The sequence below is a fragment of the Lithobates pipiens genome, unplaced genomic scaffold, assembly GCF_037356315.1.
Source record: "Lithobates pipiens isolate NorthernLeopardFrog02 unplaced genomic scaffold, aLitPip1_a1.2 Scaffold_23, whole genome shotgun sequence".
In the NCBI taxonomy this organism is placed as follows: domain Eukaryota; kingdom Metazoa; phylum Chordata; class Amphibia; order Anura; family Ranidae; genus Lithobates; species Lithobates pipiens.
In genome coordinates this window covers 244,993,812-245,115,415 of record NW_027507785.1, presented here as the reverse complement: position 1 = coordinate 245,115,415, position 121,604 = coordinate 244,993,812, and the positions used below count along the sequence as shown (strand labels likewise).

Below are 121,604 nucleotides of genomic sequence, written 5' to 3'. Positions count from 1 at the left end.
CATGATGGGACTTGTAGTTTTACAACAGCTGGGGGTCCGCTAATTGCATATCCCTGCCCTAGAGTAAGTACACTCTTCTCTCCAGGTGCTGTCCTGAAAGATGAGGTGAGAAAACCTTAGACTTACCGGTAGCAGTATTTCTACAATTCTTTCAGGACCCACCCTAATTGTGTTATAAAATGTGGTGTTATTGCTATGTTCTGCTTACTAATTTCAGCATGGCTGCTTACTAATTTCAGCATGGCTGGAGGTAATCTATAAACAACTGAGGCCATGGTGGAATGATTGGTCTATACAGAAACTTGACTGCAATGTTTCCTGGGAAAATGGGTGGAGCTGCGCCCTCCCCAGGTGTTGTCCTGAAAGACTCGTAGACTCGTTACTGATTAAGTCTAACTACTTTTTTTTTGTGAAAGATGGTACGCCGAGTAAATGGATACCTAACATTTCAACATGTCACACTTTAAAATTGTGCACACTCGTGGAATGGTGCCAAACTTTGGTACTTAAAAATCTCCATAGGCAGTGGAAATAAATATTTGGGTGGTTATGGATTCCCTTATTTATTATAAATATGTATTAACTTGTATATCCCTATAATTGGCTAGTCTATCACAGCTCTGATAATGTTAATGGTGATGCTACAATAACAAGGTTAGTAATGAAATAAACACACTGCTTTAACAAAGCAAGGGTCTCATTTATTTGCCAAGAAAATAGAAATGCCAACATAAAAACACTAAAGGAAAATATTACAAAGCATAAAAAAAAAAAAAAAAAAAGAACATAAAGGTTACTTTACATAAGGTCCTCCTCGAGATGCTGCCTCGGTTGAGCTCAATGGAAAAAGAGGAAGTATCGAGAGCCGGTTAGTACTTTTAAAGCCTACTCAGACACCACCCACCCAAACACCCATTGTCCACTTATCTAGCCATCTGTATCCAATAGGAATCTTTAAGAGGTTGCCCTTCCTAATCACCAGCAAGTATATTCTTCTCTTCCTGTCCTCCAGGAAGTATGCTGTAATGTCCACTAGGGGCACCAATTCTCCATGTATCACTGCTCTTTGACCCGGGTAATCCTTCAGTGACAGCTGGTCTTTGATCTTCTGTTACTCAGGACATTTGCCTTCTCTACCCCTATCAGGAGACTGCGAGCACATCCTGCTCGGATATGAAAATCCATTCATGTGTTTTGTTAACACCCTGCTGAGTCAACTTGCAAATTCCAACTTAGGCCAAATGACTATCAACCAGAAAACTCCAGAAATGTGATATTAAACCATGTTGCCTTCCAACAGCAACACAATGGGGTTAATTTACTAAAGGCAAATCTACTTTGTACTACAAGTGCACTGCAAGCACACTTAAAAGTGCAGTCGCTGTCGATCCGAGGGGGACATGCAAGCAAAATCTGCATTTTTGCTTGAACATGATTGGATGAGAAAATCAGCAGAGATGCCCCTCATTTCATATCTTCCCCTCTGATTTACAGTGACTGCACTTCTAAGTGCAAAGTGGATGTCCTGAACATAATCAATAAAAAACATTTAAAAAGTATTACACATGTGGCATCCTCAATACTTGGAAGGAGTAGCAGAATGTGTTTTGGGATATAATTCTGAGTATGCCCATGCTGTTTGTGAAAACAATTTTAATAAATTGACAACTTTGTGTTAAAATAAATAAAATGTTACAATTTTTCCCCACATTTTCCAAAAACTTGTACCAAAAAATTAAGTCTTCAAAAGACTCACTCTGCCTCTTAAAAAAATAAATAAATAAAAAATAAATAAATCACCCTGGGGTGTTTACTCTCCAAAATGTGGTAATTTAATTGGCGTTTCTACTGTCCTGGCACTCCAGGGTCTCCAAAAATGTGATCATAGTCAGGAAATTAGATGCATAATGTATGCCCGTAAAAAGCCTAACAGTGCTCCTTGGATTTTGGGCCTTTCTATGTGGTTAGGCTGTGAAAAAGTCTCACAAATGTAGTATATCAATAGTAGCAGAATGTGTTGGGTGTAGAAGGCAATACAGAGACAGTTATTTTAAACTAGAAACCTTTTTTTATTTTATTTTTTAACCAAGCTCTGATAGTACTAGAGGATTGTGGATGGGCAACCCTACAGCTTATTGGTCTACTACTATAGATTAAATCACCAAATGAGAATGCATGTTAGATAATTGATCAATATTACATCAATTAGCACAAAACTAAAACAATCCAGAGGTGTAGCTGACTGAGTTGAGATAGGTTGCCTCCTTAGTGTCTGGCTGGGAACATGGTAACTGTGAAGAGAAGAAAGGAAAGAGAAGGGTGCCAAAACTTCCATATAATATAGTAGAATTATTTATTGACACATCATTAAAAAAAAAAAAAACTTTGCATTCACAAGCATTGAAGCAGGTCTGAATATATCACAGGAAATCCAGTGGCTGGCTAGAAGAGCAGCTTGGGTGGATGTAGAACTACAGAACCGGGAAGCGTGGAAGTCACCACTTGAGCTGCAAGAAGCCTCTCACTACTGCAAGGTAAAGGATCGCTGAAGCCAACGTAGGCAATGGGAATGCTGTAAGATCTGTCAAAAAAAAAAAAAAAAAGACTTGTGGGCTCCACGTTTTGGAGGCTGGACACGACCCCTTCCTCAGCCTGTCAGCTTTACCTCCAGAGTGTTCCCAGTGCTTAAAGAGCGGATTGATTTAATGTAGCGCCACCCCCGAAGGAGCGCTTGAGAATGTTGGGTTCTATGCACTGCCTCTCAACCCCTCTGGCACACTTGGCAAACAGTTTTTTTTGTAAACACAACAGCAGATGGACACAACCTGTAGTAAACCATAAAATATTTTGACTAGAAAGCCTTTCTCAGAAGAAAACAGACAGTAATAATTCAACCAAGTAGTTAAATATTGCAACTCTGGTATTGAGCAGTATAACAGAAAACCACATGCAAAATGTAAACAACTCAATCTCAAACCACTTAACTGACTGAAATGTGACCTATGTGCTCAGGCATGAAGGGAAATCAGAATAACTTACAGGTCAATCTATATCCCTAAAACACTGAAATCACAAGCCTGAACTTGTTTAGGTGTGATACAATCTGCAAAAGTATAAAATATCAACTTTATGCTTAAAATTAGAGTTTCTCCTAAATGAGTATAAATGTGCTTACTGAATTTCTGCAGGCCTGAATAAACACTAATGTTCTTATCCCTTGTAATGGGGGATATTCAGTACTCCTTAGTCCTCAGTTCGCTCTTTGAAAAGAGCCCAATATGTCCTGGCAAGTGTGTTTAGTGTTACTAAACCCAGGACCTTGCATTCACTATATCTGGACCCCCACAGTACCCAGAACATAGAAATGAAATAGTTTTAGTAAATACTGTTAAATACATTTTTTCATCAGCAGTTAGAGCAGCCTTGTGACTTCTATCAGTGTCTGGTTAAAGCTTGTAGGAAGAGTTTTCATTTTCTCATGAATGTCCAATAAGGATGCAGGACCCCTTACCCTCTGTCTGGAAAGTGCTGATTGGCCCTGTGCTGATCACATGCGCTCTCCCAAGAAAATAATACTCTCTAGCAATACACACCAAACTAAGCATGTGCAGCTTGTCCCCAAGCTCTGTACTATCAGGAAACAATAAGAGAACATGGAAGGGGAGGAACAGAGGACACAGGATCAAATAGCCTTTTTTTTTTTTTTACACAATATAGAGTTAACCCCTTAGGTTCCACAGTGAGTATAACAAGCATGTCTTACTGCATATACAGACTGATTTTACTGTTGTGGGTTCAGTAATACTTTTTACATGTAATCTTTCAGCAGGATAAAACAATTGCTGCAAAAGGGTCTCCTCACTGGGCTTGATAAAGTAAGTAAGGAATGGTGTCTGCAAGCAATGTCCTCTTTCTAAGGGGTTTACACAAGATGGGATAATGCCCTCTTTCCAATCTGGCGACATCAAGGCCCAATTGAAAAGGTGTCCTGGAACAGTCTCTTGCAGGTTTCCCGACTGGCTACCTGGTAAATGGAGAGCCTAGCAGCATCTGTATGAGCACCCACAAAGCTGATAGGGTGCCTGAGGAGATGTGTCTGTGTCCAACTGTGGAGCTGTTGGTGGAGACAGTCTCCTGCATCTGGTCTCTCTCCAGCCTCATGGTCTCTCCCCCTTGCTCCCAGGCAGCTTTCTGGTGTCTCTTCTAGTCTCCTCCCCTGGACATGCAGGGGTATGTAGTCTGCCCCCAGTGATGAGGCCATCTGTTTTCTGGACTACATGTCCTAAGATCCCATGCTCCTGCTGTCGTCCTCTTTGGTCCCCCTGCCAATGAGGAAATGGGAGGGAGCAGAGTGGGCAGCTATCCATTTGATTGCCGTTCTCCTGTAGCAAGCACTGCAGGGAGGAGAGGGAGGGGGAGAAATCCCCTGCAGTTGTGACTGTCTGTCAGTGCCAACCTCTCACGTTGAGGGCATGTGGCCTGGTATGCACACCCACCCCCCCAGACCTGCCAGGCTGCATGCTTGGATAAGAGTCTGGTATGGATTTATTTTATTTTTTTTACATTATTGTATTGCCAGCAATATAAATGTCTTTTTTATTTCTTTGTAAATGTCAGTTTTGCTACAGCAGGTTCTGCACCACTTTACAGGCCGACAAGCTGTACACTCACTACTTTACAGTAGCAAAGTGTGCAGGATCATAATTTGGGCCCCGCAGCTGAGAAAAAAGGGACACAGAGTGCAGGGGTTCAGTAGTAAGTGACACAAAGGTTCAGGAATAATTTCAACAAAGTTCCCAGAAGCTCAACAGTAATTCCACAAACTCTTCCTCTGGTAAGCAAGAGGTCTCCCCGCCTATGGCCCCCCTATGCTGGGATTCCCCCCCTTGGGGGGTTTAAGAGCCCAAATTCACTTTTAAAACATTTTTAGAAACGCAGTGGCCGCTCTGCCTTTTTTTTTTGTATACCCCCGCCATGCTAGCTCTGGGTGCTAAGGGACCCGTAGTCCGCCATTCACACGGGAAAACCCATCCTTTTAAAAAATGGGGGTGGAGCTATAGGCAATGTGGGGGGCAGGGACTAACGGCATTGTCTAAAGGATCAGTTTGCAGAGATACTTAAGATTCTTCCTGATCAGCAGGCCCAGCAATGGGCTGGCATATCAGATTCAAAACTCAGATGTTTTATGGTGGATGCTATTAAAGATTCTATCATTCAAGCCTCACGGCTTAGGACTAGTGCATACACGCAGAGTCCTGTGGCTGAAGAATTGGTCAGCCGAAGCACCGCGTAAGAAGCTCTTGGCCAGTTTCCCATTTTATGGTGAACGGTTATTTGGGGACGATCTGGATAAATATATCCAAAGGATCTCTAATGGGAAAAGTTATTTTTTACCAGTAAAGAAGAAGTTTCAACATTTCTCCTTTAACCATGCTTCCTCTCCATTGCCAGGGGAAGACCTCAAGGGCAGCCCCAGGGCCAAAAGAGGACTTGGGGCAGAAAGCCCGCAAAACAAAATGCTAAAGCCTCCTTCGGTTGGGTGGGGGGAAGGCTTCTGCAATTTTCAAAGATCTGGCAGGAACAATGTCAAGCCAGATGTGTGGCTTCCTTAGTTTCTCAAGGTTACAAACTAGAGTCAGAGAATTCTCGTCTCCTCGTTTTCAAAAATCAAATGTTCCCAGAGATCCAGAGAAAAGGAAGTCTCTCTAGTTCTGGATCATCTCCTATCCCAGGTGATATCAGAGATTCTCTTAGGCCGCGTACACACGCGGGGACTGTTCGCTCAACTTTGTCCGTCAAACAGTTTCAGCGGACAGTCCGCTCAAAATTAGCATGGACGGACTTGCCCCCACACACGACGAACGAACAGTCCGCTGAAACCGTGCGCGATGACGTGAACGGCACGTACGACGGGACTAGAAAACGACGTCCTATACACTGCAATGCAACCTTCGGCGTATAAATTCTTTCTGAGCATGCGCGGAACTTAGTTTGACGAACAAGCCTACACACGCGGGGACTGTCCGCTCAAACCAAGTTTCAGCGGACAGTTTTTCGGAAATTCCGAAAAACTTTGTTCAGCAGACTGTTCGCTGAAACTGTCCGCTGAAAGCCCACACACGAGCGGACTGTCCGCTGAAACACTGTTCAGCGGACAAAGTTGAGCGAACAGTCCCCGCGTGTGTACGCGGCCTTAGAGGAACAGGGCTCAGGGTTTTGTTCAAACCTTTTCACGGTTCCAAAACCAAACGGGGAGGTAAGACCCATTCTAGATCTCAAAGATCTGAACCGGGACTTAAATATCCAGTCCTTTCGCATGGAGTCAATCCAATTGGTTGTTTTCATTTTGCAAGGAGGGGAGTTTTTTGCACCGATTGATATCAAGGATGCATATCTCCACGTGCCGATATTTCCCGCTCATCAGAAATTTCTACGCTTCGACGTAGAAAATCATCATTTTCAATTTGTGGCTCTGCCATTTGGTCTAGCCACCACACCAGGGATGTTCACAAAGATTCTGGCACCTCCTTTAGCCAGGTTAAGGGCTCAGGGCATAACTGTCCTAGCCTATTTAGACGATCTGCTTTTAGTAGATCAATCAGTCTCTGGTCTTAATCAAAGTTTAATCTCAGCTGTAAGCTAACTGGAATTCCTAGGTTGGATACGCAACCTAGAAAAATCCTCCTTAAAACCATCAAGGAGATTACAGTACTTGGGGCTGGTCATAGATACCGTAGAAAATAAGGTATTCCTACCCCAGGCAAGAATCGGCTCCATAAAAGAACTGATTCAACTTGTCAAAGCAAAAATAAATCCTTCCATTCGGCTGTGCATGAAATTGTTAGGGAAGATGGTGGCCTCCTTCGGGGCCGTCCCTTATGCGCAGTTTCATTCAAGACTGCTACAAAACACCATTCTGTCGGCCTGGAACAAGAAGGTTCAGGCTTTGAAAGTTCCAATGCGCTTATCCCCTGAGGTGCATCAGAGCCTCAATTGGTAGTTGATATCCAGCAACCTCCAAAAGGGGAAATCCTTTTTACCAGTATCCTGGAAAGTGGTAACAATGGATGCCAGCCTTCTAGGCTGGGGAGCAGTCCTGGAAGAAGCTTCTCTCCAGGGGAAATGGTCAAAGTCAGAAAGGACCTTGCCCATCAACATTCTAGAGATTCGGGCAGTACATCTGGCCCTAGAATATTGGACGCTCAGACTACGGAATTGTCCTGTCAGGATTCAATCCGACAATACCACGGCTATGGCTTACATCAATTACCAGGGGGGCACGAGAAGTTGTGTAGCCCCAAAAGAGGTGAATCATGTTCTAGCTTGGGCAGAAAGCAACATTCCTTGCCTCTCAGTGATTTTCATTCCAGGGATAGAAAATTGGCAGGCAGACTCTACTTGAGTTGCCAACAATTGTTTTCAGCAGAATGGTCTCATGCTTCACCCCGACATCTTTCTATTGATATGTCAAAGATGTAGTATTCTGGATGTGGATCTGTCCGCGTCCAGATTCGACAACATTGTGTCGAGGATGAGGGATCTGCTAGTGTGCGGAACAGACGTATTGGTCTTCCCATGGGATCAGTTTTCACTAATCCATGCGTTTCCTCTAGTTCTGCTACTTCTGCGCGTTCCCCCGCAGGATCAAGCAGGAACGAAAGGAGGCGATTCTGGTGGCCCAGAAAATCTTGGTTTGCCGAGATCATGAAGATGGCGGTAGGAGTCCCTTGGACCCTGCCATTGTGGCCAGACCTTCTCGCTCCATCCTACCTTACAAATGCTAAATTTAACGGTTTGGCTATTGAAACCCACATTCTAAAGGACGATGGGATATCCGCTTCAGTAGTGTCTACTTTGGTTAATGCTAGGAAGCCGGCCTCCAGAGTCATTTACTATAGAGTCTGGAAGGCATATGTTTTGCTGGTGTGGATCCAGGGGTTGGCACCCCAGGAAGTATGTCATAGGTATGATCCTTGAATTCCTGCAAATGGGATTGGAAATGAAGCTGGCCTTGAGTACTATCAAGGGCCAGGTCTCGGCCTCTTGCTTCTCACTCTCTGATGCTTAGTTTTATTCAGGGGATAACACAAATTAATCCCCCTGTCAGGACACCTCTAAATCATTGGGATTTTAATTTAGTCTTATCAGCTTTACAGAATCAGCCTTTTGAGCATATATGGGAAATTCTCTTGGTTCTTTTGACAAGAAAAATAATCTTTTTAGTTGCCATATCCTCTGCCAGAAGAGTATCGGAATTGGCGGCTCTGTCTTGTAAAGAGCCATATTTGATCATGCATAAGGATAGGGTGGTATTGTGGCCTCATCCTGAATTCCTACCAAAGGTGGTGACAAGTTTTCATTTGAACCAGGATATTATTCTGCCTTCTTTCTTCCCAGAGCCTCGATCTAGGGAAGAGAAGGCACTACATTCCCTTGATGTAGTAAGATCGGTCAAAGTCTATTTAAAGGAGACCGCTCAGGTTCGCAAAACAGATTTTTGTTTGTACTGCCAGAAGGTCCTAAAAGAGGACAGGCAGCATCAAAATATACTATTTCCAAATGGATTTGTCAAATGATTGTTCAAGCTTATGGTCTAAAGAAGAAAATTCCTTGTTTTCATGTTAAACGCACTCCACCAGGGCTGTTATTGCCTCTTGGGCGGTACATCACCAGGCCTCTATGGCTCAGATCTGCAAGGCTGCAACTTGGTCTTCAGTCCATACATTTACCAGATTCTATCAAATCGATGTTTAAGGTCATGAGGATATTGCCTTTGGGTGTAGTGTACTGCAGGCTGCAGTATAAGTCCTCTAGCCTCTAAATGCCCTACCTTTTTTGTTGTGTCTCCCTCCCTTTAGTTACCATTGCTATGGGACATCCCACATAGTAACTACTATGGCTCTGTGTCCCCTGATGTATGAAAAGAAAACAGAATTTTTTAAAACCGCTTACCTGTAAAATCCTTTTCTTTGAAGTACACAGAGATCCCTTCCTTCTTTGGTATACACGTGTATTGCTTGGCTACAAAACTGAGGTACTCCCAGTAGTGGGAGGGGTTATATAGGGAGTGCACTTCTTGTCTTAGGGCACTGGTGCCCAACCAGTGGCCCGGGGGCCACATGTGGCCCGCGGAGCCCTCTGATGTGGCCCGCATCCTCTTTCTGTTGGATGGCAGATTGGCAAGCCCAGATCATGGGTTGCAGACCCGCCATCCCAGGGCATCTGTGTTGTTAATGAAGCCGGCAAAGCAAGCAGCTGTGGAGCAGAGTTGTATAAACTGATGCTTCCTGTATAGCGCCGTCTCTTCCTATAGGCGGAGTGATACCAAATGTACTCTGCCAGGGACAGCAACAGCAAGAGATACCTGAAGGGAAGACTGTTATTAAAGGTCAGTTTATTACTAAAATTACAGTGTATATATAGGTATATCTGCGCAGTGGTTACTGGGCTGCTTTCAAACTGATCTACAGATGCAGTGCACCTGCAGGTTACCTGCACTGAGGCCTAGACTTCTGTTATTACCTGCGGGTTTGGTGAGCTTTCAGAAAGTGCACCACACCTGCAGGATATAATAAAAGTCTATGGTAAAATATAGCTAACTGCAGGAAAGACACAGGTGCACTGCGCTTCATTAGTGTGAAAGGCCTTTTTCACACAATCGGTCCAACTCAATCGAACCCTCCATTCACCTCTATAAAACGGCAGATATAAACAGATTTGAGTCCTTTTTACACCCGCCTACCTCCAATCTGATTTGCTAAAAAAAAAAAAAAAAAACGGAAGGGGATCGGTTCAGAGGATCCATAGAGTAGAGTGGGCTGTGTCTGTGTCCACTCTGCACGGACCTGTCATCTGCCTGCTCTGCTCATTGTGGCCCACGACCAGTTACCAAGTCGCTTAAGTGGCTCTTGCTCTTCAAAAGGTTGGGCACCCCTGTCTTAGGGTGTTCCAGTGTCCATCACCTAAAGGTGTCCTATTAACCACATAGTAACTACTATGGCACTGTGTCCCCTGATGTATGAAAAGAAAAGGATTTTACAGGTAAGCTGTTTTTAAAATCCTGTTTTTGGAAAAAAAAATGACAACTTTACCACCAGATTCAGAGATTCATTGCTGTCTTGAGCATTTAACAGAAGTGAGTTTTACATGGGATAATGTAAGAATTACGTAGAAGTAATTCCTTTATGAAAAACCTACAGCTAAACATGAATAAGCAATGAAATTAAAATGAGGAAATCAGGAGCGTCTCGCAAATAACAACTCCCAAACCTGTCTCTGAGACGGGCACACCCTGATTTACACAATACATCCATGAGACAGTATTATTTAAAGCAGAACAGTATGAAGGATTCCCAGGATGATGGGCATAGGATTTTATCTCCTAAGTTTATCTTTAATGCAGGGCTTCCACTGCAACATGCAAGCAACAGAAAATGTCCAACTTAGAGATCATGGCTATGAAAACATACTTATAGCTATTCATGCACAAGTTCCAGAGGATCCGCAGATCATCACTAATCTCAAGGTAAGACACGTTCCTAATGGTATGCAAGCAGAAATCGGGATGTATCTAGCAAATTATTATGTCACTAGTAAAGTGAAGTAAGCTGGTTTCTATAACTATAAAATTAGAGGCACAACCAAGTTTAAGGTATATTTATACAACAATTTAGGGTTAATTTACTAAAAGCAAATGGGCTGTTCACTTTGAAACGGAAATTGCTCTGTGCAAGGGAATTTTCCCCAGAGCTTAGTGAATGTGAGGTTTTACTTAGCAAAGAATATTAATTTAAGTTCAAGAAAAATTAAACACATGTTTTTTTTAGCTTGCACATGTTTGAATGATGATGGTCAGCAGAGCGTCATCTCATTTATTAAAGTGATACTAAAGGATCTTTTTTTTTTTTAAATAACAAACATGTCATACTTACCTCCACTGTGCAGCTCGTTTTGCACAGAGTGACCCTGAACATCCATTTCTGGGGTCCCTCGGTGGCTCTTGTGGCTCCTCCCCGCATTAAATAACCCCCTTGGCGAAGTGCTCTCCTGAAGGGGTTACCTTGAGGGTCCGCTCCTGATTCCAGCATTTGGCGTTCATAGAGGCCGAATGCAGGACCCGGCCCTGCCCCCCGACGCCCATGTCATTGGATTTGATTGACAGCAGCAGGAGCCAATGACTGTGCTGCTATCAATCTATCCAATCAAGAGCTGGGAACCCGTGGAGAGAGGGATGGTGGGGACGCGCCAACGTAAATTCGGGGCTCAGGTAAGTAAAATGGGGGGGGGGGGGGCTAGTGGGCCTGTGACTGCAAGGTATTTTTTCAACTTAATGCATAGGATGCATTAAGCTGAAAAAAAACACGAGCCTTTACAACCCCTTTAAGCTCTGGGGGAATTCCAATGCATTGTGCAACTTCACTTCACACAGTGAACAGCCTGTTTGCCTTTAGTAAATCAACTTTATTGTCTTCTGTAGTTGAAATCGGTATAGTAATCACCTGCTGTCTGTCCTTGATGCTTTGTTAGATATAGTGCCTTATTCATAATCAAGTTGCAGCAAATACCATATTCAAAAAGTTTCATATTATTGTTAATATCATGTGTTTGATTTATCACAGATAGAAAAGTTGCTGGCGCTCAGTCTAATGGTGCTAATTTCATGTTACCATGTCATTTTGCAGCAATAAAAATGCTTTTCATGGTCTTGTGACCATCACAAAAAAATGCAATCATCCCTCTAAAAAAGGCACTCCGTTAATAGCTTTTTGCCATTCATGGTTCCCAGGAGCGCATTTATGAAAAATGGAGGTTCATGTGCTACCTTTCTACCCCTATGGAAGATAAGTAGGCTGCAGCCCCATATCCTGTGTTTTGAAAAAAATGTTGTCAGCAAAGTCTATACCAAATGACAATCTGTATTTGAAGCAAAAATATTTTAACTTGAACTGGATAGTGACAAAGGGTGAATCACCCCAGGACTTCCATGGAAGTATTTGAAAACCAGGGGTAGATAAAGAACGTAAAATTCAACAATTCACCAGGCCAGTCAACCAAACAGTGGATGAACTTAAAGGACAAGTGTTGCAAATTGTTATGCTACTGCATTCTAAACTTTTACTGAGAATTACTTTTCATTTTATGGAATAATGGCTTTACAGCTTTGCTGTGGTGTGAATGCACATATCGGATTACTTAGAAGAGGTACAACTCCCCTTCCCCTTTACTGTACACACTACCCTGGCTGGACTGTCACTTATAATAAGATCATTAAAAAGCAAGCAGATAGTGCTGGGCATTCTTTGAAAAGCCCTAAATACTTACTAAAATCAAATATATGCTGTGTATTCCCACGATTATGGTGTGTAACATAAATAACTTGTGCAAATGATTGCTTGCTGCTCTAACAAAGTGCTGTGCCTTTAAATCACAAAAAAGAAATGTATAGAGAGCTACCTAAAGTAAAATGTCTTCCCCTGTTAAACCTCATGATAAGTGTATCAATACTAAGGATGAGCCGAACACCCCGCTGTTCAGTTCGCACCAGAACCTGCAAACAGACCTAAACTTTGTGTGAACTTTAGAACCCTATTAAAGTCTATGGGACTCGAACATTCAAAATCTAAAGTGCTCATTTTAAAGGCTAATATGCAAGTTACTGTGCTAAAAAGTGTTTGGGGACCCGGGTCCTGCCCCAGGGGACATGGATCAATGCAAATTTTTTTTTTTAAAACGGCAGTTTTTTCAGGAGCAGTGATTTTAATAATGATTAAAGTGAAACAATAAAAGTTTAATATTCCTTTAAATGCTCAGATAAAGGGTCTGGTATGGATTTTTAGGGGGACCCCACGTCAATTATTTTTTTAAATTTGACATGGGGTTCCCCTTAATATCCATACCAGACCTGAAGGGCCTGGTAATTGAATTTAGGGGAACCCCATTGAGTGTTCTCTGTATTACGGAGCCGACAATTCATTATAGCTGCGACTTTTTTTCCTGCAGAAATGACACTTTGTGCAGGGACAGTCCTAAGCATGGGAAACATGCGCCCCTTCACAGGCATACTATAGACACCCCCCAGGTATGAAATTTAAAGGAATATTACACTTTTATTGTTTCACTTTAATCATTATTAAAATCACTGCTCCTGAAAAAACTTCCGCTTTTAAAACTTTTTTTTGCATTGATCCATGTCCCCTGGGGCAGGACCCGGGTCCCCAAACACTTTTTAGGACAGTAACTTGCATACTGGCCTTTAAAATTAGCACTTTAGAGTTCTCCCATAGACTTGTACAGGGTGTTCCAGCTTTTCGAATTTGCCGCGAACAGCCCAAATTGTTCGCTGAACAGGCAATGTTCGAGTCGAACATGAGTTCGACTCGAACTCGAAGTTCATCCCTAATTAATACATAAGACAATTCCTAATTATTTGCAATAACATAAAAAATATGTGAATACATCAACAGAATCTCGATTTAAAAGTCTGTGACCTTATATCTTCATGATTGTGGAACAAATGAACCAGTCATGCAAAAAAAAAGTGCCAAAGTGCTGTAGCTTCAAATAAAAAGCAAACAGTGCTCCACTTCAGTGTGCCCACTCACTCACCAGCTGTTATGGACTCTCACTGATGGTAGTCATAAATGCTTAATAGATATCCTAGGTATCATGGCCTTTGTTGTCCTGCTCATTGGTTCTGCTCCTCAGTGTTAGGGCAATATGATACTCATGTGCATGTATGGAGAAGAGGACAAGAGAAATCCATATAGCGTAATTCTATTTATTGGTAAAATAGCAAGTTTAAAACATATACACTCACTTTTACATAGAAGTGTACAAACATAGAACAAGCTAAAACCAGAAGTCCCGAAAATACGTCACCACCCATAGCCAGCTGACACATTTCGTCCCTTCCACAGGACGTTATCAAAGGCTGTGTCAGATGATCACGGGGGGGTGACGTAATTTGTGACCGGTGAGACGCACGCCATTGTAGACTTCTTGTTCTGTTTGTACACTTCTATGTAACATTGAGTGTATATGTATATGTTTCTACCATGAGCATATCCTCCCTATCACATCTGAGCAACCCATGTGACTACAGAGTCACATGTGGGCATATACAATGACAGCTCACTCCTCCTCCTTCATTCCTACTAACTGGTTAAACACAAGGAAGTGGTATCATATTACGGTATATGTTCATTGATGGAGGCTTCACCTCCCTGTTATTCTAATACACAGACTAGAGCGACATGACATAGCCTGTAACTGACAGAAATTCACCCACACCATGTTATAGAAAAAATAAAGATTTGATTTCAAATATATATTTGTATATCGATTTAAAATAGTTTATTGATATTATTTATTTTTACTCTGTATTCCAAAGGCTGTTTTTTCCCATTTTGAATATGTTACCAGCAGCAGAGGGCTAGAAGCTCCTCCTGCTGCTGGTTCCCTGCAAATAGGCTGGAAAAGAACTGGGTCATGTGCAAGCTGTATATTGATTTGGAAAAGGTACTTCAGTGTTTTTTAATTTTTTTTTATTGAAATAATTGCATTGCGATCATCTACACTGCATACAGAAAGATAATGGATACTGTAAATTAAAAAGTGTGTGTTTAATATCACTTTAAATATTTTTATGCAAAACAAACCTCCATCTCAGCACTCCCACAATCAATATACAAATCCTCATGACTATCCATGAGTAGCTTTTGAGTAAATCCATGAGTAGCTTTTGTTTCTACATACTGAATGCTCCAGGGTACCCTTCCACATTGACACTTCTGCATAAGATCTACCATATGCTATGATCTGCATGTAACCATTTTGTTAACATTTCCTATGGTCTTTCATATATGGTGCCTTGGTGCATTTTCCCTCTCATTGTAAAATTTCATAAAATCTATTGTTTAAATTGTTTTTAAATAATAATTGTATAAACATAAAAATTCAGATATCAGTAAAAATGACAAAATTCCATTATTGCTTCCCATTCTCAACTTCCAACATTTAAAATACCGGTATATATTTTACCTATTTCATTTATTATTCAGATTATTTTTATATCTCTGCTTTCAGAATATGGTAACAGAGGCATCACATCATCTATTTAATGCAACAAAAAGAAGATTCTTTTACAGAGAAGTGAAGATTCTTATACCAGCCAGCTGGAAATCATACAGCTTATACAGCTTAAAAAAGCCAAGACATGAAGCATATCAGATGGTACTGTATGTTTAGATTTAAGCTTTCTGAGACAATGCAATTAGTGTTGCTTGCTAACTTATAAATTAGGAAATAAAGGTGCACATATTAACACAAAAAAAAAAACACAAACAGAAAAGACTCTAATAAAGGTCAAGTATTAACTCTGATGATGCTTGGAATGCATAAGAATATTGTATGTCACACCCATTACACAAAACAAATGAAACCCCATGTATAGGGTGGGAAATGTATGTAAAGTCAAATCTTTAAAAAATTCCACGTGGAGCTTAAGTACTTTGTAACCCAGCTATAGGTTTAAGAAGAAGCAGGAAGAGCAGCCAAAATTACTTTCAGAGTCTACAGTCATAAATGCATGCCAAAATATACACTAACAAGTTTCTTAGCACTGGAAATGGAGACGTGTCTGTTGAGGCATGTCATTTTTCCCTTATGCATAAGCATAAGGCTAATTTAGACCTGTGCAGCAAAAAGTGGAATTTATTACACATACGTTGTTTCCCTGTAAGTCACATTTTATCTGTAGTGTTCCTACAAGGGAAACCAGTTATTGCAATCTATGAATTTGACACTTTATAAATGGTAGTATTTCTGGTGGTCTATTTTCTTATACAATTAGAATATGTTCAACATGTACCATGCAAATAATACACTTGGAGTACTTTTACTGAACACCACCATTATTACCCAAGTATTTGCACATCTGTTATCCATGTCAGCCTTTCTCAACCAGGATTCTGTAGAACCCTAAAGTTTTGTCAGAGGTTGCTAGGGGATTCTTAAACAATTTCTACATTTTTCAACAATATTTTCAGCTTTTCGTAAGGGGTGCACTCTTTCAACTCCCCATCAATGTAAGGGACATGATTCCCTCTGACCACATATTATCATTTTCCCCACTGACGATAAATGTAAGGGTCATTCTTCCCTCTACCATTGCAATAGGATCATATCTACACTGGCTTTCAATGTAAGATGGTCCTTTTCCAACTGACTGCCATTCTAAGGGGTTCCTTTTTCCCTGACCTCTGATGTTGTAATATTGTTTCTTTTACGATATTTTCCAATGCGTTTGTTGCCAAAAGTGCGCCAGAGCCTCAGTTGGTGGTTGATACCCAAGAATCTGCAGAAGGGGAAATCCTTCTTACCAGTTACCTGGAAGGTGGTAACAACAGATGCCATCCTTTCGGGTTGGGGAGTAGTCCTGACCTGGGCAGAAAAGCACATGCTGTGCATATCAGCAATCTTCATTCCGGTGGTAGAGAATTGGCAAGCAGGCTTCTTAAGTCGCCAGTAGTTGTTTCCAGGGGAATGGTCTCTTCACCCCGACATCTTCTGGGCTATATGCCAAAGATGGGGGATTCCGGACGTAGATCTGTTTGCGTCCAGGTTCAACAACAAAGTCGACAACTTTGTGTCAAGAACAAGGAATCCACTCGCATACGGAACAGATGTGTTGGTGACTCAGTGGGGTCAGTTCTCTCTGATTTATGCATTCCCTCCTATTCTGCTGCTACTCTGACTTCTTTGCAGGATCAAGCAGGAAAGGAAGTCTGTAGTTCTTGTGGCCCCAGCGTGGCCCAGAAGATCTTGGTATGCAGAGATCGTATACATGGCGGTAGGGGCCCCGTAGACCCTACCACCATATCCAAACCTGCTATCGTAGGGACCAGTGTTCCATCCTACCTTTACAAATGCTAAATTTAATGGCTTGGCTATTGAAACCCACATTCTGAACAATTGTGGGCTTTCAGGCTCAGTGATATCTACCTTGATTAATGCAAGGAAGCTAGCTTCCAGAGTGATTTATTATAGAGACTGGAATGTGTGAATCCAGGGATTGGCATCCCAGAAAGTATGTCATAGGTAGAATCCTTGCTTTTCTGAAAATGGGGTTATAGATGAAGCTGGCCTTGAGTACCATCACAGGCCAGGTCTCGGCCTTATCGATTTTGTTTCAATGTCCACTTGCTTCACATTCTTTGGTCCGAAGCTTTATACAGGGGGTAACGTGGCTTAATCCACCAGTTAGAGCACCCTTGAACCCTTGGGACTTGAATTTAGTTCTGTTGGCATTACAGAAACAGCCTTTTGAGCCAATACAACATATTCCCTTGGTCCTGTTGACAAGGAAGCTAGTTTTTCTGGTAGCCATATCTTCTGCAAGAAGGGTATCAGAATTGGCTGCTCTTTCTTGTAAAGAGCCATATTTAATCATTCACAAGTATAGAGTAGTATTGCATCCTCATCCTAGTTTTTTGCCGAAGGTGGTTTCAGGTTTTCATCTAAACCAGGATATTGTTCTACCTTCATTTTTCCAGAACCCTGTTCTACGGAAGAAAAGTCACTACATTCTCTTGATGTAGTGAGAGCAGTCAAAATCTATTTGGAAGCGACTGCTCAGATTCGGAAAACTGATGCTTTGTTTGTGTTGCCTGAAGGTCCTAGGAAAGGACAGGCAGCGTTGAAATCTACTATTGCTAAGTGGATTTAGCAAGTAATTACTCAAGCTTATGGTTTGAAGAGGAAAGTTCCACCTTTTCAAATCAAATCGCACTCCAACAGGGCTGTTAGTGCTTCGTGGGTGGTGCATCACCAAGCCTCCATGGCTCAAATCTGCAAGGCCGCAACTTGGTCTTCAGACCATACATTCACCAGATTCTATCAGGTTGATGTAAGAAAGCATAAGGATATCTTCTTTGGGCACAGTGTGCTGCAGGCAGCAGTATAGTTCCTCAGGTCTGATTGCACCCTAATTTTGTTTGTGGCTCCCTCCCCTCAGCTAGCATTGTTCTGGGACATCCCATACAGTAATTACTATGGCTCTGTGTCCCGTGGTGTACGATAAAGAAAATAGGATTTTTATAACAGCTTACCTGTAAAATCCTTTTATTAGAGTACATCATGGGACACAGAGGTCCCTCCCCTCTTTCTGATTACACGTGTATTGCTTTGCTACAAAACTGAGGTACTCCCAGTAAGGGAGGGGTTATATAGGGAGCTAAACTTCCTGTCTAGGGTGTGCCAGTGTTCATCACCTAAAGGTGCCTATATAACACATACAGTAATTACTGTGGCTCTGTGTCCCGTGATGTACTCCAAGAAAAGGATCTACAGGTAAGCTGATATAAATATCCTATTTTTCCTTCCACTTCACAATTATGTGCCACTTTATGTTGGTCTACCACATAAAATCCCAATAAAATACATTTACGTTTTTGGTTGTAACATGACAAAATGTGGAAAATTTCATTGGGTATGATTACTTTTTCAAGGCACTGTAGATGTGGTGGCTGCATTGGTTTTCATTTTTCAGGCTAACAATACTTTTAGCAAGTACAGAAATTGTTCCCAGAAATACAGTGTCCTTGTCCATGTAATTTTGAGCTCAACTACAAGCAAAAACAATGTCATCTTTCCTCTGTAACCTACTAATCCCTCCACCTCCTATTTCATGAAAACAAAGGCAGACATATTTGTAGTCCAGGGTGGGTGGAAGCCATGGCTCCCTTTATGGATTTTGGGTATCGATATACTTTAAGAAAATGTAATTTAAATAGTATTGTTCTTAGGTAAGTTATTCTTATTCTCTGTATTTTATTTATTTCAGGCAAGTGTAATAGTCAGCAACCCAAATACATATTATGGAAATGATCCATATACATTACATTATGGAGGATGTGGAAAAGAAGGAAGATACATACATTTTACTCCTGAATTCTTAAGTGATGATAATCTTCTTTTGATTTATGGTCTGCGTGGTAAGATCCTGCAGATACTGTTAAAACATGCAGTCTATCTTTGTTATGTACATTTTTAAGACAAAATTTCATGAGGCCACTTAGACCCATTTCACGCTGGAGGCGTTATTCAGGGGCTATAGGGCTAAAAATAGTGTCTGTAAAGTGCCTGAAAAACGCCTCCCCTGCAGCCCCAGTGTGAAAGCCCGAGTGCTTTCACACGGGAGCGGTACTCTTGCAGGATGTTAGAAAAAGTCCTGCAAGCAGTAACTTTGGAGCGGTGTATACACTGCTGCTCCACCACCCCTTTCCATTAAAATGAATGGGCACTGCTGCCAAAGCAACTGCAAAGCACTTCAGCAACGGCACTTTTCGGGCGCATTTAACCCTTTCTTTGGCCGCTAGCAGGGGTTAAAAGCGCCCCGCTAGTGGCCAAAAAGCACTGCTAAAACAACGGTAAAGGGCTGCTAAAACTAGCAGCGCTTTACTTCTAACGCAGCCCACTGGCAGTGTAAAAGGGATCTTGGGTGCATTTTACATTCTACTGGTCATCTGTAGTCTTTTAAAACAAAGTGGAAATGTTAATATCATGTGTTTTTAATATTTATTTGACCATAATTTGATGTCCCTACATTAAACAAGTAATGCTACTTTTAGAAAGACTTTTAGCAAGGTCTCTGTTGTTATCGTGGAGGAGTGGAAGATGACTCCAGTGGCAACCTGTGAAGCTCTGGTGAACTCCATGCCCAAGAGGGTTAAGGCAGTGCTGGAAAATAATGGTGGCCACACAAAATATTGACACTTTGGGCTCACGTTGGACATTTTCACTTAGGGGTGTACTCACGTTTGTTGCCAGTGGTTTAGACATTAATGGCTGTGTGTTGAGTTATTTTGAGGGGACAGCAAATTTACACTGTTATACAAGCTGTATACTCACTACTTTACATTGTAGAAAAGTGCCATTTCTTCAGTGTTGTCACATGAAAAGATATAATAAAATATTTACAAAAATGTGAGGGGTTACATAGTGGGTGAGGTTGAAAAAAGACACAAGTCTATCAAGTCCAACTTTTGTGTGTGTTTCATGTCAATATTACATTGTATACCCCTGTATGTTGTGGTTGTTTAGGTGCCTATTTAATTGTTTTTTTTAAATCATCTATGCTCCCTGCTGAAACCACTGCTTGTGAAAGAAAGTGAATTCCACATCCTTACCACTCTTACCGTGAAGAACCCTCTACACAGTTTAAGGTTAAACTGTTTTTTTTCTAATTTTAGTGGATGGCCGCATGTCTTTTTATGTTTCCTTGCACAGAAATTTTTTATCCCTGTTGTGAGGTCACCAGTTACGGTATTTGTACATTGAAATCATATCCCCTCTCAAGCGTCTCTTCTCCAGAGAGAATAAGTTCAGTGCTCATAATCTTTCCTCATAACTAAAGGTCCTCCAGTCCCTTAATTAGCTTTGTTGCCCTTTCTGGACTCTTTCCAGTTCCAGCACATCCTTCCTGAGGACTGGAGCCCAGAACTGGACGTAAATTATCGTTTTATCTCTGGAGTTAATCCCAATTTTAAAGCATGCCAATATTCTGTTGGCTTTGCTTCCAGCAGCTTGGCATTGCATCCCCCGGGTCCTTTTCCATCCTAGATTCCCCCAGAAGTTTCCCCCCTAGTAAGTAGATTGCATTCATGTTTTTGGTACCTAAATGCCATTATTTTAGATTTTTCTACATTAAACCTCATTTGCGATCTAGTTGCCCACCCCATTAATTTGTTCAGATCTTCTTGCAAGGTTTCCACATCTTGTGTAGAAGCATTGAAGTTATTGCCCTGCTTAGCATTGTATCATCTGCAAATACTGAGATTGAGCAGTTTATCTCATCCTCCAGATCGTTTATGAATAAAGTAAATTGGATTATATAGGATTGGTCCCAGGACAGAACCCTGGGGGACCCACTTTCCACACCGGACCATTCCGAATTCTCTCCATTTATCCCCACCCTCTGAACTCACCCCTGTAGCCAGTTTCCAATCCATGGACTCACCCTATGGTCCATGCCAACGGACCTTACTTTGTACAGTAAACATTTATGGGGAACTGTATCAAATGCTTTTGCAAAATCCAGATACACCACGTCTATGGGCCTTCCTTTATCAAGATGGCGGCTCATCTTCTCATAGAAGGTTAATAAGTTTGGCAAGATTGACTCTTCGTGAATCCATGCTGATCACTGCTAATGATACAATTTTCATTACTAAAATCTTGTATATAATCCCTTATCATCCCCTCCATGAGCATACTATTGACGTTAGGCTAACTGGTCTGTAGTTCCCAGGGATATACCTTGGTCCTTTTTTAAATATTGATGCTACATTGGCTTTTCTCCAATCAGCTGGTACCATACCACTCAGTAGACTGTTCTTAAAAATTAGGAATGATGGTCTGGCAATTACTTGACTGAGTTCCTTAACCTTTTCATGACTAAGCCTATTTTTGACATTTGGTGTTTACAAGCTAAAATCCCTATTTTTTGCTAGAAAACTACTTAGAATCCCCAAACATATATATATATTTAGCAGAGAATCTAGAAAATAAAATGGTGATTGTTGAAATATTTTATGTCACACGGTATTTGTGCAGCAGTGTTTTAAATGCAATTTTTTAAGAAAAGGGACACATTCATGAATTAAAAAAAAATGAAACAGCATAGTTATCCCAATTTTTTTTATATAATATGAAAGATGATGTTACTCCGAGTAAATAGATACCAAACATGTCACGCTTTATAATTGCACGCACTTGTGGAATGGCGACAAACTTTGGTACTTAAAAATCTCCATAGGCGACACTTACATTTTTTTTACGGTTACCAGGTTAGAGTTATGGAGGAGGTCTAGTGCTAGAAGTATTGCTCTTGCTCTGACGATTGCGGCGATACCTCACATGTGTGATTTGAACACCATTTACATATGCGGGCGCGACTTCCATATGCGTTTTCTTTGCTGCATGAACTCGCGGTGACAGGGGCGGTTTGAAAAAAAAATCTTATTTATTTTTATATGATTAAATTGTGTTTTAAAAAAATAAAAAAAATAATCACTTTTATTTCTGTCACAAGGAATATAAACATCCCTTGTGACAGTGATAGGTGGTGACAGGTACTCTTTATGGAGGGATCGGCAGTCTAAAAGACCCCAAATCCCTCCTTTGCACTTCAAAGTATTCAGATCACTGAAAACGGTGTATCTGAATACTGTCGATTTTCTAAAATTCGGCGCCATTGGCAGCCGAGTAAACAGGAAGTGACATCAAGGAGACTGGAACAAAGCCGTTTTCCAGTTTTGTTCCAGTCTGTCACTAGCCGCCGGAAGAGCCGGATCGTCGATCAGCTCTCCGTGCCACCGGGAGGCCCGGTCAGAGCGGCAGGAGGCGGCGGGGGACGTCCCCTCCCGCTCCTCCAGGATAACAACCGAGCGGCTTTTAGCCACATTAGTTGTTATCCTCGGAAAGCTGATCGCCCGCTCTAAACAACGGTACCGGGATGATACCCGCAGCTGCGGGCATCATCCCGGTATAAGCCCTGAAATCCGAGCGGGAAGGGGTTAAGGACCCTTGGGTGCAAGCCATCTGGTTCCGGTGACTTATTAATGTTAAGTTTTTCCTAATTCTATCCCATGTTAGCCATGAGGGTGCTTCCTGTGATGTGTCGTGAGGATAAACATTGTGGTTTTAGTTACTGCAGCCCCCCCCTCCCCCCCGTTTCCCTCGTGAAGACTGATGAAAAAGATTACATTCAAAACATTTGCCATCTCTCCATCCTTTGTAAACAAATTCCCTTCATAATTCTTTATGGGGCCAATATGATCTGACCTCCCTCTCTTACTATTTATACACTTAAAGAATTTCTTGGGATTTTTTTTTACTCTCTTTCGCTTTCTCTTTCTTTGGGGCTTTGATAAAACACAATTCGTGTGTGAAACATATAAGCCGTGCCTCCCTTGCTTGTGCATGTAGTGATCCTCATGTTCTTCATGGTTTTATGTGAATAAAGGCATTTGGATCTCTGTTTGGTGTGCAGCCATCCAGACTTTCCTTTCATCACGGATTGCACCCTTACATTTCCTATTGCATACTTTGTAAAGTTGGAATGCTGGTGATGACTCATCAGCCTTGTATTTTTTGAAGGCTTTTCTCCTTTGCTTTTATATGCATTTTTACATTTGAGTTAAGCCACCCAGGACTTTTGTTAGCGCTTTTAAATGTATTTCCCATTGGGATGCACTGACTAATTTAATATGTTCTTAGAGCATTCCCATTTTTCCTCTGTGTTTTTTGTTCCTGGGATTTTATCCCATTTAATATCTTCTTTCAAGAAGCGTGGTTTATGGAAGTTGGCTCTCTTGAAAGTCAGTGTCTTCGTATTCCCCTTATGTCTCCTATTTGTATGATTTATACTGAAACTAATTGACCTGTGATCTTGGTTTCCTAAATTGCCACTTATTTCAACATATGTGATCAGGTCTGTATTGTTATTTAGTCACTTTTGTGAGATACTTTATGCAAAGGCAAACAAAGGAAATGTTCCAGTGGCTAAAGGTTTGCTTACTAAAAATCTGACGTATGACTTATTTGATAGAAACCTAATCAGCTCAATGCTTAATTATGTTTACTCCAACACAAACTTCTTATTTACAGAAAATACTCCTGCTTGTAAAAAAAAAAAAAGTCCCAACACTAACCTAAAATCCCATTCATAAATAGTGTGGTTTGAGCTAATTCTGGAAAACTTCAACTGCTGTCTGTTATCACCTAAGTAGACTATATGCTTTTCATTTACTATGATACACAAAAAAAAGATATGGGGACTAAGGCTGGATTCACACCTATGCAGTTTTGGTGCTTTTTGCATTTTGCAGATTTGCACTACAGTCAATTTAACATGGTTTCCTATGGAACACGTTCTGTAGTGCAAATGTGCAAAATGCAAAAAGCACTAAAACTGCATAGGTGTGAATCCAGCCTAAACGTGCCCTCAAATAAAATTACTCAAAACCTCTTTAGTTTTTACATAAATAATTGAATCATTCCTAACCTTTCATTAAAGAGGAAGTAAACCCTGATGAGTTTACTTCCTCTTTCATTCCATGCAAAGGCAAAGCATAATGGACTACTATGCATCGCATAATAGCCCATTATGTGTCACTTACCTGACACAGGAGCCAGCGAAGTCATCGCTGTCCCCTGTAGTCCGCTGCATCCATCTTCTCGGTGGGTCTCGCAGCCCCGCCGCTGTCATTCGGCAAAGCCGCGATGACGTCACTCCCATGCATGCGCACAGGAGCCGAGACACGTGGCATTGCGCGGCATCTTCGTTATCGAGGATGCAATGCTCAGTGCGCCTGCACGCCGCTGTCTATGGCGCATGCGCCGTAGACAGCGGTGCCCGTCTTCGGGCAAATATCTCCTAAACCGTATAGGTTTGGGAGATATTTATTGGACCTACAGGTAAGCCTTAATCTAGGCTTACCTGTAGGTCAAAGTGGTTTGTAAGGGTTTACAACCACTTTAACCACTTGCCAAACACTGCACGCCAATATACATCGGCACAATGGCAGCAGTGGGCAAATGGGTGTACCTGCGAGTCCCATTTAATTGGCAGGGCTAGCGGGTTCACACGCACTCGCAGCGTACAGCGTGATCATGCCAGTGGGACCCGCAGGCTTGATGTCTGCGATTGTGTCACTGAGCCACAAAACGGGGAGATGCCTATGTAAACGAGGCATTTCCCTGTTCTACCTAGTTACATGACAGGGATCTACTGCTCCCTGTCCTTGATCGCCCCGTAGTGTTTAACCCCTTCCATGCCAGTGTCATTTACACAGTAATCGGTGCATCTTTATAGCTCTGATTGCTGTATAAATGACAATGGTCCCAAAATAGTGTCAAAAGTGTCCGAAGTGTCTGCCATAATGTCGCAGTCAAGATAAAAATCTCAGATCACCGCCATTACTACAAAAAAAATATAATAAAAATACCATAAAACTATCCCCTATTTTGTAGATGCTATAACTTTTGCGAAAAACAATCACTATACGCTTATTGTGATTTTTTTTTTACCAAAAATATGTAAAAGAATATATATCAGCCTAAACTGAGGGAAAACTGTGTTTTTTAAATATATTTTTTGGGGATATTTGTTGTAGCAAAAAGTAAAAAAAATTTTTTTTTTTTGCAAAATCGTCACAGTTTTTTTGTTTATAGCGCAAAAAATAAAAACTGCAGAGGGGATCAAATATCACCAAAAGAAAGGTCTGTTTGTGGGAAAAAAGTACGTCAATTTTATTTTGGTGTAATGTTGCACAGCCGTTCAATTGTCAGTTAAAGAGACGCAGTGCCGAATCGTAAAAAGTGCTCTGGTCAGGAAGGGGGCAAAATCTTCCGGGGCTGCAGTGGTTAAAAACTGCCATAAATCTTGTAAACAAATGACTTGGGGGTGGAGGTTCATGCTTAGCCCAATCACTGCCTAATGAGCCATAATTAGTTATTCCCTGAATAATCTATATAAAATGGCTACACACATGTTGTATTACAAATTATAGTGCACTGTCCCTAAGACCGCCGTTTCCAGTTTGTCCATTAGGTTACTCCTCAGGGTAGAATTTCTAATAAACATTTCTTGATTTTCTCAAGAAACGAATTACAGGATTCATAAATTCACTGCACTGACTTGAAACTCTACAGACATTGGTTTTAAGGTTACTCTGTTATTTTACTATTAGTAGAATACAGTGCTAATTTATGATTGCACTGCCATTTCGTTCATTAATGTGATCACATAATGACTCTTTAATATTGACATTATAAGAGGGCTTCCATCAAAAAATGCACCATTTGCAGGTCCTGTTGTAAATCATTGAAATTATATGAGCTCTGCCTACAATTTAGCCTTACTTTCAAATGAAGTCCAACAACGCTCAATGCTATAATTATTCCGGCTATTATATATTATATAACAATACACTTCTAATTATCTAGTGACACGGTCTGACCTGCTATGGTTATGACACTCCTTCCCAGACACTGCATCTAATAAAGGGAGGTTTTCAACAACACAGGTAGTGCTGTCAATCAAAAACAGTGACCAGGACTAGATGTGCCTTGGTTCTGATTCGCAAGCTACAGGTTTGTAAGTTAGCAGTGACCATGCTGATAGCCACGCCTCTTGCAACATTTTTTTTTATCCCACTGGAGTGCAAGTGCCACAGCCTACATGAGATAGGCAACTCTGCTCTAAATTCAAGAACAAAGCAGCATTGTTGTCACACAATGACAGGTAGCTGTAATAGGTGGACTTCATTTGTAGAATCAACAGGTATTTGTATAAATATGCAGGGGGGCTAAGAGAAAACTGTAATTGCACATGCACATACAGTATCTCACAAAAGTGAGTACACCCCTCACATTTTTGAAAATATTTTATTATATTTATTCATGTGACAACACAGAAGAAATTACACTTTGCTGCAATGTAAAGTAGTGAGTGTACAGCTTGTATAACTTGTGTAAACTTTCTGCCCCCTCAAAACAACTCAAGACACAGCCATTATTGTCTAAACTGCTGACAACAAAAGTGAGTACACCCCTAAGTGAAAATGTCCAATTGGGCCCAATTAGCCATTTTCCCTCCCCACGTGACTCGTTAGTGTTAAGTCTCAGGTGTGAATGGGGAGCTAGTGTGTGAATTTGGTGGTATCGCTCTCACTTTTTCAAACTGGTCACTGGAATTTCAACATGGCACCTCATGACGAAGAACTCTCTAAGGATCTGAAAAGAAGAATTGTTCCTCTACATAAAGATGGTCTACCCTAGGCTATAAGAAGATTGCCAAGACACTGAAACTGAGCTGCAACATGGTGGCCAAGACCATACAGCAGTTTAACAGAACAGGTTCCATTCAGAACAGGCCTCGCCATGGTTGACCAAAGAAGTTCAGTGCACATGCTCAGCATCATATCCAGACATTGTCTTTGGGAAATAGATGTATGAGTGCTGCCAGTATTGCTGCAGAGGTTGAAGGGGTGGGGGGTCAGCCTGTCAGTGCTCAGACCATGGGCCACACATGGCATCAAATTGGTCTGCATGGCTGTCATCCCAGAAGGAAGCCTCTTTTAAAAAGCCCACAAAGGACATGGATTACTGGAACCATGTCTTGTGATCTGATGCAACCAAGATAAATGTATTTGGTTCAGATGGTGTCAAGCGTGTGTGGTGGCAACCAGGTGAGGAGTACAAAGACAAGTTTGTCTTGCTTACAATCAAGTATGGTGGTGGTAGTGTCATGGTCTGGGGCTGCCTGAGAGCTGCCGGCACTGGAGAGCTACAGTTCATTAAGGGAACTATGAATGCCAACATGTACTGTGACATACTAAAGCAGAGCATCCCCTCCCTTTTGACACTGGGCCGCAGGGCAGTATTCCAACAAGATAATAACAACCCCAAACACACCTCCAAGACAACCACTGCCTTGCTAAAGAAGCTGAGGGTAAAGCTGATAGACTGGCCAAGCATGTCTCCAGACCTAAACCCTATTGAGCACCTGTGGGGCATCCTCAAAGGGAAGGTGGAGGAGTGCAAGGTCTCTAACATCCATCAGTTCTGTGATGTCATCATGGAGGAGTGGAAGAGGACTCCAGTGGCAATCTGTGAAGCTCTGGTGAACTCCATGCCCAAGAGGGTTAAGGCAGTGTAGGAAAGAGTTATTTTGAGGGGACAGCAAATTTACACTGTTATACAAGCTGTAAACGTACTACTTTACATTGTAGCATAGTGTAATTTCTTCAGTGTTGTCACAAGAAAAGATATTATAAAATATTTACACAAATGTGAGGGGTGTACTCACTTTTGTGAGATACTGTGTACGTGAATGCTACAGCACATATATTTTGAATGGGAGGCAATTGTTTTACTTTAATTGCTGGTTCACACCAGCAGCTGCATTGTAGCACTGTGCATCACACTGTTTACTTTTTATTACTTTTTTTTCAACTTTATTGGAATGTCACAATATGTCATTCCATTTATGAGTATTAACTGCACTGCATTGTACCAAGGTCTTCAAAGAAGGGCAATAACAGTTACAGGTAGTAGAGAGTGTAGCTCCAAAGCTAGCTATCTATTGATGCCACTGCCATATTTCACAGATTCTTTGTATGATGTATCTTAGAATGGCTGTTCATCAAAAAGAAATTATTAAGTTTAGTTTATTATCTTTAGAGCAATAAAGAGTCTTGCATCCCCCCCCCCCCCCCCCCCAGCTATTTGAAAGAAATTAAGTGTTCAAACAGTGTTCAAAAGGAACACTTAAACAGTAGCTACAATATAGTTTTAAGCCCAGTCCTATATTGGGTTCTTTTTATGTTTTTTTATATATATACAAATTTTCCACAGTTTTCTTTGTTTTTTTCTAGAGAAAGTATTTGTCCATGAATGGGCTCACTTCCGATGGGGAGTATTTGATGAATACAGCTATGAAGAACCATTTTATGTTTCAGTTGATGGTAAAATGAAAGCTACAAGGTAATTCAAGGAACATCCCTTTCTAGCCTTGACAACATCATAAAGTCATCTAGTGGGAATAAACATCAGATTGGCTGGTAAACTGTATTCCAATGAGTTACTGTAGGTCATCTACAAAGAAGGGGAAGGGAAAAGAAGGTCATCTAGAGGGCCATGGAAGGGAGTGCCAAATTGACTAGGCGTACTGAATGATATACACTTGCGAATAGTTCAAATATTTTAAACTTTCAGTTGTTTGTGTTGAAACTGAATTGTTTTACATCTACATCTACATGATATGTTACTTGAGTTTCCTTTAGAGATGCTTAGGCTGGCCATTGACTGTTCGAATCTCAGATAGTTCACTAGGGACTGGCGGAGATCCAAACCATTTATAGGCAAGCTGATTGCACCCAAGTTGATTGATGACTTTGGGTACAACCAGAATTCCGGGTTTTATCATGCTATTATTGCCAGTGGTTATAGGCCAGCAATAATCACTGTGTGTTCTCCTGGCTGGGACGGCTCCCTGCCGCCCTCACACACACACATCGGGAGAACACAATAGCTTCTTGATAGAGATTCTCCCATCAAAACTGACTGAGTTGATGGGGGAGTTGAGCAATGTTCTTTTTCGTGGTTGCATCAAAGTAAATCGCACCATCCATAGCCGGATTTAGTTTCAGCTTATGTTTTCACTATCAGCATGAAATATTACTTTGAGGTTTTCTATTGTAATACAGTAAAACCTTGGATTGTGAGCATAATTTCTTCTGGAAACATGCTTTTAATCCAAAGCACTTGTATATCAAAGCGAATTTCCCCATAAGAAATAATGAAAACTCAGATGATTAGTTCCACAACCATTTATTCATAAGCCTTTCAGTTTATAGTCCATATAAAAAGATTAAAGCAATGTGATAGTTTGTGTATCCATAAAATGTCCATCCACACATGGTAGCCTCCCCAAGGGGATTAGGAGAAAAATCCAGCAGGAGCTACATAGTATAAAAGAGAAGAAAGGCACCTCTAAGTGTAGCAATATGGTTACATTTAATGAAGGTACAACATTTAGCAACTCACATGGTTGATGATTAAAAGAGGCACATCTAAGTAAGCAGGCATCCAGGGTAAAGCTGTTCACATCCCCTGCACTGCTGGCTCTAACCGCTGTCAGTCTGCCGTGACCGAGAAGACTACCCTGCAGTGGAGCGCCTTGAAAGCTAGGCTTGAGGCGCTTGTGGAGCGCAGCATGGAAGGGATGATGTCGATGGTGGTGTGGAGGACGGTCTATGTGGACAGATTTACCCCGGATGCCTGAATACTTAGCTATGCCTGTTTTAATCATCAACCATGTGAGTTGGTAAATGTTGTACCTTCATTAAATGTACCCATATTGCTACACTTAGAGGTGCCTCTCTTCTCTTTTATACTCATACTACTGTGACATGACGCTACTTGTATATCAAGACATCGCTTGTATATCAGATCAAAATGTATTAAAACTTTTTGCTTGTCTTGCAAAACGCTCTCAAACCAAGTTACTCTCAAACCAAGGTTTTACTGTAGTTAGATTTTGTATGACTGCTAAGGGATTGTTTGTACCATCAGACAATTTGAACTTGAATGAACACCAGTCATATTAACATTTTGCCTCTGTATAGAAACCAAATGTTCACAGTAGACAAGAGCAGTTGTGATAGATGAACAATGGTTCTAAGTCCTAGTTTTATTGACATGCTGTATTTCATTCTAGATGTTCTTCAGATCTAGATGGCATGTACATTTGTAAGAAAACGTCCTGCTCAGATGGAGATTGCATAATTGACCGTCAGACTGGGAATTTACACGAGGGATGCATGTTTTTAGCTAACAGTACCCAGAATGCAAAATCATCCATAATGTATATGCAAGCACTTTCTTCGGTAAGTAAACAAAATGAGTTCATTATACAAATTGAACAATAAAAAAATATTTATTTTTGCTACTGAATCCATATTGTTAATTTCTGAGTACCATATCAATGATCAGTTTTTAAATGGGCAGCACAGTGATGTAGTGGTTAGCACTTTCACCTAGCAGCAAAAAGGGTCACTGGTTCAAATCCCGACCACAACACCATCTGCCTGGGGTTTGCATGTTCTCCCTGTGCCTGCGTGGGTTTCCTCAAGGTACTCTGGTTTCCTCCCACACTCTAAAGACATGCTGGAAGGTTAATCGGATCCTGTCTAAATTGGCCCTAGTATGTATGAATGTGTGTTAGGGACCTTAGGTTGTAAGCTCCTTGAGAGTAGGGACTGATGTGAATGTATAATGTATATGTAAAGCGCTGCGTAAATTGATAGCGCTATCTAAGTACTTGAAATAAATAAAATAATGGTTCTCAGTTTTGTATTTTTATGAATTCAGAAACACAAAAAAAATAAAGTAAATCTCAGCTAAAGCAGGATAGCATTGCAAAGAAAAAAATATTTTTTAAAAGCAATAGTGGCACATGGATCTGGGAGAATTACGTGAAATGCCCTGTACACACGACCGGACTTTTCAACATCAAAAGTCTGACGGAATGATTCCGGCAGACTATTCGATCGTGTGTGGGCTGCAACGGACTTTTGATTCACAAAAGTCTGACAGACTTTAGAAATGGAACATGCTTCAAATTTTTCCGCCAGAACTCTGCCGGACCCAGAAATCCACGCGTGTGTGTGCTAGTCTGACGGACTAAAACCGACTCTAGGGCAGCTATTGGCTACTGGCTATGAACTTCCTTATTCTAGTCCAGTCATACGTCATCACGTTCGAATCCGTCGGACTTTGGTGTGATTGTGTGTGGCCAATAGGGATGAGCCGAACACCCCCCGGTTCGGTTCGCACCAGAACTTTCGAACGGACCCCAAATTCGAACGAACGTTAGAACCCCATTGAAATCTATGGGACTCGAACGTTCGAAATGAAAAGTGCTAATTTTAACGGCTAATATGCAAGATACTGTCCTAAAAAGGGTTTGGGGACCTGGCTCCTGCCCCAGGGGACATGGGTCAATGCCTAAAATGTTTTTTAAAATGGCCGTTTTGGCGGGAGCACTGATTTTAATGACGATTAAAGTGAAAATAAAAAGTGAAATATTCCTTTAAATATGGTGCCTGGGGGGTGTCTGTAGTATGCCTGTGAAGTGCCACGTCTTTCCCGTGTTTAGAACAGTCCCTGCACAAAATGACATTAAACGGAAATAACACCATTTAAAACTGCTTGCGGTTTTAATGTTATATCTGGTTCCTGCAATATGGTTGAAAATCATTGAGAAAAATGGCATGGGTAGCCCTCCCTGCCCATTACCAGCCTATTTGGGTCTTGTACGCATATTAAGGGGAACCCTGTACCCATATTAAAAAAGGAAATGCGTGTGACCCCCAGGCCCTATATACTCAGAACAGCAGTATACAGGCGGTGCAAACAAGACAGGGACTGTGTAGGTTTGTTGTGTTAAGTTGAATCTGCTTGTAATTTTCAACTGATACATTTTTAAAGTGTAGCTCCAGTCAAAAAAACGATTTTTAAGCTTTTTGGAAAACATAGGGAAGGGTTATCACCCCTGTATAATTTGTTTTGTCGTCCATCTTTTTTCATCTCACTTGCTGTTGTCTCCTTCCGTTTGCAAGTAGGAGATGTTTGTAAGTTGGATGTTTGAAAGTAGGGGCCTGCCCTATATGCTCTGCAGAAATGGCGGAACAAGGTGTTGGTTTTGCCACAACATTGTAAGCCCTCAAAGTGACTCTTGGTGGGCGCTGGAGCGCCCTGCTGTGAACGATTATATCAAGAATTGTAATTACATGCCATTGTTGAACAGTGGTAGAAAAATTGACCTTTGGTGGTTGTGTCCTCACCGTTACTCTGGGTGGGCACAGGAAGGGGCCCTCCTGTGAAATATTATATCAAGAATTGTAATTACATGTCCCTGTTAAACAGGGGCAGAAAAATTGGGCCTTAGGCACTGGTGCTGGTGCCACCACACTGCAACCTCTGCCATATACTCTAGTTTTAATGCAGGAATTAGCCCTGCTGCAAAGCATTGCATCAAAAATTGTAATTAAACGCCCCTGTTAAACAGGGGCAGAAAAATTGGGCCTTAGGCACTGGTGCTGGTGCCACCACACTGCAACCTCTCCCATATACTCTTGTTTGATTGCAGGAATTAGCCCTGCTGCAAAGCATTGCATCAAAAATTGTACTTAAACGCCCCTGTTAAACAGGGGCAGAAAAATTGGGCTGATGGCATCAACCAGAACCAGAAATGTTCTTCCAACATATCAGCGGAGGAGGAAGAGGATAGACAATCAACATAACAGGACAGTCACTCAGCATCAGCATAGGCAGTCTTGAAGGGATGTGGTATTTCAAAAAAAATTATTCGGTTACATCAGCTTCAGGTGCTTGGTAGCTGTGGGTGATCCAAGACTGATTCATCTTGATGAAGGTCAGTCGATCAACTGATTCGGTGGACAGGCGCACCCTGTGATCGGTAACAAAGCCACCAGCAGCACTGAAGGTGCGTTCCGAAAGAACGCTGGATGCAGGACAGGCCAGTAGCTCAATTGCATACCGTGCAAGCTCTGACCAGTGATCCATCCTCAAGACCCAGTAAGCCAGAGGATTTTCGGTGGGAAAGGTGTCCAAGTCTGACCTTGCCCCTAGGTATTCCTGCACCATGTAAATCAGACGCTGGCGATGGGTGCTGGAACCGATCATACCTTGGGGCTGCGGACTAAAAAATTGTCTGAAAACATCAGTCAGACGGCCACCTTCTCCACCGCTCCTTCTGACCGATGCCTCAGCTACACGTTGTCCAGGACCAGGAGTTTGTAACCTCCCAGTCTCTGGGAACGCGTTGCACAGACCTTTCTGCAAGGCCTCCCGGAGATGTCTCATCCTCTGCTCCCTCTGCGATGGCAAGATAAGGTCGGCAACCTTACCCTTGTACCGTGGATCAAGGAGAGTGGCCAGCCAGTAATGGTCCCTCTCCTTGATCCAAAGAATACGAGGATCCTTCCGTAGGCTTTGCAGGATCAGGGAGGCCATGCAGCGTAGGTTAGCTGAGGCATTCGGTCCGGAGTCCTCTGGGTCACTAAGGACAACATGATCCGCAGCTACCTCCTCCCAGCCACGTACAAGTCCACGTGTTTCTTGGGACTGTAAATCATCCCTACAAGACTGCAGCTGCTGCTGCTGATGCTGATGCTGAGTGCCAGCCTCCACCTCCATGCTGATACAATCATCCTCCTCCTCCTCTTCCTCCTCCTCATCCTCTTCCTGTGTGATGGGTGGCACAGCAGGAACACTGTCTGGATAAAGGGGGCCTTGAGAGGCAAGGAAGTCCTCCTCTTCCTGCCTCTGTTCTGCCTCAAGTGCCCTGTCCATTATTCCACGCAGCGTATGCTCCAAGAGGTGGACAAGAGGTACAGTGTCACTGATGCATGCACTGTCACTGCTCACCATCCTTGTGGCCTCCTCAAACGGTGACAGGACAGTGCATGCATCCCTGATCATGCCCCACTGGCGTGGTGAGAAAAAACCGAGCTCCCCTGACCCTGTCCTGGTGCCGTAGTCGCACAGGTACTCATTGATGGCCCTCTGCTGCGTGTGCAGCCGCTGCAGCATGGCCAATGTTGAGTTCCATCTGGTGGGCATGTCACATATAAGGCGGTTCTTGGGCAGGTTCAACTCCTTTTGGAGCTCAGCCAGCCGAGCACAGGCATTAAATGATCGGCGGAAATGCACACAGACTTTCCTGGCCTGCTTCAGGACATCCTGTAAGCCGGGGTACCTGCCCAAGAACCGCTGCACCACCAGGTTAAGGACGTGAGCTACACAGGGCACATGGGTCAGTTGTCCCTGTCGGAGGGCGGAGAGGAGGTTGGTGCCATTGTCGCAAACCACCATTCCTGGCTTAAGCTGGCGTGGCGTCAACCACCTCTCGGCCTGCCCCTGCAGAGCTGACAAAACATCCGCCCCAGTGTGGCTCCTGTCCCCCAAACAAACCAGCGCAAGCAAGGCATGGCATCGTTTTGCCTGCGTACTTGCGTAGCCCATGGAACGCCTACGGAGCACCGCTGGTTCTGAGGACAGAGCACTGGAAGAGGCCATGGAGGAAGAAGAAGAGGAGGGGGTGGAGGAGAGAGGTGTGTCACAACCAATAGTAGCATTTTGGAGGCGTGGTGGCGGAACAACCTCCAACACTACTGCACCTTGTCCTGCATCCTTCCCAGCTGCCAGAAGAGTGACCCAATGGGCCGTGAAAGACAGGTAACGTCCCTGTCCATGCCTGCTGGACCATGAGTCAGCGGTAATATGCACCTTACCACTGACTGCCCTGTCCAGCGAGGCAAGGACATTGCCTTCCACATGCCGGTAGAGAGCCGGAATCGCCTTCCGTGAGAAAAAGCGTTTGGGGACCTGCCACTGAGGAACCGCACATTGTACAAACTCACAGAAGGGGGCCGAGTCTACCAACTGAAAAGGCAGCAGTTGAAGTGCTAGCAATTTAGCCAAGCTAGCATTCAACCGTTGGGCATGTGGATGGCTGGGAGTGAACTTCTTCCGCCGGTCTAGCAGCTGGGGCAGGGACATTTGCCTGCTATAATCGGACGTGGGTGTACCGCTAGCAGAGTTCCCAGAAGCACTTGGCTGTGACACACCTAATTCTACACCTTCATTCCTCTCAGAGCAGGTTTCAGAGAGGACTGAAGGTCTAGTGGGGTTGGAGATGCCAGCTGATGAGGAGCAAGGAGAGGTCCGCTTTGTTCTTTGGTGTGGGTCTTTGAGGTACGCTTGCCAACGAGCTGCATGGCAGGTCAACATATGTCTGGTCAAGCATGTGGTGCCCAAGCGGCTGATGTTTTGGCCACGTGAGATACGCTTGAGACATATGTTGCAAATAGCAGCGGTGCGATCTGATGCACTCGTCTCAAAAAAGGCCCACACCAAAGAACTTTTAGAATAACGCGCAGAGGCAGCGCTCTGCACAGGTGGAGCTCTGCGGTGTGATTCAGTCGGTGTGCTGCCCCTAAGCTGGCCCCCGGAGGGCATCCTGCCTCGTTGGACATGTGCCTCCTCCTCCTCCTCCCTCCTTCCAGGCACCCACGTGGAGTCAGTGCCCTCATCATCCCCTCCCTCTTCATCGCTGTAGCAAACCTGGCAGTATGCTGCAGCTTATGGAACATGACTGCCAGATTGCTGTTCTTCTTGAGCATCCCCTCTCTCTGCGCTCACGCTACTGCCTTCCTCTAGCTGAGTGTCATCATCAGAGCCCACAAAACACTGGGCATCCTCCTGGAGCATGTACCCAACACTGTGCTCAAAGAGTTCAGGAGACTCCTCAGGAGGACGTGGTGGGTCTAGGGAAGGAGTCACTGATGATGACATTGAGAGGAGGGAAGACGATGCGTTGGCAGTTGCTTTGCTACTACCCTGAGACTGGGTGAGAGAGGATGAGGAGGATGAAGAGGGCTTGGTCATCCACTCTACCAAGTCGTTGGCATGTTGCGGTTCAACATGTCCAGCTGCCGAAAAGAAGGACAAGCATGTCCCATGGCCACGTGCTGATGACAATGCACCGCGTCCACGACCAGCACTGTTGTCTCTAGACACAGAGCCTGCTTGCCCTCTTTTATCGGCTCGCGTCTGTCTGCCTCTCCTTGCTGGCCTTCCAGACATGGTAATGGCCTGAAGGGAGTTGGGTAAAACAGCAGTTGGGTAGTGTATATTGTGCTGGAGGCACACAACACCCACTAACTCCTGCAGATGCCTTTATTATAGAACACCAGAGATAAAGGGGTATATACAGATGTATACTGTGCTGTGCTGGAGGCACACACAACTTCCAATAACTCCTGCAGATGGCAAGTGGTCTCAAATAGAGAACAGCTATGTAGGTGGATATAGCGGTATGTACTGGGTACAGAGCACGCAGACAGCACGCACTATCTCCTAACACTACTGACTGCAAGCTCTATTATAAAAGATAGATCACTAGCTATATAGGTGAGGTGAATATAGCGGTGTATACTGCGGTCAGGGCACACAGACAATAACCACTACACAACAGCAAGATAGAAAATCGGCCGAAAACGATCGGTGTGTACTGTGTTGAAGGTACACAGAACACCCACTGCTTCAGATGCCAACACACTACACGAGGCCGCCGCGATGGCGGCCTTATATAGTGTGGGGCGTGCACTACACAGCCTGAGCTATGATTGGCCACAGGCATCCTGCCTGTGGCCAATCATGGCTCTCCTCGCTGCTGGCGCTGCGATTGGCCAAGCATGCGGGGTCACAGTGCATGCTTGGCCAATCATGAGCCAGCAATGCACTGCGCCATCGCAGTGCATTGTGGGCCGTGAGCGCCACACGAATTTGACGCGAACGGACCAAAATGTTCGGATTTCGCCGAACGGACGAACAGCCAATGTTCGAGTCGAACGTACGTTCGACTCGAACACGAAGCTCATCCCTAGTGGACAAGTCCGTTCATTCGGAAAGTCCGTCAGAACTCTGTCAGAACTCTGTCAAAAGTCTGCCGGACTTAAGTCCTGTCGTGTGTACGCGGCAAAATAAACAAAAGCATTGATAATGCTTTTTTTGACAGAGCTAAACAGCTTTTGAAAGTTACATTGATGAAAATTATGAAATTAAAACTTGGGATATATAAAAAGAGAATAGTCTACCAGCTAAGTTTAATCATTCAGTCTACACCCGCTCCCTTTTGTTGGTAATCTGGTGACCTGAAAACTTGTCTTTGTAATGCAGGAAAGTCATCTTCAAATCCATCAACAGCAGGCACTTTGTTGTCTCTGACGTAGAAAAGTTTGAATTTAAAAAAATGTCAGTGCTAAAAAGTATGTGTTAGAGAGTACGGTCTCAGTAAACCTTTGAGGCACTGTCTGAATTCCAATTAGATTAACTTTTTCTAACACAATGAAGCCCTGTACACACGACCAGTTTTCCCGTCAGAATAAATTCTGAAGGTTTTTCTGACTGAATTCCGCTCAAGCTGTCTTGCATACACACGGTCACACCAAATTCTGACCGTCAAGAACACGATGAAGTACAACACGTACAACGGGACTATAAAACGGAAGTTCAATACCCAGTGCGCCACCCTTTGGGCTCCCTCTGCTAATCTCTTCTATGTTTATCTCGTGTTTGTAGAACTTTAGAGAGAGACGATTCGTGCTTTTCAGACTTGCGCTGTTCAGTTTGTGCCTGTGGGGTGTGTATCTGTTCTTCAGTGCATGTAGTCAGATCGTATATGTTTTTCAGTGCGTTCTAGCATTATAAAGCACAAAAGAATCAGCTGCATTAAAAGATCACAAAATTTGCAGCATGAGGAATGTGCTAGCTCCATTACCAACGCTAGTTTTACCAGACCGAGCGCTTCTGTCTCCTACTTGCTTCAGAGCATGCGCCGTTTTTGGTGCGTCGGCACTGCATACAGACGAGCGTTTTTTCCGATAGGAATTTTGTCCATCGGAAAAATTCCTAGCATGTTCTCTAAGTCCATCTGAATTTTCGATCGAAAAAGTCCAATGGGGCATACACATGGTCGGAATATATGATGAAAAGCTCCCATCTGACTTTTTCTGTCGGAAATTCCAACCGTGTATATGCAGCTACACGTTTTACTGATTATTTTTACTTACTTATTATTTTTTAAATTTTTTTATTTGTTTAGATGCCACAAGTTATTATTTAGCTGTTGTCATATAAACATTACCTTCCATCTACAAGAAGGGAACAAACAGGGCCTTGTTTTTTTTTAAAATATACAAAAGTGGCCTGTTTTTCATAGCAACATATGATGATTCACCTATTACGATGTAGTATAGGTTAGAAAATGCAAGCTTGATAAGCTGCTTGTTTTGTACACTAAGGAAGAAGAATTAACTAACTAGCTTTACAGAGCTATGCAGGTATTATTTAGAATATAAGTATACAATTCTTTATAATACTATAAATAATACCTGTATATGTCTTAAGGTATATATTGTATATACTTCACTGTTTATATTCTAACACTGTTCAATTATTTTTCAAGGTTGCAGAATTTTGTTATGACCATGACCATGAAAAGGAAGCTCCAAATATGCAGAACAAAATGTGCAGTTATCGCAGCACTTGGGATGTCATTAGTAGTTCTTATGACTATAAATCCACATTGCCAATGTCTGGAACAGAGCTCCCATCACCACCATACTTTTTACTCATGCAGATCAGGGAAAGGGTTGTATGCCTAGTTTTGGATGTCTCTGAAAATATGGCAAAGGTAATTACCCACTTTTTTTTTTTTTTAAAGTAAGGGGTCACATTCTACCCTTCTGCTCCCCAGTCCTCCTACCATTAAATTACTGTATTTTTTGCTTTTTTATACTGTAAATTTACCATTTCCAGTTGTCCTTAGGCTGTCACGAAATGTGTAGGGTCCTCTTTCTCTTTGTATGTTCTCCTGACAGTGTGTTGTCCTTAATACAAAGAGTGACATTAATGCTCGCTTTCTGCACAATTACATTACGAGTGTAGGGCTGCATGGTAACATCTCCATACTTGCAATATGTCCTCAGTCACAGCCTCCAGGTAAACTGAAGACATTTTGTGGTGGAAAGCACTTACTGTAGCCAGAGCATCTTTATAAAGTAAATCCCTGCCGTGAGACTATTTCCAGACATATACAAACACTCAACATACATAGGTCCCCAACAGGTCCTCTCTCCTTGTGACTGACCGTAGGCACTGGGCAGATTCCTTAGCCAATAGACAACCTGCTATTGGCTATATAATGCACCCATGGCCTGATATCAATCAGAAGTAGAAAGCAGACATGATGGGGAACTAATCATTCAGCTTCATCATCAAGCTCCTCTTATTGTCAGTGTCTAGCTAACAGCCTGTCAGCTGACAATGTCCTTGGCAACCAGTGACAGGTGGGGAAGAAGGTAGGGGTTGAAAACTAGCCTCTCTGTTACACAGTGTTCATAGACAGGCACCCTGCTTGTCCTTGTACACCAGCTTAGAGTTGTTCTGAATTATCTCATTTCAATAGCTACAAACTAGCAGGGCTTTTTTTTCCTCAGAAAATCAGTGTTGGTACTCCCCTCTTCTGATTCACCCTTTGTCTCTGCACCCTACCCACCATCTCTAGGGTTCACCCACTGCCTACCTCCTAGTATTGTCCCTTTTAGAGAAAACAGAGCCAAATATAATTTTGTGGCGCTAAGTAGTTAGTAGTAAAAAAATTTGATAACACAAAAATCAGTAAAATAGATGCCCTGCAGCCAGCAACAACAGACCCCCCCCCCCCCCCCCCAGCAGCAATAAACCCCCTACAAGATAACACCCCCTCAGCATCCCTTACCATTACGTATAATCAGTGCAAGAAATGCATTCCCACTGACAAAAAGCCCTACAAACCAGTAGCTATTTTTGAATTTAGTGCAACCATAGTGCCACTTTTTAGGTTGGTGCTATTAAGTACTACCTGAATCTGTTGCACTGTTCGATAAAAAAAAACTGGCGGCAGGGATTTTTTAGTCTAGCACATGCCATTTTAAAGAGGCCATACCGCCAGAAAAGTGTCAGTAGTGCTTTATTTAATTCCCTATTTGTCTCGAATTGAAACATCAAACAAAGCTGTAAAGAGGGACTCGGAGTTACCTTTCTCTCACTTAATCACTTGTGCATCTTGAGATAGTGATTGTTTGGCACGGGTGCTAGGAAAGTCTCTTCAAAAAACATGGAAAGTTGCTGGGAGCTATACCTTACCTTCTGGCTGCATATGAAAATACTAAATGTTGAGTGCAGTGCTTTCCTTTTGACACATTTACATTTGTAGAATGCTGTACAAGGTGTTTTTTTAAACTTAATAAAAAGTGTTAAATATATATATTATTATATAAAAGAAAATACAAAATGTCATGTACAATATTTGGTATTCATCTGACCAAAAGCAAACATATTTGGAGATGTTGAATATATAGGAATTGCAGACTTTAGCTTTCTACATATTCATTTGATTTGCACATGTATATGGGAATGTGGTCAGTGTTAGCAGCTGGTCTTCCATATCTATCACATACACGTATTTTTAACAGCTTGTATACCAAATAGGTTGTTGGTGTATTGGGTAGCTTGCAAGATTTTTTTTGTTATATTTGGAGAGATTATTTTACAGAATGACCATACATTCCCATAAAGATTTTATGACAATGTATCCACTGAACATTAGAATTTTATTTTGCAGACAAAGTAAAAGTGAAGAGGATACATCAGTGAAAACTACAGAGCATTTATACTACATTTACTAATGGCTGATGTTGGAAAAGATAAAAATAGCACATAAAACTGTTAGCAAAAATATTCTTACCTTGTCTCTCCTCTCACATAGTTAAAAATTATTATAGTACTGAAATTAATTTGACAGTTTTGCTTAGCTATTCACATCATCCACTTGCTATTCCCCTGTCTAATGAAAGTGATCTCATTGGCCACTGATGTCACAGAATAATGCAATAGCATAACATTCTGTGATTAAATAGAAGTGGTTTTACTCAGAAGCTGAAGTGCAAGTCCTCTAATAACATATCAGAGATGCAGTCAACAAATTTGGAAGCCATCATGTGTACACAGTGTAATAACAATTAATAGATTCAGAGCACTGAGTATCCAAGGATGAATGTGTAGAAGAGGAAAATAAAATAATATTTACTTGAATCCACCCTAACACAAATATATTTGTTCTCCTATAAGTAGAGTGAACGACTTCACCAATTGCGCCGTGCAGCAGCCATCTTCATACAGCGGATAGTTGAGGAAGGCGCATACATTGGCATTGTTACATTCAATGAAAGAGCAGAAGTGAAAAGTCAACTGCTTCATATGGTCAGTGATGAGGCACGAGAAAATTTAACTTCAAATCTTCCAGTTACATCTGGTGGAGGATTGTCCATTTGTAGCGGAATCACATCCGGCCTGCAGGTAAATGATGTACTAAAAAAGACATTCATAGTTGTTCTTCAAATCAAAATGTTATTACAAAGCTAATTACAACTGTAATTATAAAACAAATATAAATGTAAAATTTCTTTGCTGACAATCCTTATCTTTGAATACTAAGGGGCTGCTGAAATCAAAGCAATTTAACAAACACAATATTATCATAAATGCTCCTTCTTCTTTTTCTCTATTTGCCTTTAAAACACTTAAAAACAATGGCTGAATAACACTCACCCCTTCCATTAAGGAATCTGATTAAATCTATGACAACATACATAGGAGAGGGCAAAGTCATGAGCTCTGTGCGAGATTGAGCTGTACAAATTGATTTGCAATAGGTGAACAGTTAAGTAACAGGTAAGTGTTTTTAAGCCATTGTTTTGAGCATTTTAAATAAATTGACTTACACAATGGAAATTCTCTACTTGCATGTCTGATTTATCCCTGGGATCTTATATGAGGAACATTGGATGTTCTGATAAGTTGGAAAAATGTATTAAAGGCATTCTGTCCACTTCAAATGGGTGAACGGTTATTTGTAAGTGATAAGCTGACCATAGATGATTCGAATCTTGGCTGGTTCAGCAGGAACCAGCTGAGATTTGAACCATCTATAGGCAGGCTGATTTGTACTCAAGTCGATCCATGGATCCACTTGTGTACAGCCAGCATGTCAGCTTTTTACATGTGATCATTGCCAGCGGCTATAGAGACTAGCAATAATTACTTTGTTCTTCCGGGGGGGATGTCTCTCCATGCCTCTCACCCTGCCTGGAGAACACAATAGTTCCATGGGAGGGATTTCCCCATCAACACTGTGTTGATGGGGAATCAAGTGATTTTATTTCCTGCAACCTGTGGTTGCGGAAAACAAAATCACATCATCTATGGCCTGCCTTATTAAACTAAACTATCTTGTGCAATGGAGATTTTCTCATTGCATGTCTGATTTATCCCTGGGAGCTTATGTGAGGAACAAAGGAACTTCTGGGAAGTTGAAAAGATACCTATTAAGCTCATTGGACTCATTTTAGGTATAAGGGTTAGTAAGGGGTTGAGATCTCAGCAGGTCACAGGTGGAAGAAGTGATGGAAGCACCTGATGATTTGCTGATTACTTTTTGGTTCAAAGGCAAAATGTTTTATTTTGAGTTGAACTCTGTGGGTCTCGCTTTATGGATGTATGTAAATATATACACTGTATGCATTTAGTACACTTTGAGTTAGATTTTTTTAGTTTGAGTGAAAGGATATAGTTAGGTCAGGTTTTGGGGAAAGGTGGATGCAGCCTTTTTTGATAATATAGTAATTATAAAGCTTAGACAATGGGGTTAAATTACTAAAAGTAAATAGGCTGTTTACTTTGCATGGGAATTATTCTAAGAGCTTAGTAAATGGATTTTGCAAAAGCATTTGACACAGTTCCCCATAAACGTTTACTGTACAAAATAAGGTCCCTTGGCATGGACCGTAAGGTGAGTACATGGATTGAAAACTGGCTACAAGGGCGAGTTCAGAAGGTGATGATAAATGGGGAGTACTCGGAATGGTCAGGGGTGGGTAGTGAGGTCCCCCAGGGTTCTGTGCTGGGACCAATCCTTTTTAATTTGTTCATAAACAACCTGGAGGATGGGGTAGTTCAATCTCTGTATTTGCGGATGATACTAAGCTAATCAGGGCAATAACTTCTCCGCAGGATGTGGAAACCTTGCAAAAAGATCTGAACAAATTAATGGGGTGGGCAACTACATGGCAAATGAGGTTCAATGTAGAAAAATGTAAAATAATGCATTTGGGTGGCAAAAATAGGATTGCAATCTATACACTGGGGGGAGAACCTCTGGGGGGATCTAGGATGGAAAAGGACCTGGGGGTCCTAGTAGATGATAGGCTCAGCAATGGCATACAATGCCAAGCTGATGTTAACAAAGCAAACAGAATATTGGCATGCATTAAAAAGGGGATCAACTCCAGAGATAAAACAATAATTCTCCTGCTCTACAAGACTCTGGTCTGGCCGCACCTGGAATGTGCTGTCCAGTTCTAGGCACCAGTCCTCAGAAAGGATGTACTGGAAATGGAGCGAGTACAAAGAAGGGCAGCAAAGCTGATAGAGGGTCTGGAGGATATTAGTTATGAGGAAAGTTTGCGAGCACTGAACCTATTTTCTCTGGAGAAGAGATGCTTGAGAGGGGATATGATTTCAATATACAAATACAATACTGGTGACCCTACAATGAGGATAAAACTTTTTTGCAAAAGGGAGTTTAACAAGACTCATGGCCACTCATTAAAATTAGAACAAAAGAGGTTTAACCTTAAACTACGTAGAGGGTTCTTTACTGTAAGTCCTTGTACACACGGTCGGAAATTTCGACGGAAAATGTCTGATTGAACCGCGTTGTCGGATAATCCGACCGTGTGTGGGCTCCATCTGACTTTTTCCATCGGAATGTCTGACCAACAAAGTTTGAGAGCTGAATATAAAATTTTCGGACAACATGATCCGATCGGACTTCGTCTGATCGTTTGTAGAGAATTCCAATAGGACAAAGTGCCAAGCATGCTCAGATCAAATTACGAGACCAAAGCTATTGGCTACTAGCCTGAACGCAGTCCCGACATAACGAATGAACGTCATCACGTTCCGAATGATCGGATTTTCCGACAACTATGTCCGACCGTGTATATGCAACACCAGTTTCGGACAAAATCCGTCGGAAAAAATCCGGCGGATTTTGTGGTCGGAATTTTTGACCGTGTGTACAAGGGATAAGAGCGGCAAGCATGTGGAATTCCCTTCCACAGGCGGTGGTCTCAGCAAAGGGGTATTGATGGTTTCAAGAAACTATTAGAAAAGCACCTGAACGACCACAACATACAGGGATATACAATGTAATACTGACATATAATCACACACATAGGTTGGACTTGATGGACTTGTGTCTTTTTTCAACCTCACCTACTATGTAACTATGTAAATGAAAAAAAATAAAATAATTCAATAAAAGCAGCGCTCTAAAAACCTATATAACAAATGTCCAAAGTAATATGTTCTAACAAGTTGATTTATTAAATGCTTTAAAAAGAGTAATGTCTAAAATCATATATAAATGTCCATAAAACCCATCTTCTCAACATGGTACACCAGTCATTATGTGAAAGGAAACACTTTAATATCAATTGTATACGATACCGCCAAAAGACCCAGGGTTAATATCACCAGCTGATTCCAGATTTTGATCACAGATGTGTGCACTGTCAGCCCAGGATGTAAAGCCGAATAGGATGTTCACTGAGGGTAAAAGCTCCAAAAATGACTGCGGGTATAGATTTATAACATCCTACTATGCGTTTCAAACTTTGGATGTGAGTCTCACTATAGTCGCTTCAGCGGGTTGGAGACTAGGGCTGAAGCAGCGTCCTACACTGAACCTTCGGTGGATCACAGCACTATAGCAGGTCCCGCAGGACGCTCATGCCGAGGACCGGAAGCGGCCGTCACCTGGAATCACGGAACCCGAAGGGGCAGAAGTTGCCTCCGATGGACTGGATCGTAAAGCTTGTTGTTGTCCTAGCAACCGTGGCTGACATGTTTCGTGTGCATGCGCCTTCTCAAAGCCCTATGTAAATGAGGTGCAGCTCCGCTTTCTTAATTAAGGAATGCTATTCATTCCAAGCATGGATAAAACAGAAACTTTCAGATATACTTTTACAATTCCTCATTGGCTTTGAGCCAAAATTAGACATTTCTAAACAAGAATCTTGTAGTTACGGAGAAGCAATTGTATGATAACATTTTAATAAAAATCATCCCAAAATAAATTTGTAGGGTGATGTCACTAAGGTAGGCAGACTTCCTCAGGCTGTAATGTAAGGAGACTTCATTAGGGAGACTTCCTCAGGTTGTAATGTAAGGAGACTTCATTAGGGAGACTTCCTCAGGCTGTAATGTAAGGAAACTTTGTGAGGGAGAATTCGACAGGCTGTTAAGTGCTGCTAATGTATTTTGGAATAAATTTTGTCTGAAACTGGTCAGGCTATATGGAAAATTATGGGAGTTTCTCAGGGCTGTGCAGGCTTGGAGCTGCTGAACTGCGAGATAGTGGAGAAAACACAGGGACTGCAAATCTGTTTTGGAACTTAGATTCAAGAAAGCCTTTGCAATTGGAGAATGTCTGTCCTCCTGCTGGAGTGTAACCAGTGAGAAATTTAACTTAGTAATAAAAAAAAACTGCTACCTGATGTACAGTTGCAACTTTTTGGGGTATCCTAATTAGTACTCAACCACGTAACCTTCATTCTTTCTTTACTTAAATACACGACAATCTTGACATGCCAAGAATTCCTTGTGATATTGGATGAGACAATGTATGCATCTCAAGAAATTGACAAGAGAACATTTCTAATGTAATTTCCTTTAACCTTGGGAATAGAGATTTTACACAAATATGCTAGTTCTATGGAAAAATACTTGTCATGTTTTCATTTTTTCCCATGACTGTGCAGGAAGTGCAGAAAAAGGAAATAACCCAGCTAGATTGCCTGTAAACACTGTCCAACCTTATGACCGCCATAGGTTATAGCACTCATTTTTCTTTGTCATTCTATTTCTGTATGTTTTTAAATAAAGTTATACTTATTTTTATATTATACTATGTTTTTATAGGCATCGAAACGATGGAAACTAAAAACCACACTAAACAAGACATATATTGTAAGACACAATAAAAAATGTTTCATAACAAAATAAAACATTAAAAATAATGTTTTCTTTTTATAGGTGATCAAAGGTCTTAATGGAGGAACAGAAGGTTCTGAAATTATCTTGGCTGTCAGTGGAAATGATAGGAATATAAGTAAATGTTTATCTGAAGTGGCGCTGAGTGGCTCAGTTATTCATACCATTACTATTGGACTCGGTGCTGATCCGGAGTTGGAACGGTTTGCTGAAGTAACAGGTTCAAATGGGATATTGTGGAATAATGATAACAAGACTAGTGTCTAACATCTGTGTAAAACCTTTAAAATATATTCTAGAGCTGTAAACATAAAGAGGACTTTTGTCCAGGATATGGACATTGACGTATTTACATATTGCTAACAAGCAATAAATGAGCTTGAAAACATACCATAACTGATCTCTTTAACTGCAGTTGCTCTGGTGCTGTGAAACAAATTGTCCTCAAAGTTCACAGTAGAAGCAATGAGAGGTCATTCTCTCAGCATCTCAGCTCACAGTGCTTACCCCTCCAGACACAGAAGGCTGGAAGGCTGTGGAGTCACTGCTGGGAGATGATGGAGGGTGATGAGCTGTTAAGAGCCAGCTTATGTGATTCCGCTGTGAAATCTGAGGATTAACTGCTTGATGGTTAGGGATTATTTTTAAAGATCAGTGATAAAGCTTATTTTAAAACTCATTTACTCCTTGTTAAGAATATGTAAACATTTTAAGGTCCATTCTTTACCGAGAACCAGTTATGCCTGAGCTTTTACAATAATCTAATACCCAGGCCTACATAAATATAATTGTGAAGTGTAGTGTCCTCCTCTAGTTAGGCTGCTAGGTTAAATTTTGTTTTTTTACTGAGCTGAGCGTTTGATTCCAGCCACTTGCCTCTGAAAGAAGTTTCCAGAGTATAGGGCAGGCAGATTTAACTGATTAGCGTGAATATTTATAATACCCCAGCCAATCCCTGGAAGGAGGCATCCAGAAGGTGGCCGGGGAGGGGATAAATATTTAGGAAGCCTTGCCAGAGGGGGGAGTTTTTTTTCCCTCCAGGGAGCGTTCTGGGTCTCTTGGGGTTACTACTCCTGGAGGCAGCTTTACTGAGACAAAAAATGGGCTGCTGGGCTGGGGGCCAGGAGGGAGATTGCCAATGGATGTTTTCTGGAGGGCACTGCACTGAAATCCTGGTCTGGTGAAGGATCTTGTTATCTCCCTCATTGAGGATAAACCTGTGGATGCTGGGTGGCAGACATCTTCTGGAACATTGTGAGTAAAGACCTTGCTGGGGAGTACTAGTTGTGCAAGTGGCTATATGGACTGCTGCTGTAGAGTTCTAGATATACTGGCTTTTCCCTGTTACTGCCAGAAAAGCTTCAACTGAGAGATTAGAAGCTTGGCCGCCTATTGTTGCTACTGATAAGTTTGGTGTATCCTGTGACCCTAAACCAATCTCCTTGAAGTTCTTCAACAATAAATACTAACAAAATATATCGGCACATATTTTTGGAGGAAAGAAGGTTAGGGCCAGGATACCCTTAGGTAGTTGCAAATTGGCAGACTCTGAGACTTCAATAGGAGGACAGCCGTGCAGGGAAAGGCCCTAGCAAGAAGCCACATCTGCACTTACAGGATTGCTGTCTACTATGGTAAAAGTCTAAGGCTTCATGTACACGGGACGTTTTCACAACCTCTCCTGGGCGATTTAACTTGACAGATAGTAACCCATGTTTAAAACTTACATTTTGCTGCGTTTACATGCCGCGTTTTGCCGCGTTTAGAATCGTTTCAAAATGTTTTTTTTTTAAATGGGCAGAAACGAAAAACGCCTGTAAACAAAATGCAGGGCGTCTGAAACATCGTAAACTTCGGCGTCTGAACCCATTCTTTTGCTTTAGAAGAAACGCTGCTAACCGCAACTGCCTAAAAACGGCAATAAACGAGACTGTGTACATGGTCACATAGGATAACATTGAATGAGTTCAGGGGCAGTTGAAAAAAGCGTCCAACTGCCTCTGAACGTAGGTTTAGCAGCGTCCCATGTACATGGGGCCTAACAGTTCCTAACTCAAACGTAACAGTCCTTTCAGCTTTACTACAATGGCCTCTTGTAGTTCTTCAACACTGAGCTCCCAATCTCTCACTAGACCCACTGTTTCACTGACTCTGAATCCTTTGAGCTCCTCCAAGGTTTGCGGTGGTATCCCCTTAAGCGGCACCCCTGCTTCCCTGCTGGGTCCCTGGTTGGCACTCCAGATACTTCTCAAGCTTCACCCCTGCTAACCGGTGAGGTCCCTGGCTTGACTCACAATGCTGCTCTGCAAGCATCTCCTCTGCGGGTTGGGTCCCTGACTTGATCACCACCTGAAGTTTCCCGATTCTCCACAGTGCCCTTTTGGTGAGAATGTGGTTCCAGTACTTGCTTCAGTTACTCACTGTGGTCCCTGGTAAAGGTGGTTGGTCCCTTTTTGTGGTGACAGTTTCTCTTCTACCTCAGACCACTGACAGGTTCTCTGGCCGGCAGAACCGTCACTTCTGGTTGGACTGAAAGCTGCAATCCCAGCCCTGCCCTGCCTTCTTACTTCTGGATAGGCTCTCACACAGCCTGGCAGCCTGATGCCCCGGGATAGGCCCAATCTCCAGCCTAGCAGTCTGGGGCGTATGACACACATCCACCAGCCGTCCAGGTGGCACAGAACATAGATCACCTGACCTCCCCTGAATATATAGGTTCTCCCAGCGGGCCAAGGGATTCAAGAAAACTCCTGCCCATTGGCTGAGATACCCATAACCTGACTTTGGGTTGCCCTTCTTGTATCTAGTACCACCAAGCACCCGGCCACCTAGTGGTAGAAGATAAAAGTGCAACAAGGCCAAACTTGTCAATTGATCTCTATAAATCGACCAAGATAACTACTTCTGGCAAGCAAATTTGTGAGGAGCTCCCTGACTAAACCCCAGGGTGCTACATTATTATTATTTATTATTATTAATTTGTTACGTTCCATTTGTTTAAATGCAGCATTGGTTATTTTGGATAATTCGTAGCTTTGGATAAATTTGTATTCGTTACATTCACTAAGAGCCACATTTGAAAGGAAATCCCAATACATATATATTAATAGTTTATAACTATTATTATACTTTTATTATTGTTATTTATTATTAATAAATAATGATTAAAATAACTAAAATAATGGTTAATAAACGTAATAATGGGAATATTTTTTAGTTTTTCAGATTTTTGTCTTCTTTCAAATTTCAGAATTTTGGTTCTTTCGAACTATTACAAGTTATCTAAATAACGAATACCGCATCTAAATGAATAGAGCGTAACAAATTCGTATTTATCCAAAGTTATGAAATATTCGAAATACTGAACATCGATCATAGCGAATGATCCGAAAAAAACAAAACAAGGAAACAGAACTAAATGAAAACTAAAAGAAAAGGATTTTTTGCAATGCATGTGTCTAATTGTCAGAAGCAATATGTACTTAAATGTTACCTCAATACTTAAATATAAGTATGTTATATCTGCCTATAGTTCTTCTGGTGGTAAGTGGTATACTTAGTTTTTACCACACATTGAGGGCTGATTTGTCTTTCTGTTTTTTATTAGGGGGGTTAACTTTCTATGCTTCAGATGCAAAAGACTCAGACAGTTTAATTAGAGCTTTTATGGAAATATCCCCCAAATATGGAGATATTGAAGAGCAATTTGTGGTGGTGAGTCATTTTGGAGTCTTTCCATATTACGTCTGTGTATACCTTCCTTCTATTTTAAGCTGTGGACCTGTTAATTTAGGAAGATCCAATTATGTTGTATAAATATATTTAAATTTGGGTTAATCTGTTCCTAGATTTGAAGTTGGAGCAAGCCTTAGGTAGTAGAATATTAAGAGCTATGTATTCAGTTATTACTGTTGTAAAATTATATCAGTTGCATTCTTATGGGGTACTAGCATGAAAGATTTACTTACTCTGTTGTGTTTAAAAGGACAAATCCAAACTAATATTGCAGTTGGATATCATAAACATTAGGGATAATTGTAGTCTTAACACGTAGCCAAAGGTTACTTATTCTTCCATCCAATGCTTTAGATTGCCATACAAAACAATTTTCATAATTTACCCCATACAAGTCCTTGGGCAAACCACCATGTTCTCTATAATTTATACAGTATAGTCACCTTCATGTATTACCACTGAATTAAATAGTTTGGTGTTGTCTTTTAGGTACAGTATGTATTATGTCTGTTTGCATCCCCTTAAAATGTATCCATAAATTATATTTTGTATTTTTTTTTTCTTTCAGATAAAAAGCATTTGGAAGCTTATCAAGGCCGGTGGTCTGTTATTTGGGTCTGTGTTTATAGACAGCAGTGTGGGGAATGACACTACTTTCATTATAACCTGGCAGGCCCCAGACCCTCCTGATGTTGTCATTGAGGACTCCACTGGATACAAATATACAAATCTTGAGCATGATAATACCTCACAAGTCTCTTATTTAAAAATTCCAGGAACTGCTCAGGTACGACATTAAATCTACATGTTTAGCATTTAGTTATATTTTTTCAATACCGCTATTTGACAACATTTTTGTATAAAGTCTAACACCAGCCAATATAATATTTTTTTTGCTGTAGAAAGGGTAAAAGGGGAAAAGTTTAACATTTATTATTTCTGTGTATGACCCCTTCCAGACTGTCCTAAAAAAATACTTTTTGTCTGTGTCCATATTGAGGAGAACTCCTCTTACTTCCTGTGCTATCAGGAAGTGAGGACATATCTTCTCAGGGGGACAGTAGGAACACAAACTGAATTAAAAAATATTACAAAAGCTGTAACCCAACCTCACTTTAATATCAGTCTGCTTGTAAAATGGGAATAAACCCATTTTTTGTTTTACTTGTACCTACAAGTAAGCCTATAATGCTTACCGGTAGGTACAGTGAATATCTCCTAAACCTGCAAGGTTTAGGAGACATTCACACTGCATGCAGCCATTAATGTCACTGACGTATGCGCTCTGAAGGGACAGCATACCCACGCCATCCCTTCAGAGCTTCGTGCTGTGGTCTGTGGGAGTGATGTGATCACGGCATGGCCTATTAGATGGCCAGAGGACTCGAACCCAGAAGGAAGAGCGGGTGAAGATGTAAGCCCTGACAGCGGCAACAGCACACCGCTGGAATGCTTCATTCTAAGGTAAGTATTTCATAATGTGCGATACATGTATGCAATGCGGTTTGCTACTGCTTTAATGCAAAGTGTTTTATCAAGTAAACATTTATTATGGAGGAAAACCTATGTAGCATTATCATAGAGTATTATGGTTTGTTAAAAGAGCACAATCTGGTTGCTTCCAGGATTTCTCTCTGATTTAAAACTTTGTAGGAAGCGGTCTTAAAAGGAAGACAGGGAAGGGTTGGGAGTTAGTAGTTTGACTGACTGTCATGTACCTGATTGATGTCTGAAGTAGGACCAACTTCTGGGAGCAAGTTAGGATGTACTAGAATAGCAGGCAGAGACAAGACGAGATCAAGACTTCAGTCACAACTAGAAAAGTTCTCCAGAAAACTGATTAGGAACACAAGTCAATGACAAGTTAGACAAGGAACAGTGGGAAGTCCACTTAGCAAGGAGGCTAGAGAGGGCAGAGCCTTAAATAGCCTGTTTGGCACCTGTACAGCTACAAGACATGCACAAGCTCAAATGGACACCAGAGGTGCATGAATCACACACACAAATACTCACACCCATACATAGAAGTGCATACCCGATCACAACCCTACGTGGAAGGCCATGTAGTAGAGCATTTGGATTCACATGTGCCAGTATCCTTTAACCAGTTGAACTTTCCTGACATTTTGTCAATTTGTGTGCAAAATTCAGCTTGAGCTATTAAGCTCTAAACAACTTACTTTTTCAATAATGCAGATAAATGTTGTCTGACAAATGTGTGAAAAGGATCCTAGGACTACAACTACTCTTTGAAAGCAAAAAAAAAAAAAAACACAGAATATGCAATATTTCATTTATACCTGACAAATTATGGGAAAAATTACTTTTGAGCCCTGGACATAACAAGGTCTTGTGTACACAGGCATTAACTTGCAAAATAACTGCTTTGCTATACATACAATATAATTGGATTGCAAAAGCAGCTCAAAGCGGGCGGCACAGTTGTGTAGTGGTTAGCACTTTTGTATAGCAGTAGAAGGGTTTGCTGGTTTGGATCCCAACCACGACACCACCTGCCTGGAGTTTGCATGTTCTCCCTGTGCCTGCGTGGGTTTCCTCCCAAACTCAAAACACATGTTGGTAGGTTAATTGAATCCTGTCTAAATTGGCCCTAGTATGTATGAATGTGAGTTAGGGACCTTAGACTGTAAGCTCCTTGAGGGCAGGGACTGATGTAAATGTATAATATATATGTAAAGCGCTACGTAAATTGACAGTGCTATATAAGTACCTGAAATAATAATAATAATAAAGCAATACAAAAGAAGTTAGAAGGAGATCAGAAGCAGGGTTGGAAGGATCTCAGAAGTATATAAAAATTTTTTTTCTTAAAGTCTATTTCAGGTAAAAAAAAATAACATATGCAGTACGTCTGTGTAATACATGGGTATTTGCAAATTGTACCCCCTTCAAGATGTTGGAAGTACAGTATCAGCCCATCCCACTTGTCTTTTGATAGGGTACTTGATACCTCCCTTTCTCCTTATCTCAACAACATCAGGATTAATTGTTTTGTAGTCCAAAATAAGATAAAATTTTCTTAAAATAACACGAGAAGTGTGCACAGGACATATTATAGCTCTGTTGCCTTATGAGTTTATGTGAAATCTTCATTAATATCTGTAAAATATTGTAATTATGAATATATCTCATTTGGCTTGCATCGGGTTACAGGGCTTCCCCCAAGTGCTTGTTAAGAGCAGACAATGTGGAGACAAGACTTGTATATACCAACAATGGAGAGCCAATTCCATTGTTCTACACCTACTCACTTCAAAGGACCCCATGCTGGGGTATGCAATGAAGGAAGCCCAACCCATAATTGATACCTTAGTTCCTGGGGAAATCCAATTAAATCTTCTGCCCAGAATAGTCACAAGGATTTGCATGAAAGGGGGGCGACTTATGTAGTAAGCCCTCCAATTGGGATCCAAGCTAGGGAGCCTATGGGGCATCAGCATGGAGGCATATACTCACAGCAAAGGGGAGGTAACAGTCTCTTTTTTGGCAAACCAGCCATCAGAGTGGAACGTTGGTAAGGATGGGTAATTATGGGAAAGGTGTGCCCTGTTACTTGTAACTAAATATGCTTGTAGATCACTGTCTTAAAGAATATACCCTGTATTCCTTCATGTAAATATTTTATTTCAACCTAGTATTTTTTTCCTTGATGTAAGACCATAGATAGAGATTTGTGTATTAGCTAGACTTTCAACTGCTTTTAATAAATGTTATTATATTTAAAGCTTTCACTCTTGGTCAGTTGAATTCTCATTTAACCCATATCATATCTTGTGATTAATGAATCAGAAATATAAATTTTAGAGGTTAACAGCTGTAAATTTCTGACAAGATGAAAAGGTATTTTTTTTGCACTTATTGAACAGATATAACAAAATGCTTTCAATGGCATATTTACCAGACTTAAAAGATAAGTTAACGTTTAAAAAAAAAAAAAAAAAAAAAAAAAAAGAATAAATGCACATTTTTTGCAGGTAAAAAAAAAAGTGCATTTCTTTTTTTTGTAGTAGGAGCCTGTAAAGCATTACACCAGCGATCAGCAGATTGCTGATGCCATGCAGGTCTCCTGCACACTGTCAGTATATCTGCTTGCCCGCACATCCCATTCGGGTAAGCCGATACTCCCTGACAGGAAGACTTAATGAACTACCACGGTGCTCCACAGCGCCATGGTAGTTTATTGAGAATTACAAGCTGACACTGCAAAGGATGTTGGGACTTGTAGTTCATTCAGACATAGAGCTGTGTGAATAAATGAATGACGTGGCCGTGTGGGCAGAGAAAGTTCATTGTTTTGTTTATAAACACTTTAATGCAACCTGAATGCAGCTGAAAGAATGCTGCATTTGCCCATTTGCATGAGCCTTAAAAAAGCAAATCACAGACAGCTCTTCATGTACTATACTTAGCTAATTGTACCTCCTTGATCTAGAATGTTGACGATTCTTATGTTAAAGTCTCTTATGTTTTAATTGTATAGAGCGGTACTTGGCTATATAGAATAAAAAACGCCTTAAATGACAGTCAAGCCCTTGGTGTTCTAGTTACCTCAAGGCCATCATCGGAAGTCATGCCATTTGTACGCGTTACTGCTGGAAAAATCAACAATACGATCACTTCTCCGCATCCAGTTACATTATTTGCAGAGGTTAAACACGGATTTGCAGCTGTGCTGGGAGCTAATGTTACTGCTGTCATTGAGCCAGAAACTGGAGATCCTCTGACTTTAACACTCCTTGATGATGGAGCAGGTATACAAGACTGATTCTATATAGGTTCATTTAATCAGTATACTAACAAACTTTATTTCATGCTTAACTGAGAACAAACTGCACATATTTTTTATCCTTAAGTTTTGATTCAATTCCAGATAGTAGCAACCATCCTGTTTTGATTTACATTCCAGCTAGCAAAAACTGGGCCAATCATTTATGTAACTGCTGGGAAGTTTCACCTCCGTATTTGTCCTAATGACCATAGTTACCAGAGCAACATGTGAGGGAAATCATACATTGAAGGCAAATGTTCCAGTGGCAGCTAAGATGGGTCTTTCTGTTACATCTCCTGGACAGGAAGTGAAGGAAAATCTCCCCAGCAGGACACAGACAGCAAAAATACAACCTAATAGGAGTTTTTTTTTTATGCTAGTCTTTCCTACCCAAAGCAAAACTGAAAAAAAAATTAGACTTGTACTCACATTGTCCAATCTGTAAAGTAGATCTAAACCCTAACTAGATGATATTCAGTTTTCAAAGGCCCTGTATGTTATAAACAGCTGTCTTTTTTTTCATAAAATACTTGTTTTAGCAAATTTTTCATAATTTCTTTGCATTTCAATGTTGCTGATCTCCTACATGTACATTGTTGCCAACATTGTGAAAAAATGTATAGGAGCACTTTTTTGTCTGTAGGTGGATTCTTATTATAATTAGGGGGTGGGGTATTCGTTTGTATTGTATGGGGCGTTCGTGACTTGCGGGGGAAGAAAAATCCTTACATCGGGTGTCCCCAGTGGAATCTCTCCTTACATCAGGTGTGCCCACTGGAGTCCCTCCTTACATCAGGTGTCCCCAGCAGAGTCTCTCCTTACATTAGGTGTCCACAGCAGAGTCCCTCCTTACAACAGTTGCCCACAACAGAGTCTCTCCTTACATCAGGTGCCCCCAGCAGAGTCTCTCCTTACATCAGGTGCCCCCAGCAGAGTGTCTCCTTACATCGGGTGCCCCCAGCAGAGTCTCTCCTTACATCAGGTGCCCCCAGCAGAGTCTCTCCTTACATCAGGTGCCCCCAGCAGAGTCTCTCCTTACATCAGGTGCCCCAAGCAGAGTCTCTCCTTACATCAGGTGCCCCCAGCAGAGTCTCTCCTTACATCAGTGGAAAAGTATTCCTGCGCCACGTCAGGGAAATAGAGGGAGATAGGGTACTGCTGCACACACTGAAAGGGAAATATCTGAACCCCGGGGAATAATGAATAAGAAAGGTAGTGGTGCGCTGTACACAAAAAGGATATATCTATTGATAAAAGCAGTATATAAAATTTGCAATGGGGGGATATCCAGTAAACAATACAGGTCTGGGTATGTCTATGTGACTAGTTTAATCACTTCAGGACCGCCGTATTGCCAATGTACATCAACACAATGGCACAGGCAGGCACAATCACGTAGATGTACGTGCCTGCCTTCCAGCGGGTGGGGGGTCCGATCGGACCCCCTCCCGCTGGTTACGGCGGTCCGGTTCGCTCCAGGAGCGCTCCGTGATGAGGGGATGGCCGTTGGTTTTCGGCCACCCCCTCTGGATCGCTCCTGGCCAATGAGAAGCTTCCTCCCACTGTGTATTGTTTACACAGGAAGGAGGAAGTGATGTCATTCTCCTCGGGGCGGTCTTTTTGACCGGACTACGAGGAGAAGACTAATAGTAAGTGTGCACCAACACTACACTGACATGTAGGTACACACAGGCACACAAACCCACAAAACACAAAAATATCGCTAGGTACCCCGATATACTACCCAATAATGGTTTTAACCCCCTGATTGCCGCTAGTTAACCCTTTCACCCCCTTTTGCCAGTGTCACTAAGCGATCGTTTTTCTGATCGCTGCATTAGTGTCGCTACAGTCGCTAGGTAGCTAGTTATTTTTTTAGGTTCACCGCCAGGTTTTTATAGCGCTAGGTACCCTGATATACTACCCAATAATGGTTTTAACCCCCTGATTTCCGCTAGTTAACCCTTTCACCCCCTTTTGCCAGTGTCACTAAGCGATAATTTTTCTGAACGCTGCATCAGTGTCGCTAGTGTCGCTAGGTAGCTAGTTATTTTTTTAGGTTCACCGCCAGGTTTTTATAGCGCTAGGTACCCCGATATACTACCCAATAATGGTTTTAACCCCCTGATTGCTGCTAGTTAACCCTTTCACCCCCTTTCACCAGCGATCACAGTATAAGTGTCACTGGTGACGCTGGTTAGCCAGTTAGTTATTTAGGTTCCCCGTCAGGTTTTTATATAGCGCCAGGGACCCCCATATACTACCTAATAAAAATTTGAACCCCCTGATTGCCCCTAGTTAACCCTTTCACCACTGATCACCGTATAAGTGTTACGGGTGACTCTGGTTAGTTTGTTTTTTATAGCATCAGGGCACCCACCATTTATTACCCAATAAAGGTTTAACCCCCTGATCACCCGGCGGGTGATATCAATTAGGTTTTAGGGTCAGGGTCTGCGTCGCCCCAGGCAGCGCTAGGTTAGTGCCAGTACCGCTAACACCCACACGCAAAGCATACACCTCCCGTAGTGGTATAGAATCTGAACAGATCAATATCTGATCTGATCAGATCTATACTAGCGTCCCCAGCAGTTTAGGGTTCCAAAAAAACGCATTGTTAGCGGGATCAGCCCAAATACCTGCTAGCACCTGCGTTTTGCCCCTCTGCCCAGCCCACCCAAGTGCAGTATCGATCGATCACTGTCACTTACAAAACACTAAACACATAACTGCAGCGATCGCAGAGTCAGGCCTGATCCCTGTCATCGCTAACAGGTTTTTTGGTAGCATTTTATATTCAAATCCGGAAGGCAGTGCTTGGTTTTCGGGGTCCCGTACGTGGCTAGGCTCCCAAAAAGTCCCCCACATGTGGTATCCCCGTACTCGGGAGAAGCAGCAGAATTTATTTTGGGGTGTAATTTGACTTCTGCCCATAGCATGTGTGAGCAATATATCATTTAGTGACAACTTTGTGCAAAAAAAAAAAAAGTTTGTAATATTCCCGCAACTTTTGGCAAAATATAAAATATTCCATGGACTCAACATGCCTCTCAGTAAATAGCTTGGGGTGTCTACTTTCCAAAATGGGGTCATTTGGGGGGGTTTTGTGCTATTTTGGCATTTTATGGCCTTCGAAACTGTGATAGGTAGTGAGGAGTTAAATCAAAAATTTGCACCCTTAGAAATCCTGAAGGTGGTGATTGGTTTTCGGGGTGCCGTGCGCGACTAGACTCCCAAAAAGTCCCACACATGTGGTATCCCCGTACTCAGGAGAAGCAGCAGAATGTATTTTGGGGTGTCATTTCACATATGCCCATAGCATGTGTGAGCAATATATCATTTAGTGACAACTTGGTGCAAAAAAAAAAGTTTGTAATATTCCCGCAACTTGTGGCAAAATATAAAATATTCCATGGACTCAACATGCCTCTCAGTAAATAGCTTGGGGTGTCTACTTTCCAAAATGGGGTCATTTTGGGGGGTTTCGTGCTATTTTGGCATTTTATGGCCTTCGAAACTGTGATAGGTAGTGAGGAGTTAAATCAAAAATTTGCACCCTTAGAAATCCTGAAGGTGGTGATTGGTTTTCGGGGTGCCGTGCACGACTAGACTCCTAAAAAGTCCCACACATGTGGTGTCCCCATACTCGGGAGAAGTAGCGGAATATATTTTGGGGTGCAATTCCACATATAACCATGGCATGTGTGAGCAATATATCATTTAGTGACAACTTTTTGTAAAAAAAATTTTTTATTTTTTTTTTGTCATTATTCAATCCCTTAGGACAAAAAAAATAAATATTCAATGGGCTCAACATACCCATCAGCAATTTCCTTGGGGTGTCTACTTTCCAAAATGGGGTCATTTGGGGGGGATTTGTACTGCCCTGCCATTTTAGCACCTCAAGAAATGAGATCGGTGTTGCGATCCTAAAATCGCATAAAGTGCAAGTGTTCAGCTGTGGTGAGGAACCCTGACTGCAATACCACAGAGGAAACCCCGTTAAAAGGATTCCAAAAAGCTCTCTATATATACGCTGTTACCTTACAGCGGTAAGGTAAGGGGACATCCATTACTGGTATATATGGGACCACCAAGGCCATATCCCCTTCCACCAGCACCACTGCCCTTCCCATTGCAACAGCTCCACATCGTATATCTTGTTGAAGAAGTCACACCCTATGCGATTTTGAGAATAATCGCAGCACTTTGCACTGAAAACTGACTTTGTGTCTGATACACTTATATTTTTTGTCACTTAATTATCATTTATGTTTGAAGGTTTGCCTATGTGCACCACAGCTGAACACTTGCACTTTATGCGATTTTAGGATCGCAACACGCTGCACTTTTGAATGTTATATTGTGTTTTTTCTTTTTTCTTGTTTTTATTGTTTCACGGTTTCATGTTGTAGATTTTACACTAATAGCAACGAACATTATTGTTTTATCAGCCACAGCGGCACATTGGAATATTTGCACTTTTATGCGACTACAGGATCGCAACACGTTGCACTTTGGATTGTATATGAATTTTCACTATTTTATGTATTTATGTTGTGGACTATTAGTAGAAATGAGTGTTGCTGTTTAAACTAGTCGCATAGACATACCCAGACCTGTATTGTTTACTGGATATCCCCCCATTGCGAATTTTATATACTGCTTTTATCAATAGATATATCCTTTTTGTGTACAATGCACCACTACCTTTCTTATTCATTACTCTCCTTACATCAGTTGCCCCCAGCAGAGTCTCTCCTTATATCAGGTGCCCCCAGCAGAGTCTCTCCTTACATCAGGTGCCCCCAGCAGAGTCCCTCCTTACATCAGTTGCCCCCAGCAGGGTCCCTCCTTACATCAGTTGCCCCCAACAGAGTCCCTCCTTACATCAGGTGTCCCCAGGGGAGTCCCTCCTTACATCAGGTGTCCCCAGCGAAGTCCCCCCTTACATCAGGTGTCCCCAGCAGAGTCCCTCCTTACATCGGCCGCTCTCCATTAGCACCACCACTGGTGATTTGTTCCCCCGCGCCCAGAAGACCAGCTCGTGGAGGCCGAAGGGAAGAACGAAGAGGCGGAGCCTGGGTTCCGCCTCTGGTTTCTTCCTCGCGATAGCTGGTCTTCTGTAAAATGGTGGCCGGCTGAGGAAATTCACCTGTGCTGGCCACTCACCTATAGCGTGTGTCAAAAAATCAGGAAAACACAGATTTCCCGGGATCCAGTACAAAGGACAGGACAAAGGTCTAAATACCGGAAAATATGGGACAGTTGCCAACTATGCATGTAAGGGCCCCAAATTGGGAAGCTAATCACACCATGCTGACTCTCGAACCACCCAGCGTCTTCTTGGATAGGATTGCCACCTACTTGTTGTTTGGAGATACTTCACCATATTGTGTCACACTTTCCTGGGCTGAGCCCCACTCTCTCACATGTTCCTGGTCTGAGGCCTGTTACCCAGAATGAAAGAATTCCCAGTCCAAAAGCTTTTTCAATGCTTTACTGCAATATTCTTGTAACTCATACTGTCACAATGACACTGCTAAACAGTTCACGATTTCTTTGACAAGAATCTCTAGTGCAGCACACCATACCTCATTATATGACTCCTGACAGTAGTCCCTTTTGTGCAAAGCACTCTGTGTCATCACAGTGTGTTACCTCAGCCATCTTCCCCAGATGTTAGTCTCCTTTTACAGATATTTCCTATACAGTTATTATATACCGAAGGGCCTGGTATGGACCTGGGGGGGGGACCCCACACCGTATTTTTTTTCCGGAATTATGCCATAAATTTTTCTTTTTTTTCTTTTTTTTACATTCAGCTTTCAGCTGGGAATCTAACTGACAGCTGATTACTCATTGGTTTTTAAGGATGCGGCTGTATGCTTCCTGACCCCTCCTTAGCAACCAGCTATATACAGTGTTTTAAATGGAAAAATAAAAAAATGCAAAACACATGAAAATTCGCATCACAAACACAACACTTGCATTTCTGGTGTAATTCCATTGAAAGTCTATTACACGCAAAATGCAGAAAAAAGTCCCCGACCCTTTCCAAAAACACACCAGTCGCAAAACGCATAGATGTGAACTTGTACAATAGGAAACCATGTTAAATGGACTATAGTGCGTTTCTGCAAACTGCAAAATGCACTAAAAACGCATAGTTGTGAACCTAGGGTAAAGATACAGACATTAATGATGACATTGACATATATTTATTTATTTTTATCTACAAATTCTGTAGGTGCTGATGTTACTAAGGGTGATGGTGTCTACTCTGTCTATTTATTTCGCTTCACTAATAATGGTAGACATACAATGAAAATGTTTGCTGAATGGACCAACACTACCTCTCTGAAACCTCCTCAGAGCAATCCAGCCCTGTATGTTCCTGGTTACATCGAGAATGGTGAGTTTATAAACCAGAATAATGCTAAGTTACATCATATAGACATTATCTTTTAGTTATTTAGATTGCTCTGTAAATATTTATTGCAGACACCATCAATATGAATCCTCCTCGACCAGTTTATAAAGATAAAAGCACAAATGAAATGTTCAGCAGAGTCATTTTTCTGGGCAGTTTCAAAGTTACAAATGTCTCTCACAACTCATTGGATGAGGATAGTTTCCCTCCATGTAAAATAAACGACCTTGAAGCAAAAATGGAAAATGAACATGTAGTATTGTTTTGGACAGCGCCAGGTGATGACTATGACCAGGGAGCAGGTGAGTTTTCTTTGATATAATTGCACAGCTTATTTTATTTCTGAATTTTATACTGTATTTAAATCCAAAACTTTAAAACACATTTTTGATATAGAGGGTAGCTAAAACTTCTATAATTTTTTGTATGTTATTTTTGCTATCTGTGCCCCATAAGAGGGATTTCCTTTGCCTTCCTGTCCCAGAGACACCACAGAAAATGAGAAACACCATTTAGACCATTGTCACCTGACCATTTGTCACAACTGGGAGACTTCTCCTCTACTCCCATTCTGGTAACTGTAAAAAAAAATAATAATAAAAAAGTTTGGTGGGTTTCTGTCCCAGTGACAGCGTACTTTGGGCCAAAAAAGGGAAGGGGAAATACAACAATTATATATACATACAAACTGGACAGGGGTTTTTTGTGGACAATTTGTCAGGGCAATGGCTGGTGTTAGTGCTTCAATCATCCCAGCACCATGGTTAGTATGGTGTCAGGATGATTGAAACGCATTATTTCTATCATTACATTGTAATATAAAATGAAATAGTTCAACTCGCCATAATGCAGAATCAGTGGGAGCCTTGAGCGTGTCACTTGCCATGTCACCTGCCTCTAATGGGGATGTCACTTGCCACTATGCCTGCCACCAGATGGGGATGTCACTTGTCACTATGCCTGCCACCAGATGGGGATGTCACTTGCCACACTGCCTGCTAGCAGAATGGGGATTGCCACAGTTACCTGGCTGCCACCCAAAAAATAGCAGTTTGTCACTAATTAATTTACATGTAAAATCAGGCTTCCTCCCCCAATATTGCAAAGTACTTGCAGGTTCAAAGCTGTCAGCCTCTCCTCAGCATGGGTAAACTAGCTGTAGGTGATACATAGGTACATGTGAGTGAGAGATGAGCGTGAGAGCGGGCATTGAGAGATGACATCATTCTCTCTCTTCTGGGATGCCGCTGCACGTCTGTGTAGTGCAGTCTTTGTGGCCCTGTAAGTAAGGGCGGAACAGCGGTGCAGACAATGAGAGATGATGTAATCACTCTCCCCCACCGCTGACATTACTATGGCCTGGTGTTGGGCCGCGGACCACAGATTGGAGACCTCTGCTGTAGAATGTGTAAAATAAACCTTATAGAATATTTAGCCTGAAAAACCTGCCCCGGCACATATATGGGAGAGTTAGACAGTATACTGTATATAAAATTTTAGGGAGGAATATCATTGTGAAAAAGTTAACTCTGCCCATAAGAGTGAGCGAGGGGGCTTGCCATCTTTGCACCTAATCTTGAAATGTTTGCACCACTGCGGTCTGTTTTACAAAAATGTAGATACTGGCAACTGAATCTGGACCCCCAGATAACAAAAATACATAGACAATGGGATAGGATAGTTCCCCGGGATGTCCGAAACTTCATCAATAGGGAACAAGGACATTTTGGCCCAATTAATGCAAAACCCGGGTATAATCCCCAACTCCTGAATCAATGAGAAAGGGGTGGACAGAGAGGACCCCCAAATCCTGCACATACAAGAGCATATCATCAGCATATAATGACACATGCTCCTCCATCTGGCCAAAACATAGGCTAGAAAAGGACCTATCCTCTCTTAGTTTAGAAGCTAATGACTTAATGCCCAAGACAAACAGAAGAGGGGATAGGGAGCATCCCTGTCCTGTTCCCCAAAACATTGATAAAGGATCTAAGATAATACCATTAATACGAATATGCTCCACAGGAGCCGTATATAACAACCAGACCCATGACACAAATTCAGGCCCAAATGTTCAAGCAGAAGGGATAGATAGGGCCATTCTACCGAAGGCCAAAGGCCTTTTTTGTGTCCAGTGAGGCCACCACCCTTGCCTCAGAGTTGTCGTGTAGAGACTGCGAGTTCACAAAAAGCCTTCTGATATTCATCTGAGCACACCTGCCAGGCATAAAGCCAGTTTGATCAGCATTAATGAGTTTCAAAATAATCATCTGTAGTCTACAGGCCAAAATCTTGGGAAGGATCTTAGTGTTAACATTCATCAGCAAAATGGGACGGTACGAGTCACACTCCTTAGGACCATTACCATCCTTAGGTATCAAGACTACCAGAGCTGCTCTCATAGACAGTGGCAAGCTACATTCCTCTCTCGCCGAGTTAAAAACCTGAAGTAACCTGGGGGCCAATAAATCTCAAAGTCCCATACCACTCTGAGGGTAAGCCATCTAATTCTGAAAATTTGTAGGGGGAAAAGGAGGCAATAGCACCCTCCACATCCTCCAGCATAATATCTCTATAAACCAGTCCCTGGTCATCATCTGACAGCAAGGGAATGTCAATTTCTGGCAGATAGGTGAAGAACTCGCAGTAGTACGGGATGTATACAAGAACAAAAGTCTGCAAGATGCAGCTTCAGAAACAGAAACACTTGTTACCTTTTCCTAATGTCGTAGAGGCAAGTTGGTGCTTAAAGTTTCCATACCTCGGACATAAATACCCCTCTCAGAGTGGCCTTAAAGGCTTCCAATTGAAGTAGGCGTGAGCCACTAACATTATTCTCTACCCAGTAGTGTCGAGTAGCTTTTGTACAGGCAATCTTAACCTACTCCTCTTGTAACCAGTTAGCCTCCCTACACCAATGGCGAATACCTAGCTGGACACCCACATGAAAATATAAGGCTATAGGTGAATGATCAGAAATTTCCCTGGGTAAATATTCAACTGACTCCACTAGTCCCAATCCTGCCCCTTCAGCAAGTGCAATGTCAATTCTGGACAACGACTTATACGTCTTCAAATAGCAAGAGTATTTTCTGTGGCCTAGATGTTTGTGCCTCCAGACATCCTGAAACCCATAAATGGACAACCATACTGCAAAAGGGACAGGAGAGCCAGACGATCCAGTCCTCCTATCCAAAGAGGGGCCCGCCACAGCATTAAAATCCCTCATAATTAATATTTTCCCCCCTGCAACTGACAAAGTCGCTTGGAGCATGTCATCCAAGCGGGTAAGATAAAAAAGGCGGAGGCACATGAATGTTGACCAAAGTTAAAGGGGTATAGCAGGTTTTAACAGTTAATACTGAGATAGGCAGTGCCTTAGTCGTCAAGCTATGTGAGCCCACTTTAAAGAAAGAATTCTGGAGCCCTGTAAATGTGTATCTTGCAAAAGAATCATATGCGGGTTGTGCTTCTTCAAATAATCAAACATCAAAGATCTTTTAAATTTAGTGTTAAGTCCCTGAACATTCCAGGAGACCAGACGCAGGGTTAACGCCATAATATATAGTAGGGGAAATTACTGCAGGGATCAATAAAGCCGCAAGATGCATATTCTGCATTTCAGGGCTCCAGGTTCCCAACCATTACAGAGTATCTTACCAACAACAGGGAACACTAAGCCAGTGGAGAAAAGGAACATACATAAAGCACATATTCTCCCAGGACCATGGAAAAGAACCTTAACGCAAAATCATATTTGTAAGAGAAACTTTAACCCCCCTCCTTGTACCCAGCCCCAAAATGCCAAGAAATTAGAAAAACCCTTACTCCAAGTAGTTGCCAGGCACCAGAAGGGCCTGCTTATTTTGATGGGAGACTCAAATTCTATTTTCAACTCTGGACAGACGTAGTTCCAAGGAAGCACCCCCATCCCACAATGCCTCTCAAGAACAGGCACTGTATACTCTTTTTCAATATATATGGCTTGGTGGCCGTGTGGCACAAGTAACGCCCCTGTTCTCGGGAATTCCCCTTCTTCTCCAATCCTCATCAGAGTTTTTGCAGAATAGACCACGTGTTTCTGCAACTTCATTCTCTGTCACTGGTGAACAAGATTGTTATTTGCCCCTCTCTGTGGTCTGACCACAACCCTTTGGTTTTTGGAATCGCCCTCACTGATTTGACCCAGTCTGCTGTGTACAGAACCCCTCCAGGTAGCCATATTGCATTGCATTTTACAGAAAATTACAGAGCTGCAGATTGAAATGGAATAGTCATTTTTAATAACATTCAATTCCAATATGACTTGTGTCGCAGTGGTATGATATTTTTTTTATTTAATATTTTTTTTCCCACAAAAGTGGAGTTACCCTTCAAACTTTTAAAATAAATAGGCCATAATAATAATACCATATGTAGACAATCAACCTTTATTTGTGCTCTTTCTGATTTAGTTTTACTTTGTTACTGTGGTCTAATTTTCTCTGACTTCATAGCCATACCAACATCACTCCTATTGTAGTAGCCACGTTTATTGGACAGTGGAAAGACACTTTTAGGCACTTAGCCATGAGTAGGGAGGGATCTTGTATTGTCTTCTTTTTTCCTTTTAAAGTTTAAAATAGAGTACAGTTTCAACATAGGGAAAGCATCAGTTAAGTCATATTTTTGTTTTTCTTTCAGCTTCAAGTTATGACATTCGAATAAGTGTCAATCCATTAATTTTAAGGCAACACATTTCCAGAGCTCTGGCCATCAATGCTTCTTACATCAAACCAAAGAATGCAGGCAGCAGGGAGACCTTCATATTTGAGTTGGGAAACAGGACTGCAGACCATGGCATCATCACCTATATTGCAATCTGCTCTATTGATAAAAACGGGCAAAGGTCAGAGATATCTAATTTGGTTCATGTGAAAAGCCCCAGGGTTCAGGAGGAAGACCCTTACCATGCTTACGCCACAACTGATGAAAAGAGCACTACAACCACTGTACTGATAGCTGCTGCATTTGCAGTTTGCCTGTGTTTTGCCATAGGAGCTGGTGTATATGGCTGGAGGAAATTTTATAAAATAACTAATCAGACAACTGATAGTGGGTCATTGTTAAAGGATAGCATTACAAAAGAAGTCCAAAATAACACAAAGAGCCAAAGTGAAGAAATTTGTCTACAGGTGATGTCAAATGATGACGGGGATCTACTTGGAGAACAAATTTAGCTGTATTGGATGAAATTAAAATTGACTAAAATAAAAAGATGTGTCCTCTGCTCACAACCTTAGTGCCCTAACCCTACCTATCTGTCTTTACACGCACATGAACTTTAATGGCATTCCAGTCCTAGTCCGTAGGGTTCAATATTGAGTTGGCCCACCCTTTGCAACTATAACAGCTTTCACTCTTCTGGGAAAGCTGTCCACAAGGTTTAGGAGTGTGTCTATGGTAATGTTTGATCATTCTTCCAGAAGCACGTTTGTGAGGTCGATGTTGGACGAGAAGGCCTGGCTTGTAGTATCCACTCTAATTTATCCCAAAGGTGTTCCATCAGGTTTAGGTCAGGACTCTGTGCAGGGCCAGTCAAGTTCCTCCACCCCAAACCCGCTCATCCATGTCTTTATGGACCTTGCTTTGTGCACTGGTGCGCAGTCATATTGGAACAGGAAGGGGCCATCCCCAAACTGTTCCCACAAAGTTGGCAGCATAAAGTTCCCTTCACTGTAACTAAGGGGCCAAGCTCAACCCCTTAAAACAACCCACACCATAATCCCCCTTCCACCAAATGATTTGGACCAGTGCACAAAGCAAGGTCCATTAAGACATGGATGAGCGAGTTTGGGGTGGAGGAACTTGATTGGCCTGCACAGAGTCCTGACCTCTTCCCGATAGAACACCTTTGGGATGAATTAGAGCAGAAAGAAGAAGTTTGAAGGAAGAAAAATGCTGACTATTACCCTAAGAACACCATCCTTACAGTCAAGCACAGAGGTGGAAACATGATGCTTTGGGGCTGTTTCTCTGCTAACTGTACAGGTAGACGTTGCCGCATTGAGGGGCCAATGGATGGGGCCATGTATGTAAACTCTTGGATGAGAACATTCTTCCCCCAGCCAGAACACTGAAGATGAAGATGGGTCATGGATGGGTCTTCCAGCATAATGACTGAAAACAAACCACCAAGGCAACAAAGGAGTGGCTCAAGAAGAAGCACATAAAGGTCATGGAGTAGCCTAGTCAGTCTCCAGACCTTAATTCTATAAAACATTTATGGAGTGAGCTGAAACTTCGAGTTGCCAAGTGACAACCAAGAAACCTTAAAGTGGATATATACCTGATTCATGAAATTTGAACTAAGCACCTATATCTCTGTTAGACATGTGCACTGCCAAAAAAATTTGTTAGTTTTCATTTCATTTGTTTTCTTTTTCCTTTTTCTGGTCATTCGTTATGATCGAAAATTCGTTATTTCCCAAAAATTTGTAACTTCAGAAAAATGTCGAATTTGTTTGAAAAACGAATTTGGAATTAAACAAATTGCCTAATGTTGTTATGTTGTTTAATCGCTTCGCGCCCGCCCTATTGCCGAAATACGGCTGCAGAGCAGACGCTAACTGCCGGGAGGCCGTTCCTGAACGGCCTCCTGCTTACTTCTGCAATGCGCAATGCGCGTTCGGGGAAGTTCTGTGCTGGCCGTGTCCCTCAGACACAGCCAGTCACAGATCGCTGTAAACGGCCAATCACAGCGGCCGTTTACAGCGCAATCGGCGTGTCCAATGTGAGATGATTTCATATGTAAACATATAAGATCATCTCTCAGCGCCGCTCTCCCTTCTCACACAGACAGCGTGTGAGAAGGGAGAGATCAACGGCTGCAGCAGCCGTAAGTAAAAAAAAAAAAAGAAAAAAAAGGAAAAAAGTGCCATCCGCCCCAGTGCCATTCTCCCCCAGTGCCACCTGTTAGTGCTATCTGTCCCCAGTGCCAGCTGTTGTCAGTGCCATTTGTCCCCAGTGCGATCTGTCATCAGTGCCACGTATAAGTGCCATCTGTCATCAGTGCCACGTGTCATCAGTGCCACATATTAGTGCCATCTGTCATCAGTGCCACGTATCAGTGCCACGTATCAGTGCCATTTGTCATCAGTGCCATGTATCAGTGCCATTTGTCATCAGTGCCACCTGTCAGTGTCACGTGCCATCTGTTGTCAGTGTCACGTGTCATCAATGCCACTTATCAATGCCATCTGTCAGTGTCACGCGTCATCGGTGCCACGTATTAGTGCCATCTGTCATCAGTGCCAGGTATTAGTGCCATCTGTCATCAGTGCCACGTATACGTGCCATCTGTCATCAGTGCCACATATTAGTGCCATCTGTCATCAGTGCCATGTGTCATCAGTGCCACGTATAAGTGTCATCAGTGCCACGTATCAGTGCCATCTGTTATCAGTGCCACGTGTCATTGTCCTGGTGCTCCAGGGCCTTCAAAAGTGTAATAGGTAGTCAACAAGTTAGATGTGTAATTTATGCTCCTAGAACATGTGACGTGCTCCCTGCATGTTGGGCCTCTCTATGTGGCCAGGCTGTGAAAGTCCCACACATGTGGTATTGTAATACTCAGGAGGAGTAGCAGAATTTCTTTGGGGGTGTCATTTGTTGAATACACATGCCATGTGAGAGAAATAACCTATTACAATGACAATTTTGTGGAAAAAAATAAAAATAAATAAATCTTAATTTTGCAAAGACTTGTGGGAAAAAATTACAACATCAAAAAGCTCACCATGCCTCTTACTAAATACCTTGGAATGTCTACTTTCCAAAAAGGGGTCATTTGGGGGGTATTTGTACTTTCCTGACTTGTTCGGGTCGCAAGCAATAAGATAGGCCACCACTACATCAGATGTGATCAATTTTTTATGATTCGCACCACAGCTTGTAGACTCTCTAACTTTCACAAAGACCAAATAATATCCACTAATTTGGGTTACTTTTACCAAAGACATGTAGTAGTATAAATAGTGGCCAAAATTTATAACGAAAAATTAATAAATTGCATAATTTTGTCACAGAAACAAAGAAATATGCGTTTTTTTTTCAAAATTTTCAGTCTTTTTTCAAAATTTTCGGTCTTTTTTCATTTATAGTGCAAAAAATAAAAACCCCAGAGGTGATCAAATACCACCAAAAGAAAGCTCTATTTGTGGGAAAAAAAGGACAAAAAATTCATTTGGGTACAGTGTTGCATGACTGAGTAATTGTTATTCAAAGTGTGAGAGCACCGAAAGCTGAAAATTGGTCTGGGCAGGAAGGGTGTTTAAGTGCCTAGTAAGCAAGTGGTTAATATCTGTGTTTTTTCTATCTCTTGCAAAAAACCCAGCATGATAACTTCTGACAAATCCTCTGTCAACAAAGATAAAAACAGCCTGAAGTTTGTGTTGAGGGAGGTTGCTATAAATAGATTAGCAGAGAGCTTGACTTGTCACAGCCCAGCAAGTCTCTGCGGAAGGGGGAGGGTGTTTTCCTCCAACTGTCTTGACTGTATGCCCAGACTTCACTCCCAGTGCTAAACAGAAACAGAAAATTGCTAACACAATGTGCACTTTCTAAAGAATCTATAAAGCTGAAGACAGCAGATATACATGTAAAACTTATGGAGATTTCTTTCATCTCTGTGTATCATCTGAGGCTTTTCACTTCACTGGGTATATGTGAGGGTTTACATCCACTTTAAGGATTTAGAGAAGATCTGTAAAGAAAGTGAACCAAAATCCCTCCAGAGATGTGTGCAGCCTGACAACCAACTACGAGAAACATCTTACCTCTGTGCTTTTTCCACACGTATGAAGTCATGTTTTGCTTGGGGATTAAATACTTATTTTACTCACTGAACTGTAACTTCATTTATAACATTTGTTTTATGCATTTTTCCTGGATTTTTGGCTGATAGACTGTCTCTAAAATTTTAAATACACCTATGATAAAAATTATAGACCCTTCATTTCTTTGTAAGTGGGCAAACTTAAAAGATCTGCAGGGTATCATAATTATTTTCTCCACTGTATAGCTGAAAAACTGTGCAATGTTTTCCAGTTCCCAGCAGAAACAGCAAAGTCTAATGGTGGCAGGGGCCCTTCCAGGCAATGCAGATCACTCAGTTATCCAGCTGATGAGAGCAGATAGTGTTCCGCTCTCTAGGTAGCACCACAGTAAAGTGAGCCTTGTGGGCATGTACAGCATGGGCAGCCTCTGGTTTGCCCACTGGGCCCTATAAGGTAGTTGGGCTCCCACCACTCTCCCTTTAACTGCTTCCCGACCAACCGCCGCCAGTATAGCTATGACGGCTCATGGGGTCGAGATAGCAGGCGCGTGCCCCTCTGCACAGCAGGGGTGCCGATGCTCATGGCCCATGGTCACGATGACTGCCGGCTATGAGCGATCGTGAGCAGGAGACACAGAACAGGGACGAGTGTGTGTAAATACACACTTCCCTGTTCTGTTCTGACAGGAATGACAGATCGTGTGTTCCCATTAGCTAGAAACCACGATCCGTCACTTCCTCTAGTCAGTGTCCTCCCCTTCAGTTAGAATCACCTCCCAGGGAACACAGTTAACCCCTAGTGTTAACCCCTTCACTGCCAGTGACATTTTTACAGTAACCAATGCATTTTTATAGCATTGATCGCTGTATTAATGCACAATTGTCAGTTAAAGCGTTGCAGTGCCGAATCGCAAAAAGTGCTCTGTTCAGGCAGGGGGTAAATTCTACCAGGGCTGAAGTGGTTAACAGGTCTGACTGCTTGAGTTCCCTAAGTGCTTTTTCCAGGCGTCAGAATATATCTCCTTTCAGACTCCTCCTACTGCACATAGTCAATTGGAATATGTAGTTCGGGAAGTCAGTTGCTCCAGTGTATAGAAACTACACCTCCCATGATCCCCAAAAGCAGCCCATAGACTTCTCCAGCCCATAGACTTCTCCAGCGGTTTGGCACCCCCCCTGGTAGCTGGAGGAGGATTGTGGAACAACATTAGCACTCAGTGAAAGAGGTAGAAAAATGCATGCATTAAAACATCTTGGCTTCATGCTGTCGTAGCCCAGGACCTGCTACTTATAAATACATTTATGCTGTTTAATGGAACATGTGACTACATTCTTGATGGTAACTACATATATTTGCAGAATTCTACTTGTAAAAAGGTGCATTTTTTTCATGGTTATTCAACTCCTTATACATTAAAAAGTGATAACAAATAAATAATTTAAATACAGCTGAAATATTTAAAGTTTTTTAACCACTTGCAGACCAGCCGCCACACATATACTGCGGCAGGTCGGCTGTCCTGCACGAACCCACGTGTCCGTACGTCGGTCCGTTAATGTGAGATTGTGGACACGCACACCACTGGGTCTGGCGTGCCCATGGGTCCCGTGTACACGATGCCTGCTGGCCGCCTGCGATCACTGTACACAGAGGCAGAACAGGGATTTGCCTTTGTAAACAAGGCAGATCCCCGTTTTGACAGGGAACATGTCAGAGATTTGCTGTTCCCGGTAATCAGGAATCGCAATCTATATCATGTCTCAGGCAGCCCCCCCCTAAAGTTATAACATGCTGAGGGAACACATTTAACCCCTTGATCATCCCCTAGTGTTAACCTCTTCCCTACCAGTGTCATTTATAAATTGATTAGTGCGTTTTTATAGCACTGATCAATGTAATAATATCACTGGTCCCAAAAAAGTTTAATTTAGGGTCAGATTTGTCCGCCGCAATGTCGCAGTCCAGCTAAAAATCGATTATCACTGTCATTACCAGTAAAAACAATATAAAAAAAAAATAAAAGTCCCTAAATCTATCCCATAGTTTGTAGACAAAATAACTTTTGCGCATACCAATCAATATATACGCCTATTGCAATTTTTTTTTACCAAGAATATGTAGAAGAATACATATTGGCCTAAACTGATGAATAAATTTTTTTATATATACCGTATATACTCGAGTATAGGCCGACCCGAATATAAGCCGAGGCCCCCAATTTACCCCCAAAAAAACTGGCAAACTTATTGACTCGTGTATAAGCCGAGGGTGAGACATGCCTGTCCATCCCTGTGTGTGTGTCCGTCCATCCCTGTGTGTCCGTCCATCCCTGTGTGTCCGTCCATCCCTGTGTGTCCGTCCATCCCTGTGTGTCCGTCCATCCATCCCTGTGTGTGTGTGTGTCCATCCATCCATCCATCCCTGTGTGTGTGTGTCTCCATCCATCCATCCATCCATCCCTGTGTGTGTGTGTCTCCATCCATCCATCCCTGTGTGTGTGTGTCTCCATCCATCCATCCATCCATCCCTGTGTGTGTCTGCATCCGTGTGTGTGTGTGTGTGTGTGTGTGTGTGTGTGTGTGTGTCCAGCCTACCTTTGTCCCGAGCCTCCGTCCCGTGCCTTGCCTCCTTGCCTCCGTCCCGTGCCGTGCCTTGCCTCCTTGCATCCGTCCCGTGACGTGCGTTGCCTTGTCTTGCCCCGGTCCGGTCCCGTCCCGTCCCGTCCCGTGCCGTGCCGTCCCGTGCCCTCTTCGTCGGCGGCCATTGTAAAGTTCAAAAGCTGCGCCGCCGCCTTCGCCTGTGATAGGCGGAACACTGAATTTCCCAGCAGCCTGTGTTCCGCCTATCACAGACGTCGTATCATCCTCGTCCGTAGTACGAGGATGATACGATGTCCGTGATAGGCGGAACACAGGCTGCTGGGAAATTCAGTGTTCCGCCTATCACAGGCGAAGGCGGAGCCGGAGGCGCGGCTTTTGAATAGAATGGCCGCTGTCTGTCTGCTCGACACGCTGATCGAGCGGGCAGACAGCGATGACTCGAGTATAAGCCGAGGGGGGCACTTTCAGCCTCAAAAAAGAGGCTGAAAATCTCGGCTTATACTCGAGTATATACGGTATATATTTTTTGGATATGTATAATAACAGAAAGTAAAAAATTGTCGGTTAACCACTTCAGCCCCGGAAGAATTTACCCCCTTCCTGACCAGAGCACTTTTTTGCGATTTGGCACTGTGTTGCTTTAACTGACAATTGTGTGGTTGTGCAACGTTGTACCCAAACAAAATGGACCTCCTTTTTTCCCACAAATAGAGCTTTCTTTTGGTGGTATTTGATCGCCTCTGTGTTTTTTATTTTTTGTGTTATAAACAAAAAAAGTGACAATTTTGCAAAAAAAACATTATTTTTTCATTTTTGCTATAAAAAAATATCCCCCCAAAATATATAAATAAAAATGTTTTTTTCCTCAGTTTAGGCCAATACAGTGCCTTGCAAAAGTATTCGGCCCCCTTGAACTTTTCAACCTTTTGCCACATTTCAGGCTTCAAACATAGATATAAAATTTTTAATTTTTGTGAAGAATCACCAACAAGTGGGACACAATTGTGAAGTGGAACGAAATCTATTGGATTTTTGAAACTTTTTTGTGGCGTGCAAAATTATTCGGCCCCCTTGCGTTAATACTTTGTAGAGCCACCTTTTGCTGCGAATACAGCTGCAAGTCACTTGGGGTATGTCTCTATCAGTTTTGCACATCGAGAGACTGAAATTCTTGCCCATTCTTCCTTGCAAAACAGCTCGAGCTCAGTGAGGTTGGATGGAGAGTGTTTGTGAGCAGCAGTTTTCAGCTCTTTCCACAGATTCTCGATTGGATTCATGTCTGGACTTTGACTTGGCCATTCTAATGTCAAAAGTATAGTGTAAGCGCTCAACTTATATATATATGTTTCTTATAGTGCTACAAAATGATATGTGCTCAAATGTGTCAAAATATATATGAAATTACCCCGAAGAAGGGGGATAATACTGTATTATAGAAAATGAGAAAAATATATAAAAATATATAAAGTGACTTATGCATATATATGTAAACCAAGAATGGTGACTGTGTGAATATTTATCCCAAAGGAGAAAACAATGACTATGAATTTATGTAAATACAAATAATCACAGTGATAAAGTCCATAAATAGATATATAGTCCAAAAAACGTGCAAGGTGTCGATCTGAACGTGTTGTAATAACAGCCAGGATGCTGTGATATTGTGACCGAAGAAGATAATATTTCACCCTGTGACGATCCCACCACCGTATAGGGTATAGGCTTACCGGATCTTTATGACCCTAGCAGACATACGCCTCAGGGGTCAATCAAAGCTTGTGATCCCAGCCAAAATGGTCTCAAGGATTAGATGTATCAGTCATGGCATATACGGTCCCAACAAACGACTAGATGTAGTCACTATTCTTCATGTGCATATACAAATCCGACAACGACTCATGCATGGAAGATGAAGAAACAAGGCCAACATGGCATAATAACGTTTTTAAAAAAAAACTTTAATAAAAAATTTTGCTAAAACTCACATTTCCAAGATGGACAATAAAACATGTCAGAGAGAAAAAAGTGGCAGTAGCGGAGTCCTCCCGACGCGTTTCGACCCACCGGTCATCATCTGGGGTGGGCTCACACTACTGACATACTGCCTTATATAGGTACTCACACAATGAAGTGATGCCATTCCCCCATGTGTCGCAATTATGCCCACTTCCGGTATATCCAAGATGGCGGACGGGCGTGCGTTCCACGCCTCGGTTATTATGCGTTCCACCCATGTGTCAAATCCATTTGCGCCTGAAAATCATGATTGGAAGTGGTAATAATCCCACTTCCGGTATAGGTAAAAATGGCGGCCTGGCGTGCGTTCCACGCCTCACAACAGATGCGTTCCACCCATTCACATTGATGTATAGAAAAAAAGGGGTGGAAACGAACCTGCTTCGTGTGATGATGTATTAAAAAACCAAAGGGGACCAACCTATATGAGTCTTTAACTATTTGGGCTTACAAATGGACATAAAGGGATGTCCAAAACACTTTTGCAAATGGTGACCAGGAACCGGAAGTGCACATCTACGAACACACCGGAACCGGAAGTGAGTAAGCATCACTTCCGGTACGGAGTGGGAATGAAAACGAGGCCTGAGTACAAGGAAAACATTATCTCTTCTCTAGTACTCCTAAAAAGGTGGCGCTAATGACACCTAGTGGCCACTAATAAAATTAGAACTTGGTAATACAGAAACAACACAAACAATATGTCACATTGTGCATAATATAAATCACATACTATGAAATAGTGACTATATGATCTGAATAACTATCTTACCATAAAACATAGAGATAGAAATAAATGAATATGTATATATACAATAAATGAGGTCATTAAAAAATAATAAGATGAAATAAAAATATAAAATAGAAAATAAAAACTACTTAATGAATTATACCCACAGATAAACATGCGTAATGCCAGACTGCACATTGCTAATATTACGAGAAGGTCCTATGAATCATCTATGAAAGCATTAATGTCCCACTCCACAATCATACCAAATGGGGAGTGGGACTGAAGCTCATATATCCAAAAAGTCTCAAGCCTGGAGACCCCACGAGTGAGGGGCCCCCCTCTCCAGGGTGGAGTGTATCTATCTATCGCGACAAACTGTGTGCCACGTAGATCATTATTGTGGCATTCCCTATAGTGTTTCGGCACCATGTGCTTGGATAATTTACTTCTGATCAGGGAGATGTGTTCGCCGACCCTCGTGGAAAAAGGTCTAGTGGTACGGCCAACATATTGCTTCCCACAGGGGCAGGTTATTAGATAAACCACATATTTAGTTTTACAGGTGCAGAAACATTTAATTGAATATCTTCTTCCAGTTACTGATTATTATTATTACCACTTCCAATCATGATTTTCAGGCGCAAATGGATTTGACACATGGGTGGAACGCATAATAACCGAGGCGTGGAACGCACGCCCGTCCGCCATCTTGGATATACCGGAAGTGGGCATAATTGCGACACATGGGGGAATGGCATCACTTCATTGTGTGAGTACCTATATAAGGCAGTATGTCAGTAGTGTGAGCCCACCCCAGATGATGACTGGTGGGTCGAAACGCGTCGGGAGGACTCCGCTACTGCCACTTTTTTCTCTCTGACATGCTTTATTGTCCATCTTGGAAATGTGAGTTTTAGCAAAATTTTTTATTAAAGTTTTTTTTAAAAAACGTTATTATGCCATGTTGGCCTTGTTTCTTCATCTTCCATGCCTGAGTCGTTGTCGGATTTGTATATGCACATGAAGAATAGTGACTACATCTAGTCGTTTGTTGGGACCGTATATGCCATGACTGATACATCTAATCCTTGAGACCATTTTGGCTGGGATCACAAGCTTTGATTGACCCCTGAGGCGTATGTCTGCTAGGGTCATATAGATCCGGTAAGCCTGTACCCTATACGGTGGTGGGATCGTCACAGGGTGAAATATTATCTTCTTCGGTCACAATATCACAGCATCCTGGCTGTTATTACAACACGTTCAGATCGACACCTTGCACGTTTTTTGGACTACCTATATATCTATTTATGGACTTTATCACTGTGATTATTTGTATTTACATAAATTCATAGTCATTGTTTTCTCCTTTGGGATAAATATTCACACAGTCACCATTCTTGGTTTACATATATATGCATAAGTCACTTTATATATTTTTATATATTTTTCTCATTTTCTATAATACAGTATTATCCCCCTTCTTCGGGGTAATTTCATATATATTTTGACACATTTGAGCACATATCATTTTGTAGCACTATAAGAAACATATATATATAAGTTGAGCGCTTACACTATACTTTTGACATGTTTTCCAGCTAAAAAATCCCTAATTTTAGCGTGTTAGCAGCTCATTACTTATATATTTTTACATTTTTCTATTTTTCTTTCTTTTGCGCAATATTGTTGGTGTATAATTTTTTCTTGGCCATTCTAATACCTGGATACATTTATTTGTGAACCATTCCTTTGTAGATTTTGCTGTATGTTTGGGATCATTGTCTTGTTGGAAGATAAATCTCCGTCCCAGTTTCAGGTCTTTTGCAGACTCCAACAGGTTTTCATCCAGAATGGTCCTGTATTTGGCTGCATCCATCTTCCCCTCAATTTTAACCATCTTCCCTGTCCCTACTGAAGAAAAGCAGGCCCAAACCATGATGCTGCCACCACCATGTTTGACAGTGGGGATGGTGTGTTGAGGGTGATGAGCTGTGTTGCTTTTACGCCAAACATATCGTTTTGCATTGTGGGCAAAAAGTTTGATTTTGGTTTCATCTGACCAGAACACCTTCTTCCACGTTTGGTGCGTCTCCCAGGTGGCTTGTGGCAGACTTTAGACGAGACTTTTTATGGATATCTTTGAGAAATGGCTTTCTTCTTGCCACTCTTCCATAAAGGCCAGATTTGTGCGACTGATTGTTGTCCTATGGACAGACTCTCCCACCTCAGCTGTAGTTCTCTGCAGTTCATCCAGAGTGATCATGGGCCTCTTGGCTGCATCTCTGATCAGTCTTCTACTTGTCTGAGCTGAAAGTTTAGAGGGACGACCAGGTCTTGGTAGATTTGCAGTGGTCTGATACTCCTTCCATTTCAAAATGATCGCTTGCACAGTGCTCCTTGGGATGTTTAAAGCTTGGGAAATCTTTTTGTATCCAAATCCGGCTTTAAACTTCTCCACAACAGTATTACAGACCTGCCTGGTGTGTTCCTTGGTCTTCATGATGCTCTCTGCGCTTTCAACAGAACCCTGAGACTATCACAGAGCAGGTGCATTTATACAGAGACTTGATTACACACAGGTGGATTCTATTTATCACCATCAGTCATTTAGGACAACATTGGATCATTCAGAGATCCTCGCTGAACTTCTGGAGTGAGTTTGCTGCACTGAAAGTAAAGGGACCGAATAATTTAGCACGCACCACTTTTCAGTTTTTTATTTGCTAAAAAAGTTTAATATCCAATAGATTTCGTTCCACTTCACAATTGTGTCCCACTTGTTGGTGATTCTTCACAAAAAATTAAAATGTTATATCTTCATGTTTGAAGCCTGAAATGTGGCAAAAGGTTGAAAAGTTCAAGGGGGCCGAATACTTTCACAAGGCACTGTATGTATTCTTGGTAAAAATATAGTAAAAAAAAGTTTTGGTAAACAAAAAAATTGAAACAAGCGTATATTGATTGGTTTGCACAAAAGTTATAGCGTCTACAAATCGGGGATAGATTTATAGCATTTTTATTAGTATTTTTTTTTTACTAGAAACGGCGGCGATCTGTGATTTTTATCGTGACTGCGACATTATGGTGGACACATCGGACAATTTTGACACATTTTTGGAACCATTGGCATTAATACAGCGATCAGTGAGATTAAAAATGCATTGATTACTGTAAAAATGGCACTGGCGGTGAAGGGGTTAACTATGTTTCCTTGGAGGTGATTCTAACTGAAGTGGTAGGGACTAACTACAGGAAGTGACGGATCGTGGTTTCTAGCTAATAGGAACACACGATCTGTCACTCCTGTCAGAACAGAACAGGGAATTGTGTGTTTACACACACTCCTCCCTGTTCTGTCTCTCCTGGTCACAATCGCTTGTGGCCGGTGGTCATCGCACCCGTTGGCCACGAGCATCGGCACTCCCGCTGTGCAGAGGTGCACGCGCCTACTATCCGGACCTCACAAAATCACGTACAGTAACGTGATTTCGTGCAGGGGAGCCACCCTGCCGCAGTAAAACTGCGGCGGCTGGTCCGGAAGCGGTTAAAGTGACGCAGTGCCATATCGTAAAAAATGGCCTGGTCATTAAGTGGGTAAATCCTTCCGGTCCTTAATTGGTTAAGCAAGGTCTCAAAGTGTGCTCCATCATATAAACTTGGTAAATCTGAAATATTTATAAGCATTTTATGAGGAAATTATACATAAGCGAATATAGGAAAAAATAGGGTAGAACATAATGAGGATACACCTTAGTATCAATATACCAATTAAAACTGAAAATAAATGTTATTTATATTAAGGCAGTCAGACTTCTTGTAGTGTAATAGTAATTTTTTTTACTTTCCTTTTAAACAGCTAATTATTGCAATAAGGGTTAAAAAATGCAGTACTTGCTAATACATAGGATAGTTGGACTGTGACTCTCGCACATCCGGCTCTCCTGCATCTTGCATGCCCCACTTCACACTGCTTTTGCTTTTGAACAATGTTGTTGCTTGGAACAGTGTTTAGGGGAGCATGCTGGAAATCTGAACTTTTGGTTGCATGTGAAACAGCAGATCAACTATCCTAGTGTTGCTAGAACAATTTTTCAACCCTTGTTGCAGCACTTATCAGATAAAACAAAATTAAAAATAGAAGCATATTCAGTGCTGTATATGCAGCCTGAGTACATTACAGTAATAAATCAAAGAAACATAACGTCCAAAAAATAAACAAATTGTAAGCGGGCAGGCTTTTTATTGCAGAATAAAACTTTATGCCTGTTTGCAAACATCTTCAGAATGTACACTGCCCATTGTAAATTCTTAACGGAGAAGATTGAATTAACTCCTGTGCACTTACTCGGGAGTTACCTCATCAAGGGTTGGCCAGCTGAAATGGCTGAAGATGCCAAACCTGGAAGAAGACTGGGAGAAGATGTCAGCGCTGGTGAGGAAGCTTGCAGATGTCACATCTCTGGAAGTGAAACTAGCAGGCTGTAGTAATGCTTGAAGAGGGTTAAGCTTGGCTTTAATGAGATGATCAACAATATGATAAAATTTCAGGCACCGAAGACAAAAGACGTGGAATATTACAACACTTATGCTGCATACACACGACCGGACTTTTCGAGGGACTAGGTCCGGCGGTCTTTCCGACGGAGATTCAGCGGAGTTCCGACGGACTTTCCGAATGAATGGACTTGGCCACACACAATCACACCAAAGTCAGAGGGATTTGAATGTGATGACGTACGAATGGACTAGAATAAGGAAGTTCATAGCCAGTAGCCAATAGCTGCCCTAGCGTCGGTTTTTGTCCGTCAGACTAGCATACACACGAACAGATTTCTCGGTCCGGCGGAGCTCCGGTTGAAAAATTTAAAACATGTTCTATTTCTAAAGTCCGCCGGATTTTTGGCAAGCAAAGGTCCGATGGAGCCCACACAAGAACGAATTGTCAGACGGACTCGTTACGTTGGACCTTTGCTGTCAAAAAGTCCGGTCGTGTGTACGCGGCATTAGGCTCCATTCATAACTGAGTGTAGCGATTTACCCGAGTTTTTCAGACTTTTTTTCAAGTGTTTTTACAGCTTTTTTTTTTTAAGTGTTTTTGCAGCTTTTTTCAAGCTTTTTTAAAACCACCCTTTTGCAGCTTTTTGCAAGTGTTTTAGCTATTTTTGTCTAGCCAATAGAAAGCATGGGGGGAGTAGAGGGAGAGAAAATTATAGGGGTAGACGTGTACAATTTGGATTAGTCAAAAAAGTTACCAATATAATTTCTGTGGGAAGACTAGCTGGTTATTAACCAGCAGGCCGGGAAGCCAGAAGCCGTGTCCTTAACAACCCATCATCATCAGCTGTCAGCGGGCTTCTCCACTGACAGCAGATTTGTAAAAAAAAGAATGCCGGCAATGAAAAATAAATGGAAAAAACAGTGTGGGATTCCCTCCCAACCCATGCCTCCCAAAAATCTATACCAGACACTTATTCGAGCATGCAGCCCAGCAGGTCGGAAGTTGCCTGATGCAAATGGACCACTGGCGGTGCGTCCATTAGGGGCGCCCAGGTGCCACTCCCTCTGTCACGCCACCCCCTCTGTGTAGAATGGATAGATTCATGCATACCATGACTGTCATGGTTATACAGTAATGTTTGTCTGTCAGCTTACCTCTCCATATGTTCAGATTAAGAGGCCAGCCACTCTCGCCTGGCTGCTTAAGTAATCTCTCCTCAAAGCATGGCTCCACCCCAGCTCCTATTAGGGAACTCTATATTAACCTGTGCACTGTAAGCCAGCCCTGCTGATCCATATTGTGTGTTTTGGATTCTGTGTGCGCATTGCTCTGTGTCCTAGATCTGATCCTGTTTACCGACATTAGCTTGTTTTTGACTGTCCTCGTCTGCTTCATATCCCGACCTTTGGCGTGTTCTTTGACTATCCCTATCTGCTTGTTGCCCTGACCTTTTGGCTTATCTCCTGACTATCCTTTGTTGTCCCAGTCTGCTGCTTCCTCTCTACCTTCCTGTACTCTACTGTGAGCGTGAGCTGGGAGACCCTGGGGGCCAGGACTTGGAGCCAGACTGCAGCGAAGTCCATCCCACCATCAGGGGCTCTGGTGAACACTCGCTGGCTCTAAGCCTTTGTACACACGGTCGGAGATTCCGACAGAATGTTTCCTATCGGACCGTTTTGTTGGATATTCCGACTGTGTGTGGTCTGCATCAGACTGTTTCCATCAGAATATCCGACGGACCAAGTTTTCCAACTTGCCAGTAAAATTTTCCGACAAAATGCTCCTATCGGACATACTCCGATCATGTGTAGCCTACTCCGATGGACAAAGTGCCACGCTTGCTCAGATCTAATTCCTAGACCAAAGCTATTGGCTACTAGCCTGAACGTAGTCCCGTCGTAACGAAATAACGCCATCACGTTATGTACAATCGGATTTTCCGACAACTTAGTCCGACCGTGTGTATGTATGCAACATCACTTCCGGACCTCCGACCCTGTGTTCAAGGGCTTAGATTCCGTACCCTAGGAAATCTCATGCTCTAGCTCCCAGTGTTATCCTGTTGCTTCTCCACAACACCTGCTTTCCTGAACCACCTAGGGCTCCATCTGCAGCAGTCAGCGGTAAGGTCTACTACCTTGTGGTGCACTCCAGAGCCCAACGGGGTGCATCTGTCACCTGGACTCAGGTGACCTGACAATGAATCTATCCATGGCCACTGTAGCCACCCCCTATTCAGGCATCCGGCCCCTTTTTGGATGCCAGGCGCCTGAATTACAGCGGCAGGGGTGTTTTTATGGAGTACCTGATTAGAGCTATAGGTTAGGTGGACTAGGAGTGCAGAGCATTGCGCTCGGAGCCCACCCAGGTTTGTTAGAAATGCAAATGAAGATTCGCTTTTATAACACTGAATCGCCTCTCAGCCAATCAGGAGGCGTGGATCTAATACCATCACCTGATTAGCGGGCGGGGGATAACCGGCTGCATTTGAAAGGCACTGTGGCTGCATATGATGGGCACAGTGGCAGCATTTTACAGGCACACTGTCTGCAATTGATGGGCACAGTGGCTGCATTTGATGTTTTTTTTCAGTATTTTTCAGAATTATTTAGTTTGTTTGCGCCCCCCCCCCCCCCCAAAAAAATAAAAAATTGTAAGAATCAGCCACAAATTAAATGGACACAAGTTCTTTTAAAACTGGCTACCCATAGAGCCATTCCAGGTCTTCAGATGTCTGCAGTGAAAATGCAGACTGAGACTGAATGGGCACAGATGTTGCAAAACTGACATCCGTCCAATTCAGCTCAGAGCTGATAAAGCCCTTAGAAGCAGTCTGTATACTTCAGTCAACTGACTGTGGTACTGGCTATGCCTGCGAGGAGCATCTTGGGGGATGCTGTCATCAGCCAGATACAGTAGGTAGCTTCTGGACATGGGAATGCTGTCATCAGTCAGATAGGTAGCTTCTTGACATGGGGATGTTGTCATCAGAGCTGGACAGTACTGTTTTTCATTTTGTGAAATTTGGCTGAAAAAAATTACAGTAGAAGGTCTATTTACCAACATTTACACATAAGTCATCCAAATGTTACCCAAGATTTACAAATTTTTCATATAAGATTAAAAAAATGTAATTGTGTGAAAGTCGTGTGAATGTTGGATGAAATAGATTGACATTTTATCTAGATTTAAATCATTTAGCCTTAAGTCTAACTATTCTTAAAAATGTTTCCTCCTTGGTTAGATTTATGCCGCGTACACACGAGCGGATTGTATGGCGTACTTAGTTCGTCATACAATCCGACGGACAATCCGTCATAGTTTCCACTGAACGGACTTGACCACACACGGATGCTCAAACAGTCCGTCGAAAGCTTGCGCGATGACGTGTACAGCACGTACGACGGGACTAGAAATAGGAAGTCCAAGACACAGCAAAGCACCCTTCCGCCGTGTAAATCCTTTCTGGGCATGCGCCATTCTTAGTCCGTCGAACTAGCATACTGACGACCGTATTGTCCGCTGAAACCAGAGTACGACGGACAGATTTTTGGAAAAACCGAAATTCTTAGTACTCCGGACTGCACGCTGAAAAAGTCAGCTGAAGCCCACACACGAGCGGATTGTCCGCTGAAATGTGTTTCGATGGACTAAGTACGTCAAACAGTTCGACCGTGTGTACGCGGCATTAGGCTTCTCCTAATGTATAAGTAACACTACGTGTACATCTGAGGGACCCTCCACTAAACCTAGCCCGGCGCCTACATGGTCCGCTTATAAGGGTCTCCAAACCTTAGTACACTTGTTACATTTTTTACTACCCGTCCATATAGGCTCACCTTTTTAATGTTGCTTTATGCAAGCTCACTCTTGACAGGATGTACCTGTACAGCAACTGAAAATTGACTACTGTACCTTGAATGTATTTTTTGCAACGTTATCTTTTTATTGTAACCGGTATACAAGTACTTATGTGCTACTATAGAAGTTTGACGTTTGCAAAATGCAACGCTTAGAACACTATAATTATAGAACAGCTGCAGCTATTTATAGTGAGTGAAAAATGATATAGGGTGAATGGTGTGCTTATTCTAAACACTTTAAATGTGTTCAATTAAAATCCAACAGTATGTACACCATGCTGGAAATAGTCAGATGAATAATCCTTCCAAAGTAGGGCTGTAAATGCTAGCAAGATCTAAACAGTTTTCTGCAGTTCAAATGGTTGAAAAAAACAATATGCATGCCATGCTTGGAATAATCAGATGGATAATCCCTCCAAATAGGGCTGTAAATGTTAGCAAAAATTAAACAGTTTTCTGCAGTTCAAATAGCTGAAAATAACAAGAATAAAGAAGAAGGGGGCTGCACAAAACCTTCAGTAGAAATGGCCCACCTCAAAGTTTTGACCAAACTGGTCAAACAGCGCTTGTACGTTTACATAAGATGGCCAAGGATAAATATTCTCCAATACCTGTGACACCTGGAGGAGCTGCAGAGATCCATAGCTCAGGTGGGAGACTCTGTCCACAGGACAACTATTAGTGTGTGTGGCAGCAACCAGGCAAGGAGTATAAAGACAAGTGTGTCTTGCCTACAGTTAAGCATGGTGGTGGGAGTGTCATGGTCTGGGGCTGCATGAGTGCTGACGGTACTGGGGAGCTACAATTCATTGAGGGAACCATGAATGCCAACATGTACTGTGACATACTTAAGCAGAATATGATAACGATCCCAAACACACCTCCAAGACGAACACTGCCTTGCTAAAGAAGCTGAAGGTAAAGATGATGGACTGGCTAAGCTTGTCTCCAGACCTAAACCCTATTGAGCATCTGTGGGGCATCCTCAAACAGAAGGTAGAGGAGCGCAAGGTCTCTGACATCCATCAGCTCCATGATGTCATCACAGAGGAGTGGAAGAGGGCCCCAGTGGCAACCTGTGAAGCTCTGGTGAACTCCATGCCCAAGAGGATTAAGGCAGTGCTGGAAAATAATGGTGGCCACACAAAATATTGACACTTTGGTCCAAATTTGGACATTTTCACTTAGGGGTGTACTCACTTTTGTTGCCAGTGGTTTAGACATTAATGGCTGTGTGTTGAGTTATTTGTGGGGACAGCAAATGTACACTGTTATACACAGGGCCATCTTTAGTATTGTTTGGACCCTGGGCAAACATTTTCTTGGGGCCCCCCTATGTAATTTTGCTCTCCATCCCAACATCCCAAAAACTGGTCCAGGCTCACCAATTGGTTGCTGCACTTACTGCTCACTGATACGGTTACTAGAGGTTACTGCACATTTATACTGCTCACACATTGGTTGCTAGAGGTTACTGAACATTATTACCACTCACTGATTGGTTGCTTGACGTTTCAGCCTTTTATCCATGTTTATCCTTTTAGCATCCATTTATTTACAACACATGCCAGCAGAGAAACAATGTGCCATACTTACGTACCAAAAACACGTGAACAGACACAAAATAGATATATTTATATACATATATATATTATACATTACAGAAATCGCAGCTGTTCCCACACCGGCAACCACCCACAAGCAGAACACAAATCACGTAGCGAGTGTGTGGGTACAGGAACAACAGAAAAAGCACCATGCAAATTCTCTGTGGCTACATTTAAAAAGAGGTGCAGGCATCTTTTTTTCTCCTGAAAATAAAGGCACAGCTCCCCATACAAATAAATGGGCTGTCGTACCCCCCAGATGCGGGCCTTAAACCCACTCAAGTGTGAGCCTAGCCTTGGGATGCAGGGCAGTGTACACATGTCAGTAGTAGGTAGGGCACTGTACAGAGATCAGTAGTATGTAGGGCAGTGTAAAGAGAAAAGTAGGGCAGAGGACAGGAGATGACAGGACGGAAGATAGGGGTTCAGTAGGGCAGAGGACAGGAGGCAACAATACAATGTACAGATGTCAGTGGGCTGTAGAGCAGTGTATGGAGTTCATTAGAACAAAGGGCAGTTTGCAGGGTTTAGCAGGCAGAGGACTGGGAGAGCCCAGGGCAAAAGATTGAGTGTCACAAGGGCAGAATACAGGGAGTCTAGAGGGAACAGTACAGGGGGAGGGCAGCATGGCACAGTAATAGGGATCAGGAGAGTGCAGGGCACAGCACAGTGCATGGAGTGAGGGTAAAGTTCAGGAGGTATGAGTATGGGGATGAGAGGGCACAATATGAGTGTCAGGAAGACACAGTATGGACATTGGGAGGACACAGTACGGGCGTCAGGAGGGCACAGTATAGAGGTAAGGAGAGCACATTATGGGCATCAGGGTGGCACAGTACAGGGGTGGGGAGGGCACACTATGGAGGTCAAGAGGGCACAGTACAGGGGTGGAGAGGGCACAGTATGGGGGCTGGGAGGAAATGTATGGGGTCAGGAGGGCACACACTAGCTAGGGGGCAGTAAAAACCTGGAGGCAGTGACAACCTGTAATAAACCCATTAATTTCTCCCAGCTCTACATGAAAAAGATGTCATCTTCCCATTTGTCAGCAAACATACAGCACTTCTATGCTAAGCTGCAGTAACTCAGCAGACTTAGCATAGAGTTGCCTGCAGATGAGTTTACCTCCGAAGTCTGGACATACTAGCTCAGGACTCCGCTTATCTCCCGTCAGGGCCATCTTTAATATTGATTGGACCCTGGGCAACATTTTTCTTGGGCCCCCCATGCAATTTCACTCGCCATCTGCTCTGAGACATACAATAAATAGCAGCAAGACTTAAAATCAGTTTACCGTATCAGATCAGGCAGCAATTGCGATTGGTTGCCAGCTGTTACAGCATATCATTACTGCTTACTGACTGGTTGCTAGAGGTTACAGCACACATTATGGCTCACTGATTAGTTGCTAGAGGTTACAGCAAATGATTTCTGCTTGTTAATTGGTTGCTAGAGATTACTGTACAGTAATACTGTTCACTGGTTGCTAGAGGTTACAGCACATCATCTCCTCACTGCAGGGGGGGCATAATATACATATGAATGCCACTTTTATTTACATATCAATGCCGCTGGCAGTAAGCAGCTGCTTACTTATGAATGCCGCCGCTATTTACATATGAATGCCGGTTATTTACATGTAAACACAGCCTGCAGGTGAGTTATCTGTACACAACAATAGTGCAGAGTATGGCAGCATTAGTACCAGCACATCACACTGAGATATCGGGACACACCACAGGAGTAAAACTTCAAGGGACAAGGGAATTTAAACTGGGATAGTTGGCAAGTATGAGGCAGCTGCTTTGGGCCCCACAACAATGACAGGGCCCAGGGCAGCTGCCCTTTTTGCCCTGCCTTAAAGACGGCCCTGTCCTCAGTGCACTCACACCACACTCTTCCCAGCGGGCATGATCTCATAGATCGGGCACATCCCTGTTCTCACCTGTCCTACATCCAACAGGAGGCCCCATCTTGGGGATGTCCCTCCGTTTAGGGGAGTGTCCGCAAAACAGAAAGGGAGCGAGGAAAGGGGGGGGGATACAGAGGGCGGAGATTCCAGTCTGTGCGGACAGTGGACAGCAATCCCCAGTACAGTGATCTTTGATTTTTGGGAGCTTTCTGACAGTTGGAGAGTATGGGCAGCACAGTCTCTAGGGGCAGCTGCTTTGGGCCCTGGGCAGCTGCCCCTTTTACCCTGTGGTAAAGATGGCCCTGGTTATACAAGCTGTACACTCACTACTTTACATTATAGCAAAGTGTTATTTCTTTAGTGTTGTCACATGAAAAGATATAATAAAATATTTACAAAAATGTGAGGGATGTACTCACTTTTGTGACATACTGCATATTTGTATTTTTTTTTTTTTTTTTGCAATGTTTATTTATTGCTCTTATTTTTTATTTTTTTCACTTACTGTTTGTTGTATTATTGGTTTATAGCATGTTTTGACATTTAAGATGTTTAGAATAAGCGCACCATTCACACCCTATTTCATCTTTGTATTGTATCTGCTGCATACCACTAAATAAAAAAAAAAATATATATATATTTTTTTTTTCCATTCTCCAACCTATCATGCCTAAACTGTTAAAATGCTCTGTGTCAGTGAGCAACTGCTGTAAGGGAGAGGGGAGCTCCAACAGTGGTTGGACTATGGGAACCTGTAGGTGATCTCACAGCTCCTGGAATTCCCAGATGGTTTCTAGTGCTCCCTAAACTGTAATTGCAGGATCACATGACTGGACCAGGTCAAATTTATAATAGGTAAGTAAACACATTACATTGTTTTTAATACAGGTAAGGCAGAATAGGTAGGAGGAGGGTGCTTTTTCTTCCACTTTAACTTTTAGCATGAGCTCAACCACTAGGACTAACCCTTATTCTCATCTTAAAGCGAAGGTCCACCCTAAAGTGGACCTTCCGCTCATTGGAATCCTCCCCCCTCCGGCGCCACAATTGGCACCTTTCAGGGGGGAGGGGGTGCAGGTACCTGTACAGTACAGGTATCTGCACCCACTTCCGGGATAGCTCTCTGCGGAAAGGGGCGTAGATTCTGAAAGTCCCCCGCTGCCTGCTGGGAAACACACAGATCCCAGAGGCAGCGGGTCCATCCTTATTGCGCAGCGCGACTCGCGCATGCGCAGTAGGGAACCGGGAAATGAAGCCGAAAGGCTCCACTTCCTGATTCCCATACCCAAGATGGTGGCGGCAGCACCCGAGAGACGATCGAGAGATCGGCTTCAGGTGCCGACATCGCGGGCGCGCTGGGCGGGTAAGTGTCCTTATTTTAAAAGTCAGCAGCTGCAGTATTTGTAGCTACTGGCTTTTAAAAAAAAAAAAACGGCGGAACTCCCGGCGGACTCCCGCTTTAACTTGTAAAGCTAACACACACACTTAAAGTGGTTCTAAAAGCTGAAGGGTTTTCAAAAAACCTTCAGCATGCAGCTCCCCCCTCAGCCCCCCTAATGCTTACCTGAGCCTAATCTCAGTCCAGCAATGTGAATGAGGAGGGTCTCTCTCCCCCCTCATTGGCTGAGAGGTAGCAGTAGTAGTCATTGGCTCCCACGGGGGGACGGGCTGAGTCATGCTCTATGTGTCTTATAGATACAGAGAGTGGGGCTCAGGAGTGAGCACACGAGTGCCCCCATAATAAGTGGCTTGCTATGGGGGCACTCGGCATGGCGGATAGGCCCAGAGTTCCGCCAGGGGACCCAACAAGAGGAGGATCAGGGTTGCTCTTTGCAAAACCATTACACAGAGCAGGTAAGTATGACAGATTTGTTATTTTTTTTAAATAAAAATGTTGCCTTTTAAACACTTTAGGTAAATGTGGCTGAATGTGAATTTTTTTTGTTTGTTTTTGTTTTTCGTTTTTTTGTGCGAGAATGCAGTTAACAATGAAAATGGTCACAACATTTGACTGGTATAACAATATAAAATTGACAGCATGCCGTTTGTCAGGATAGTTTGAGAACCAGGTATTGGTGCTAAGTTGAAGGATGGCCATTAACCCCTTCATGCCAAGCGTACGCAAACATAAGGCAGCACTGGACTGGGCTTTTTTCTGTGGAGTCGCATATTTGCGTATCTCCCTTTGTGCCGCATGGCACCCTCCTAGCACAGAGACCTGGGTATCAGCAGTACTAACGATCGGTACCCAAAATTCCTGATTCTGGGTCACCTGATCGTTGACATAGTCTCTGATTGACTATCACAGTGTTCAATCACTGTGAAGCCCGCCCCTGTGTTTTCTGTCTCTGTGAATGAAGGAGAGCAATAAAGTGTGTAAGGGAGAGCTAAAAAATTATGAAATATAATAAACCTTCAACCTATCAACTTAGTTTAATAAACATGAGGTGACATAGAATGCAATAATTAGAGCATAGTTAAAAAATTGCTAATGATAAATTGATAGTGCAACACATTAACCAGAGTGATTAAAAATGTTCTCTGGAACAGTTTAAATAGTCTTCAATATTAAGTCTTCAATATGGTATGATGTGGGGCGGATACTAAGCATTTGCCCGAGTATCGGTACTCGCAAAAATGCTGCTGATACCGATTACCAATTCTTTCCAGTGCGATTGGTGCCAATTTTTTGTATTGACGTAAATTGCACCATAAAGAATTGCATGCAATTTGAACAGGAATGTGGTGCGATTCCTATTCGAATCGCATGTGCTTTCCACCACTGCTCCTCTGTGTAAAGAAGGGAAAAGCGTCATCTAGTGGGTAGTTTAATAAAAAAATTTAGAACTGTAAGTACATATCTGTCCAAGTGCAAAATTTTTATAGTCCTCCCGGTCCCGCCAATGATAGCAAATCACGGCTGCTAGATGTGCTCACAGTGCTGGAGGAGATGTAGTCTACTCTCAAGCTGACATCACTTCTGCCCTATACACAGGGGATCCTGGAACTTCCAGACACAGCAGAGGTCCCAGGTTCAAGTCCAGGCCCTGACAGTACTACTCCCAGGACGTCTTAGGGTTTGTGAGGAAACCTCTTGTGGAATTCTCTTGTTACTCTAGGGGCATACATTTTCTCCCAAGAATTTTCTTCTCGCCCATATCCATCCCATTGAACCAGATATTGTAATGTGTTCCTAAAGATCCTGAAATTAAGGGTTTTCTCCATCACAAATTCTTCTTCACCATGTACCTCAACAGGTGGAGGAGGTGGAAGAATTCTTCCAGAAAAGGATTTTCATAAAACTGTTTGAGTATTGATAAGTGGAAAAACAGGGTGATTCTTCATACTGTTGGAAAGTTTTAAGCGAAAAGTAACCAGGTTATTTTGAGCAGAAATCTGGAAAGGTCCCAAAACTTTTAGCCCAACTTTTTGGGTTGGAACATGGATCTTCAAATTTTTGGTTGATAACCAAACTTGAGTTTAAATAGAAAGATAGGAAGCGATCTGCGATGTCTATCAGCAGCCTTCTTATACCATTCCTAAGCCCCCCTCAAAGTCTCGATCAGTTTGACCTGAATGTCCCCTATTGTAGGTAATCTATTGGTAACAGAAGGAATTGGAGTTGAGATGGGGAGATCAGGAATAAAAACTGGATGATACCGGTGTTTAAGTAAAAAGGACTTTGAGAAGTGGACCTACATTTAGAATAAAATAAATAAACAACCTCTACCTGTGCCATATCCTAAACCTCTAGTATTGTAAATGCTTTGCAGGAAATATACCTGCTTTTAATTAGACTTTACTGGCACCCACATGAGACAGTCACTTGTTTGAACAATCTTTTTTTTTTTATGTATTAAAAATCATGCATACTGCATTGGTGCTTCATTAAAAATAACATTATCACATTGATACATAGATCAATGTCATTGTAGATACTTATACACACCTGTTATTAAACATCTATACTTCACAGTTCAAAAATGTAGAGATGTATGCCTATTCATGCATTGGTCAATGCTGTGACAGACCCAGCAGTACAGGGGCTTTTGGAGGGGACTGTAGGGTGGCCTCTTGCGTACTGACTATGGGCCCTGGCTTTTACGGGAACACTACTCTTTGGGAAGTGTGTGCCTGGAGGACCATTAAAGTGGTTTTGCTTTGGATTCAAGTCCATATCTCCCCAAAACACACAGACTCTGGGAACAGGACGTTCCATATACATATTTGGGGTCTCTATACCTCAAACCAGCAATGACTTAAGATGTTAATGTAATGAGTTTAAACCACTTGGGTCACCTGCCATGATGTGTTTATTGTAAGTAGGTCTGTCCCATAGTGTGCCTCCTAAGTGTCTTCTCCCCTATTGTTTCTGTCTGTCTTCTCATCTATGTGTTTATACTTGTAATAATGTGTATTGTAGAGTACTTTGTATTCAGGGTTGTAGGTGCCGAATGGTCTGGTCACCTAGGCTGGTTTAAGGGCCTAGTTAATCAACTCATGGTAATTATATTATTGTCAGCTATCAGTTGCTAGATGTGGATTAGCATATAGTATATATTGGTTGTTCCTTATTTATGTTAATTATATTCCTGTATACAGTTTCTTTTGCATACGAGAATGTGATCAAGCTTTTATATGATTTTGTGTGGTATATAAAGTCTCTGTGAGTTTTCAATAAACAATCTTATGTTTTTCAACACCCTCCCAGCTAGTGGCTGGGTCGGCTGTGGGATCTTGTTTCATTCTGTTACCTGGCAAAGGAAGCTTATACGATGGACATACTCCTCTTGAGCACCAGAGTCCGCCACAAACACATTTCGCCAGATTACGTAGCTTTCTTGGGACCAGATCACAAAGTATCAAATGCTGAATATACAAAAATCCAAATCAGTTTAACACATATATCACCCCTTTTTTCTTAGCATAACATTTTTTATATACAGAACATCTATATTGAATCATTCACATAGTATGGCAGAAGGTCACTTGTGTTACATGAACATCTAAGGAGTGGACACATGGACCAAAGCTCCTCAAATTGTTTTGTCTTTCTGGTGCTCAAGATATACATATATAAAAGTATTGGGGCACCTGCCTTTAAACACACTTTAATGGCATCCCAGTCTTAGTCCGTAGGGTTCAATATTGATTCATAATATGGTAAGTTCTGTAATCCTTGAACTTATTTTGTTTACTTGTAGACATTGCATGTCCCCTAAGTTTGGGCATAAGTTGGGGTTCCTCAACAACTGGGGTCATGACAAAGGTAACATATGAAATGAACATTAAAACAAATGTCAAAATAACCCACCCCTCCCCTTACCCTGTTGTAGACTAGTGATGGCCGAACGGTTCGCCCGGCGGTCGTTTCGCGGCGAATTTCCGACTTTCGCCGTCCGCGGGTTCGAACGCCTTTTTCCGTCGTTCGCCCCGGCGGACTTACGTGTTTAATGTATACAAGAACTTTAACCTTTCGTGACACGTTTATCATGTGTTACAGGACAACCAATTGAGACATGACAGCTCATGGACACTTGGACATTCCCCCTAACCTATAAATACACCCGATCCGGTGGCCATTTTACATTCTTTCTTCTGTCACTGTAGGGAAAGGATCCTGTGTGGAGTAGGGACAGAGAAAACGCTAGCTATTTGGTACACAAAAGTTCTTTTCAGGACTGGTATAGGTGTTAGGTCAGCAGCCTGAGTTTCTTTTGTCAGTTTAGATAAAGGGACAGAGCGCTGTATGCTGCTATTTTAGGGACAGCTCAGCCAGATTAGTCTTTCTTCATCATCATCATCATCATCATCATTAGCTGTTACTATCAGGTCCACAAAAGAGCTGTTCCAGCTAATCGTTCCAGCCTACTCTTTTTTGCCAATTTGTATAGGGACAGGCAGGAAGCAGTGTGTCAGGCAGTGAGGATAATTTTAAAGACTTGCTGTTACTATTAGTTCCACAAAGGTTCTTTTCAGGACTGGTATCAGTGGTACGGTAATAGGCTTGTACACGTATAATATTCTTTCTTCCAAATATAGAAAGAATATTATACTTGACTGCTGCCCTTCTGCTGCAGTCTGCTAATCATTCACAACTCACTTGTTCCACAAAGCTCTTTATCAGGACTGGTAACTTGGTCTGTCTAGGGTGCTACGGTACATAGGCTTGGGTGCGGTACAGTCTGCTGTTCTGTAAGGACCGCTATCGGTCCACAATACATAGGGTTGCCGTGCACTACTGCTGACCGCTGCCCTATACTGCAGCAGTCCTTCAGCGGTATAGGGACTGACGCACAGTCTGCTAAACACTAATACACAACCTGCTTGGTCCACAAAAGTTCTTATAAGGACTGGTAACTTGGTATAGGGTGCTACGGTACATAGGCCTGAGTGCAGTACAGTCTGCTGTTCTGTAAGGACCGCTATCGGTCCACAATACATAGGGTTGCCGTGCACTACTGCTGACCGCTGCCCTATACTGCAGCAGTCCTTCATTGGTATAGGGACTGACGTACAGTCTGCTAATCACTAACACACAACCTGCTTGGTCCACAAAAGTTCTTATAAGGACTGGTAACTTGGTATAGGGTGCTACGGTACATAGGCCTGAGTGCGTTACAGTCTGCTGTTCTGTAAGGACCGCTATCGGTCCACAATACATAGGGTTGCCGTGCACTACTGCTGACCGCTGCCCTATACTGCAGCAGTCCTTCAGCGGTATAGGGACTGACGCACAGTCTGCTAAACACTAACACACAACCTGCTTGGTCCACAAAAGTTTTTATAAGGACTGGTAACTTGGTATAGGGTGCTACGGTACATAGGCCTGAGTGCAGTACAGTCTGCTGTTCTGTAAGGACCGCTATCGGTCCACAATACATAGGGTTGCCGTGCACTACTGCTGACCGCTGCCCTATACTGCAGCAGTCCTTCATTGGTATAGGGACTGACGTACAGTCTGCTAATCACTAACACACAACCTGCTTGGTCCACAAAAGTTCTTATAAGGACTGGTAACTTGGTATAGGGTGCTACGGTACATAGGCCTGAGTGCGTTACAGTCTGCTGTTCTGTAAGGACCGCTATCGGTCCACAATACATAGGGTTGCCGTGCACTACTGCTGACCGCTGCCCTATACTGCAGCAGTCCTTCATTGGTATAGGGACTGACGTACAGTCTGCTAATCACTAACACACAACCTGCTTGGTCCACAAAAGTTCTTATAAGGACTGGTAACTTGGTATAGGGTGCTACGGTACATAGGCCTGAGTGCGTTACAGTCTGCTGTTCTGTAAGGACCGCTATCGGTCCACAATACATAGGGTTGCCGTGCACTACTGCTGACCGCTGCCCTATACTGCAGCAGTCCTTCATTGGTATAGGGACTGACGTACAGTCTGCTAATCACTAACACACAACCTGCTTGGTCCACAAAAGTTCTTATAAGGACTGGTAACTTGGTATAGGGTGCTACGGTACATAGGCCTGAGTGCGTTACAGTCTGCTGTTCTGTAAGGACCGCTATCGGTCCACAATACATAGGGTTGCCGTGCACTACTGCTGACCGCTGCCCTATACTGCAGCAGTCCTTCAGCGGTATAGGGACTGACGCACAGTCTGCTAAACACTAACACACAACCTGCTTGGTCCACAAAAGTTTTTATAAGGACTGGTAACTTGGTATAGGGTGCTACGGTACATAGGCCTGAGTGCAGTACAGTCTGCTGTTCTGTAAGGACCGCTATCGGTCCACAATACATAGGGTTGCCGTGCACTACTGCTGACCGCTGCCCTATACTGCAGCAGTCCTTCATTGGTATAGGGACTGACGTACAGTCTGCTAATCACTAACACACAACCTGCTTGGTCCACAAAAGTTCTTATAAGGACTGGTAACTTGGTATAGGGTGCTACGGTACATAGGCCTGAGTGCGTTACAGTCTGCTGTTCTGTAAGGACCGCTATCGGTCCACAATACATAGGGTTGCCGTGCACTACTGCTGACCGCTGCCCTATACTGCAGCAGTCCTTCATTGGTATAGGGACTGACGTACAGTCTGCTAATCACTAACACACAACCTGCTTGGTCCACAAAAGTTCTTATAAGGACTGGTAACTTGGTATAGGGTGCTACGGTACATAGGCCTGAGTGCGTTACAGTCTGCTGTTCTGTAAGGACCGCTATCGGTCCACAATACATAGGGTTGCCGTGCACTACTGCTGACCGCTGCCCTATACTGCAGCAGTCCTTCATTGGTATAGGGACTGACGTACAGTCTGCTAATCACTAACACACAACCTGCTTGGTCCACAAAAGTTCTTATAAGGACTGGTAACTTGGTATAGGGTGCTACGGTACATAGGCCTGAGTGCGTTACAGTCTGCTGTTCTGTAAGGACCGCTATCGGTCCACAATACATAGGGTTGCCGTGCACTACTGCTGACCGCTGCCCTATACTGCAGCAGTCCTTCAGCGGTATAGGGACTGACGCACAGTCTGCTAAACACTAACACACAACCTGCTTGGTCCACAAAAGTTTTTATAAGGACTGGTAACTTGGTATAGGGTGCTACGGTACATAGGCCTGAGTGCAGTACAGTCTGCTGTTCTGTAAGGACCGCTATCGGTCCACAATACATAGGGTTGCCGTGCACTACTGCTGACCGCTGCCCTATACTGCAGCAGTCCTTCATTGGTATAGGGACTGACGTACAGTCTGCTAATCACTAACACACAACCTGCTTGGTCCACAAAAGTTCTTATAAGGACTGGTAACTTGGTATAGGGTGCTACGGTACATAGGCCTGAGTGCGTTACAGTCTGCTGTTCTGTAAGGACCGCTATCGGTCCACAATACATAGGGTTGCCGTGCACTACTGCTGACCGCTGCCCTATACTGCAGCAGTCCTTCATTGGTATAGGGACTGACGTACAGTCTGCTAATCACTAACACACAACCTGCTTGGTCCACAAAAGTTCTTATAAGGACTGGTAACTTGGTATAGGGTGCTACGGTACATAGGCCTGAGTGCGTTACAGTCTGCTGTTCTGTAAGGACCGCTATCGGTCCACAATACATAGGGTTGCCGTGCACTACTGCTGACCGCTGCCCTATACTGCAGCAGTCCTTCATTGGTATAGGGACTGACGTACAGTCTGCTAATCACTAACACACAACCTGCTTGTTCCACAAAAGTTCTTATAAGGACTGGTAACTTGGTATAGGGTGCTACGGTACATAGGCCTGAGTGCGTTACAGTCTGCTGTTCTGTAAGGACCGCTATCGGTCCACAATACATAGGGTTGCCGTGCACTACTGCTGACCGCTGCCCTATACTGCAGCAGTCCTTCATTGGTATAGGGACTGACGTACAGTCTGCTAATCACTAACACACAACCTGCTTGTTCCACAAAAGTTCTTATAAGGACTGGTAACTTGGTATAGGGTGCTACGGTACATAGGCTTGAGTGCGGTACAGTCTGCTGTTCTGTAAGGACCGCTATCGGTCCACAATAGATAGGGTTGACGTGCACCACTGCTGACCGCTGCCCTATACTGCAGCAGTCCTTCAGCGGTATAGGGACTGACGTACAGTCTGCTAAACACTAATACACAACCTGCTTGGTCCACAAAAGTTCTTATAAGGACTGGTAACTTGGTATAGGGTGCTACGGTACATAGGCCTGAGTGCGTTACAGTCTGCTGTTCTGTAAGGACCGCTATCGGTCCACAATACATAGGGTTGCCGTGCACTACTGCTGACCGCTGCCCTATACTGCAGCAGTCCTTCATTGGTATAGGGACTGACGTACAGTCTGCTAATCACTAACACACAACCTGCTTGTTCCACAAAAGTTCTTATAAGGACTGGTAACTTGGTATAGGGTGCTACGGTACATAGGCTTGAGTGCGGTACAGTCTGCTGTTCTGTAAGGACCGCTATCGGTCCACAATAGATAGGGTTGACGTGCACCACTGCTGACCGCTGCCCTATACTGCAGCAGTCCTTCAGCGGTATAGGGACTGACGTACAGTCTGCTAAACACTAATACACAACCTGCTTGGTCCACAAAAGTTCTTATAAGGACTGGTAACTTGGTATAGGGTGCTACGGTACATAGGCTTGAGTGCGGTACAGTCTGCTGTTCTGTAAGGACCGCTATAGGTCCACAATAGATAGGGTTGACGTGCACCACTGCTGACCGCTGCCCTATACTGCAGCAGTCCTTCAGCGGTATAGGGACTGACGTACAGTCTGCTAAACACTAATACACAACCTGCTTGGTCCACAAAAGTTCTTATAAGGACTGGTAACTTGGTATAGGGTGCTACGGTACATAGGCTTGAGTGCGGTACAGTCTGCTGTTCTGTAAGGACCGCTATAGGTCCACAATAGATAGGGTTGACGTGCACCACTGCTGACCGCTCACCTATACTGCAGCAGTCCTTCAGCGGTATAGGGACTAAGAGTTTTGTCACAGGGTCATTTAAAAAATGACATGCAGAGGAAGAGGCAGGCCCTTCCGCAGGGGTGGTAGGGGTAGGGCAGGAGCAACAGGCTTGAGCCAAAGTGGGAAGTTGCAGAAGGTGCGTTCAATTACTTTAAAGGATGCACCAGACTTGGTTGAGTGGCTCGCTCAGCCTTACTCTTCTGCACCCTCCTCATCCTCTCGATCTGCACCCTCTTCTTCACTCTCTGCTATGTGCACCCCCAAAGACACTACCACCAACAACACGACCACCACCACCACCACCACATACCTTCCGCTTGAGTCACTGGAATTATTTTCCGATCCATATCAAGAGGACATTTCTGATGCGCAGCCACTCTTGGTATTGGATCAGGAAGAGGAGGTAGCAACAAGCGCTACTCAGCAGTCTGACGCCAGTACCCAGATCAGCCCAAGGAGGAGGTTGGTCCCCGGTGTTGCTGCCTACTCTACTTATAGCGGTGGGGAAGGTGACGTTGATGATGACGTGTCTAGTGATGTCACGTGGGTGCCCACAAGAGAGGAAGAGGAGGGGAGTTCAGAGGGAGATATGGACCAGCAGATAGGGAGGAGAAGCAGCAATGACTTACATTGCACAGCAGGGACAAAGCAGACTGCAAATGTATCAGGAGCGAGTCATCGACCATGTACGGTCACATCTGGCGCTCCCAGGACACCGGCACATGGCTCCGCAGTGTGGGCTTTTTTTAACGTGTCCGCTGCTGACAATAGCGTTGCCATCTGCAATCTTTGCAGTCAACGCGTTAGTCGCGGTAAGCCCAATACTCACCTAGGGACGACCGCCTTAAGAAGGCACATGAGCAGCCATCACCGAGCCCAGTGGGAGCAACGGAACACACAAAGCCACACTGCAGGCTCTCACCGTCCAGCCTCGTCTTCTACTTCTCCTTCTCCTCTCTCCTCACAATTGTCCTCCACTCCACCTTCCATCACGCCAAGCTCACATTTTTCTGCAAAAAGGCAGGCTTCCGTGGGCCTAATGTTTGAGCGTAAAAAAATGATGACGCCGGATAACCCTCTTGCCCAACGGTTGGCGGCTGGCTTGTCAGAACTCATAGCCCGCCAACTACTGCCATATAAACTGGTGGACTCGGAGGCCTTTCGCAAATTTGTGGCCATTGGAACACCACAATGGAAGGTCCCAGGAAGGAAGTATTTCTCAGAGAAGGGCATCCCAGAGCTATATGGCCATGTTCAGCGGCAAGTGAATGTATCTCTGGCACACAGTGTCGGTGCCAAGATACATCTGACCACAGACACGTGGTCTAGCAAACACGGGCAGGGAAGGTATATCAGTTTTACTGCCCACTGGGTGAACCTTCTGACGGCCGTCAAGCATGTAACCCGTGGCACCCGTGTAGATTTGGTTTTACCGCCACGGATTGCATGCAGGCCTGACTCTTCTTCTCCTCCTCCTACTCCATCCTCCTCCCTCTCCTCCTCAGCTGCCTCCTCCTTTTCCGCTGCTAGCGTCTCTTCCACTGCACCGCCCAAGCTCCCCAGAACCTATTCCACATGCCAGGTGAGACGTTGCCATGCCGTGCTGCGTCTGTTGTGCCTGGAAGCAAAGAGCCACACTGGCCCGGCACTCCTTTCAGCTTTGCGTTCACAGGCAGATGAGTGGCTAACACCGCTCAATTTGACAGTTGGTAAAGTGGTGTGTGACAACGGTGCCAATCTGCTTAGCGCATTGAAACAGGGCAAAATCACGCACGTGCCGTGCATGGCACACGTCTTAAACTTGGTCGTGCAGCGATTCCTTGTCAAATACCCTGGGGTCCAGGACATCTTGCGGCAGGCAAGGAAAATCTCGGCCCATTTCAGAAGATCTTACACGGCCATGGCTCGCCTTGCTGACATTCAGCGGCGACACCATCTGCCGGTCAGACGTCTTATTTGCGATTGCCCGACGCGATGGAACTCAACCTTCTATATGCTTGATAGGCTGCTCCAGCAGAAACGTGCAGTTAACGTCTACCTGTATGAACTCTGCGAAAGAAACGGTTCTGGGGAGCTGGGTTTTTTTTCACCGCGCCAGTGGCTGCTCATGCGCGACACATGCAGACTTCTGCGGCCATTTGAGGAGATCACCAAACTGGTCAGTCGCAGCCATGGCGCCATCAGTGACATGGTACCTTATGCCTTCTTTCTGGAGCGTGCATTGCGTCGTGTCATTGATCAGGCTGTGGAGGAGCAGGAGCGGGAAGATGAGGAAGTCGCAATGCTGGATGAATTCCCAGGGGGGGCTACTCTATCTGAGACAAGTCAACAACAGGAGTCTGATGAGGAGTCAGAGGAGGATGGTGCCGGGGCGGATGAGCAGGAGCAAGAAGAGCATGCTTTAAACCTTTCTGGGATCCCTGTTGTGCGAGGATGGGGAGAGGAGAATGAAGAGGACGACATTATCCTGGATGATGAGCAGGAGCCAGGCCACCACACCGCTTCCACTTTAGTGCAAATGGGGGCCTTCATGCTCCAGTGTTTTAATAGGGACCCCCGTATAAAAAGCATGAGGGTCAAGGACCAGTACTGGGTGGCAACGTACTTAGACCCCCGGTACAAACACAAAATGGCGGAAATGTTACCGCCGTCGCAGAGGGCTGTCAGAATGCAGCACTTCCAGGCCTTGCTTCGAGAAATGCTGCATTCTGCTTTTGCGTGCGCTGGCAGAGGAGCAATTCCCACTCCCAGAGAAGGATTTGCGGGTACCAATCCAACAGCGCCTGCAAGAAGAGGCCGGTTTGAAGATGTGTTGGTGACTTCGGATATGAGGTCATTCTTTCAGCCGACCCATCGACAGGTGTCATCCGGATCCAGCATCAGGGAACGCCTAGACCGTCAGGTGTCCGACTACATTGGGTTAACGGCCGATGTGGACGCTCTGAGGAGTGATGAACCCCTAGACTACTGGGTGGGCAGGCTTGACCTCTGGCCAGAGCTTGCCCAATTTGCAATCGAACTGTTGGCTTGCCCCTCATCCAGTGTCCTGTCCGAAAGGACGTTCAGCGCAGCAGGGGGGATTGTGACCGATAAGCGTACTCGCCTAGCTCACCACAGTGTTAACTACCTCACATTTCTAAAAATGAATGAGGCATGGATCTCGGAGGAATTCAACACATGTGATCAGTAGACCATGTATATGTCTATAAACAATTTTTGGAATCAAGCACACAGACCTTCTTAATTCATTTGGCTCACTTCCCTGACCCAAAAAAGCACACCGTACTATATGCCCCTACCCTCCTCTTTGAAGAGGTTGAGCGGTGTCATATTTCTACTGGGGCTGCTTATTATGAGGGGTTCCCACCATCCCTGTGCTGTGCTGACTTCCTCCTGGGTGTTCTTATTATGAGGGGCTCCCACCATCCCTGTGCTGTGCTGACTTCCTCCTGGGGGTTCTTATTATGAGGGGATCACACCATCCCTGTGCTGTGCTGACTTCCTCCTGGGGCTGCTTACGGTGCTGCTGTCAGCGCTGTATGTCACGGAGCTGCTGTCAGCGCTGTATGTCACGGAGCTGCTGTCAGCGCTGTATGTCACGGAGCTGCTGTCAGCGCTGTATGTCACGGAGCTGCTGTCAGCGCTGTATGTCACGGAGCTGCTGTCAGCGCTGTATGTCACGGAGCTGCTGTCAGCGCTGTATGTCACGGAGCTGCTGTCAGCGCTGTATGTCACGGAGCTGCTGTCAGCGCTGTATGTCACGGAGCTGCTGTCAGCGCTGTATGTCACGGAGCTGCTGTCAGCGCTGTATGTCACGGAGCTGCTGTCAGCGCTGTATGTCACGGTGCTGCTGTCAGCGCTGTATGTCACGGAGCTGCTGTCAGCGCTGTATGTCACGGAGCTGCTGTCAGCGCTGTATGTCACGGAGCTGCTGTCAGCGCTGTATGTCACGGAGCTGCTGTCAGCGCTGTATGTCACGGAGCTGCTGTCAGCGCTGTATGTCACGGTGCTGCTGTCAGCGCTGTATGTCACGGAGCTGCTGTCAGCGCTGTATGTCACGGAGCTGCTGTCAGCGCTGTATGTCACGGAGCTGCTGTCAGCGCTGTATGTCACGGAGCTGCTGTCAGCGCTGTATGTCACGGAGCTGCTGTCAGCGCTGTATGTCACGGTGCTGATGTCAGTGCTCTGTATTACGGTGCTGCTGTCAGTGCTCTGTATCTCCTGCACCCTCTTGTTTGCCTACCCTGGTCCCTGACCTTCCCTCTCCTCCATTGCCTTCATTAGCTCCATAGTCCTGAATTGTCAGAACAATTTCCCAAATAAAAAAAAAATGCTTGTAGTTATCGATCCCAAATTCACCTCATACATGTATTATGCTATTGTCCAGGTGGTGGGACTACGTGCTACCCCCTAATAATTACCCCGTGGCCGCAAATTCGACCTAAAGGTTTGCGAAATTCGCCTCCCATTGAAGTCAATGGAGCCCGCGGCGAACGGTCGTTTTCGCGAACGTTTGTGCCCGTTCGCGTTTCGCGTTCGCGAAACGTCCCGTCGGAAGTTCGTCCATCACTATTGTAGACACTCATTACTGCATATATTTATTTACAGCAGCTCTCCTGTTGCCCCTTTACAAAGTCAACAGCAGGCACCAGTAATTGTAACAACACCTAGTATTAGTAACTTTTACTTTGTGAAAAATGAACCCCGTGCCACATATGACAGAACTGGGACATGCTGATCGCTGTTTAGACCCCATGTGCTCTTCAGAGGCAATTGACATCACATTCTTTCCTATATCGAGAAGTACTGGTATTATGACACAGCAGCAGTAATCTGAATGGTGGGGGCAAGTATGACCACTGGAAGATGAGTTGGGAATTTGCTGTTACTGAAGAAAGCCCTATTAAGTGTTATTTTTAACCATCTTAAATGGCTAATTTTACTGTTCTCCTCAAAGCATATTTTTCAGTGTACTAGCCAGTGCTGGCAGTATTAAAGAAGCAAACATTAAATATTCTTTGTGAAATTACATTTGAAGTTAACATAATATGAAGTACATTCATATGATGCCTACAGGGAACTGAGCAGAAATGCGAACATTAAAAAAGGAAAAAATGAAATGACATGTGCATTGCTTGCTTTTGTGAATTGAGTTTAAAATATTACATTACCAAAAGAAATGTATGCTTATTAAATAAATAAAAAAATCAAACTCATGGGTCTCAAAATAAAAAGTGTAGTGTAACTTACTTGCTAAAAAAGTCACTTTATATTAATTACTGTACTACAGCAGGACCCACTTGAAATTTGTCTGTTTATCATTCAAGAGGGGAGCAGTACACAAAAAAATAGTGACAGCAGCGATACTTACTTCATGTGGTATAGAGGTGTATAAGGAATTTATGTCCAGAGACACCCAAGAGTTGAGTTGAGTTGTTCTAGAAGATCAATACCATCACATATATGTAATGGAAGGAACATGACAAAGGGTTTTAAAAATGAATTGACATACAATGGCAAACCATTAGTCACACTCTCCATTGATGAGATAATAGGGTGACCAGGAGGATTATTTTGGTCCTTAGATGTGTAGGTTGTTGTCGGATACTAACACTTACACAGTATTGCCTCAGGACCCCTTACCTACATATGTATGCTAAGCAGTTAAAGTGCATTGTGGCCTAGGCTCTGGCTGATGGTGTTATAAATAAGCAAGAGGCTGCTTTTTTGGATAAACCATTTCACAAGGTTCCATACTTCTACCTTATACAGAAGGTCCAAAAGGACCAGGCTAATCCCCTTGGTCGCCCTATTATCTCATCGATGGAGAGTGTGACTAACAGTTTATCGTTGTATGTCAATTATTTTTAACAACCCTTTGTCATGTACTTTCCATTATATATACGTGATGGTGTTGATCTTCTAGAACAACTCAAGGCCTACAAATGGGAACCCACATACTCATGGGTCTTTGGTTATAAATTCCCTCTACACCTCTATACCACATGATGTAGGTATTGCTGCTGTCAACTATTTTTTGGGTACTGAATAATAAACAGGCAACTTTCATTTTTAAGAACACCAGGTTCTGTTTAGACCATAATTACTTTCTCTTTGATGGTCAGTACTATTTTCAACATAGAGGTACAGCCATTTTGTCCCTATTTATGTCAATTTGACTATGAAGCATTGGGAAGTGCAATATATCTGGCGTAACAACCCATTTGCTGCAAATATCATTTAATATGAATGATACGCAGATGATATTGGAATCATATGGGATGGTTCCACGTCCACCATCACAGACTTTGTTGCATACTGCAATGATAACTCCTTAGGCCTGTCATTCACTTACATGAGTGATTCTACATCTTATTCCTTAGCATTCTTAGACTTAGAACTCAGGCACCAGGACAGCATGATTGTGGCCAAGACTTATTTTAAACCCATGGTAGGAAACGCATACCTGCTTTTTTCTAGTTGTCATCATCCCCATTGAGTATGTAATATTCCCAAGAGTCAATTCTGTCATCTAAAACACATTTGCAGTATTAACAACGATTATGTAGAACAAAGTGTTGTACTTAAAAATAAATTTGCAGCCAAGAGGTATCCCACTGAGTTGGTAGAGGAAGTGCACTCTTTCTATCTTAATCCATTTAATTTAAAACTAAAAATCTCTAATGAGAATGCTAGGTCGACTTGTAGGTTTGTCACACAGTATCATGCCCAGTATCAACAAAAGGAGAAAATCTTTGTTAGGTATTGGGCCATCTTACAAAAGGACTCTCATCTAAAGAAAAGCATTGAAGATCAGCCCAAGTTTCTTACTGTAAAAGCAGCAAGCATTAAAAATAACATTGTACCCAATCTGCATGATGTGTAAAGCTCTCTCTTCCTTTGCAAATGTGATTTGCCAATTGTGCTTTGTTTAATAAAATCCTTATGTTTTTAATGCTGCACCCAAAGTAGTGCCCTTGTTTGTTTTTCTTGTTGCTGCAGAGATTCCTTCATGTCTCTACCTTCCAGTGCTGCCATTCATTAGATGAACTGTTGTTTTTGGACTATGTTCTTTTTATCCTGTGGACTCTAGAGGCATACCCTGTTCTATGCACCATCAGTTTGTACATATGTGTTCTGAAAATTTATACTAAATGCTGCCCATTTTCAAGGCTAAAAGGTAAGCTATTTTTGAAAAAGGTCATGGAGAGCCAGGTACTGCCATAAAATATCAGTAAACAATATGCTAAAGTACATGAACCCCTTGCTGACCATTCTATTGCCAAATGACAGCTACAATGCAGGCGGCTAGTTCTGGTAAGCTGTCATATGACAGCCTCCCATTCCCATGATCGTGCCAGCCACTGGCCTGCAGCTGGGCACGGGTGGCACTTTGTGATCACAGTGTCCGGAGGATACTGCTGATAACAGATTGAGGTAAAGAGCCAATTGGTGGCTCTTTACCACGTGATTAGCTGTGTCCAATCACAGCTGATCATGGATGTAATTCGAAGTCGGTTATTGGCACTCCTTTCCTCATGCTGACAGCATGAGGAAAGAAGAAGAGAGACGATAACCGGCTTCTCTAAGAGGGACATGTACACTGATTATCAGGACACTGATTATCAGTACAGTCCAAACAGTGCCCAACAGTGCTGCCAATAAGTGCCCATCATTGCTGTCAATCAGTGCCACCTATCAGTGCAGCCTCATCCATCAGTGCCCATCAGTGCAGCCTTATCAGCGCACATCAGTGAAGGAGAAAAATTACCTGTTTCCAAGCTTTTATAACAAACTATGAAAAAGTTGTTTTTTTTTTTTCAAAATTTTTAGTCTTTTTCTGTTTATTTTGCAAATAAAAAAAAAAAAAAAAAAAAACGTGGTGATTAAATACCACCAAAAGAAAGCTCTTTTTGTGTAAAAAAAAAATGATTACATTTTTTTTGTTAGAGTACAATGTTGCATGACCATGCAATTGTCATTCAAAGTGCCACAGCGCTGAAAGCTGAAAATTGGCCTGGTCAGCAAGGGGATAAAAGTTACCAGTAGGCAAGTTTTTAAGAACACATAAACAGAATAGGCTACCCAAGATTTGGTAAAATATAAAAGATAAAGTTGTGCTAAGTAAATAGACACCCAACATGTCAAGCCTAAAATTTTCTACAGGAGACATTTTTAAGTCCTCTACAAGTCATTGGTTTAAAGTTAAAGCGGAGTTCCACTCATGTTTTTGTTTATTAAAAGTCGGCAGCAACAAAAAGCATAGCTGCTGACTTTTAATAAATAGACACTCACCTGTCCCACGGTGCAGCAATGCGGCCACCCGGAGCCTCGCTCCTCTCCCCCTCCTCTCCTCAACACTGTCATAGCAACTGTGGGCACACAGCCATGATGGCTTACAGCTTCACAGATGAGCGTACACTGCGAATGCATCTTTCCATCTTTCAGCATTTGGAATACCATGGGGCAGCCATGGGCAGAGGAGGATTGGGGTGCTGATGGTTATTACTGATGATCTAAGTTATGAGCCGAACCCAGTTTTACTTAAACTGGTGGGAAGCTGTTACATCACAGCAAGTCACCAGTCCAGTCAGCTGTGGTGAATTTCCCAACCCCACAGCCAAATGTAGTAAAAGGGCAGAGGGGTGTTGATCTTATATGGCCATATTTGGACAATGCAATTGAGGAGCCACTTAGTAGTTCTCTGCTCTGCTACGACTCTGAACAACTTAATCCCCCAGACACACCTGGTTAGCAGGGTTGCCAACATCCCGCAGCATTTTTTACTGACAAAACATGGAAAAAAACATGGAAAATTTAACGGTGGAGCACATTTTTTACTGGCAACCTGAGAAATTACCGAACTCCTATTAAAAACTAACACAGTGAATATTTGAACAGTACAAACATGATATAGAAGCACTGAAATACCCATAACAAAGTAATTTGCTTGATGTACACTTAAAAAGTCAACACAGTATGAAATTATCAGCCCCTGATATTTACTGGCAGTTGTAAAAAAAAAAAACACAGATTTTTACAAACTGTCAGTAAATTTACTGGTGGTTGACAACCCTGCTGGTTAGGCAATGAGATGCTGCAAACACCTATGAACTCAAATTTTAGTATGCTACCTACAACTCTACCAGCATATAAACAATAAGCACCAGGCTACTTAATTGTGAATAAAGTAAATACTTTATATTATCACAAGTTAAAATAGATGGCAATGCAAAACAATCACTGAACACATAGCAGAGTCAGTTTGAATGCAATACGCTAACTGAGGTAAATACTAGGCTATAATATGGCAGTTACTCTAGACCACAGTAATGCTAACTCAAATTAACCTGGTGTACATAGCATTAATAAATAAAAAAACAGCGAAAAGTATAAATGGTAATGAAAAGTCTCACAGTAACTCTCTGCACAAATTATTAAAAAAAAGTGCTCCAGGGTGCACTGTATATATACAGTATGTACCTCTGCGTGTAAGTATAGGTGTATATTCCTGGGAGGTGATTGTATAGTACCTGGTGCCTAACCTGCAAACTTAATCCAGCTAAAGTTGAGGCCCGGTCTGGATAATGGAGCACTTATTACCTTTTCTTTAAGTGCATGCAGGGAATAGCTTTGGGGCTGCTTGGCAAATAGGGTAGTCTCCTATTGCACTAAACTGCTAATGGTGATGGAATAAGCACAGTTGAATCTGCTTAATAATCCTGGTACACAGCAAACCTTATTGTGGGCACTTGGCGGTCCGCTGTCCTCAGGATCCCAGTCCCTGGTAACTCAGTCCTCATGAACAGGTCCTCTCAGGCTCAGCTTCAGCTCTCTGGTCCTCACAATGCTTAATCCTAGATCTCACAAGTTCAGTGTCTCTGATCAAGGTACAGAAAGGTATAAGCAGCAAGTCCGCATTGCTCCAGCTCCCCCAACACAAGACACAGTTGTGGTACTGATCTGTGCAGCTCCATTCCCTCCCACAAAACACACAGGTTCTTTTCCAAAAGCCCGGGAAAGCTTAACTCTCTCCTCCTCTCTGACTCCTGTAGTTTACAGCCCCATTATCCTCCACAATCCAGCACCTGCATAAAACTAAACGTTCCCGTATTCCAGGTGGCTTCATCATCAGGAGAGATGGGATGAACGGCTATACTAACAGTTTCCTCCCTCTCTGTGTATCGCCACTGCTGAGGAGAACCTCTGGCAGTGAGTGGGAGAGTTTGAGTCGAGCTGGGGGGCAGAGGGTAGAACAAACAGATGATGAGCACACACAACCGCTCTGATACAGTGCAGGGGCAAGGGTGGGGGGGGAGGAATCCCAAAGCTGTCCTGGCGCTCCTCCCAGTCTACTGCCGAGTAACCGGCTACACGTATACAAAATTGCATTTAGCAATAACTAGGAAATATGCCATGTTAAAAAAAAGCACAGGTAGCCAGTTACCGATAAAGTGCATGTGAACAGGGACAGGCTGCAGCCAGCAAAAATCGTGAAATATGCAATTTGAAGAAACACATGCAGCTTGGTATGACTGTAGTGAATATGGAGAGGCTGTAAAGAAGCTACTGGACTTCATCAGCATTAAAATTAAAAACAAAAAAATACCCACACCACCCCCAAATTCCCCAAATCAATGGGCTACAAAGCATTTAACTACCATAAGAACATTTGGAAAAGTTTTAGGGTCAGTTCACAACAGATGCAGTTCCGTTTTTTTCTGCACCAATACAGTCAGTTCCGGTCAGTTTCCGGTCAGTTTCTGCACCAAAAACTGACCAGAAACTGACCAGAAACTGACTGCATGGTGTGAACTAGGGCCATTGGAATACATGGAAAACACTGTGCATACATTTTTAGTGCAGAAAAAAGCGCACGGGACTGAATGGAACTGCGTCTGGTGTGAACTGGCCCTAAAAGTGATACTAAAGTCTTGTTTTTTTCTTTAATAATAACAAACATGTTCTACTCACCTGCTCTGTGGAGTGGTTTTGCACAGAGCAGCCCAGATCCTCCTCTTCTCGGGTTCCTCGCTGGCACTTCTTTTCCCTCCGTCCTGTTGGGTGCCCCCATAGCAAACAGCTTGCTACGGGGGGGCACCCGAGCTGAGCCGCAGCTCTGTGTCCATTTAAACATGAAGCCACGGTCCCCTGCCCTCTCTCTCTCCTCATTGGGTAACTGACTTTGATTGACAGCATTGGGAGCTAATGGCACTGTTGCTGTGTCTCAGCCAATCCCAGAAGGCCGAGGCACTCGTGCACATCACTGGATCGAGATGGGGCTCAGGTAAGTATTAGAGGTACTGGGGGGGGGGGGGGCTGCTGCACACAGAAGGTTTTTTATCTTAATGCATACAATAAAAGAGATAAAAAAAACTTCTGACTTTACAACCACTTTAAGTCTACTGTAATCTCTTACTGCCGCCGACTCTCCGTTTTTTAATCGAAATGCCTGAGGGTGGAGACATACAATCACGGCAGTCACCTGATTGGAATGTAACAGTGGTCACATGATCAAAAGTGCCTATCACATGTATGTATTGGAAGTTTTCATCACACTTTAGTTACTGTGCTGGGAGTGTGCAGTGAGCATGCTCTCAGCACGGTAAATAGTTTCCCTATAGATGCATCTATACGGCCGCTTAACGTTAAAGCCCATCTATTGAGAGGCCACATATATGCAGCCAGATGGTGGGGAGTGGTTAAAAGACCAATGACTTCAAGCCATATACTAATCTATCCCTATGCACTTTGTTAGTAGCCCTTAATTTGCTTAGCCTATCACTATTAACTAACAGCTAACTACTGTACATTGTCAAAATGGCTGCTGGGAACCAACCCTTTTATAGTTTAGGGGTTGGCTTATCTAAGTGCCCCCATATTGCTCGGGGGTGAAATCGCACATTACAAACTTCAAATGGGCTAGGTTTGCCTTGAACTCATGCTCAACCTGTATCTGATACCATTCCTCTTTGTTATACAGGATTAGAGATGAGCCAAAACACTGCCCATTTCGGTTTGCGGCAGAACATGCAAACGGGCAAAAATGTATGCAAACACCATTAAAGTCTATGGGACACGAACATGAAAAATCAAAAGTGATAATTTTAAAGGCTAATATGCAAGTCAATGTCATAAAAAGTGTTTGGGGACCCGGGTCCTGCTCCAGGGGACATGTATCAATACAAAACAAAGTTTTAAAAACAGAAGTTTTTTTCGGGAGCAGTGATTTTAATAATGCTTAAAGTGAAACAATAAAAATGAAATATTCCTTTAAATATCGTGCCTGGGGGGTGACTATAGTATGCCTGTAAAATGGCAAATTTTTCCTGTGTTTAGAACAGTCCCTGCACAAAGTGACATTTCTAAAGGAATAAAATAGGATTTTTTGTACTCACCGTAAAATCCTTTTCTCTGTAATTCACCGACTGACACAGCCCATCTCTTAGACCTTTGGGTTGTTACGCCACCTTCAGGAGAGGATGCGGCATTACATGTTAACAAGATAATAAAAACTAGAACTTTCTAGTTACGCCCAAGGTGTGGTCCTTTAGGTAACAACCCCCCAGCCTGCCATGCAGCCTCAGTACATCAACAAGCAGTATAAGGTAAAGAAAAATAAGAGGGGCGGGTGCTGTGTCATTCTGTGAATTACAGAGAAAAGGATTTTACAGTGAGTACAAAAAATCCTATTATCTCTTATATTCACCGACTGACACAGCTCCTCTCTTAGATCACTGGGACATCCCCAAGCAGTGCCAAACGAGGGGTGGGAAAAACAGCATAAACCTTCATCCATTATGGCCTGTGGGAACTAGTATAAACTCTACCCACAAAAAACGACAGTGAGTGGGAACTACACCTTTTTTACCCACAAACAAACAGGGTGCTCCTCACCGGAGAGGAAATGTAGGTGCAATTGCAATTACAGCCGCCTGCAAAACTTTGCGGCCAAAACAGGCATCGGTCGATGCGCTGACATCTACCTTGTAGAACTTTGTAAAAGTGTGAACTGACAACCAAGTCGCCGCTTTACACACTTGAGCGACAGACGCTTGATATTTGAAGGCCCAAAAGGTTCCAACTACCCTTGTGGAGTGGGCTGTGACCGAAAAGGTGGGCACCTGCCCCTTCAAGGCGTAGGCCTGTACTACAATTTGTCTGATCCACCTGGAAATGGTGACCGAGGAGACCGCCATGCCTTTCTTCGGACCATCCACCGAACCAAACAAGAAGTCTGACTTCCGAAAGGGGGCCATTGCAGACAAATACACCCCCAGAGCCCGAACCATGTCCAGGGCATGAAGGGCTACCTCCTTAGGATGTGTCGGCTTAGGACACAGAGATGGTAACACAATGTCTTCATTGATATGGAACGCCGAAACCACCTTCGGCAAAAATCCTGTGGATAATAAGATAGACTTGCAGGACAAGGCCGCCAGTTCCGAAACCCTCCTGGCCGATGTAATAGCCACTAGAAAGACCACTTTCTGGGAAAGAGTCAACAGGGAATCTCTCTGATATTTTCAAATGGCGGTTTCTGAAGCGCCGATAACACCAGGTTCAGATCCTACGGGGGTAACGGTGGACGCACCGGAGGAACTACATGTCAGATCCCTTGAACAAAAGTGCTCACTAGAGAGTTAGACACCAGGGGTCATTGAAAAAAGACAGCAAAAGCTGATATTTGTCCTTTAATGGTGCTTAAGGCCAATTTCTGGTCTACTCCTTGCTGTAGAAACAGCAGGATCCTGGTTATAGAAAAGGAGCGGGACGCCAACCTTTCTCCTCACACATGGAGATGTAAGCCTTCCAGGTACGATGATATATCTTCCGAGAAGAAGATTTCCCTGCTCTCAGCTTAGTTGGGATCACCGAGTCTGAAAGACCCCGGTTCCTCAACACCTGGCTCTCAATAACCATGCCGTTAAAACCAGCGCTGGTAAAGCAGGATGGAGAATCAACCTTGAGACAGAAGGTCTTCTCGTAACTGCAATCGCCATGGGGCGTTGCCACCAGGTGCACTAGGTCTGCATACCAGGGATGCTGGGGCCAATCTCGGGTAATCAGTATTACTGGGATCCCCTCGGCGTCCACTCTGCCTAGCAGACGTGGTAACAGTTTCAGCGGAGAAAAGGCATAGATCAGTGGATACTGCTCCCATGGAGCCACCAGTGCATCTGACGCTTCTGGCAATGGATCTCTTGTCCTGCACACGAATCTCGGTACCTTCCGATTGAGACGGGAGGCCAGAAGATCCACATCTGGTGTGCCTCATCGCAGGCACAGTACCCTGTACACCTCCGGATGCACACTTCCTCACACATGGAGATGTAGGCCTTCCAGGTACGATGATATATCTTCCGAGAAGATTTCTGTGCTCTTCTGGGTCCAGCATCTGATGACTTAGATAGTCCGCCTGCCAGTTCTCTACTCCCGGGATGTAAAAGGCCGACAGGGCCGGTATATGTCGCTCAGCCGACTGAATGATGTGAGCAACCTCCCGTGCGGTGGCCGAGCTTCTTGTTCCTCCTTGGTGATTGACGTATGCCACAGCCGTGGCGTTGTCTGACAGGATCCTGATCTTTACGACCATGTGGAGAGGCATAGCCTGATCACTCTCAGTTTGAGCAGATTGATCGGCAACTTGGATTCCTCCACCGACCAGAGGCCCTGGGTCGACTGAACTCCCATTACTCCCCCCCAGCCAGTCAGGCTGGCGTCCGTTGTGATCACTGTCCATTTCAGAGGTAGGAACGACTTCCCGGACCGAAGTGCCGGGGACCTCAGCCACAAGATCAGGGAATCCCTGACTAACTGGCTCACCTGAATCTGCCGATCCAGCGACAACAGAGATTTGTCCCATTTTGTCAAAATCTCCTTCAGCAGGACTCTGGTTTGAAACTGGGCATATGGTACTGCCTCGAAGGAGGTCACCATGAGTCCCAGAACTCGCATGCAGAAGCGTAGCGATGACCACCTGCAGTTCATCAACAGTTTTACCACAGTTCTGAGAGTCTGCAGCTTCTCTGAAGGTAGAAACACTCTCGCTTCCATGGAGTCCAGCAGCAAGCCTAGGTACTCCAAATGCTGAGTCGGTACAATCACCGACTTCTTTAGGTTCAACAGCCACCCAGCCAACACCTTGGTAAAGACTCAAACCAAAGGGGAGAGCCACAAACTGGTAGTGGGCTTTCCCGATTGCAAATCGCAGAAACCTCTGATGCCGAAGGCATATGGGTATGTACAGGTACGCATCCTGGATGTCTAAGGATGCCAGGGAGTCCCCTGAAGGAGTGCAGCGACTGATTCCATTCTGAACCTCTACACTTTCACAAAGTGGTTGAGGGCTCTTAGGTCCAAGATTGGATGTACCCCTTACTTTTTGGGAACTACAAACAGGTTTGAGTAGAACCCCTGGAAGCGTTCCGAAACTGGAACAGATACTATCACCCTGCGACTTAGCAGGTCCCTTACTGCCCCCAATAGGGCCTCCCGGCGAGCCGGGAGAACGGGTATGCTGGAGGGGAAGAATCTGTTTTACGGCCAAGAGAGAAACTCTATCTTGTAGCCAGAGGAAATCAGATCGCAGACCCATAGGTCGGACAGCCGAGAGGTCCACCGGGCTGCAAACTCCCGAAGGCGACCCCCCACCCGAATTGAGGTGGGGGCAAACCTTCATGCAGTAGCACTCTTGTTCGCAGGCTTGTTAGGCTTGCAGTTCCAGGGACGTTTTGGTCCTTCAGAAGTTGTCCTGTCGGGCTGGGGACGCTTGGTCGAAGCCCCGGGCGGACGAAAAAGCAGTTTTCTGAGCGGAAAAAGAGGGCCCTTGCCTACGGCGTGGCTCTTTAGCCTTCCTGGCCTGTGAGAGTAGAGTATGCTTACCACCTGTGGCATTTTTAATAATGTCATCAAAAGAGGCTCCAAAGAGCTGGTCACCAAGGAAGGGAAGTTCCATCAAGGCTTTTTTGGATGCCTGGTCGGAAGACCAGCATTTTCACCAAATCAGGCGCCTCAGCACCACTGCTGACACCGAAGCCCTGGATAACAGAGGGAGGGTATCCAGGGCCGCGTCACAAATTTACTTAAGGCCTCAAACTAGTTGGTCTGTTATTTCCACACAGACAGGAGAAGCCTGTTGTTCTCCCAATTCATGGTGCAACAGTTTTGCCCACTCAGTTAGTGTCTGCGACACAAGTGAGGATGTCAGTACTGGTCGCATGGTTGACCCCACAACTGTAAACAAGGAACGAGCCACTGCCTCTGCCTTCCTGTCCGTGGGGTCCTTGAATGCAGGAGTCTCCTCTACCGGGATCATGGTTACGTAGTTTAACCTGGATACTGGGGGGTCCACGACCGGAGGAGCCGACCATTTTTTGAGAAGGCTCTCCTCAAGGGGTAGCGCACCGCCATGTATTTGGGGACCGAAAAGGTCCATTGTGGTCGACCCCATTCTTTGTAAATTAACTTATCAAAATAATTCAGATACTGGAACACCTTAGGTGAACGGGCTGGCTTACGGGACCGCTACATCAGCAGAGGGATCTGCTGGCTCCTGAATCTTCAGGGTATCACGCACAGCTGTGATAAGTTCTCCAACAAGCGCTTTGTCGTGCACGGACTCGGACGGGCACTCATCCTCACTGTCCGAACGGTCCTGGTCAGCGTCACCAGCCTCAGCAGGAACCAAGTCTGCGTCAGAGCTCTCCCCAGAGGATGGGGGGGACAGGGGCTGCTTTTTAGCACCTTTCGCCCACGCACCGCCTCCATCTTGGCAACGAATGAATTGAGGACCGGCGACAAAGCGTCCAGAGGCACTGCACAGTCTGCAGGTGATCTGGTTGTAATTGCCTGGATTTTGGGGGAAGAAACACCAGTTTCTGAAACCATGCTGACCCTACCCTGTCTGCCACCTGATGGGGACTTAGGACAGTGATGGTCCCGCCCTCATAACTGCTGCTGGCTGAGGGGCTCTTTCCCGCATGACTCACCACCCTGACTGGTTCTGCGCTGTCCAACTAGTAGTGCCTGTGTCCCTTGTCAGCTCCCAGGTGCATAGGAGATCACACTGGACTGTCCAGAGCTGCTGCCTACGGCACTGAAACTGATCCACAATGTGTTCAGGCTCCAAGAAAATGGCTGCCGAGCGTCCAGTATGAAGGACATAGACACAGGAAAACATGCTGCTCCTTAGGACTGACCAAAAACGTGCTCAAACTTCAAGGAAATGGCCGCCGAGCGTCCAGTATAAAGGACATAAACACAGGGAAAATGGCCACAAACTACTGGAGAGCATGCTGCTCCTTGCCCTCTCCTAAGATGGCCTCCAAACACTGTATACCATGAGGGACAGTGACAGAGAAATGGCGGTGAACAGTGCTGCAGCGATCGACAGACACAGCCACCAGACACCCCCCAGGGAGAAAAACACACACATCAGGGCACAGGCAGCCAGCGCAGTCCCCCCCAGGTGAGTGCCCCCCCTGGAGAGCCCCTGTCTATGGCACACACACCGCTCAGCAGCCTCATGCAGCATCCCCCACAGGGAGGGGGAGGGAAGATAGGGACAGGGAGAGAAGAGAGGGAGGTGAGGGACCCCCGAATCGACCTCCCAGGGAATGCTCAGCTGCTCAGCCCCATCGAGGCAGAGAGAGCTGTACTTACTAGTCCTGCAGAGCTGGGAGACATTCCATCACAGACCCACTCTCCGATCAGTACGGGGTGGCTGTTGGCCCGGCACACTGTGACGCAGACATCAGTAACCTGGTCAGGGCCGCCATCAGGGGGGTACAGGCATGACCCCTGTAAGGGGCCCGCGTGTCTCCAGGGGCCCGTCCATCTCTCCCCCCCGACAATCAGCGTGTTGCCGGTGAGAGGAGGAGAGAATATCACACTAGTTTCTAGTCTAGTTTCAGTTTCGCCAGCACCGCGCCAACCGCCTCCCCCCGCCGCTTCTCAGCTGGTAGCTGAAGAGAGAAGAGAAGGAAACACATACACATGAGATGACACATCTACGCCGCCAGCAATTACCCCCCCCCCCTTCTCAGCTTGCAGCTGAAGACTGCCTGCTGGATAGAGGAGGAGGGACGAAAGCATGAAGAGATGCGCTCTGCTTATCCATCCCTGCAGAGGCAGAGCCTAATGGCTTCTGCAGGATTTGCTGGGGGCACAAACAGTACATATGGACACAGACACCAACAACAGGTCGGAGAGTGCAGCATGGATCGATGGGCCCGCTGGGTTCCTAGGTCCTTCTCCTTCACTAGGCAAAATAAAACGGAGGCCTCATGGCAGGCTGGGGGATTGTTACCTAAAGGACCGCCCCTTGGGCGTAACTAGAAAGTTCTAGTTTTTATTATTACATGTTAACATGTAATGCCTAGTCCTTAGTCCTCTCCTGAAGGTGGCGCAACAACCCAATGGTCTAATAGAAGAACTGTGTCAGTCAGTGAATATAAGAGAAAGGTAATTTAAAACTGCTTGCGGCTGTAATGTAATATCGGGTCCCGGCAATATAGATGAAAATCATTAAGAGAAACAGCATGGGTCCCCCCCAGCCTATTACCAGGCCCTTCCTGTCTGGTATGGACAATAAGGGGAACCCCGCACCCAAATAATAAAAAAAAAGGTGTGGGGCCCCCAGGCCCTATATACTTTGAACAGCAGTATACAGGCTGTCCCTGGGTTAAAAACAAGATAGGGACTGTAGGTTTGTTCTTAAGTTGAATCTGTAATTTGGAACAGGCACATTTTATGTAGCGTCAGCCTAAAAATCTATTTTTAAGCTTTTTGGATAACATAGGGAAGGGTTATCACCCTGTAACATTTGATTTGCTGTCTGTGCCTCTGTACAAAAGTTTTCACCTCACTTTCTTCCCCATTGGTTTTTGAAAATTTTAGGGTTATTAGGGAATCAGGGGTTGGTGATAAAACATCAGTGGAGACACCTTTTTCCCATATTAACTCTTACAGGAGAGAATTTCCCTTCCTAGGGGTAGATTTCCTCTCACTTCCTGTTGTCTGCCTCCGTTTGTAAGTAGGAGTCGTTTGTAAGTCGGATGTTTGAAAGTAGGGGACCGCCTGTATATACTATACGGCCTGCCCTATACACTCTCGGGCCTTAGTGTTGGTGGTACCAGAATACTGTAAGCCCTCACATTTACTCTTGATGGGTGCTGGAACGGGCCCTGCTGTGAAATATTATATCAAGAATTGTAATTACATGCCCCTGTTAAACAGGGGCAGAAAAATTGGGCCTTAAGCGGTGGTGGCACAACACTGCAACCCCTCACAGATAGTCTTGATGAGAGCAGGAATGAGCCCTACTGTGAAATACTAGATCAAAAATTGTAAACAGGGGCAGAAAAATTGGGCCTTAGGCAGTGGTGGTGGTGCCCTGCACCAAAAATATTCTTTGAAGCTATCATCATGAACATTGAGGAGAAATAGGATAGTCACTCAGCATATGCAGTGTTCAAGGGATCCCACATCCATAGAAAAATCAATTGGTTATATCCGCATCAGGTGCTTGGTAGCTGGTGATCCAGGACTGATTAATTTTTATGAATGTGAGCCGATCAACAGAGTCGGTGGACAGGCGCACCCTGTGATTGGTTACAAAGCCTCCAGCAGCACTGAATGTGTATTCAGAAAGAACACTGGATGCAGGACAGACCAGTAGCTCAATTGCAAGCTCTGGCCAGTGGTCCATCCTCAAGACCCAGTAACCCAGGGGATGTTCCGTTGGAAAGGTGTCCAAGTCTGATCTTGCCCCTAGATATTCCTGCACCATGTAATTCAGACACTGGCGATGATTGCTGGAACCGATCAGACCTGGCGCTGAGGACTGAAGGCATCGGTCAGCCAGCCACCTTCTCCACCGCTCTTTCTGTGAATGAACGAAGCCTCAGCAACGCGTTGTCCAGCACCAGGAAGTTGTAACCTCCCAGGCTCTGGAAACGCATTGCACAAACTTTTCTCCAAGGCCTCCCGAAGATGTTTCATCCTCTGCTCCCTCTGCAAAGGCTGGATAAGTTCTGCAACCTTACCCTTGTAATGTGGATCAAGAAGGGTTACCAGCCAGTAATGATCCCTCTCTATGATACCATGAAACCTAGGGTCCTTTGCAGGCTTATCAGGATCAGGGAGACCATGCAGTGTAAGTTTGCAGAGGCATTTGATGCTGAGTCCTCTGGGTCACTAAGGATCACATGATCCTCAACCACCTCCTCCCAGCCACGTACAACTCCATGGGTTTCTAGGGACTGAAAATGATCCCTTGAAGACTGCTGCTGATGCTGAGTGTTATCCTCTACTTCCATGCTGATACAATGCTCCTCCTCCTTTTCTTCTTCCTGTGTGATCGGAGGGGCCCGCAGGAATACTATCTGAATAAAGGGGGCCTTGAGAGATAAGGAAGTCCCCTCTTCCTCCTGCTCTTCTGCCTCAAGTGCCCTGTCCATTATTCCATGAAGCATGTGCTCCAACAGGAAGACAAGAGGGACAGTATCAGCTGTCACTGTCACTGCTCACCATCCCTGTGGCCTCCTTAACTGGTGAGAGTACAGTGCATACATCCTTGATCAGTAGCCACTGGCGTGGCGAAAAAAGCCAAGCTCTCCTGACCCTGTCCTGGTGCCATACTCACACAGGTACTCATTGATGGCCCTCTGCTGCATGTGCAGCCACTGCAACATTGCCAACGTCGAGTTCCACCTGGTGGGAGTGTCACAAATGAGGCGGGTTTTGGGCAGGTTGCATTCCCTTTGAAGGTCAGCCAGCCGAGCACTGGCAGTATATGACCAGCGGAAATGACCATGGACTTTCCTGGTCAAGTGTCCCCGTCGGAGGGCGGAGAGGAGGTTGGTGCCATTGTCGCATACAACCATTCCTGGCTGAAGCTGGTGTGGCGTCAACCACCTCTGAGCCTGCCCCTTCAGAGCTGACAGAATATCTGCCCCAGTGTGGCTCCTGTCCCCTAAGTAGACCAACTCAAGCACTGCATGGCATCTTTTTGTCTGGGTGCTTGCCCCTTGAACGCCTATGGAGCACAGCTGGTTCAGAGGACAAATCTGCAGAGAAAGAGGCCATAGAGGAAGAAGAAGAGGAGGGGGTGGAGGCGAGAGCTGTGGCCGAATAACCACTAGCATTTTGGAGGCATGGTGGCGGAACAAGCTCCAACAATACTGAGCCCTGTCCTGCATCCTTCCCAGCTGCCAGCAGAGTTACCCGGTGCGCCGTGAAAGAAAGATAATGTCTCTGTCCATGCCTGCTAGACCATGAGTCAGCGGTAATATGCACCTTACTGCTGACCGCCCTGTCCAACGAGGCCAAGACATTGCCTTCCCCATGCTGGTAGAGAGTGGGGATGGCCTTCTGTGAAAAAAAATGGTGTTTGGGAACCTGCCACTGCTGTACGCACATTCCACAAATTCACGAAAAGGGGCAGAGCCTACCAGCTGAAAAGGCAGCAGTTGCAATGCTAGCAATTTGGCCAAGCTAGCATTCAGATGCTGAGCATGTGGATGGCTGGGACTGAATTTCTTTTGACGGTTTAGCAACTGGGGTAGTTAAATTTGCCTGCTAAAATCGGATGTTGGTGTACTACTATCAGATTGGCCGTAAGTACTTGGGACACCTATATCTATACCTTCATTCCTCTCTGCAAGTTTCTGAAAGGACTGGAGGTATAGTGGGGTTGGAGATCCCAGCTGATGAGGAGCAAGGAGAGGTCCGCCTTGTTCTTTGATGTGGGTCTTTTAAGTGCTTTTGCCAACGGACTGCGTGGGAGGTCATCATATGTCTGGTCAAGCATGTGGTGCCCAAGCAGCTGTTGTTTTGGCCAAACTTGAGACGCTTCAGACATGTATGTTGCAAATAGCAACGGTGTGATCTGCTGCACACATGTCAAAAAAGACCCCCACCAAAGAACTTGTGGGGAATCAGCAGCACCCTGCACCTGCTTAGCTCTGCAGTGTGATGCAATAGGGTGGCTGCCCTTAAGCTGCCCCCTGGAGGGCATCCTGCCTCATTGGAGATGTGCCTCCTCCTCTCTTCTATCAGGCACCCAAGTAGAGACAGTGACCTCATCATCTCCTCCCTCTATGCCACTGGAGCAAACTTGGCAGTATGCTGTAGCTGGGGGAACTAGACTGCCAGTTTCTTGTCCTTCTTGGGCACCCCCTCTCTCTAGGCTCACATTACTCCCTTCCTCAACCTGGGTACCATCTTTGGAGCCTTCAAATCGCTGCGCATCCTCCATCATGATGTACCCGACACTGTGGTCAAATAGTTCAGGGGACTTCTCTGTGCATAATGAGGGAAGGAGTGACTGTTGACATGGAGCCAATGGAATAGGCCGCTTTGGCAGCTGCATTGACAGGCAAACTACTCTGAGCGTGGGTGACAGAGGATGAGGAGGATGAGGACAGCTTTGTTATCCATTCCACCAACTCTTCTGCATGTTGTGGCTCAATAACACGGTCAGCTGCAGAAAAAAAAGGACAAGCGTGTCCCACGGCCACATGTTGAGGATGCACGGTGTCCACGACCAGCACTGTTGACTGTAGACACAGAGCCTGCCTTTTAGTGGCCTGTGAGCATCTGCCTCTCCTTGGTGGCCTTCCGGACATGCTGTAAATTTTGTTTAGCAAAACCACACTATACTTTACTATGCAGTATGGGTGCATGGTACTGTGTACACCAACAGACGTGTAATAACAACTATGGGTGCACTGTATGTATTGTGTACTCCAGAAAAGTAGTAGCAACTGCACTAGGGGTGCATGTTATTGTGTACACCACCAGAAGTCTAATAGCAACTATGGGTGCACTGTATGTATTGTGTACTGTGTACACCACCAGAAAAGTAGTATAAACTGCACTGAGGTGCATGGTACTGTGGACACCAACAGAAGTGTAATAACAACTATGGGTGCACTGTATGTATTATAATAAAAGGAAAGAGAAGGGAGTAAGGTCGCGCTATGGAGCAGTTTAGTATAATTCTGGTATGAGCGGTCTCTATTAAATTTCCACCCAGTGTGGGTGAAAACAGTAAAATGAAATAAGGCTCCAGATGACGTCTGAATGACGAAACGCGTAGGGCGTGGCCAGACAGCGTACACCTCTTGCTTAGACGGAAATACAGCCGGGCGGGACTTTCAAACCGAGCATTACAAGAAAACGATTTTTACACTGAATGTTTGTGAGTAATTTTAAGTTTATATAAATAAAACTCATTTTAAAAACGTACTACACTATGGATATGCCTCTTCCTTGTTGCATATAACGAGGCACGCTATACCAACGGAGGAACGAGGGACCCCCAGGACCACAGCAGAGAAAAGTCAGAGAGCAACACAGTGGCTTATACTGTGGAGGCTGATCCACCCCGGATGGGGTTCTACCTCTGGTGAGAGCAATCACATTAGCAGTCACCGAGCACTGGGAGCAGCAGTTGCAGTCACCCCCTCCCTCTTTTTTAAAGACACTCACAGAAGATTTTTTTCACCGTTTTTTCCACTGTTTTTTTCACTGTTTATTATTAATATTTTTTTAAATCAATTTTTATCACATATTGTTCTTTTTTCTAATATTTAATTTTTAATTTTTCACTTTTATATGGGCCATTCATTATTAATTTTTATAATTTTCTAGTCTGTTCACCTTTTTAATTTTAAATTTTTATTTTTTTATTTTATCCTCTCACGGGCCATTCGTCACATGGTATTTTATGTGAGCACTAATTGAGATATGATATGCAAAATTGTTAATTAATCATATATTTATTTTGTAGTTGAAATTGTGCATTTTAACACTCGCACATG

The 121,604-nt window shown here is 43.6% G+C and overlaps 1 protein-coding gene across 1 annotated transcript; it reads left to right on the top strand.

Moving 5' to 3' along the window:
• Nucleotides 1-10,316: 10,316 nt before the first annotated feature.
• Nucleotides 10,317-66,527, top strand: LOC143928229 (calcium-activated chloride channel regulator 2-like). Its single transcript, XM_077452979.1, has 14 exons — nucleotides 10,317-10,525; nucleotides 15,085-15,231; nucleotides 18,842-18,992; nucleotides 28,440-28,548; nucleotides 30,284-30,452; nucleotides 38,621-38,848; nucleotides 41,329-41,553; nucleotides 46,354-46,531; nucleotides 49,919-50,025; nucleotides 50,615-50,833; nucleotides 54,548-54,818; nucleotides 61,086-61,250; nucleotides 61,340-61,570; nucleotides 65,955-66,527. The coding sequence occupies exons 1-14, from the start codon at nucleotides 10,358-10,360 to the stop codon at nucleotides 66,488-66,490; spliced, it is 2,904 nt and encodes a 967-aa protein (XP_077309105.1). The 5' UTR covers nucleotides 10,317-10,357; the 3' UTR covers nucleotides 66,491-66,527.
• Nucleotides 66,528-121,604: the final 55,077 nt, after the last annotated feature.

What these genes read in the sequence shown, in the direction of transcription:
- LOC143928229 (XM_077452979.1), top strand. Translation starts at nt 10,358, where the DNA reads ATGATGGGCATAGGATTTTATCTCCTAAGTTTATCTTTAATGCAGGGC. An exon ending in TTTGATTTATGGTCTGCGTG is followed by an intron (nt 18,993 to 28,439) that starts GTAAGATCCTGC and finishes GTTTTTTTCTAG; the next exon opens with AGAAAGTATTTGTCCATGAA. An exon ending in GGTAAAATGAAAGCTACAAG is followed by an intron (nt 28,549 to 30,283) that starts GTAATTCAAGGA and finishes ATTTCATTCTAG; the next exon opens with ATGTTCTTCAGATCTAGATG.